This window comes from Sinohyriopsis cumingii, unplaced genomic scaffold, assembly GCF_028554795.1.
Source record: "Sinohyriopsis cumingii isolate HCF-2022 unplaced genomic scaffold, ASM2855479v2 utg001306l, whole genome shotgun sequence".
NCBI classification, from domain to species: domain Eukaryota; kingdom Metazoa; phylum Mollusca; class Bivalvia; order Unionida; family Unionidae; genus Sinohyriopsis; species Sinohyriopsis cumingii.
In genome coordinates, this window is record NW_028315980.1 from 541,348 (window position 1) to 682,568 (window position 141,221).

General features: G+C 35.4%; 5 long non-coding RNA genes and 1 other non-coding gene across 7 annotated transcripts; 5 read left to right on the plus strand and 1 right to left on the minus strand.

Annotated features, from left to right (window-relative positions):
* Positions 1-11,116: 11,116 nt before the first annotated feature.
* Positions 11,117-17,367, plus strand: LOC149772665 (uncharacterized). Of its 2 annotated transcripts, none has more exons than XR_016417629.1 (3): positions 11,117-11,429; positions 16,557-16,794; positions 17,205-17,367. It is a non-coding gene; the product is annotated as an uncharacterized LOC149772665 (long non-coding RNA). The 2 variants fall into 2 exon arrangements; XR_016417630.1 differs by lacking the exon at positions 11,117-11,429 and adding an exon at positions 13,271-13,357.
* A 21,021-nt stretch (positions 17,368-38,388) lies between these two features.
* LOC149772666 (uncharacterized) lies at positions 38,389-44,716 on the plus strand. The gene is made up of 3 exons (XR_016417622.1): positions 38,389-39,097; positions 43,886-44,134; positions 44,623-44,716. It is a non-coding gene; the product is annotated as an uncharacterized LOC149772666 (long non-coding RNA).
* Positions 44,717-59,095: 14,379 nt separating this feature from the next.
* On the plus strand, positions 59,096-63,356 carry LOC149772667 (uncharacterized). Its single transcript, XR_016417632.1, has 3 exons — positions 59,096-59,180; positions 61,458-61,754; positions 63,205-63,356. It is a non-coding gene; the product is annotated as an uncharacterized LOC149772667 (long non-coding RNA).
* A 35-nt stretch (positions 63,357-63,391) lies between these two features.
* On the plus strand, positions 63,392-63,464 carry Trnal-cag (transfer RNA leucine (anticodon CAG)). Its single transcript has one exon. It is a non-coding gene; the product is annotated as a tRNA-Leu (tRNA).
* Positions 63,465-67,960: 4,496 nt separating this feature from the next.
* LOC149772669 (uncharacterized) lies at positions 67,961-71,286 on the plus strand. Its single transcript, XR_016417623.1, has 3 exons — positions 67,961-68,050; positions 69,948-70,193; positions 71,153-71,286. It is a non-coding gene; the product is annotated as an uncharacterized LOC149772669 (long non-coding RNA).
* A 15,515-nt stretch (positions 71,287-86,801) lies between these two features.
* On the minus strand, positions 86,802-107,421 carry LOC149772670 (uncharacterized). Its single transcript, XR_016417631.1, has 3 exons — positions 106,850-107,421; positions 96,267-96,381; positions 86,802-86,905 (listed from the first exon to the last, which is right to left on the minus strand). It is a non-coding gene; the product is annotated as an uncharacterized LOC149772670 (long non-coding RNA).
* Between the last annotated feature and the right edge of the window lie 33,800 nt (positions 107,422-141,221).

Sequence of the window (141,221 nt, forward strand, 5' to 3'; positions counted from 1 at the left end):
CATACGAAGCAGGGAACCAGACTAGCATTAGGCTTGGTGCTGAAGCTGAAAAATAATATTAAATTAAATGTGAGACTCATACATGACATGTTTAAATAAAAGTAAACAATTCCTAACTGTTGGAAAATCCTGCGCCTCAATAATATTTTTAAGCTTTGCCTTTTCATACACTGGTATCACAGTGACATCAGAAGAGAGTATGTTCAATGAAAGCAAGCACAAAACGTTGATTAAATTAATTAGTCTTAAATTTAATGTGTAAATGAAGGGTACATTTGAATGACAAATAAAGTTTTAATTTAAATTTATGTTTCAATGTAAATATTTTGTGTATTTCAAAATCATATTCATCTTGTGTGAGTTAAATGTGACATTATACCACGCATTTTATTTTAAATCTGACTGTGCATGAAAGACGTATATTGTCATTGCACCATCAGTAAAAATAAAGGGAGAGTATACATTCAGAATCCAGTTTGAAACATACTTCCTGCCAAATATTGCACATGAATGACATCTTGACTCTTTTCTTTTGTTGACATTCTAATTTATATCTGTGCAGTTAGTACATCTAGGTGCTTTGTAGAATGTACAGAAAACATTTCAATTTCTTCAGTCACAAGGGGAATAATCATCTTAATAATATAGTCTTAAAAGTCAAGAGTTGTTTCCCTTATTTCAGATTGCCACTCGTTTGTTTTTCTATGTTTATATTTAGCATAACGAGCATCAATTAATGCAAATATTAAAAGTGTTACATTTTTGTGGGTATTTGTATTTGTATAAAATGTAGCTAGAAAATAAACAGTTTTATTTTATTTTAAAACAACATTTAGTTTTTTGTCTTTATTTATTAATATATGATATGCTAAACTATTACAGTTTAACTCCTACAGATTAGAAATTTTGGTAGATTGTTTTGTCTAATTAATGATCACTGATTAAGTAATTTTGTTTTGTAGATTATGGTCTTCTTGATGTTTTATTCTTCAGTACTTTATCATTTCTAGGTTTTATTATTCTATCACATTTATTGTTATTTATCTTTTCTTCACGTAAACTCTGGTGAAAATAATAAACGATTTCGAAAAATTATTGAGCAATAAGTGAAATTGAAATTAGGTTTAAAATCCTATTTAGATTTGTATTAGTATGAACATGGGAAATTGTTTATACTCCGTGATTAAAATTTATAGGCAATTGTTTGGTTAATTTCACACGGTCTGTATATACTGACATGGAACGACATCATGTATTTTGCAGAACTACTATATATAATTATTACGGGAAGGGGATCTCGTATCAAGGTTTGTGTTTAAGAAAACGATTGTTCGAATGGACTTTCTATAGATAGAAAAGGACAAAAATTAGATCAATACACAGATAGAAAAATACTTGAATATTATTGTTCGAAAGGTGGAATAATTAAAAAATACCATACAAACATGGTGACAGTCATATAAATTATCTTGACAGAAAAATATTGATCTACTCTATAACTGGCATTTTAAACCCCACCCCCATTTCTGTTAAATAATATATGTATGGAAGTCACTTATACATAAAATGTAACTGAAATACGGTTAGTCAAGTTTAAATTTATGAAAGGTCTGGATGTTTTTTTTTATTGGCACCTTGTAACTTTAACATTTCTATTAAGGATGAGTATATTTCTGTTGCAATCTGTTGTTGTGCAAATCAATGGACAGTTTGCATCATTGGTTGTATAGATACAGCTAGCTTTAGTTTTTGTTAAGGAATGTCATTATTTTCCTCTAGCTGCTCTAAACTTGTCTTTCCTTTCCTTTTGGCTTTCATTGTCACCAAAATTAATAAGATAATTTTGGGGAAATGGCAGATGTGAGTTTGATTTTCTTAGACTGGACGGGGTCACTGTATCTACGTTTCCGTGCGCTTTCAATGTGTTATATTCATCACAGGATTCCTCCAAAGACCAAGATAACGTCTTGAAAAATATATGCATTATTCCTTTTACGACCTGATATTTGAATGCTCTTGATAAACATAAAGTGATCGTCTACCAATACTGATGTGCGTAACGTTCTACCTTAGACATAGGTCTCACTGGATAGTTTCGTATTTTGACACCTCCCCCTTGTTTTTAAGATATAGAGGAGATAATCCTAATAAACATAATCATGGGCGTTGTGTTAATAAATAAACACAGAAAATGAATTACATATGCCTGTTATGGGCATCAAATGAATGGCTAATTACCATTTCGACGTAAAATGTATCAAGGAATCGTTTGAAGAATGAATTTTTGAGATGACACTGCGTGAAATGTGCAATATTAACAACGCATCGTTCTAGGTACTGTTTTCCTTTATCTTCGCCTACTAGTAAAAGTATTTGTAAAAATATTTATATGACCGAATTGGTGGCTAAGCTTGAACACAAGATAACGACTGCTATAGTTATTGAAGTTCACACTGTGTCACTAACAAACAGAATATTAAAGGAATAAATGTGTCGCCGATAGATTAACTAAATCTCTCCATATAAGGCCGTTTGTTTTGATCACGTGACAATAGAGCGTCGGCGTTCATCTGGACAAAGAACACAATTAATTTTACTATATGTTCTCTACATTTGTTTCTCAGTACTGACCTTTCCACTGTGTGACAATCAATACAAATCGTATGTTAATCTAAAATACCTTCAAAGATGACTTCACGGTGAAGTTCTCGTCAAAGGTTGACCTACTCTTTTTGAGATGCTGGACTGCCAACAGAGCAGCATGTAAACAGAACACAGATTTCACTTCCGGATCATTACCAAGGCCTTATTACTCACTGTGCACTGTCGCCGAAATACACACAGACAACAACACCCTGACCTCATATTCTCAAGAATAATCAATTACCTTTAAATCCCTACCAAAAAAAGCATAAATAAAACTCTTCTATCACCACCAAAATGAGAGAGGTAAAAATGTTCTAAAAATAGACTAGAACTGTATTAATTGTGATCCGATTCCATCTGACTTCGTATAGCGGAGTGCAAAGCAGAGAGCATAAGAAGCATGGAACCAGACTAGCCTAATTCGGACGTGGTGATTACACAAGCATTGTTTTATTAGTATACTAAACTCATGCGGAGTTACATAAAATAGGAGTGAATTATTCTGCACATATTTAATCATCAATTTTGATACTGAACTTGGTTTCCATCTTTGGATATCTGATGCAGAATTTATTTAAAATATACAATTTTAGAAACGAAAGTAAAGAATGGGCTAAAATAAAGCGTGTGAAGGGCACAGGGCTTCGAAACCAGAATTGGCGTTAATGCGTCCTAAATTAATAACTCAGAAAATGTTGCTATTAGTACGAACACTTGCGCACTAAAGGATGGACTATCGCCCTTCTCCCTGGGGCGAAAGTGGTGTAATCGCAGAATGGCCCGAACAGTTCCTCATCGGATAACGATAAAACCTTGTAGCCCCCATAAAATCACAGCCATTAATGTACAGTTTTGCTATTTTCTATGCCTGTTAGAGTGTTTGTGACATACACTGTTGTCTTTGTTCTGTCAAGTCTTTTCATATGAACGTTACTTGTCATTATTTTTTTGTCATCCTTACAAATATATACGTCATGTCCTTGTCATTCTTTAATGCGTTCACGTCTCTTGTCATTCTTTTCCTTAAACTGTGTCCCTGTCACTCTTATAGGAAGCTATATTTGCTATAGTATTAATCTCCTACGGGAGGAAACCAAAATGATGAATAAATATCATACGCTTAGACGTGAATCTCTGGTCATTGGCCGCTAGGATTTTAACAATAACCTTCAGGAAAATAAGGAAACTAGCATTTCTTTCTAAATTAATATATTTAATCACTGTCTGGATAGATCATACAAGCAGATTCAGAATGCGTCAGTGTCAGCTGTTTCAAAATCTGGTTTTATACCAGACTTGCTAAATATTGTAAGAAAATGTAAATTACCAGAATTTGCAACTCTATGTTTCAAGGGCGGAACTAATAGAAAAATTCGGCTTGATTAGGTGCATCCCTATCTCTCTGTCTCTCTGTCTGTCTGTCTATCTCTCTCTCTCTCTCTCTCTCTCTCTCTCTCTCTCACAGACACACACACACACACACACACACACACAAATGAGCACAAAACGATCGGAACGTTTCCGAGAGTAAGTTTCCTCGCCTCCATGGGCGCCTGCACATATGGGTGGGTGGTGGACACTTCACCTCTAAACAGGTTTTGACCTACATCGGTAAAACTTAAGAAAGGACCACTACATGTTTGCCCACACCCCTCCAGTTGAAAATAAATCTGCTGTCGCCCCTGTTCACCTCCCCCAACCAACCAGGAGTTACATTCCACAGAACCTTTGTTTACACATCTCCCTCCCAGTTTATTTTTTATGGTCCAAATAAGCTACGTTGGAGACAAATGGTAAAAGGCCAGGGATGTTTCTTGTAATCCTTATATATTCATAAATATGTCACGTCTTTGCTATTGTCATATCTGTGTACATTTACTATGTTAGTACTCTCGTAATGAAGGAAATAAAGAATGAATGATAGACACCATGGCGTTACAGCGTATAAAATATGATTAATCTGATTACATCCTTGTTAAATATATATATATATATATATATATATATATATATATATATATATATATATATATATATATATATATATATATATATATATATATATATATAATTTGTGTGTGTGTGCATCATGTTCTTGATATTCATATACGTGAATTGTTAAATCTTGCAATTTATAATAATAATAATAATAATAATAATAATAATAATAATAATAATGTTTTAACAGCATAACCTATTTGGCATGAAAACTAATCTTTAGTATGGTCTACATAAAAATGTAAACAAACTATACACATATATCAGTTAAAGATAGTAATCCTGCTTAAAACGATCACACAAATGACATATAACACAGTACAGGAAGCTATCATTAATTTAAACTAATTAAAGAAGAAGAAAATGTTTGTACATTTTAGGATTGGATTTGTAAGTCTGGATATTATGAGCGGGACGCTGAATTTTGTAATTTCAATATAAATCATATTTCATAATGTGTGGCCCCATATAGCAAGAGATTTACCGGAACAATAAATGAGAGATCGCTAAATAGAAAGATATTTGGATAAAAGAAAACAAATATCATAATCGTATAATATCGGATCGGTGATACAAGATATTACAGTGGAGTAATAGTTTTAGTAAACGACTCAAGCTGAGTATGATCTCGGTTAGATTAATAGATGCAGGAAGACTAGCCTTTTAAAAGAAACGCGCGCACACACACACACACACACACACACAAAATATGAACCATACACCCCGTCCCACTCTAAGCCCCTTGCAGTTTCCAAACCTGAATTAAAATAATATATGGCGTTGGGTTGCAAATTCATAAAATAAACACTAACGATAGCGCTAGAACTATTTTCTGTTTGCAACGATCGCATTATAAAAAATAAAAAAAAAAACAAACAAAAAAAAAAAAACAAACAAAAACATGGCATACTGAAAGCATACTCCAGTGTTCATGCGAGATGCTTTGGGAGGTTGGAGGAGGCATTCAAAATAAAGAGGTCAATAAAAGTTGGAATATCAACGTTGGTACTGTGTTTCTCATGGTAACATGTCGAAACCGGGTTGGAATTGGATCTAGCGAAAGTGTTTGAAAGCAGTTTCGTAAATGAGATGTTTAGTTATAATGTAATCGAGCGATGAATGAATGAAGTGCAACAATGGATTTAACAGATTGATATCAACAGAGTTCAACATCAGACACAAGCAAATGATATCGTTCCTAAATGGACCTAACCAGAACATGTAACTTAAATGAGTAATCCAACAAGAATTAACGTATATTACTTATAAACAAATATGATTGATATAAAAATATGACTGATGTATACAGCTATGATGGATATATTAATCTGTTACCATGGATGATCAATGTATAGAGTGTACACACAAATATGGACAATGTACATTGTGTAAAGGGCGATCACTGTATAGAATTTATACAAAAGTATGGACAATGCACATTGTATAATGGGCGATCACTGTATATAATTTATACACAAATATGGAAAATGTACATTGTATAAAGGGTGGTCAGTGTATATAATTTATACACAAATATGGACAATGTACATTGTATAGAGGGTGATCACTGTATAGAATTTATACACAAATATGGATAATGTACATTGTATAATGGGTGATCACTGTATATAATTTATACACAAATATGGACAAATGTACATTGTGTAAAGGGTGATCAGTGTATAGAATTTATACACAAATATGGACAAATGTACATTGTATAAAGGGTGATCAATGTATATAATTTATACACAAATATGGACAATGTACATTGTATAAAAGACGATCAGTGTATAGAATTTATACAGAAATATGGACAAGTTATGAGTGTATCACCAGGAGTGATCAATGGTTAACATGTAAACAAAAATATGAATAATTTATGCTTCATCGACAAGGAGTCTGAATGTATTATTAATATTGATATTGAATACGATTTTGTGTGTGTGTGTGTGTGATTTGGTGTGTTAAAGTAGCTTTAACAATATTGATCTTGAATAATGCTGATTTCAGGAATGGAACATATGAATCTCACAGCGTTTAGTCTATTTAGTCTATGATCACGGTGTATTTCTTGTCGAATGGTTGATTTAAACGTATTTTATTGTCGCAATATGTAACAATATCATCTGTTTTGAAGGTCAAGAAACATTATTGTTATTTTTGTTTAGAATAGTTATTTCGATATGTTTAATTATCCCCCAAGTCGCGAAACTAATTGTATTACATTACTAAAATACGTCTTTGGTATAATTTGAATAATTTCACCAAGAAAACAATTCTTAATGAAGCAAACGAGAACAGACCTGAATGAGACTTATACTAAATGAGATAATGTTCACCATATTGAAGAAACTATTAGAATAATTTAACTAATAGAAAATATATCAATTTATATATATCATTTGATTTTCTTTGATTTTTTGCTTATAATTAATTGATGTTTCTGTTGTATATGATGTAATCGTCATATTTGCTTTAAAAACGCTGTAAAGACTAATACCCATGTGGAAAATAAAACTGTTCTATGATGTACTCATATTGTTGAACCATTCAGAAAAAATATCCTTAATATCTGATATGGTACCGATCTGAGTCAAACCCTTTATCAAGTCCGGCAACCAAAAGAAAAATAAACACCTCCATGGTTGAAAGACAATCTTATCTTCAAATTATTCTTTGCATCTTTTATTACCTCAAAACACGACATACGATTCTGAAAAATAAAGACAATAAGCTTCGTTGTCTAAACAGAAAGATGTTTTGGAATAATTTGGAGACATCATTAATATCTATCTTCGACGTCGATACAGACGAAATGCCGATTGTAAACAAATTTATGGCAAGTAAACGAGTTAGCGATGAATACATATTTGAGTATGACGACGGTGAAACCTAAAGAGCGTATTATACATGTTTTTCATTTGGCAAATATTTCTGTCTTTTACTTTCTGGAGTAAATAATAATAATAATAATAATAATAATAATAATAATGAGGACTTTGTATAGCGCCTAATCTTTAGAAGCTCTAAGCGCTTTACAACATTAGACAATACCTATAAGATAAAAAACATAATAATATTATTACAAAAACAAACACCATGAAATTAGAAAAACGTTAAAAAATAAAAAAACATGCTGAGAATATTTCAGGTAGGAAACATTATTAGGTCTTTAAGTTTGTTCTTGCAGTCGAAATAAGTGAGTTTTGAGAGCACTCTTGAATGGGATCACTGTGTCTTTGTGTCTAAGTTCAGTGGGCAATTCATTCCACGTTGCTGGGCCCTGGTATGCAAAAGAACGCTGTCCATATGACTTTGTTTTCATAGTGGGAATAATGAGCATACGATTGTCAGAAGAGGAGCGTAAGTTTCTTGCTGGTGTGTACACATAGGTGAGATCGGATAGGTATGTTGGACTAGAGTCCGACAGTGAAACGTAGCACAGAGAACAAATTTTGTGTTTGATTCTGGATCGAATGGATAGCCAATGTAGGGTACAGAGCAGTGGGGAAGTGTGCTCTGATCGTGGTACTCTAAGTATGATCCGAGCAACTGTGTTTTGAAGTTTTTGAAGTTTTTGGAGTAGATATTGAGATGAACCAGACAGAATTGAGTTACAATAGTCCAGTCTTGAAAGTACTAATGAACACACAAATGTTTTAGTGGCATCAACTGAAAGATATTTGCAAATGGAGCTGATGCGTCTCAGCTCAAGATATGCAACCTTGCATATGTTCATGACATGTTGGTGCAATGTGAGAGTACTGTCCAGAGTAACACCTAGGTTTCGTACTGATTGTGTGAATTTAATGTTTGTGTTGCTGATATTTATTGTTTGAGGTAAAGGATGTGAATGAGAAAGTCTTTGTGTTGTGATCAGAATGGCCTCAGTTTTATCATCATTCATCTGCAGCTTGTTACATGTCATCCGTTATTTCACATCAGAAATGCACCTCTCTACATGTTGGATGGTAGCATCAACTTCAGTTGGGTGGCTAGATTTGTATATTTGGGTGTCATCAGCGTACAATTGGTGAGACACTGGATGATGATCTATGACATTTGAGAGCGACTGAGTGTACAGAATGAAGAGAACAGGTCCAAGAACAGACTCCATGTGTAACCCAACAACATTGATCAACTGGGCTGGAGTGTATTCGATTTGCAGATACATACAATTTGTGTCCTGTTGACCAAGTAGGACTTGAACCACAGTATCATGAATGCAAAATACATGCTGGAGACGGTGAAGTAATATATTATGGTCTATTGTGTCAAATGCTGCAGACAAATCAAGGAGGGTGAGGACTGTAATCTTTCCGCTATCCAACACAGAGAGAATGTCATTAACTACTTTTAGAAGAGTAGTTGCAGTACTGTGGCAAGGGCGATATTCAGATTGTACATTGCTTAAAAAGACTGTTTGAATTTAGATGAGATACAAGCTGGGATAGAACAACCTTTTCTAAGATTTTTTATATGAATGGGAGATTAGAAACTGGGCGGTAGTTCTTTAAATCGTTATGGTCTAGTGTTGGTTTCTTCAGCAGAGGCTTTACAATGGCAGTTTTGAAAAATGATGGGATTTCCCCGGATGAGAGAGAGAGAGAGATATTAATAACAACAGTTAGTGAAGGCAATACTGGATCTAAGCACTCAGGCAGCATTGATGTTGGAACTAGATCAAGTTCACATGACTTTGGTGCACTCTTCATCAGGATTGTACGTACGAAATCCATAGAGACAGGTTCAAATGCTGGTAATGGTTGCCGCTCAAATTCTGTATCCCAAATGTATGGTGACGACGAGTCAACTGAAATTGTGGTGTCAAGCTTATCTCTAATGGTTTGTACTTTGTCACGAAAGAAATTTGCAAACATGTCCGGAAGGTCGACTGGAGAGAAGGTAGTTGGAAGTGGTGTAGATTTGTTCCTTGACATTAGCTTGTTAGTAATCTCGAAGAGCTCTTTGCAGCTGGAACTTTCCATGATCTTAGTAGTGTAGTGGGCTGATTTCGCTGCATGGACTATATTTGTGACATTCTTCTTAGCGTCTTCATAGATTTGCTTATTATTCTGGTGGAAAGCCAAAGCCTCTCAGCTTTACAGCGGTTTCTTTTAGCAGTGCGAAGCTGGTCCCTAACACTGCTATACCATGGAGAACACTGGGGCATGTTTGTCAAGCAATGAACGCAGACAGTTATCGAGTTGTTCTGCGGTAGGAGGTAAGCAAGTTGTTAGGTTAGCTTGGATGTCGTGCATTAGTTTGGTTCTATTTATGATGCAGAGGTTTCTCTTAGTAGCAGATAAAGGTAGAGGGTTAGGGACTGATACGTCAAGATGGCATATAATGCAGAGGTGATCTGATGCAAGGTCATGAGATACCAGGGAGGACCGTAGAATGTTATCGCCAGGTCTATGAAGAATCCAGTCTAAAATGTGACCATCTTTATGGGTGGGTTGGTTAACTGAATGTTTGAGGTTGAAAACATTAATGGAATCTATGAGTTTTGATGTACAGTTTTTGAGTTTCCGGGACAGTCAAAGTGAAAGTTGAAATCTCCAAGAATAATCAGGTTGCCACCTATCGAATTTTCATAGTCCAGGAGATTCGGAAACTGCTCCAAAAAGAGAGAGTCAGCCAGCTTGTTTTTTCTACTAGGAGGAGGGCGGTATAGGCAGAAAAAATGGACTGACCTTTGCTCCAGTGTGAGTGTGGTTTGGACTAGTTCAAACGATGTGTGGTCGAAATTGAATGTCGTGGTGTAGTTGAGGTATTTCTTGGTTAGTTGACACAAAGGTTGACGAATTAATAGGGATTTGAATTAGGTTATCTAAATTAACGGTCGAATTGTTTTTAAATGAATGTGCCGAAATAAGGGAGATAACTGGGATTCTTCTTCCTGTTCTACGCCGGCCAGCTTTGAAACAACGTTTCTTTTTTCGCTTCTGTTTACATTTAGGTAATGATGAATGTAGTCCCAGTTCGTTTAGTCTAGAACACAATGTAGTGTGGAGAGCCAAGGAGTGATCATTTAAAGCAATTAATGAGGGTCCATCGTAGCATAAGCGGGTTGACTGGCGAGTATCACGTGATAGCGGTTTGTTCAAAAACAGTGGAGCAAGACAGCTGAGAAAAAGTCTAATTGTTCTCGTTTCCAAAACAAGGAGATGAAGAAACACATACGAATTTAACAGCCAATACATAATGAACACAATAACGAAGATGAAAACAGGCAACAAGCACAAATATCATGAAAACGGCACTAAAAAACGGAGTAGCTGCTTCAACCCGGTTAAGCGATAGCTGCCATCTTGTCTATCAAGTAAAGTATATCTTCTGAGAAAAAAATGCAGACAATGTGACAATTATTTATTCTTAGATAATTTCCCGGAATAAAACATCTTACAACTTTCTACGAAATTTATTAATACTTGATATGCATGATCCTCGTTAATTTGGAGCATCACTAGGTTAACCCATGACAGAGACTTGTTCACTTAAGTATCTGCATGCCAACACCTCTTTGCTGAGACATTCTTGGTATTCGTAATCTGAAGGTGTGTGTGTGTGTGTGTGATTTGGATTTTTAACGTAGCTTTAACAATTCTTCAGTCATCTGGCTACGAAGTCCGCAGTGTGGCAGTTTATACTGATGTCTAGCACTGGGGCATCATGCAACAGACATGTAGCACGATGTCCCACAGAGTCACCTTATCCTGACACCAGGCCGACCAGTCCTAACACTAACCTCTTAATGCTGAGAGTCTAGCGAGGCAGCTGTAAGTACCATTTTTATGTCTTTGGTAAGACTTGGCCGGGGTTCGAACCCACGACCTCCCGCATCCGAGGCGGCAGCTTCAACCACTAGCGGTCCGTAATATAAAGCAGCTCAATAGGTTATTTTTTATAAGGCCCTTTTTGATATGCAAAACTTGAAAGGACAATAAACCTGCTTATCAACTAAAAATATAGGATGAAATTGATAGATCTACCTTTTGATTGTCACTGTCATGATGGGAGAATTTATAGTGTAAAAGAGTTCACTTGAGGGTTAATGTGTGTCGTCACTAATTTGAGTAGCAGCGTAATTAACCTATTCATGATGTACAACATTAATAAACATAGGTGTGGAATAGTCTGAAACATTTGCGCATAATGTCAAACTAAGTTTCAACCAAACGTAACAAAAATTTTAATCTTCCCAGGACTCGCTACTTGTGCCATCCCCCTCGCTTACTTGTGAGCTGGTCTGAAAGTTCGTTCGACAAGTTCTGGATGCCACATCCTGTCGCAAGATAGCCCATGCATGTATTAACATAGTTCTGTCTGTGCCATAAATTGTTATTATTCTCTTTTTCTTTTGTTGTTGTTGTTGTTGTTGAAGTTTACATAAACTTTTTGTTATGTACATAAATGACATTTGTTCTATGTTGTTTGTGTAATAATGTTTTATAATAAAGCTATATCATAAACAAATACACAACTATTCTTGTCTAATCCCTTGCTTGTATTATTGTGCTCTTCTATTCAATTGGAAATTTTCTCCTAATGTTCTTTATATGTTTGTTTCATATGTTGCATCTTATGATTTTCAGTTACTTTGCGATGTTCTCTGACATCCTCTCACATCTTTGTAGTGTGCTTTTTCAAACGCTAATAAATTCTGTATTTTAATGCGTTCCCCATCTGCATTTAATGACATCGTTATCAATATGTGTGGCTGAGTGATACAGTGCCTATTACAACTCTTAGTTTGTATACGCAATCCTTACAGCGTCTAAATTATTGGCTTCTTCGGTTGTTTTTTTTTGCTTGGTCGTTTTCTCTTTGTTGTTACTAGCACACTCCTTAAATTAATTTTTAATAAGACTTTCAGCCATTTATAAGCTTTGTAATACTGCATTTGCCTTCCAGTAATTTACAAAGTAAGAATTTAATTTAATTTCCTATGTTTTATTGTGAATGAAACTTTTTGGCGCTCACTTGTTCTCCTTTTCATTGCCTAATTGTTATGTATTGATAATTATATATAAGTTTATATATATATAAGATGGCCAATACAGAAAGTATAGTGGTACACGTGTGTGTGTGTGTGTGTGTGTGTGTGTATGTGTGCGTGTGTGTGTGTGTGTGTGTGTGTGTATGGTCAAGTGACTTAGGAGTTACAAAAGCTGAAATTATAGACTAGGATTGTTGTCGGAGTTACATTCGCCAGTGGTTCCCAGACATGCGATAGTAAGCCAAGGAGGACATGTGCATGATATTGCACGTCAAGCATGACGCACTGGAAAACTTTTGGCTTCCATATGCAAAAGAGGAGACATTTGGATCTAGCTGGTTTCGAGATCAATTAATAACGTTCCTGAACACAATCTTTATCAGAGCAAATGGCCCCAGTGAACACGAAAATGGCGACATGAATGTAACGAATTAAGCTGTAAGTTCCTATGTATTAGTGCTTGTTTGATTATTGTGTATTTTATAAGCTCGTTACCGACATGACCTTGACATTTTTATATGTTAGTACGTTTATATGTATCATCTGTCTCTTACTGGAGATTTATGAATCACATTCAGTGCTGACGTACATCCGGTCATCTGTCTTACTATATATATTGTGTTGGACCAACTATCACAAGCAATTTCGTTTGTAAACGTCTAGAAGCTAATTTGAATACAGAGAACGTTTACGAAAATTACTTTGAAGGTGAGTGTTTTTCTATAGGACTGTAAATGCATCTTCAGTGATGTTTTCGCAAGCACACACACACACACACACACACACACACACACACACAGAGGACACGATTCTTCTAATTAAGTTTCAGCCCTACAACTTGATATATTACACTATGCCAACAATTACCAAATTTAAATGCAGAATTTGACTTTTTTGTTTACTGACTTATTTATTACACTTTTAAATGAAAATTAGGGACACATTCATTTGCATAATGTTTGAACCTTTACTTTTCCCAAGCATTTACTTTTAAATGGAGGGAGATTTTGTGATTTTATTCTGTCTGTCTATCTGTCCTTGGAAATTCACTTGTTCATTTCCATATGGAAATCACATGTAGGGGGATATTGCCTTAATTTTAAGTCACCATTAAAGGATAGCAAGCTCAAATGTAAAATAAATTCAGTTTCAGTGGCATGACTTCAGTTGTATGACAATACTTTATCTACGCGGTTCAAGCAGGAAGAAAGATATTTTAATTTACACAGACATTACGGGTTAATACCATATAATATGCAACCGCTCCGGTGGTTTAGTGGTTAGAGCGTCCGCCTCGTATGCGGGAGGTCACGGGATCGAACCCTGGCCGAGTCGTACCAAAGACTGGCACTAACAGCTGCCTCGCTAGGCGTTCAGCATTAAGAGATTAGTACTAGGACTGGTCGGCCTGGAGTCAGGATAATGTGACTGAGTGGGACATCATGCTACATCTACGGCATAATACCCCAGTGCTAGACATCACAATAAACTGCAACACTGCAGATATCGTAGCGATATGACTGCAAAATTGTTAAAGCTACGTTAAAAATCAAAATCACACTTACATACATACAACATATTGTGTACAGAGATTACGGGTTAAGAACATATTGTATGCAGAGATTTTCGGGTTAAGAACATACTGTATGCAGAGATTTCGGGTTAATACCATATTTTATGCAGAGATTACGGGTTAATACCATATGGTCAAGACGACTGGAAAGTAGAAGTAGTTATTAAATTGTCTAATCTGTATTTTGTTTTCCTTGACACTACATGCAGCCAGGGAATGATGAATACCCCTTAATCATCAGTGTTATTCAGATTTCTTGTTTGAAGCAGTTATCCGTACAGACGAATATTTCTTAATTATCTATAGCCCACTTCCATCCTTCCTTTATTTTACCTCCACATTTTAGACCATGGTATAATATATAAAATTTCCACTTAGTCGTATACATTGTGTAAGCTGTCATCATAGTCGTATACTTTTTATATTATAATAGTTACCCGTGTTCTATTTGTCAGTGGCGTAAGGATCTAACATGCCGTTCGTGGCAGAGGTCTGCCAGCTGCAGTTTATTTTAGGGCGGCATCACCAAATTTTCACAATCTTATCATCCTTTACCATCTCTCAATTTCTTTCCTTTTTATTCCTTTCTCTCTCTCTCTCTCTCTCTCTCTCTCTCTCGCCAGTGCTATTTGTTTTGACCCCTTTTGGGCCCTAATAAAATTATTGTACGAGATGTTATCTATTAGAAGGACAGTAAACTATGAAGAAACAAGAACTTTGCATTATAAATATAAAGTGATTGTACAGTAACATAGACACGTGTTCTTATTTATTGCATGCAATGATAGCAAACATATTTATAAATGTCATTCAAATCGAAGATAGATATTTACGCTCGATTTGAATGACTTTTGTAAATATGTTTTTGACAAATAGTGATCTCATGTGTAACTTGTTCATCCTATTGAGCTTGTTATCCTTTCTTATATGAAGCGTAAAAATAGTTTTCCCTCTAGTTTCTAACAAAAACATTTAAAATAATAATTGTTCATTAATATAGAATCTAGTTTCAGCAGTAGCTGGTTGCAAGTTATAATTTGCTTTGGGAGACATAGGTTTGTTCTTGTACTCATGAATTTAGCCCTTTGCTGTGGGACATATATTTGTTCTTACACACTTGAACTGAGTCCTTAACAAGCGATATACATTATAAATGTTTCTAAAGAGAATTGTTTAATTTCTAAAATGTTCTGTCTTTCTGTTATTAGAATGGAGAGGGATAGTTGAACTAGATACTGTTTTTTGTTACGTAAATTGGTTCTATATGGGCATCATTTACCATTATAAAAAGAGTTTCTGAAACAAACAAGAAGTCTAACCTTGCTTGCTTTGCCGTGCTTTCTCCGAATATACGAATATATCATTTTTAATCAATGTTCCCCTCTCGCCAGATATCAGTTAGATTATATTCAGCAAAATATCATTTGCTGCATTTCGTGCCTTAGAGTTATTTAGTGTTGTATGTACAGTGAGTTTGATTCGTAATTAGATCGAAGACTCCTTCAAAAATATGTGCTGATTTTTTATGTCTTCTCTATCCTGCCTTACTTCATTGTAGAAATCTGATGTGTCAACATTAGGACCATAAATCTAAAATTAGCTTGCTGCCATTTACATCTACTTTTACTCTATGTATGGCAAGCTGAAAGAAATTGAAGATACATTGAAAACCCCAAGATGATGAAATATATGTCTCCCATTGTTTGTTTTTTAAAACGTGTATTTTATGTAATTTGAAACATTACTTTTTTTGACTGGGTCTGCCAACCCTGGAAATTCATGGAGACAATTCTCAATGAGTCATCTGTGATTTCTATGTAAAATATTCTTCATCTTGTATTATTATTATTATTATTAATACTATTTCATTCTTTTAACTAGTTATTATATCTTTACTAAGGTAAAAGCAAATAAATGAAGAGGAGTAGGAAAACATTATAAATTTCATAGATACGATCTCAAATCTTTGTTTTTAAAATGTAAACGTAATTCTTGACCTAGAATAAGCCTCCAGCGACCAAACATGATATTACTAGTAATCAAGTTGCAAATAGATTGTATTAAAATTATCACCACATTAACTGAACCAATTAACTGTTGTTACTTCTTCTTGAAGTGGCTACGAAAATGCTTATTTCTCTTTATTACTGATTTTTCCCTTGAGATTCGCTAATAAGTGTGTAGTGTAACGTTTATACAACGATAGGCAAAATCATTAATAACCCTTCTCTCTCTCTCTCTCTCTCTCTCACGAGAAATAGTGATTTCCGGGCATATTATCTAAAGCGAAATGTTTTTATTCAGAACATTATATGTTGTTACATATTTCGGCAGAAATGAAGAATCCAGTCGGCATACTTTTCATCGCTCTCTTATTGACATCCGCCTTGACCGTATGTAATGGCCAGTTCGGGTTTGGTGGTCGGTTTGGAGGCAGAGGATATTATGGCGGGGGAGGCTTTGGATTTGGTGGTAGAGGTTTCTATGGAGGAAGAGGAGGACTCTTTGGAGGAGGAGGAGGATTTCTCCCTGGATTGTTGTTAGGAGGATTGTTGCTTGGATAAAAATAATGGTAAGATAATTTCATTATTTCATTTAAATTTTACATACCTTGAAATGTTCTGCACATTAAATTAGAAGGTTTCAGTATGTTAAATATATATTTGATATGTTTTGTTACATGTATTAAATAGTTTTTAAAGGAAAATTCAGCATCATCATATGTTTAAATGCGTGAGAATTACCTTAAAGTGAAAATGTTTTGAATCTTATGGTAAAAGTATTTATTTCATCATATCATTATCTCTTGATTCCTTAAAGAATAGAACAAGTTTTTTAACAAATATTTAATTTTGATGAAAGGAAGAATGCATGTAAGTAAAGGATTACCAGGCAGACCTTTAGTTCTTAAGCACTACATGTCGATTGAATATTTCATAGTTTTACATCATTTCTTAGAGTTATTTCTATGTCTTATTTCAGGATCAAAAAAGAACAAGAGGGACATTTTAATGTTACATACATCTTGTTTATTTCATCTCATGGATTATATGCTTAAATAGAGATCATAACATTTTCCGTGTTTTGTACTTTTAATGGAAAATGGCGTCAAAATGTTTGTAACAAAATAAATGATAAAATGACACATTTTTTAAGTGAGCTTCATGACTACAATTCATTCCTTGATAAACCTTTTCTTGTACACTTTTCCCATTTAAACAATTTATGACTACAATTCATTCCTTGATAAACCTTTTCTTGTACACTTTTCCCATTTAAACAATTCATGACTACAATTCATTCCTTGATAAACCTTTTCTTGTACACTTTTCCCATTAAAACAATTCATGACTACAATTCATTCCTTGATAAACCTTTTCTAGTACACTTTTCCCATTAAAACAATTCATGACTACAATTCATTCCTTGATAAACCTATTCTTGTACACTTTCCCATTAAAACAAGTCATGACTACAATTCATTCCTTGATAAACCTTTTCTTGTACACTTTTCCCATTAAAACAATTCATGACTACAATTTATTCCTTGATAAACCTTTTCTAGTACACTTTTCCCATTAAAACAATATGAAAAAAACAATTTAACTAGTGATAGATCGTGCAGAAATAATGTTCCTTGGGCACTTACTATGTCCAAAACCGGTTTTAAGCTGTTTTTATTAATCAATAGTCAACATCCCAGACCACTTATCCCATTATTGCTTTTTACTTTAGGGCTGATAATTGACAAGAACTCCACTTTTGCACTAAATTCATTATCTTCATAACCTAATTTCGAAGATTACTAACCTAGAAACTAGCAAATTTTACTAAAATCACATCACAAATAAATTTCGGAACATTTATAACTTACAGCACACGTGTATTTACTTTTTATACTAGCGTTTGATACGTAGTGACTGTAATTTTCTATTTGATTGCTTTCAATAAAATGTTGGTTAATACTGGTCTTTTAAAACAATTTGATCATTCCAATAATCATTAATTTTGAAAATCAAGCCATAGGCGCCATTAAAACTTATTATGAAGACCATTATTATTAATTGTCCATACAGACGCAAGCATCTTTTTAAAGATCCTATGTAATACTAAACAATTAAGATATCCAGGTCAAGTAGGCAACATTTAACTAAATACAGTCTGCACAATTTACTGGTATGAACTTTTTGCAAAATTATATAAAATCATGTATCAAGAATGACAAAAATATGGATATATAAAACATTGATATATTCCAGAATATTGTATTGACTTCACAATAATCACAAAAATAGTGTTTTAGTCCAAAATTCAGTAAGCACTTTGTAAATCTAATAACTAATTTAAATTAGAAATAAGCATCGCAAATTATAACTGAACGCAACTAAAACTGATTCCATAAAGGACTGATGTTAAGATAGGAATAAATAATTATGTTGATCACAGCCTTTATAAAAATAACCTAAGACAATAGGAGGACCAGAATGTGAGTCATTTTGAACCACTTGAACTGATTCTCTCCTTTTTGACATCCAACTGCACCATAATTTTTTTAAAAGTTGATTATCCAAGATTTGAAAGACAATGGTGAGCATAAAAATTTGAGTATTTGCACTACACATGAACAATATTGAAAACATTTTTAATACAACCCTATACTTTCAGTTACTTTATTTGTGGAGGACGATTAAACTGGACGTAAATTAATCAAGGGTAATGTCCGATCAAATAGTCTGAACTTAACGTTTTGTCTACAAAAATGTCTTCTTACACATAGTACGAAACATACTAATATGGATTCAGATATACTGTAACTGAAAACTGTTAAAAGATTCAACCATAAACACAAATATATTTTGACGGAAATATATGTCTTCTCAAAATACGAATTGCTTGAGAAAGTAAAAGCACAAACATGAGAGGATATAAACGCCGTTCTTACAGAAATGTTCAGAGACAGAAAGACCGAAAAAAACAAAGTTTGATTAAGAATTAAATTATGTAACCGAAACATTTGGGAGTTACTAGAGAAAGACAATACCGAATTCTTTTCGACATCCTCAGATAGAAACGCGTATGTAATGGATAGCTTCGATCGCACTCTTGCAACTAGAATGAGGAAATATTTTTCTTAAAATGAAATCAGAGACTGGACTAATATATTACCAAATCTTGTCAAAGAAAATATTTCTATATTTCACAGATCTATAGAGATGTCGCTAAACGAGCCTAGTAATCCTAACAAACAGGTAAAATCTACGGATTAATTTACTTGCTTATTATAGCTGATGGCCTACGGACCAATCAGACATAAAATAAATAAGAATGTTGGGAACATTGACTATAAGTCTATATTTGATACAAGCTGTATTTCTAGTTTCACTGAGTAGATTCTAAGAAGCATATAAGTACCTTTCCACCACCCTGCAGTGTACAAATTTAAAATACCAAACTGAAAGGTATAATGAGGGAATGCCTTCGAAGAGGAGTTATCTCTATAAGACAAAAAATGAAGTCCTCAAGGTTGAGACCATTTCAAAAATAAAGATGCCATATTACACACCATATCAAATTAAGTCTAATGATTAAATTTAAAGAAGAAATAGGCATGCACGCAATGTAGAGACTGCAAAAATGAAATCTCATTGGTATTGTAGCGGACAAGAGAAGAAAATCAGATAATACAAACAATACAAATTATCTCCGAATGTAAGAAAACCCTTTAAACATGCTCGACGTTTTAATATAAAAAGTAGAATATGCACGAATTTTAAAGATAGAAAACTGAAACTGTCTAAACTAAAGCTTTGCATTGCGAGAAAGTAGTACTATGTATATAGTGCTTTGTAAATGGAGCAAAAATTCGCTTGATATAATACGAAAATCTGAACAAGAAAATAGCATCCTCTTTTAGATCGTCTTCACACCAGAAGAAACATGGATATAACTTTGGATTGGAGCTGAAAAAGAGCTATTACTCGAAAGTTACAAGACTTGTTTAAAAAATAATTGAAGGACATATATTGTGTGACGTGTCCAATATTGAATTGTATTGAACCTTAAAGTTGAATGCACTGAGAATTAAAATGTTATCGCTTTTAAGCCAGAAAAGTCATTGTAGAGAGTCACTTCGACTCTTCTTCTGTTCTCCCTCGTGTCAGTGTTAAAACGTGAAAGGTTAGAATTTATGAATAAGTGAGATTTGACCAAGGGCATTGCTACGTTTTCCTGAGAATGTAAACATTTGAGCTACCAACCATAACCGCTTGATAGGAACCCATGCAAAATATTCATTTTCAAAGGGAAATTGACATACCTTGTAGTTCACAGATTCTATGCTGTCTAAATCTGACGGAAGAAATTATTATCTTGGGGAACATTTAGGAACCACTGCCTACGACTGAGCAGACTAAATTAAGGCGTACACTTTAAAACCGATGTTAAATGAAAATGACGACCTTAGTCGGAATTCTTAAGTCTTAATTTCCTGAGAGAGGAGTAGTTTTTGCTCCGAGGGAAGCCTAAAGAGAATAGTGCTTTCCTCGTTAAACAAGAAAGGGATACGATGGTGTCTTGTGAGAAAAGACAGGGTTTAGTGCTAGGACGCAAAAGAGAACAGCATTAAGGAACAGCTTTCTGGAGAAAAAAGAAGGACGAGGTCAGAATAAAGGACTAGGAAGTCCAGGAAGGGACAGGGAGAAGAAAATAGGAAGTCGAGGAAATAGGAAGACATTGATGCATGCACGGTCATGGGTCAAGAGAGGAATAGATGCAAATCAGCCATGGATATTGAACTCTTTTCACCACTCGTTAGTATGATGGAATAAATCCAAATTGGATACTGCTATTAAATTCTGTTGACATATTTTAGATTGAATTGGAATTGCCACATTTAATTTGTTTTGATTAAATTTGTTATTTTTCTTGTCTTAGGGGGCTCTTATTGCTTTATTTCTTCCCGGTATTCTTGCTCATTTCTCTGTTGAAATTCTATTTTTTTCTTCTTCTCATTCCCACCGGGCTATAACATCGAGGGCGGTCATCCTCTAGATAACGCCAGCCAAATCCAATTAACCACCCGTCTTACTAAGAGAGTGACGTTACATATTGTATAACTAGAAAATCAAAACATTAATGTGCTCATTTGATTGATTAGATTAATTTATTAGTTTCTTTAAATGAAAAGTAGTAGTAGTACAATTATGAGCGTTTGAGATTACGGTTACTGATACAGGTTAAAACCTTCTATAAGCCATGATTTACCCTTAACTTGTTCACGAGTGTAATTTACACTGGTGAACCGACGGTGTTCCCCGTCCCGTGGAGAGCCTACAGTGATATTATTATACGAAGTCACTGCAGAGTTGTTACAGCATACCACTGTTTATTGGGCCCGCCATACATAATAAACTATATTATACAGTTATCTTTGTGCGAGAATATATTTCACAAAGAATATTTCTTTTATGTGAGAATATTTTATATTGATGATGGCTATATTTCTATACACTATATTGTCTAAAAATATTGCAGCCACATATTTATGAGATTGTATGAGAATATATTACATTAAGCAATTATCGCGGCTTACATTATATAAATGGTGATAAACCAACACTGATTGATGCATACAGTGTTTTGAAAGAAGTTCTGAGTATAACAAATTCTGGGGTTATATTATCAGAACAATGTAATGTTACAGCATCAAAGAAAGATTAAATTGCTGTTTCGTTCAACACACCATTTAGGGTTGTTAAAGATTTTGTTGTTGTTGTTGTTGTAGGGTTTAACGCCATTTTTCAGCACACGATAGGCTATACATGGCGGCCAGTATTAATGGTGGAGGAAGAACCCGTGAAAATCCCGGAAAGAACCACCGACCCACGAGAGGGTTGTTAAAGAAGCCCAAAAGATGTATAATTTTCAAATAGTTGTCTGGAGCTTCTTGATTCATATATTGGCTTTGTAATTATGTTGGAACAGCAACGATGTAGACTCAGTCATACCAGAACAAAAGTGAAAAGTCGTTATATGATCCTGTGTAGGAAAAATAAGTCGCTGTCGAAAGACCGTTCAGCGTGGATGAAGTGAGCAGTGAATACTCTAGTATGACCGTGATGTAATTAGGGAATATATTGACGGTGTACATTGTTGTTGTTGCTTTAGGTTAAGAAACCATATATATATATATATATATATATATATATATATATATATATATATATATATATATATATATATATATATATATATATATATATTGCCATTGCGAATGTTATGAAAAATAGAAATCACATTTGACTGCGATACGTGTTGATCGAGGTGTTCCACGATCCCTTAAATGAAGAATCGGAGAATGGTCCGGTAAACAGCTTTTCCGTTGTTGTTTTATTTCGTGAGCATCATCATGCACGTCGTCAAATATTTACTGAATCTATGACTGTAAGAACATCCCACGATATTACTGTACAATCACCAGACGATATGACTGTCGAAACAACAAAAGACGCCGATCAAATAGAAACAGAATTCGGTAGAAGTATAGCCAGGATTGAAGCAATTGTAATATCTGATCCTGTTGAAAGAAAAATGCTCACAATTGTATTGACGGAAATTTTGACTAGACAACGAGTTTCGTAAGCCTACCGTTAATCAGCTGAAGCAAATCGCTCATCAGCACAGGATGCTAATAACATGCGAAAAGCTGACATATCTATTTTTATTAAGACGCTCAGATAGACCACAGCCACTTCCCCTGAATCAACCACAGTCGGTTGTAACGAAAGCATCAACAGTTAAACAGCTGAAATAATCCTTGCGTGAGCGTAATATACAAAAACAAAGAGGGACATGAATTGCTGACATTATTACGTTATTAGGTTTTATAGTTCCACCGCATCTAACTGTGAGACAACTTCGAGAAACTACAGCAAGATTAAATATCAAAATTCCTACACAGACCTAACCTGAGATAATCGTACATCTTGCTGGGGATAGACAAAACGGCCAAGGCATGAAACCTGAGGCGGCTGAGAGTATATATCAAAATAACATTGAACAATTCAAAGTGTATGCAGGCTTTGATGATCTTCCAAAACACCGGGTAATCATCTTTTCGTTCACATAAAGTCAGAAAAGGCAACATATGAATCAAAAATTAACACGTATTTATACTAAAGTAATACAAACCTGACCGCAAAAGATTTAGAAGTGAGTAGTTTTTCGAGATGTACGATTATACTGTAAATTACTTTCATGAATCAGCCCACAAATGTAGTCTCCCATCATGTTCCCGTTATACTGTCTTTGGTAGTGGCGTTCAAAGTTCAGCATATCCTGGTGGCAGCGCTCGCCTTGCTTCTTCGAGTACGCTCCCATGTTCCCCTATAATTTATCAAGATGAGCATCAAGGATATGGAATTTGAGGGACATCCTGCAGCACATTGTATCGTAGTTCTTGACCAGAGTCTCAACTATCTTCACATAGATTTCGGCCTTGTGATTGCCCAGGAAGCCCCGAACGACAAAGCTGTTCCAAGCTGCTCTCTCCTTATAAGTGAGCTTCTTGGGGAATTTATTGCATTCCAGGAACTTCTTTATCTGTGGTTCTACGAAGACACCGGCTTTGATCTTTGCCTCAGACAGCTTAGGGAAGAAGTCTTGACAGTACTTGAAGGCTGCCGACTCCTTATCTAGAGCTCTGACAAATTGTTTCACAAGGCCCAATTTTATGTGGCATCAACACCAACCCGGGGTCCACCAGTGCCTCTCACTTGACGTTGTTCCTCCCCAAAGAGAACTCGGTCCGTGTGGCCAGTCCCGCCTGTGGTAGTGCGCTTTGGTGTCCCTGTTGTCCCAAAGGCAAAGATAACAGGGAAACTTGGTAAAACCGCCTTGGAGACCCATCAGGGACGCCACGATTTTGTAGTCTCTGATGATCTCCCAGCCGTACTCATCATACATCAAGGCATTCCGCAGGGTTTTGATGATGTTGTAATCCTCTTTGAGGTGCACCGAGTGAGCTAGGGGAAGAGACGGGTACTTGTTCCCATTATGGATCAGCACTATTTTGAGGCTCCTGTATGAGCTGTCAATGAAGAGCCGCCACTCATTTTGGTTGCAGGCGATTCAAATTGCCTCGAACGTCTGTTCGAGACAATTTGAATTGTCACATTGTGGCAGAAACAGAGCCTATCTTGAAGGGTGAAGAAGCTGAAAACGCTTCCTCTGATCTGAGACATGCACACTTTCAACCAGCAAGTTCCACTCTTGAGCCTAGACGTTAAAAGCTCGGCATTGGACTTAGTGAGACCAAGATCTCTGATCGAATTGTTGAGGCCTTATTTGCTGGGGAAGTATGGGTTTCCCTCCTCAGCTTCACCTCTGAACATGTCATCTGGATCTACAACGTCTTCCTCGCTCTCGAACTTGCTTTTGTCTTATAAAGACGACTGCGCTCTCTCCGGAGGAGTGGGTACAGGGAGCTCAAGGCAGTGTGGCACCGGGGCCATTGATGAAGGAAGGTCCGGATACGTGATAGCAGGTGGATGCTTGCCAGTCCGACATTTGGAAAGGTCCACCATAAGGAAGTAGCAGTTGCTGAGTGGTCAGTGGGTTCCCGCCAAATTCTTGGGATAGTGAACTTCATGGCTTTTTTCCCTCTGTACCCTCTTACACAAATACATTTATTTTACCCATGAGTAATGTGTAAGAGATTCTCGCAACATTTGTCATACATGATACATATTTTCAATAACACTGAAAATTGTAAAGGATTAAAAAAGTTTTACAATTGTAAAATTGTTAAGAAATTTTAGAACAAAAAATTATGAGCAACAATTGTCCTTCTTACCGCCCAGAGTGCTTTTGCGGTGCTCGCATGTGAATTAGGTGCCCAGGGTTTGTCTTGATCCCCAACAGGCATTTAAAAATATGCCTTGTAGGCCTCACACATCTTAGCAGATGCTTCCATGTAGTAATTTTTTTGCTCTTGTCTTGATAAATTGGTCGCAGACATAGCAAAATGCGTCTACCGGATGCTTTCAGCCTCTTGATGCCATCTCAGAAAAAAGCAGAAATGTATCCACTTAGGCAGCCGGAACTAAACTGAACTGGTGGGCTTCAGGCCCTTGTATTTATACTACTATTTATATTACCCCAAGTTTACTCAGTCCTAAATCTATCTGGGATGTTCTGGAAAATAGGTAAATGTCAAAATATCAATGTCCTGGTTACAAAAGCAAAATTTGCATGGAATAATAACAATTTCCTATACTTTTTAGGCATAAGCAATTAGGAAAAAACACTTACTACCGAGGAACAAAACATTGTTACACGGTGTTATCACCGATCAGGGCATTCCATTCATCGTTGTATCACGAAGTAATTTTTGCCGCCGACTATGTATATGCAAGTAATATCTGGTCCACATTTGGTTGTCGGAAGCTTGTTGACAAACATACTCTGCATTTGCGTAATGTGCATGTTGCGGATGTGTTTCAGACGCTTCTTGATACTCTTATGGGTGTATACAATCTTGATCATTCGCACGACTTTTCGTCACCGGGATGCTGTCCAAAACTAAGGATGAGTTGCAAAAACCCACTGATATTGGGCACAGACAGCCTAAACACAGATGGATAGGAGTCTCCTGTCAAAAAAACAGTTACATCATGTATTTTTAACCCAAAAATATGTATCATGAATTAATAGTGCGGCCCATGCATGTTGGTGGGTTTGAATGGGTTGTTCTCGAGCACATAGACATTCACAAACGTGTACATGAGTACGACAGCAACAGCGACTACGAGTCTGGAGTATCCAGACGAGCTTCTCCACACTCAGAACCGTTGATAGTACATAACGGATACTTGTCCCTTTATCGTTCAATCGTGCACAAATTCAAACGCTGAATGAACCAAACATGTTCCGAATACTCAGACTAAAACCAACTATGTATTCCACATGAGTAAACAAGGGAAAATATGATGAATAGTCCAAAACGTGTTGATTTTGTCCTTACTAGTGAGCAAGACAATCGATTAATTGCGGACCCGGCATTTCACTCGTGCAAAATATTTATTGGCGGACTCGTTGCTGTTCATAGAAAAATTCTAAGCTGAAGCTGGCTAAGTCCATCTTTGATGATGTCTGTGTTGAACTTATCAAGACTGCTCATGCACGAAGTATACTACGACAAGATCAAACCGCGGTGTGGTAACACCATTAACACGTTGACACGGATAGTGACTCGTTGCTCATGCACATTATCACCGATGAGCTGTACGTGTACATAGCTGAAACATGTTTAGTAAACAGGTTTGACACGGGCGAGTGTCCTAGAGATCTGTCACTGCTTAGAAACACCAAACACGAATCCGCTGGCAAGTCAATAGAAGAATGTTTGAATGCGTCATAAAATATACTCGATTATGATTGGAGCTTCCAGTTCCAGAATAACACCAAGGCCTAACATATTCCCGGTTTGTTCTTGTGAAAGATCCCAAACACAATATGTATATGAAATATTTGCGTGATCGAAGCAAATTCGCACAAATAGAAGTCTGATCTAGTCAAATAAATATCGCATGTGTGTATCGTTGCACCAAGGTGAGTCTGTCACCAAACGATGCCTCTTTAACGACGGAATGACTGTTTGTGCCTATGGTTGCTATGATATTGTCAATCAGCTCATGATTGATAATCAATGATGCAGTAGTGCATCAAAACAGACCTTGCTTGTAATTATGTATCTGCTAAAATGATTCTCAATTTTTTTTTGCAAATTACTCGGTTTATGAAGTCTACCCTGTTTTGCTGCTTGTTTATCCACAGGCGCCAGATGATAATGGGCTTGCTGCCATGGAAGATCAACCTGGTCCAATGTTGTAATTTAATTATTTAGTGCTTGTATTACTGATATAAATCTGGTTACCCATTCGTTTGACGTCGCTTCTCGATTCGTTAATAACTCATCTATGTACTTATAACCTTTCTGTTATAGTGCGGTCAAATCCGTCCATAATAGTTTGTTCAGGACGTATGTTAATATGGCTAACACGAACGAACATCTTATGTTATGTGAGCAACTCAGCAACGGGTCTGATAAATTAACTGGGTTGACTTGCAATAACCGGGGCCATGTTAGTGGTGAATGGGTATAACATCCTGATCAGCCTGATGAAATTTGTTAAGTGCTTTCAGATTAAACCATTCAACCATCCACGTAAAATCATCGTTGCTGCAGTGTCTAAATAAGTCACAATGATTGTCCGGTCAGTCAGGCTCTAACAATCTAATAGGTATCTTTCCTGCGCTTGCTAAAATCTCAACGGTAACTCCACCTTTCCAATAACTGTGAGAACTGTAGTATATTTTTGATAACGTCCGCTCAGACGCGACGACCATTGTTTTCAAATTTCTTTATTATATCAGTATATTTTACCTCAAAATTTTCTAGCGATTACAATCTTGGCCGTCATACCTCTTTTCATGATCCATCTGTCGATTCTTTCTCAGAATGTAGTATTAATTGCATTGAAGTTATCGATGAAGATGATGCAAACATATCGTTTGATGACTTATAAATAAGGTCGTGTCTGTAACATGTAGCAACAAAACGAATTAAGGTAGTTATAACAAGTTGCTAAAATCGAGTTGTATATCTAGCTGTGTGCCAGGCCCACAGTAATTTTATACCGAATTTTTTTTTTTACCAGGGTATTTGCTTCATGATGTTTTTGGTAGCTTTGTTAATGTATCAGCGACATCACCACCAGCAACGTTTTTAGACATGGAGCTTATATGGTCGATGAATCTCGAATGCCCTACAAACGTGAACTTCTTTCTTTGCTACATATAAATTACAAGTTCTAGTGATGGAACCGCTCGACATTTACGTATTTGAACAAGCGCTGGATCTGCAGTACAAGGATGCATGCCTTCATCGAACAGAATATGAATGCATGATTGTGTTATATACAACAATTCTGCATTGTACCAAGTGATATTCAACAAGGCATTGGAAAAACGAGAAAGCTCTGACATGATAAAAATAACAGTTTTTTCTGTCATTGACATCTCTAAGCAAGCAAAGCCCATACTACCTAAACACGGCAACATATTTCCAAAAACTGAGTTGTCGCATTGATTATAGACACAGCGAGTTCAGGGAAAATCCAATTTCTATTGAATATGAATTTGAGCTGGTTTGACGCGCTGTCGGTTGTACATAATTGGCCATCATAGAACGATCAACCGTGTTGCGTTGTACTCGGGGAGTTGACGGTAGTGCTTGACTCATAACCAAGAAGTAAATCGTGCACCATTGATTTCCTTCCCAGATGAAGCCCTTAGCACTGATGACATTCGTTCAAAGGAGAATAATCTTGTCGCGTACGACGATATGCTATTTGAAAACCAAGATTTTGCCTAGGCCGAAACAAAAACAGAATTGTGGTATATGTAACACAACACTACGCACACGTATAAAAAAGTGATCCGGGACAAATGCAAACTTGAAGCGCATGGCCTTGCAAAAATTTATTGGACTTGGTGTGCGGTATAAATATTATTACTTGCCAGAAGAGAAATTTAATATAAGGATGCGTTGTCTTCCAAAAGAAGTACTTAACCGTTTTTGGCGTTTATTTTTAAAATGTAACATTACATACACGGAATGGATTTTTACCGCGGTGATAAGATTGTAGAATTTGTCGACTGGGTGCTACACCGGATGACAGCAGATGATATCATTAATGGTAATATTGTCCACTTGTTGACTGATATGTACGTCAAAGTGGTTTTTAACAAATCCTCGTAGTCGCTGAAGCATTATGTTGTTAAGGGTAAAACTTGAATTCGACAGTTGTCAACAGTTGCGATCTCCCTTCTGTATCAATACCTACTCGAGGCCACTTTTGTTTTAATGCATTAACACGTGAAAACGCTCAAACGTTGATTGCAAAACCAGGCAAGAAAAGACTCAGTAACGTTCCGACAAATTCATTCTGGTTGTATTTTGCGTTGATTATGTTAAACCAACATTGATCCAAACAAGAAAACAATCTATATTGTTATTCACCTGGGACACGCATGTCCGTGGGCAAAGACGAGAACAATGAAGTGCAAGAGCTTTCTTTTGTTGTTTTCACACAAGAATGAACGATCGCTTCACAACAAATGATTTTTGGGAAATATCTGCTTTCTCTAGACATATTATTTCTGCTAATATCTACGCTGATCTTCCCTCTATTGTTTAGATTATATCCGCATTGCAGCCGCTTTGTTAATAGTGTCAAAGCTATGAACGATGGGGCTTGTGTGAAGAGGTCGTGGCGGAATAAAATAATTAAGATTAGGTCTGCGTCCGCAGACCTAAACTAAGCTTTACAAGAGCTAAATTACAGAATTAGAATTGTTGGAAAGCTAAGGAAGAATGGTGTATGATATTAGATGTTAAGGATGATGAATTTTAAAACTTTAGTCCTCCGTATGCAAAGAAGACATTCGAATCGAGCTGCTTCCAAGTTCAAGTCATTACATTCCTGAATACATAGTGTTTCAATAATTATTTTTCATACTGTAGGAAATACATAATACGTTATGAATCACACACGACGATGACGTACACAAACGGTGCTTACGTACATCCCGTCATCGGCCTTATAATAATTATATACAGTGTTGAACCAACTGTTATATCCAATTCAGTTTGTTGATGTCTAGAAAATAATCTGATTACAGGTAATTCTTAAGTGACTTACTTTGAAGGTGAAATGTTTGCCATAGATCATGCGATACATACAAAACAGGGTACCATATTTTGGGTCAAGTATCAGCCCCGTAGCTCATTGTAGTAACTATGCCGACCAGGACTATAATTTAAATTTAGGATTTGATCGTTTTTATTTAGTTAGTTTATCTTTAAGTGAAAATTAAAGACACATTCATTTTCATCACGCTTGAACCTTTTACCAAGCATTTAAATTTCAAAGGAGTGAGATATGGCGATTTTATTCTGTCTATCTATATGTTCGTAGATTGCCTCCTCCTAAACCGCTCGTTACAAATTTACCTGTTCATGCACCATGTGAAAATATCATGTACGAGAGGTATTGCCCCCTCCATTTTAGTCACTAGGAAAGGACTGACAGCTCAAATGTAAAACAAATTCAATTTCAGTGACATGACTTCCATTTGCCTGATAATCCTTATCTCCGCGGTTCAATCCGGAAGAAACATAATATATTTTATGAAGAGGTTACGTGTCAAGACCACTGGAATGTAGAAGTAGAAAGTTTAAAATGATGTCGTTTTAAGAAAGTAAGTTGTGACAAATGATGTCATTGGAGTTACTAAATTTCCTAATCTGCATTTTTGTAATCAATTTTAAAGTAATGAATATATTTAACCCGGTAATGATTATAAACATTAAATTATCACTGAATGTTACTCAGATGTCTTTCTTTTATTATACAGACGTATACTTCAGAATTCTCCATGACCAACTTCCGTCACTTCATTCTTTCCCCCTACATTTTAGAAGATTATGTAATATATCAACTTTGAATATTATCATATGCATTGTGCAAACTTTCCAAATAGTCCAATACGTATAAATTTTCAACATAGTTGTATACTTTGTTCTGTATTATAATTAATACTAATGTCCTCTTTGTTCTCTCCCTGTCTCGGTTTTAATATAATTGTTGTACGAGATGTTATATAAAAAAAGAATGTAAACTGTAAAGAAATAAAGATAAATTATGACTTTTTGTGCAATAACATCGACACTTCATTAATCTTTTTCATCACATGAACGATTTGTTTTATTGCAAACAAATATATTTACAAATGTTATTCAAATCAAAGATTGATATCTACCTTCGATTTCAATGACATTTGATAAATTAGACATTTTCACAATGATTAAATGTTGAGTGTGACAGCACCGAAATCAACAGCAAGTAGTATATTTCACATATTTAAAACTCGGCACTTTCATGCTGTCAGAGTAATCATTTTCCCCTCGGTAAGCTGGCGAACACATCATACGCCAACTTATGTCTAGCACTTCCCCCCAATAGATGTTTGATTGTATTTACTGACGGATAGCTTCTAGAAAAAAGAAATATGTCCACGGTATTATAATGTATAACAGCTGTGTACAGACTTTGCTTTGTTGTTTCCAATACATTATCTAAATTTACGTTACTACTCCTTGAATTTGTTCGGTGGCACGAACATTTTCCTTTTGCACACAATCTTAAGCTCGCATACAATGAAAGATTCAGTTTGATAGAAATAAAAGAAGAAAGTGAATATAACTATTTTGCAACTAATTATCTTTTAGAAACAACTTTATATTATTATTATTATTATTTATTATTATTATTATATTTTCATCATCATTACAAAAACAGTTCATTTTTGGCAAATTTTGTTATGAATTAAGGGTAAGAGCAAAGTGATAAATAAGTGAAGAGGACCAGCAAAATGTTTAAATTTTTATAGATACCATCTAAACCCTTTCTTTCCAAAATGGAATGTGACCTCATGGCCTATAATAACTATTTCAGAGACCAAATATAGTAATAGCGATAGTAATCCAGCAACAAAATGATGGTATTAAAAATGATCACAACATTAGATAAACCAACAAAAAAACAACAAAAAAACAGTTATTGCATCATCGTTTAATCGGGACCCTGGGTAACCGAATGGTATCAATTGTTTTCCTTTGGTACGTGGAACACGTGCTAATAGATTCCCATGGGTTGATCGTTCTTGCCGAGGTTTTCCCGGGTCTTCTTCCACCAGATAATCTGACCACCATATAAGCCTTATCTTGTGCTGAGAAATGCGTGAAACCAAAAACAAACAAATACAACACCTTCGTGTAGTCCATGTTTTTTTCTTTTTCCCGACTTTCTCTTGAAATTTACCAAGGCCCTTTCCCTTCTCTCTCTCTCTCTCTCTCTCTCTCTCTCTCTCTCTCTCTCATATACAAACTGTATATATATATCGCTTTCCAACGGAAAAGAAAATAGTGAATTCCAGAAATATCATCTAAAGGGAAATGTATTATTCATAACATGTTGCAGGTTTGTTTCCAGATATGATGCATTCAGTCGGCATGCTTTTTATCACACTTCTATTGACATCCACCCTGGCTATATGCAATGCTCAATACGGTTTTAACGATCGGTTGTGAAGACAGTATATCATGGCGGTTGAGAAGGATAGTGATTTGGTAGCAGTGGTTTCCTTGGAAGAGGGGGAGGAGTATTTGTTGGAGGTGGAGGTGGAGGCTATTTCCATGGATAACTGTCGGAAGGATTTTTAGGATTACATCATGGTTAAAGAATTTCCATATTTCACTTAATAACTTGATAACTTAAGTATCTTCTGTTACGTGTTTAGGCTCTAATAAACAGTAACAAAGAAAACGCGAAGACAACAAGCTTTGTAAAAATTTAGCAAATAATTTATTTCCTTGGAAACACAATGAAAAAATGAGGAAAAGAACTTACGGTTTTAAGAATCAAATCCAAAATTAATCCAAGAATAATCCAAGAGTTATTAAATTAGAAGTCCTAATAATAAAAATGTTCAAAAGAAATTTAAGTTCGAGTCCCGACGAAAATCCAAAATGGAAGGCGATGACGTGTGTGTGTGTATGTGTGCGTGCGTGTGTGTGTGTGTGTGTGTGTGTGTGTGTGATTTGGATTTTTAACGTAGCTTTAACAATTTTTCAGTCGTATCGCTACGATGTCTGCAGTGTAGCAGTTTATAGTTATGTCTAGCACTGGGGCATCAATCCGCAGGCATGTAGCATGATGTCCCACCCAGTCATATTATCCTGACACCAGGCCGACCAGTCCTAACACTAACCTCTTAATGCTGAGCGCCATGCGAGGCAGCTGTTAGTACCATTTTTGTAAGTCTTTTGCATGGCTCGGCCGGGGATCGAACCCAATTATGCTATAGCTAGTATAATGCTGCTGTGTCTACAGTTCTTTAATGTTCCACAGACAATACTATTTAAGCATGAATTCTGAGTAAAATTTAAAGAAATGTCTTTGTCCAAGAATTCTGCATGATCACTAAAATATTTCCAGGAAAACGAATTATTCTTTCAGAATCCAAATAATCTGAATAAAATTTAAAATATAATTCAAAACTGGTCACAACAAAACCAACACCTTGAGATCGAGTGTTTTAAATCCCGACTGACTAAATTCTCTATGGACACCGTTATATAAAACCCGAATAATGCGTAAAACAGATGCCCCGATGAGGTTCAATCCTCCGGTAAAACCAGAATTTCTAGAACATATTTACGTCCAAAGTAACGTAGTCCCAGTCAGCCTCGATTTCACTATTATTAATCAAACATTTAGAATGAATTTTAAAAAAGAAGCTGTTTACCTGATTCTCAATCAAGGTCAGGAACGAGGTCAGCAAAAAGATACAAAGTTCTATTTTTAGGTGTTTTTGACTAAACAGTCAGATCAAACTAATTTTTGGAAAAAATCAAATTCCAGTAAATGAAATTACATTACTTTAACATGTAATAAAAAAGTAAAACTTACAGACAATTAAATTAAATCAAATATAAGTTAAATATAATGAACATAACATGTGATATGTTTAAATGCTCGAGTTAAAATCTTTTATTCTTTACGGTAGCTCTTTTTATTTATCTTTTCATTGACTCTTAATTACTTGAAGGAAACCAAACAACTTTGCATAAATGTTTCATTTTTACGAAAGGACGAACTAAAATAAAGAAAGTATTACATTGTCGTCTTTTATTTCTTGAGCACCATATTTCGACTGCTTATTTAATAAATTCTTACATCATTTCTTATAGTCATTTTATCTGTTATTTCAGGCAAAAAGATCAATATGAGGGACGTGTTCATTGAACATAGTTGTCTCGTGTATTGGTGTCATTGAATAAATGTTTGAATAACGGGCATAGCATTTTCTGTACGTTTTAATATACAAATAGTGTAAAATAAAAGGTCTATCCGAAATAATAGATATATTGGTCTCGAATTTCTTCCTTGATAAAAGTTTTCCTGAACACGATTCACATTAAAAAAATATAAAAGAAACTAGATTTTTAATCAATTAGCAACATATAAGTAGCGTAGACACCGAGGAGCCCGTGGAACTTAATGTTTAATAAACCGGTTCATAGCCATTCTATTTGTTTCAAATGTTTGCCTGATATGTAAAACTACTCTACTTTTGCCATAAAAGCCTTGTATTGTTACCCCATTTTCAAAATTATTAACCGATAAAATAAAACATTTCACTAAAATCACATTAAAGGCAATTTTCCCAAAACTTATACCTTTTAGTACATTTGTATTAACTTTTGTTGTACAGGCCTTTGACCGGTGTTTCATCATTAGATTTAAAATAGCAGTGATCCCGTTTTTTTCCTTCTCGTTCTATTGTTTTATATAAAAATAAAATTGGCTGCTAAAGGTCTATGTATTTAAATACAATTTTGATGAACCTTGGTCTAGCTCTTTAAATAATCCTTAATGTTGGAAGAAAGAGGTTAATTGTTTTACGACCATTCAGGCCTTTGACCGGTGTTTCATCATTAAATTTTAAATAGTATTGATCCAGTTTTTCTTTCGTTCTATTGTTTTATATAAAAAATAAAATTGGCTGCTAGAGGTCTAGGTATTTTAATAGAATTTTAATGATCCTTGGTCTAGCTCTTTCCATAATCCTTAATGTTGGAAGAAAGAGGCTAATTGTTTTCAAACCATTTCTACTCAAACCAAAAGCCATACAAGACAAACACTTATGACCATTCATAACATAACTTCTAATATTTTTTAAAGGAAATACATATAATAGAGGACACTCTCCCCAAAATAGAAGAGAGAACCAATATATAGATCATGAATTAATTTCATGTTTAAAAATGTTATATTATTCTGTCACAGAAAACGTAAAAACTGTTTATGTTAAAACATCGATAAAAGGAACTTAAAACCAAATAGTAATAATAATAATAATAATAATAATGAGGACTTTGTATAGCGCCTAATCTTTAGAAGCTCTACAACATTAGACAATACCTATAAGATAAAAAACATATAATAATATTATTACAAAAACAAACACCATGAAATTAGAAAAACATTAAAAAATAAAAAAAACATGCTGAGAATATTTCAGGTAGGAAACATTATTAGGTCTTTAAGTTTGTTCTTGCAGTCGAAATAAGTGAGTTTTGAGAGCACTCTTGAATGGGATCACTGTGTCTTTGTGTCTAAGTTCAGTGGGCAATTCATTCCACGTTGCTGGGCCCTGGTATGCAAAAGAACGCTGTCCATATGACTTTGTTTTCATAGTGGGAATAATGAGTATATGATTGTCAGAAGAGGAGCTTAAGTTTCTTGCTGGTGTATACACATGGGTGAGATTGGATAGGTATGTTGGACTAGAGTCCGACAGTGAAACGTAGCATAGAGAACAAATTTTGTGTTTGATCCTGGATCGAAAGGATAGCCAGTGTAGGGTACAGAGCAGTGGGGAAGTGTGTTCTGATCGTGGTACTCTAAGTATGATCCGAGCAGCTGTGTTTTGAACGTTTTGAAGTTTCTGGAGTAGATACTGAGATGAACCAGACAGAACTGAATTACAATAGTCCAGTCTTGAAAGTACTAATGAACACACAAGTGTTTTAGTGGCATCAACTGAAAGATATTTGCGAATTGAGCTGATGCGTCTCAGCTCAAGATATGCAGCCTTGCATATGTTCATGACATGCTGGTGCAATGTGAGAGTACTGTCCAGAGTAACACCTAGGTTTCGTACTGATTGTGTGAATTTAATGTTGGTGTTGCTGATATTTATTGTTTGAGGTAAAGGATATGAATGAGAAAGTCTTTGTGTTGTGATCAGAATGGCCTCAGTTTTATCATCATTCGTCTGCAGCTTGTTACATGTCATCTATGATTTCACATCAGAAATGCACCTCTCTACACGTTGGATGGTAGCATCAACTTCAGTTGGGTGGCTAGATTTGTATATTTGGGTGTTCATGAGCGTACAATTGGTGAGACGCTGGATGATGATATATGACACTTGAGAGCGATTGAGTGTACAGAATGAAGAGAACAGGCCCAAGACCCCCCCCCCCCCCGTGGAACACCACAACATAGATCAACTGGGCCGGAGTATATTCCAATGACTACATTAATAATTTTCACACATCGTTGTGTTATTATAGAGGCATTAGTACTTCTATGTTAGAGTCGTATTGGAAAAGCAGTAAAATTGAATATCTTATTCTTTCGACAAAACCAATTAATGCATACATGGATCAGCATTAGTTTGTAATAAATTCTTTGAAAGCACTTGTGGACATCGAATAGAACGGGAAACCTACATTCACTATGGCTCGATAAACTAGTCCAATGTCATTTATTAAAGATGTTAAGTATGATTAAAGGTCATGATTCTTAAGTTTGTTCTCCCTGAGTGCTAGCAGACGAAGGTTGGCAAGGAGACGTTTGCTAAATAAACACAAAAGAAAACATATAAATGAGCATTTTCATTACCAGAAATAGTATTTTAAACACGTATAATACAACCGTACAGTTCCTGTTGCTTTCACAAACAGTATTCTGTTATGAAGGCCAGTTAAACTAGATATAAAACAACATTAACGTTTTTCATATAAAACTGTCTTCATAAATATTCTAGAAACAGATTAAATAAATTCAAATGTTAGGGTCTTAATGTAGTCATCGATATGACCATCTTCAATTCGACTACATTTAAATAAGAACTGTTAAATAATTCAAGTGTAAACACAAATGTATTTTGAAAGCAATATATGTCTTCTCAAAATACTCATTGGCTATGACAGAAATACAAACGGTAGAGGAAATAGAGGTAGTTCTTATATAACTATATAACAAGAAGAAACAATTTGATTGATAAACAAATTCTATAATCTACAAATGAAGGAGTTACTGGAGAAAGACAACACCTAATTATATATATGTATAGTGCTATGTATATGGAGCAAACTTTGACAAACAAACTCTTAAGAAAATTAATAACACTTTTCTTTTCTTTAATTCGCATTTTTACCAAAAGAGAAGTAAAATAAATTTGCGCTGAAGCAGAAAATAGCTATTACTAGAAAGCTATGAGATCTTTTTAAAAGATAACTGAAGGAATGTTGACTTTATCTTACAAAATGAAAAATGAATTAAATAATTCGATTCATGTGATTAATTTTTTCAAAGGATTTCAAGCGTATTTATGGGAAATGATAGGAAGAAATATAAAAGTATCGTGAGCGTTTAGTATTTCCTCTATTGATATAGATATAGGCCTCTATACCTCGTATTTGATGTGGAATTTTTGTATGGTATTATGGTGGTGCCTGTGCAATCTTGAACCATAAAGACACGGAAACTATCAATGATGAAATCCACAAAAGTTATGCAACGAGGCTTGAGAAGGAGGTTTAGGCTTTCCAGATGCTTGGTAGTCCAGCATCATATTACCCCGTACAAACTTTGTCACTGATGGACATTCATACCACCACCAAGTTATGTTCCACCGCGCTCAGAGGTAAACGTACAAAAATCCCATGGGCGATAAAGCAGATAAGACTCGAAAATACAAACAATACCTTTGCAAATTTAATTTTAATGACATTACATTTTGGTATTGGTTACTGATATCATTAAGTTCAAAAGATTCACCCCTTACATCACCGTTAATCTCTTTGTTTTGTTATTTTAAGTGAGATGAATTTTTCAGAGGCGCGGCACTATTGTGTTTCGATAAGTGGGTTGTATTTACGAATCACTGACCAGCACAGTAAGAGCAATGGACGGAAGTTAACACGCATTACCTTTCTGTGACAGAATCAGCAAGAAGCCAACTATCCTTTTAAAATCACCGTATTACAACAGAAGATGAACGGTGCTTGTGTCGGGACATTGAATGTTTGAATATTCTCGTGAAGGTTCAAAGAATGTTCAGTCACATAGGACACCCTAGCTCAACAAGTGTCATATACATATCGGCCGATGCCTTATAAGCCACGTCATATCGGTAATATGTAGCAGCAAAACAATTAATATGTACTTCCCTAGCTTTTACAAGTTGTTAGAATCGAGTCGTATATAGAACTTTGTACCAAGCTCACATTAATTGTATCCAGTAGTGTCATTTTACCAGGGTAATTGCTCCATGATGTTCTGTGTAACTTTATTAATGTAGTACAGTAAAACCTGTCATGAGCGACCTCTGCTATGAGCGACCACCTGTCATTTCCGACCACAATCGTAATGCACGGATCGATTTTACTATATAAACGCTCTGTTATGGACGACCACCTGCTGAACGCGACCAGCGACCGCGATTTCTTGGCAAAATATGCATTTTGACACTGCTATGAACGACCGCATCGCCAAAAAATCAAAACAGATTGACACCACTGACCTTAACTTAATCCTTTGTAAACACTAGAGCTCGGGATAAATGTAGTATGCAAACAAAGTACACATTAAATAACACTATAGTTGAACAACCATATATCGGGATAAACACCTCTAACCATCATTTAATCCTTTGTAACAAAGACTGCATAAACAGCAAAGATTGCTCTAATAAAGTATTTAAAAATAATTTGTCTTGCTACAGTACCAGTTTTGTGAAATTTACAACTCCAGCGTACGGTGTCATTTGTAAACTGCAGTAAACCAGACTAAAGTACATGTCACTAACCGCCATTGTAGTGCCGAAGTCATGTGAATAGCCAGTAAGAGTAACATCAAAGGGAGTAATGATGGATATACGCAGTCAATTTAGAGGTTTGTATTTTTTCTTTATCTTTATGAAAACTCACAAAACGCCGGTAGTCCTTATGTCCAAGTGAGAAATCGTTTGAAAGGGCTTCAGTGTTGGTTTGAGTACGTCGTTTTCTTTCCAGTTAATCCATATTGCCTAGAGGGTGAATGAGCTCATTGTCTTTAATACTAGTAAGTGAGAATCATTTCCGGATTTTTTTAAAATTATTTTTTATTTCTTTTGTTAGTGTTTCACCAAGCCACAATCTGTTTACGTGGGTGCAGATGGTCGGAACATTTGTTTATCGAGCTATAACGCTGTTGATTTAAACTTCGTCTCAGAATAAATGTATTGTTTCTTGATGAGTTAATTATGTCTTTTGGTTTCATTCATTGGTACATAATATATATTTATTCCACAATTCCCCAAAACCTGATCAAAACCGATAGTCTTTATAACGTCAACACTAATAACAACGGCAGAATCTCCGCTGAAAAAAAGAAACATTTTAACACTGGAAGAAAGGATTAATGTCATTGAAAGAAATGATAAAGGCGAGACCACTCGCAAAATAGCAGTCAGCTTAAGCGTCGGTAAAACGCAAGTTCAAAATGTAATCAAAGACAACAAGTCCATTAGAAACGAATGGCAGAAAGGTGCACAAGCACAGAGGAAATATGCCATGGCACGACGGACAGTTTACGGAGATCTGAACGAGCGAGTATGGGAGTGGTTTTGTGTTGCAAGGAGGAAAAACATACCAGTAAGTGGAAAGTTGATTCCGGAAAAGGCAATAATTGAGATACATGTTCAGACCAAATAGCTGAGTAAAACATGTCAACAAAGAAGTATAATGGATTTCTTTTAAAAAAACAAGTGAATAAGTGTATAAAATAAGATATATACATCATATCTAACTGTTCATTTTTTGTACATATTAATGTGATGTTGAAATATAAATTTTATTCTCGTTGTTTGATAGATGTATATCTTTATTATATAAAGATATTTTGAGAGGAATGCATGCAATATTTAACAAGATTCATGAATAAAGGATATGATGCATGTACAGTGAGTATGGGTATTATTTATTTTTCAACAATGCTAACTATTGACCCTGAAAACCAGTCTATTTTCACACACCTCTTTTGAGAGACCACCTGTCTTGAGAGACCGCTTTTGGTTGGCAGAAGGGGCGGTGTCTCATAACAGGTTTTACTGTAGTGTCATCACTACCAGAAACATTGGTAGACTCTGCGCGTCTATGGCCGATGAACATGGAAGGCCCTGCAAACGTGAACTTCTTTCTTTGCCACATATAAATCACAAGTCTTGGTGATGGAATAACTAGACATTTTCGTATTTGCAGTACAAGGATTCATGCCCATCGCACATAATATGAATGCATTATTGCCTTATATACATCAATTTTGCATTGCAAGAAGTGATATTCAACAAGGAGACGGAAAAATGAAAATGCTCTGACATGAAAAGATCACAGTGTTTTCTGTCATTGACCTGTCTCAGGAAGCCAAGCCTGAACTACCTAAGTGAACGCATTGCTTATTGGCTTGGCAAGTTCAGGGAAAATCCAATTGTTACAGAATATAAATTTGAACTGGTTTGACGTGGTATTGTTGTATATAATTGTCCATCATGGGACGATCAACCGTGTTGAGATTTGCTCTGAAAGTTGACGGTAGTGCTTCGTTCATCTGCAAGAAGTAAATCGTGCACCAAAGATTTATTTCAAAGATGAAGCACCTTCCGTTGATGACTTTCGTTCAAGGGAGAACAATCTTGTCGCGTACGACTATATAATATTTCAACACGAAGATAACCCAATGAGGACATTTTGCCCAGACAGAAACGAAAATAGAGATGTGGTCTATGTAACACAACACTACGCACACGTATAAAAATGATTGGGACAACTGCAACATTGACGAACATGGCTTTGTAGTTATTCATTGAACTTGATGTGCAGCATAAATATTCTAAGTTGCCAGAGAAAAAATTCAAATAGAAGGATTTATCGTTGCATATACGGGATGGATTTTTACCGCGGTGATAAGACTGTGGAGTTTTCGACGTTGTGCTACGCCGGATGAGAGCATATACTAACAGTTATGGTAACACTGTTCCTCCTGTTGACTAATATCTGCGTCAGATTAAAGTGGTTTTCAACAAACCCTCATAGTCAATGAAGCATAATCTTGTTAAGAGTAAAATTTGAAATCGACCGTTGTCGACAGTTGGGATCTCCCTGAAGAACGCGAATACCCGGAGCTTTAAATAATTCTTAGACAAAGACTATTTTATAATTGTGTCACAGGTGTACCAGTAAAAAGGAAAAATTAGTTGGAAATGCTTGTTCAGTTTGCACTTTATCAACGCAAGAATCTCCAACAATAACACTACGCGATTCCATTATTAACAGAAATACTAAGATAGACCTTCATTGTTAATCGTATACTCATTATTCCCACTATGAAAACAAAGTCATATGGACAGCGTTCTTTTGCATACCAGGGCCCAGCAACGTGGAATGAATTGCCCACTGAAATTAGACACAAAGACACAGTGATCCCATTCAAGAGTGCTCTCAAAACTCACTTATTTCGACTGCAAGAACAAACTTAAAGACCTAATAATGTTTCCTACCTTAAGTATTCTCAGCATGTTTTTTTGTTTTCTAATTTCATGGTGTTTGTTTTTGTAATCATATCATTATATGTTTTTTTTCTTCTTCTTATAAGTGTTGTCTAATGTTGTAAAGCGCTTAGAGCTTCTAAAGATTAGGCGCTTTACAAAGTCCTCATTCTTCTTCTTCTTCTTCTTCTTCTTCTTCTTCTTCTTCTTCTTATTATTATTATTATTAATGACTTGAGAGTATAATAGAAGAGTAATAACAGCATCTCGGGGCCCCGGATATCTTGTCCATCTCATCGTAGTTGAATAAACAATATGCGCTGAAAGCAAATTGTACATTGCCTTTACCTATTTTAAAAAAAAACGCAAAACAATAATGAGTTAAAGGTTTACAACCACACCTCATCCCGCCAGAACAGATGAGGAAATAATTTTACGGAAACCACAAAACGTGACTGTGTAGCGGTTATAGGTTCTCCATATTAATATTTTTTATTCCCACACGATGACCATTAATAACGACTCGTGTTTCATTCCCGCTCAGTTCAGTCCAAATCATACTAAAATGAAATAGTACGTTTGGCAATGGTTTCTTAGGTTATTGAATTTCACGTCTGAAATGGTACTGCCGCTGCTACACTCGATCCAAAATGATAGTATTACAAGGTATATTTAGATAGTTACATAACGTTCGTGTTGCGCTATTCGATCACACCCACACGCACAAAAGAAGCTAAAACAGCTTGGCAATGTACATTTTTCAGTAGCAGGTGCTGGTCTCTAGTGACATCATAATGGATTTAAGGTAGGTCTTAATGTGTGATGTCTCTCTCAGTCAAAATCAGAATCTTTAGGGTGATCTTGATTTCAATGTTTGGTTTCAATATAGTTTGGTTAAGTACCTTAAAAACAGAGAAATTGTCAACTCTGTTCTACTGAACTGAGCGGGAATAAAACAAACTTCTCCAAAGAATTCAAAAAGTTAGCTTCAAAATTAAAGACCAAACGAATTCAAAATAGAAATGAACCATATCTTGCTAATTTAAAATGCTCAAATCCTTACTGGAATTAAAGTACTTTGATTTACATTGCGATCATACGCGGGTGAAGCAAATATTCAGTGGCACTAGGGAGAGTCTGTGCCCGAGTTTTCATTGTCTTTTTCAAGTGCTCAGACAAACGTTTGCACGCAAGAAACTGTGGGGAATCGTTCATTTTTTTACATCAGCCATTAGTAAATATACAAGTTATATATTAAACACTTATTTTAAAAATCACATAAACAAAACAGTACCTTTCCTCAAGCAGTTTGTTTCGGTACTTCAATTCATAGATTTTAGAAGCATTCCTGATGTCTCCAATGTAGAACGTTTCATCATTCTTTCTTTGTACAAACTTCAGAATCAAGGACAATTAATTTATGTAACGAAGCTATGGTCTTAACTTAAGTATAAAAAAGCAAAGCTTTACGAGCTATTTAATTTTCTTATTATTAAAATGAAACTAAAGAGGAACTTACAGTATTGTGAATTAAATCCCGAATAATCATCAACGTTTTATCACAATACCAAACGTATAGAATGTTTCGAATGAATCCGAAAAATCTTGAATGTTTTGATGTACCAATAACTTTGAATGTGCCGACGTACCAATGGCCTTGATGTATCACAATGATCTAACCCAAGATATATTTGAATAACTCAATTATAATTCCAAGATAGTACTTTAGTCCGAAATGTTAATGAGCATTTTATAATTCCATCGAAAAATTAAATTCATAATTCTTTTGAAATTATAACTGAACACAACTAGAAACGATTCCACAAAGACTTATGTCAAGAAAGGGTTGAATAATCATGTAGATCTCAGCCTTATATTTGACATTATGTCGCAATAGTTTTTTTCTTTCTGAAAACAAACTCAATCATTTTAAAGAAAAGTTACTCAGAACGGTACACAAATGCTTGCAGAAACTTCTAAGATTTAAAGGCCGTGTCAACATGTTTAAAAAAATATAAATGACATTTACCTTAAAATAAAATCAGTAATCATGGACCAAAGTTAGCTGTCTTAAAATAATGTTAAAGGTATTCCCGGTATATAATATAAAGGGAAATATTTTATTCGTGAAGAAGTCAAATGTTACACTTATTTTGCAGAAATGAAGAATCTAGTCGGCATACTTCTGATCGGCCTTCTGTTGACAACCACCATGAATATATGTAATGGCCAGTAAGGATTTGGTAATGGGTATGGAAGCCGCGGATATTACGGCGGATTCTTCAGTGGAGGGAGACGTTATGGGTTTGGTAGAAGTAGTATCTATGGAGGAAGAGGAGGAGGATTTGGAGGAAGAAGATTCGTTTATGGCTAACTGACAGGAGAATTTCTTTGATAAAATATATTAGGTAGCGACTTGCATTATTTCAGTTCAATTTCACTGACCATGAATTTACACGGCGGTCGTCTTAGGTACTTAAGTCTGTTTTAATATTATGATGTATATATATATGTACAATCGACTTCAGATTAGACTGTTCCCTTATAACTCTATTTTGTTTTGAATTTTAATCCCTGGCATATCTTTTTTATGTCATTTTATCAATAAATGTAACTCTCAATGCATCAGTTTTTTTGGTGAATGTTGGAATTTGTGCTACATTTATTGATTATAAAAACATTTTATTTATCATCATATGTTAAAATACTAAAGAATTGCTATAAAGTTTAAATCTTTCGATTGCAATCATTAATTCATCTTATCATTTACTTTTGATTTGTCTTTATTTAAGTAAGAACTAATATAAATAAAGGATTTCAAGGCCGCCTTTTCCTTACGATTGCACATTTAAATGATTCTTACACCACTTGTTTCACTTTTTCTGTCTTATTTCAGATTAACAGATCAACACGAAGCACGTTTTCATTTTTAATATATATCTAGTTCATTTGAGTGCATTTAAGATATATGCAAATAAAGAAGAAAAAACATTTTCCGTGATTTGTACTTTTTAATGGGCAATAGTGTCAGCAAGTTTTATACAAATAAATGAGCGTATTGGTTTTATTTCCTTTCTTGATAAACGTTTCCTTGTAAAACAACATGAAAAACTCGAATCCTGAAACTTCGGAAACAAGTCTCTCTCTCTCTCTCTCTCTCTCTACATATATACATATATATATATATATATATATATATATATATATATATATATATATATATATATATATATATATATATATGTTTGTTTTTTTGGGGGGTCCTTTTCTACATCAATGGAATAAAGTGGAAAATAAACTTTGGTGGTCTGACCGAACCTGTTATTGAAAAACTGCTGGAAGAATAGTCATGGAGTCAGAAAGCAGCTGCTCTGATGATTGAAATGAGACTACGCAGGTTATGGTGAATTGTCTGAGATAGTTTCATGATCTTCTCGCAAGATCGGCTCCTTTACCGGCTATTAATTCGTTTTTTGCTCATTCGTCCATTACAACAGAAATGTATCATTCCTGCGCCGAAACCAGCATTTAATTTTTCATGGTTGTGTATTTGTCAGCGTCGATTAAGATAGGTTCGAATTCTTCTTATTGGACAGCATTGTCGTGCAGCCCATTAGATACGTGGCCTGCAATTGTGTTGAACTTTGTTTATGCCAAGACGAGGATTGCATCATGTTAGCGTTGATGGATTGTCACCGGCTGATGAAATCTCTAGTGACAAACAGACACAAATCTGAAAGCTGTGATCTCAAGCGTAATCGCGGTGGTACTGATTCTTACTAACAATCCAATTCCGGCCTCACCTGTGACCAGAGACACAGCCGTTAGTATTTTGTCTGTACCATCCACCGCACAGGAAGGACTAAATGCATTGTGCTTTTTAGCCGAAACTTGCGAGACGATTATCTAGTGATGAAGATTACTGTGATGCGAAAGAGCGCCTTTAGTTGAAAAGAATCTGCTGCTTTGTCGTCTCTAACATGAGTGATTGCACAATTTGTGTACTAACAAGAACGTTACGGATGTGTGATATTGTCTGAAATCACAGAACAACTATTGTGGTAGCCTAAACGTTTCTTTGAGCTAGCACAGTATCTGTATCAGTAGGGTCATCTTGGTAGACAAAATAAAAAGCGTTGTCGCTTATGGGAAATACAAGCTGTAATGTAATGATACGCTCATCCTTTTTTTCTCATCGTCTGGCTGTTCTCGTACCAGGGTAATGACGATTTTTTGCAGTAGTATCCTGCTTGCCACTTGGGTAAAGTGCGTTTTATTCTTTTAATTTGTTGTCCATCGACAGATCGCCACTCAATGTATCGTCAGAGTTTAATACCTTTAAGGCGACACCAGTGTATTCGCTTATAATAGTCATATAAGCGCACTTCCTGCCCCGTGATTGAGAATTGTGTCTTGCAGTGTCATTTCTCATATGTTTGCTATTAGTTGATATTTCCAATATTTAATTTAATTATATGATTTTATAGCTTCTATCATTTCAATATAAACCAGTTTGACTAAAGGCTTTTAAAACATAATTTACTTATCCATGACATCTGTCAAAAGTTAGCATCCAGAATCTATGGATCAGAAAGCAATTGCATCACGTTTAAAGGATCCATGATCACTCAAACCAATATCGTTGGTGGCACTCGCAAGCACAAGCGCTTTCATTTAATATCAAAGGTGATATTTCACGCAAACATAATGACCGGTGATTGCTTTTCGTATGTATGTATGTATGTATGTATGTATGTATGGATGGATGGATGGATGGATGGATGGATGTCAATGGTGAAATGTATGTATGTCAATGGTGAAATCCTAGACTATCCAAATGCAAAACGGCACTGCCAGACGGCATTTTCTCCATTATGTCACAAACTGAACGAAGTGAGTCGAGCTGTTTTGAAAATTGTACTATTCCTGATTACGACTGGCTTATGTTGGAAATTAGCAGACGCAATTAGGATAAACTGGTTTCTTCCCGTGTGTTACCGGTCAGAACCCTTATCCCTTTAAATCTCAGGAATATATAATATAATTTTTCTTTCAAAGATTAAAGTTAATAAAAAATATTTTTTGGGGGTGGGGGATTGTTCATGGTTGTTTTTTTTCGAGAAGGGTTTTAGGACAAAACTCTTGCAGGTTATTACAAATGAAATGCTCTTTCTGAACTAAAAACATAACTTAAAATTAGCGATGATTGGAATAACACAGAAGCCAGTTCAAGAATCGGGACCAAGCTACGTTGGCCAGCCTCTGAATTCCTTCACGAAATCAATAATAACTGTGGTGTCAAGTTTTGGGAAAAGAAATCTGCTCAGCATGAAAGGAAATCTCTCATGATATAAGCAGTACAGTTTCAATGCCTTGTTATAAAATCAAGAGATAATGTTTTGTTAAATAATTTATAATCAAATACTGAAATATATCAGTGGGAGAAAATTATATCCTCACAGCGGCGATCTAACATTTTTTCAATTCAATTAAATTAAATCGTTTATTATCATAAGTATTTACATGCTTACACACTGCATATTACAAATACTGCATGGTTACCAATGATGTATGAGTAACTTTAAATAAAAACTCAAAACGGTAATTGACAACAGTTGAAAAGTAGAGGATGGACAAATATTATTGTGATTAATTGGAAGACTGTTAGCACATCATCACACTTCACACTTTAATTTGAACTTTATTGATTAGGACTAATTGAATTTTACAAAATGTGTTGTTTTTCTCTCTTTTCAGTTAGTTAATTTAATATATATATATATATATATATATATATTAAATTAACTAGTTGTAAAGAGAGAAAAACAACACATTTTGTAAAAACGTACACTGTTCTCAGATAGTTATATATATATATATATATATATATATATATATATATATATATATATATATATATATATATATATATATATTTACGAGTCTATCCTTTTAAAGTAAGTAACAGAAAAGAGTGAAAAGCAACATCCTTTGTAAAATTCAGCAAATAATTTATTTCTCTGGAATACAACGGCGAGAATGAAAATAAGAATTTACGTTATTGCGATTTAATCCTAAAATAATCTTATAATTACAGACACAAGTCCCAAACATAAATGTTCTGAATAAACTTTAGTGGAAATCCAAATTAAGCCCAACGCTGAAAGTGTTGACTTGCCTGTGATGGTTTGTAAAGTGTGGATGTGCAAACATTCTTTTGATGGATCACAATAAGACAATCCAATAAGAAATCTTTTTTTTTTTAAAATTCCAGTCTAATATCAAGTGTCCATTTCAGAGAACGTCATTGGAACACTTTTGTATTTCCAGTAAAGAAATAATTTGAATAATTCCAAATCAAATACTGTACACAACAATAACTTGATTCTGCTCTGATGATAAAGCACGAATTACTAATATTTCCAGTGACAAGATTATATAATCCTCAACTTTTCCACAGGTCTCAATTATCATTCTCTAAAATTTGCTATTTCCTAATCTAAAATAACCTTTTAGAAATTTCTTAATATTTACAAAATTATATATATATATATATATATATATATATATATATATATATATATATATATATATATATGTATCTATATATATATGTATCTATATATATATATATATATATATATATATATATATATATATATATATATATATATATATATATATATATATATATATATATTTATTTATTTATTTATTTTTTTTATTGAAGGCTATGATGTATAGCTAGCATTCGTTTGTAGAAACATTTTAAGTTCGTAATACATCAAACATGAAACTGTGAAAAGTAAATCCATATCAGATAAATGATAAATGTTCATAAATAGATAATTTTGCTGAAATTAGTTACCGATCTTTAATATCATAATAATTAAGTTTTCCTTTTCTAACGATTAACTTCATAGGTGTTGTTCAAGGGTTTAACGCCATTTTTCAGCACACGATAGGCTATACATGGCGGCCAGTATTATTGGTGGGGAAAGAACCCGGGAAAACCCCCAGAAAGAACCACCGACCCACGAGAAGCTACTGGCAAGCTTTCTCACATACCCATATTAGCCGAATCCGAGACTCGAACTCACGCAGACAGAGGTGAGATGGCAGTGATCCGTAACGGAAAGGGCTTTAGACCACTCGGCCACTCTGGGCCCCACTTCACAGGTGTAATTGCTTAGCTATATGCTGCTTTTATGTTGCTAGTCTTAAAGTCATTGGTTTAGGTACATGTACATATTCCTTTTGTGACATCCTCTACTTTTGTGATTACTGAATCCATTATATCCATGATCATATTACCTTTCTCTTCACCGTTCCGGTGGCCTAGTGGCTAGAGCGTCCGCCTCGGATGCGGGACATCGTGGGTTCGATCCCCGGCCGAGTCATACCAAAGACTTACAAAAATGGTACTAACAGCTGCCTCGCTTGGCGCTCAGCATCAAGAGGTTAGTATTAGGACTGGTCGACCTGGTGTCAGGATAATGTGACTGGGTGGGACATCATGCTACATGTCTGCGGCATGATGCCCCAGTGCTAGACATCTCTATAAATTGTGATTTGGATTTTTATTGCAGACATCGTAGCGATATGACTGAAAAATTGTTAACGCTACGTGAAAAATCCAAATCACATCACATCACATCATTTATCTCTTTTTTTTCCCTTTTTAAATTTATTTCAATAGAAATTGAAGGGCCATGTAGATCTTCAAACAGTTATTTATCGAGATCAGATTAATCATATTCAACAAGTCAATTCGATCTTGATTGTCATTTAACTCATTTTCATTGACAACCAAATTAATATATCATGTCAGCTAAATTTAATTTTAAAAGCATCGTCCTAAGAAACATAATGCGAGGAGGCTATATTCCTAACAAAGACAACTGAATCATCAGTAGGAATTTGATAGAAGAATACAGTCTGAATGAAGTAGCTACCTATCACTACTAGCACAATCCCCATGCACTGAACATTATATATTTAAAGAACTCTTTTTTTTCTAAGAGGTAAATGTTTGAGAAATAAGACAATAATAATTCTCTTTAAAAAAAAATGACTACACTTTTTCACGCAAGCGCAGTCAAATTATTCTTTTCGATCCATCTCATTCATTAACACATACAAAACGATGACAGGCAAAACCGCCGTTGAAGAAAAAATTAAAATCAATCATTTATCCAATAAGAAAGGAGTTTTATTCACCGGATGTTTTTCTGCAATCGTGAAAAATCTGTTTCCGTCTGTTGATCGATATATATTACTTGAAATAGAGTTCTTTACCCCAAGCACTACACTGTATCAACGAACAAATTTATTTTTGTTACACGAATGCCTTAATGAAAGCTTAATAACTTTAGCCACCGATTCATATTTTTTGATACAATTATTTATTTTCAATTTTCTAAATCCCAGTATGAAGCAGAAGTAATTTACTTGTCACTGTTTTGATAACGTCATTATCACGTTTCCCACGTTTCTCTTCAAAATGAATTGCAATAGGAATGGCTATTCTAAAATGAAAATGCAATCCTTGTAGATTGTGCGGTTAAACTGAATAAGTGGTTAGCGTTACTTATTGATGTCAGTCAATGGACCAATTCTTTGTTTTTAATTGGTGCTGTGGCAATATTGGCCAGGTAGACAAGAAAACAACTAACGTAATCAAAAAAAAAGCTTTTAGTGGTGGACATGCTGCAATCGCTCATAATCAGAACTCGGTAATCAAAGATTTTAGAGAGAATATATTTTTGTATGTTTTGGTTGTCTCAAGCAGAAGGCAAAATATTTTTTTGTGAAAACCATGTAGCGAACTAAAAGGATGCGTTGTTGAAATGCTTACCATAGCAAAATAAAATACAAAGTTTAAATGAGACCAGAATATTCGTTAGGCTCTGCAATGTCTGCACCTAACGTGTTGAACTAAAACGTACTTCAAAAGGTAACGTATTTACGTTGTCAATTGACATTCGCTTCTCGTTGAAATAAAAAGTACTTCAAAAGGTAATGTATTAACGTTGTCAATTGACATTCGCTTCTCGTTGAAATAAAACGTACTTCAAAAGGTAATGTATTTACGTTGTCAATTAGCATTCACTTCTCGTTTAACTAAAAAGTACTCAAAAGACAATGTATTTACGTTGTCAATTGGCATTCACTTCTAAGCTTACAAAGACAACGCTGCTTTATTTCAGTTTGATTTATGTTCTCAACTAGCACATGCCTTTCATCCTATACAAACAACGTTACTTTCTTGATGGTGATGCTATTCATCTGATGGTGTTTGATCAGATTAATTTCTTTTCCTTTTAATTCTCGTTTTCAATAATAAAAAAATGTGTGCAGTTGAAATTTTAAATTTTCTTTGATTAGATGTATTTGATTTTTTTACAAACGATATTTCGTCTTGTCTGTTGTTAATACGTAAATCGATTGACCTTAAGCAAAAACAAACTCTTTAATGGACACGCCATTAGCGTCATCACTGAAATCTCTAACAACGTTTTTATTGATTTATAGGATACCCAATAAATTGTCATTTCTTATAGTCACAAGTGTAATAATGATGTCATCCTTTATGTATTTTTAAACGTGTTTTGTCTCAACATGGATATACAAAATGTGCCATTAGTCACGAGTAGTCTCATTCCAGCACATTAGAAAGCGTGACAGTAGGTTCGCCTGGGTCGGTGGTTCTTCCCGGGATTTTCCAGGGTTTTTCCTCTACCAGTTCTAATGGCCGCCATGTATAACCTATCTTGTGATAAAAATGGCGGTTAACCCTACAACAACAACAATAACATTCCAACATCCTATATGTTTTCAGCTTGTAATACAATTCATGCATGAATAAGTTGCTTAGCTCTAACACAGTAACCCTACTGTATATTGGCTTTGTTAAATTCCATTTTATCTTCTTTCTCGTGTAATAAAAAGCCTCATTTGTTTATAAACGACTTGCTGCAGTTGCCAGCAGGAAAACAAAAATTTTGAATGCCTAAGAAGCACATATCTTTGGAGGGACATAATATGTGAATTATTTCTTCTCTGGTCTGTAGAGTGTCTTTACGTTTATTTTTCAGTTTGCAGAAATTGTTCTCATCAAACATGTCTGGTCAAAATGAAAGATTATAATAACGACATGTTGATGAATAGTGGGATTGTTTGCTGCCAAAAAGTCATCATTAGGAGAGTAACGTAAAATTTACTTTTACAAACAGATAAAGTGGGTGCGATTTGCCTACAGTATGGCGTTTTGTTTCGAAAGATACTCAGTCCGAAGCCAGGCTTTGCCGTTAGTGTGATCGTGTGCAGCACACGATAACATTTATACGAATATATGGTCTTAAACTAAGTAACAGAAAGAAGCAAAACGAACAAGTTTTGTAAAACGTAACAAATAATTTAATTATCTAAGTTATAAAAATAACATTTAAGAGGAACATGCGTTTTTTTAATAATTAAATCCTAAAAAAATACTAAAACGTTCAAAAGAATAGAGTGTTCTGAATGAATTCAAGGTTTAAATTATGCCTGTGTAGCAATATGCTTGGATGTATTGAACTACCAAAGTTCTTGATGTATCACAATGGCATTGTCCAGAATGTATTTGAATGAGTTCATAGTAACCCAAACATTTTGATTTATTCCAGACGATCAAATGGGCACTCTGTAATTCAATAAATATTTAAAATAAATTATTCCTATCAAATCAGATCTAACTAAAGAAACAGGTAAAAGTACTAGGCGTATATCTAGGGCAAAATAGTAAAATGTTGAGCTATAAGCAAATAGAGAAAAAAATTTAAAACATGTACAAATATGGAACGAGAGAGACCAAAATCTAATATACAAAGCTCAGATTGCCAAAGCTTATTTGTTCAATTCAATTTGGCATGAATATGACATAATCGATTTTGAATTGTACTACATTAAAAAAATAGAATCATTTATATTTAAAAACTTCACATGGAATCAAAGGATAAGCAAACTTACTTAGTAAACAAAGAACAAACCATATAGAAGGAATAAATAGTCTAACTCCAAAACCTGGAATTTACTGGCAAGGATTATATATTTATTGGTTTGGTTTTCTAATTAAACAAAAAAAATCTATAACAACAACAAATTAATCAAAACAATCAAACCACCAAAATCCGCATACAGAATAACAGAAACAATAAAAACATACAAAGATAAAACAAATGCACTATGGAATCCTATAAATAAAAACAAAATCTATGAAATAATACGAGACCTAAGACTACACAAAAACAAAATTGAAATACAACAACCCTTGCTAAATTGGGATGAAATCTGGAAAAAATGGACAAAACTTAAGGAACCCAAGAAAAAAGCCAATATATACACATACTTACATGATGCTTGGTGGACAGGTGAAAAAGTCTTCCCGAAAAAAATAATAAGGGTAAACCCAAAATGCCCCTTATGTAAAGAGAGAGTTTCGATGATAAAAAACATATAATTATATCATGTGAAAAATTAAAAGATAAAAGAAAAGAAATAATTAATGGAATAATTCAGAGTTTAGGAAATTTTGAAGAAGAAAACTTATTATACACTGATATGATTATATATAAAAACCTCTACAATAAAACAATAAACTACATATTATATGCAATTGAATTAAGAAGAAAACACGTATGGATACAAAATACATAACTTCATGTTAAGGCATAAGAAAAAAAATAAGCAACACACTCGCTCGAATCAGATTCACTGATTGTACAAGAAAGACGTATAACCCAAAAGAGAAAATATGCCAAGGCATAAGAAAAGAACAAGCAAAACACTCACTCTAGCAACTCAACTAATAATAGATAAAATGCTACAAGTTTTCAATCACGTCCGCGTGATTAAAAATTTCAATCCCTTTCACATGTAAAAAGCGTCAAGATGCTTTCAGAAAGACAAACTATACCCAAAAGGATGTTTTCCATCACGTCAGTGTGATGGAAGATTTCAATCCGTTTTTGTACATGAGGTGCCAAGGTACCGAATGATATAACCATATATGAAAAACATAATAAATAAAATGACGTTTAATTCAAATTGACTAAAAGCTCTCACCAGGATGTTTCCAGTACAAATATGTAACGGAAGATTTAAATCCTATCAATTAAATAAAGTGCCAAGGCACAAAATACTATGAACTTATAAGACACATAAACAACAAAATAATTTCATGCCACGGCATAAGTACAAACAAACAAACACGCACTCAGAAGAAAACCCCCAAAAAACAATGCATACTAGACTCATTATTTATTTTATATTTTTGGAAGTAAAGGCAAAGCTTTTCAAAAACGATAAGACTTAGATAAGAAACAAAACTGTAAATAATTTGATCTAGATAATGCCGATTATGATTATACCAACTTCGATGTTAATTCGATAAGGATGCCGCTGATAATTGTAACAGTACCAGCACATCGACAAGCGTACAACTTCAGCTTTGATCAGCTTGAGCATGATGTATCAAAGAACAAACCAGCACCTAGTAAAAACTGCAGGTCTCAAATGAAGCGGAAGACGACGATACCGACAAAACATCACTAGGCGTTAGTAGTTTTGTAGTGAATCTGGCGGCTATCTGGTTTGTTTGCTATTGAGCAACGGGTACACTGTATAACGCTGTTCCAGAGTACGTTCCGATGTTTGATGGTGCTAAAGTGAGAGCTGAGAACGGCGATGCATGAGACTGCTATCCTAATGACAATAATACCGGGCCGCGGTGCCAAAGATTTCTCTGATAGTGTTTACAGTATCCCTGCCACCTCGAGCAGTAGTTTTATACTGTACTATCACTAATGTCCTTCATAGTAATTGCACGGTTGAGAATTGTTTCCTCATCGGCCACGTCGTTGATGGTTGCACCTGTCTCGTGGACTATTTTAGGTGGATGATCCCTATAAGACCTTGGCCAATAAAACTTTTTTAAAAGTATTGTCCCAATGCACGATGCGGAACGCACTTCAAGTCGCCTATCCGGGTATTGATGTTCGTAGTAAAACATGTCCGTACCTGTAAGAAGTCCAGGGTATGTACCATGCAAATTTTCAACTAAATTTTTCGCCATTGCTGATTTCTATCTTCAACTGGTCATAATTGTTTACAACAGACCACTCATCCTCATCAATTCGGATGCGAATGAAAATCTATTCGGCGTAGTAGGGTTGCAGGGTCACGTGAATGGTGGCTGCACATGTTTAGTTGATTTTACCATTCAAATCTGGCATAATTCATAGTCACCTAATATTAACCGGCGGTTCAATTCCATGCGGTACGTACCAAAGACATGAGCGGCGCCAACGACTTCAAACTACTCCATGACGTCACTAGAACGATAATTTCAATCAAGTTAAAGGCTTTGGAAACAGGCTCTGCCTTGCCAAGTTTTAAAAGGGTTTCAGGACATTCCATCTCAACAAAATTGTTTAATACATGTGCTTGTTGTGGTTGTGCAATGGATAGTATTATGCACCTTACTAATCGGATCTCGGATCTCTAAAAGTATACTCTAGACCAGGGGTGGGCAAACTACGGCATGCGGGCCGCATGAGGCCCGTCAAGGGTTTTCATGCGGCCTAGGAACAAGTCATCATTCGCACTGACTCTTTTTATGTTACTCTGTTTATCAAATGTGCTTCTTTTGAAGTTTAAGTTTAAGTTTTCAAATATTAACAACATATTAACAACTGAAAATTAATTATAATGTTATTTATTAAAATCTTTTGTTTTTGCTATTTCAAATATTAATTATTTTACTTAATGAACTATGCGGCCCGCGACAAGGTGTAAATTTGTGTATGCGGCACTTGCACTGGACAGTTTGCCCACCTCTGCTCTAGACTAATAACTATTTATTTCAAAAGTCTTACTTTCAAACGAATAATCATTCTGCCATCAGTTGTTGTGATGCAAGCACAATTTACACTGTGGCACATTTTCTGTATACGCTGTTCTTTATATCCTATTGAGTACTTGACATTTGGTCCATGACTGTAAATTCTATTTGCAGCTTGAACTATAAATAGGTATTTACTAGTGTTAGAATTAGCCTTAATAATGAACCTATTTTAAAGTTGAGGGTAATTCTCTGATTGGATGGTTGAGTATTGCAACATGGGTCAGGTGGGTTGCATTTTGACATAGATCAGGTATTGTGAAATAAGCTACATGATGTATATAAAGAGATAATTGAACTGGTATCCTAATTCTTTTTCTAGTATAGTTATTGTTTTAATATCAGTCTACAGGTGTAATTAGTGTAGTGTTTAGATTTGATTTCGGTGTTGACACCTCTTAGCCCCATCCCAACATATATAGTTGGTTAGGACTTAGAAGTGGCACCCTGTTGTTTTCCAAATAGTGTTGTATGCTATGGGTTTCCCTGTCCACCCACCACTGAGTTATAAATAATTGTGTTTTCAAAAATAATAAAAATAATAAATTGAATTTAGCAGGGTTACTCTTTGTTTTGTTCGTCAAATATTTTAAGTTTGTTTATCCCATTAGAGTTTGGAAAAATGTACTTTCTTCCCTTTGCCTGGGCTGGCAGTGGGCCTGATTTCCATATTCCGCACTTGAACTTTAGGAGAGTACTAGTCCCCTCTAGGGTTATAATAGCCCTGAGGTTGCTTTCTTCCCCATTTGATAATCATACAGTTACTTGATAGTGACTCTGCCAGAGTCAGATTGTCCAGTGTGTGTTGTTGGTGCTGTATATGTTGTAAAATGATCCCGTTTGTTTGTATGGACGGCATTATCTAGATCAAATTATTTACAGTTTTGTTTCTTATCTAAGTCTTATCGTTTTTGAAAAGCTTTGCCTTTACTTCCAAAAATATAAAATAAATAATGAGTCTAGTATGCATTGTTTTTTGGGGGTTTTCTTCTGAGTGCGTGTTTGTTTGTTTGTACTTATGCCATGGCATGAAATTATTTTGTTGTTTATGTGTCTTATAAGTTCATAATATTTTGTGCCTTGGCACTTTATTTAATTGATAGGATTTAAATCTTCCGTTACATATTTGTACTGGAAACATCCTGGTGAGAGCTTTTAGTCAATTTGAATTAAATGTCTTTTTATTTATTATGTTTTTCATATATGGTTATATCATTCGGTACCTTGGCACCTCATGTACAAAAACGGATTGAAATCTTCCATCACACTGACGTGATGGAAAACATCCTTTTGGGTATAGTTTATCTTTCTGAAAGCATCTTGACGCTTTTTACATGTGAAAGGGATTGAAATTTTTAATCACGCGGACGTGATTGAAAACTTGTAGCATTTTATCTATTATTAGTTGAGTTGCTAGAGCGAGTGTTTTGCTTGTTCTTTTCTTATGCCTTGGCATATTTTCTCTTTTGGGTTATATGTGTTTCTTGTACAATCAGTGAATCTGATTCGAGCGAGTGTGTTGCTTATTTTTTTTCTTAAGCCTTAGCATGAAGTTATGTATCTTGTATCCATACGTGTTTTCTTCTTAATTCAATTGCATATAATATGTAGTTTATTGTTTTATTGTAGAGGTTTTTATATATAATCATATCAGTGTATAATAAGTTTTCTTCTTCAAAATTTCCTAAACTCTGAATTATTCCATTAATTATTTCTTTTCTTTTATCTTTTAATTTTCCAAGCTACACAAAGGTTTCGACTGAAAACGTATGTGACATACCTACGTTACCTTCTGAACATACTACTATATCTTATTTCATATATTTGAATCGTGTAATCTGGAATCAAGCTTTTATGATATTGATATAGCTGCTATTTCATTCGTTCATAGCTACTCATGTATTCTTTTTCTTTTGGATAATTGTTTTGTTGTAACTAAATTATTGTGCAACCCATCAAAGATGGGCAATTAAAGTGCATATATGTTGTGAAAGGCTAAGTACACATTTTAAAATTGATGCGTAATTATTAATTATGCCCATAAATCTACAATGTATGTACACGTTTGTGTATGATTCCCAAACCACCACTTCATTTAAATTCCAACCTCCTTTATGATGTTTCCCTCTGTAACCACCGCCCCCTCTTTTACTCCAAAAAAGCCCCATAAAAATACAAATATGTTTTAAAAGTATCTCATCCCCACTGACCATCGTATGCTATTTAAAACTTGACTTACTGTATTTAAGTAGTACTTTACTCCTATATTAACTTGCGTTGTAGACAGTAATATAAACGGTAATTAATTTTCTGAATACTGGAATATAAATCTGTCGAATCTATTTACATCAGCAGAAGGAATTTCGTCAATCTCTTACAAATTGGATAAATTCAATGGATCTGTCGAGCTTATTCGTGTTTGATTAAAATTTATTAACATGGACTGAATCTCATAGTGCGCAGAATCAAAAATATGCTATTAAATGATATGGAATGGGATAGTTCGTAGAGATGCATCATGATGACTTAGCTAATTGTAGTTAGAGTCACAAGGCGGTAGCAAATAATGTTAGCTTCACAATGACCTAGCACTTTCATTTGGAATGAATTTGAATTAATATAACAATTAACATTAATCAGTGGATTTATTTACTAAGAGATAAACATTACAATTATAGTTTACAGTGTGAATAATGCATACCTATATACGTTCATTCATATATTTATATTTACCAAATGAATGGTTTTGTGATCTATTTGATTACATGTCACCTATATCAAGACCATTCATCTGCCAAGTCTTTTAATTATCTGAATTCTATATGGTTTATTAAAATGAAACATTCAAAGGAGCTTAAGGTCTTTTTAGCTTTCCACTGGTAAATATATATTTTTACCGTTTCTTATTTAATATGTTACCAGCTGTATTTGTATCCTTCTGGAAGATAATCGGAGGGTTCTTTTGTACTTTGATAAACTGGTAGGATAATCTTCATTACCTTTCTTATGTCATTAAAAAATAGCAGTCAAGTGCAACTTTTGTTGAAAGGCAAACAAACATGAATTTTTTTTATCGGGAAGGGGGTTTATTTTTATTCAAACATATGATAAGAAATAGTTTCGATTTCGTCAAATCATTTTGTTTTCTAATTCATCTGTACTGAAACGATAATCCACACAGACACTCACACACGTACGCAACAACATACTAGCATTAATACTATTTATGTTTATGTTATCACCAGCTGTGTTATTGCTTCTTCCAAAATTTGCGGTGAGGTGACATAGTCAATTAACAGAGTAGTTTTGATACGAATCAATTTCCCTTTTACTAGAAAAAGGCAGTCCTAAAAAATCAGGACTGAATCTATCTATCAATCATTTGTTGTTAAACAGTATATAAATTGTCACATAAAAAGACAATTCTAACCCACAGAGAGCAAGGTGCAGCGACTTTAGGTGGTCGTTTGTTGATAATATTTTCCTTTGGGCCAGACTGGGTACAAATTCAGGTATGTAACCTGTAACCGTCCAACTCAGTTTGGAGTATTGTTTCTAATTTGTACTAAATGGCAATTAAATCGGACCACAAGTAATCAAAACATTTTCATCGGCGTTTCATCAGCTGGATTGTTTTAGTCCGGTAAAGTTCTGGTATAGCTTATCCATAGACCTTCTGTCGATTTAAGAAAATAATGTAGGGATTCCTGCAAATGTTTCGTATGATCCGATAATTTATTGAAAGCTTTTACATCATTATGAAATAGAAGCATCTGCCATCATTAGTTTGGTTTATATCGATGACATGTCAAGCAGATCGACCAGTAATAATGAAGCAAAAATGAGGAGTTTATTTCATTAGCAACTAATACAATAGATAAAGAGAATTCAAAAAGGTTATATGAAAAACATAAGGCGGAAACAAAGAAAAAATGTATGGAACAAACTTTATATTGCATTTGTTTGCAATGTACCCAGGGTTTGCCAAATTTGTAATTTTGGTTCCGTTACCATAACGAAGTACATTATTGTATTCAGTACAATCTTTATGAATTATCAATTCTACATTATGGCATAGATCGTAAATGTGGTTTACATACAGATACATGTGTAGACAGATAAATAAATAAATATATTCTTTGGCACAGTTAGAATGTTTGAACCAGTTCTTTCAAAATAGATAAAAGGCAATTTGCACCGACTATAACGATTTATGCGCTCTTTTCTTCGTTTGACATTCAGTTATAAGAATTGTCCTTTTGTGTCTTTGCCTATTTATTTGACATTCATGATTTCAATATTTTCGAAAGACTCGAACATACACAAAGTAGTGGGCGCGTTTGGGGTTGACACGGAGGTTGTTTATCCATGTCTGATTATAATACTTCAAGCTTTGTAAGTATTCAGTCTGTTCATTTTTTGTTGACCATCAAATATAGAGAATGAGATATTTTCAAGCATTTTCAAGACACGCAACTGATGTCACTTTTACCCATCAGAGTAATGGCTGTTCAATACATAAAATTTTAAAGATTATTTTTAATCAGGTCTCGGAATTATTCCAGCCAATATCAAAATTTATCTTTCTTTATAGGGCATCGAAGCTAATCATATTGTCTGCAAGTTTAATTCCAATTCCATATCTACGTCGTTTGAAAGGGATAACAATAAATTTCATGTTGAAACATGAAGGACTCTCCTAATTCTAGTTTTCTTTCTAGCCGCATAGCAACATCTATGCAGTTCCTCATTTACCACATGTTGCTCTCTTCATTAAAAATCTTATTTTACCTGGAACAGTTTTTATATCATTGAATAATTTTATTTCCAACTTTTATTTTCAAAACTATGTTCCTTATGTTCTTCTACATAACTTAACTCGTATAATAAGTAATAATGATATGTTCTTATTGTATTAGTATTTAAGAGATGTGAAAGTTCAGTAACAACTGACGTTGTGCGTACTGCACATAGGAAAATTTATAAGAAAACTAATTCAAACCACTTCTTATTTAATATGACAGCATGTGTATCACGAAGAGAGTTGGTGTGCATGTATGTATTTCAGTTTTATAATGAAAATACAACAATCATTTGCTTTAAACAAAGTAAAATTTATAGAAGATTTAGGGTTTATACGCCGCGTTTCTTTTATTCACAACCTCCTATCAATGTCATTGTTGTTGTCGTACTTAATGTTCTTTTGTTGGTTCGGAACGTTTAACCGCCTTTCAGTGGAACCGGTGCGTGTGTGTGTGTGTGTGTGTGTGTGTGTGTGTCTAAATTATTCAGTCAGTTTGCCTGTCACTCTCTCTGTTTTCCGAAAGCGATCCAATTCCCGAAACCTATTGTTTTATCCCCGTGCTTCTCGAGAAAACATATGTCTGGACGAAATCGTAATATCGTGAAATTCATCATACACCATTTACTTTAGATACTTCAAAATTTAGGATACTTTTGGAGTGATCTGTTGATGTGCACGTCGGGGGAAAAACTTAGATTTATCTCCTAGGGTGATGTATGATGGGATGAGAACAGTTTTACACAGATGTATCAATTGAGGAAGGTTAGGTATAACCGAGTCAAACGTTGGGTCATTCTAGTTAACATTTGCTGAGTCCTAACCGTATCTTAGTTCGATCAAGTTGTTCTTCTTGTTGTCTACAATAATGACTCTTTAAATCAGCATCGTTATCATCATCATGAACTTCGTCGTTATTACTATTATTGTTATCGTTATTATTATTATTGTTATTACTGTTATTACTATTATTATTATTATTATTTAGCACATTCTCAACAAGAATGAAGAGGTCAGTCATAGTTGCGCTTCTGCTGGCGATGATGCTGATGTCGTCTATTCACCAGAATGAGGCTCAGAGAGGATTTAGACGCTTCGGTCGTTTCGGTCGCTTTGGTGGCTTCGGTGGTGGCTTTGGCCTTGGTCTAGGCTTGGGTTTGATTGGAGGCGGCCTCTTTCCAGGTTATGGATATGGTTTTAGCGGGTTCGGTTTCGGGTATCCAAGATTCTTTGGATATCCATTTTTGGGAGGATATCCATATGGAGGATTTTACTTCTAGATAAGGTACGAAATTAATTCGGTCATACTAAATCAAGACTTTTTTTTTTAAGAAAAGGAATACTGAACATTCCCTCAGAAAAGCCATTAAAATTTGTACAAACGCAGGTGGTTCTTATGCAGAGAACATTTTAACAGCACAAATAAAGAAATTAAAATTGACACAGAGTTTAAAATAAGCAAACAATTAGGATATCTTCGACTGTCCAAGTTCCAATCGTAATATAAATTACTTTGCTGCGTCAAAAACCGAAGAGTTTATTTACATATGCGAATCACTATTTTGATAATAAAATAATGATTTGCATTTGAATACTTGCGACACAATTCTGTGTTTTTATAAAACACAAATAATTGTCTGGGACTATATTTAATTTTTGTGTGAACTCTTTTTTAGCATGTTTTGCATATCGACATTCAAAATGATTTATGTCCATGTATGCAGACACTTAATACATGCTAGTCTCCGAATTCTACTTTGTTAAGTCGTGGTTTCTAATCTTTGCTTTTCCATAATCAGTGTATATTGACAGAGAGACAGGTTAAAGCGACCAGTATCTTTTTTATTATGCATAACGGATTCCATTGCAAAGATTGTAACTCACGCGTAGGATAGATATATTGTCCATAGATGTTATGAGATGGTTGGACTTTGTTCAATTTTTTAGAGCTTAATAAGAAGAGTGTGACAAGAAAAATCAGTTGTTTTTTTATCTCCAAAGTAATACATGCAAGCTATGTCAGTCATTTCGAAGTATTACATATAATCTATGTCAGTTACTACAAAAGATGAAGGCACACACTAGACATCTAGGCACCGCTCAAGTTTACCAGATAATAGCGATCTGATGGAAAATATATTGAAATAAAACTGCTGGTAAAATCTAAAATTGTGGCACAAAGGTCCCAGGGAGTAACTCCAATCCACAACGAATCTAGAATCTTTATTTTTCACTATTTTTTGTCTGCGGATAATCATTTCATATTTAAAAATTAGTGATAATAACAGAATGTGTTTATCCAGCTAGAGGACACGTAAAACCCTTTCCCATGGTCAAATTTGCATCGTGCACAGGAACATTTTTCAATGCAATGTTGTTCTTTTTGTGCAACACCCAAAAATTAAAATTCTGGTCACATACTGGTATATTGAATAATTAGATATATCCATCAATTCAAAGAAGTCGGTTCATGATTCCAGTTTTCTATCTGTTCTCACTCTTTTCGTTCTTAGGGATTTATATTTATCCCTATTTCTCTTTGTTATTTTACAAAGCTCTGTTAATATATGTAGTATTCCAAACAATTGAAATAACACCCATTCTTCAGACCATGCATGTTAAAACAGAATCTAACTTTTAGTTAATTGTTTAGCCAGATAACTTCTATCAATGTTTTATCAATTATATATGCTGGAATTATTTTTCATTCCTAAGTCATTTTGTTCTAATTTTAGGTTCAAATTAAACCTTTGCTAGTGAGGATTACAGGATATCCAAAGGTCGCCTGAAGAAAACTCGCATCGTAACAAAAATGAAGACATTTCTTCGCACGATTTCAATACATTATTAACTATGTTTGAAATAAAACTCACCATAGGTATGTTTATATATGATTTTGTGTTGTTTCTTTTTAAAGCAACTGCTCCGGTGGCCTAGTGGTTAGAGCGTCCGCCTCAGAAGCGGGAGGTCCTGGGTTCGATCCCCGGCCGAGTCATAACAAAGACTTACAAAAATGGTACTTAAGCTGCCTCGCTAGGCGTTCAGCATTAAGAGGTTAGCGTTAGGACTGGTCGGCCTGGTGTCAGGATAATGTGACTGGGTGGGACATCATGTTACATGTCTGCGGCATGATGCCCCAGTGCTAGACATCACTATAAACTGCCACACTGCAGACATCGTAGCGATATGACTGAAAAACTGTTAAAGCTACTGTTAAAGCTACGTTAAAAATCCTAATCACACACACTCCCTCTTTTTAAAAGCCGTATTGCTGTGAATACCACCAAATGGTCTAAGTGCTCGCCTTCACGGATCACGCCATCTCATCCCTGTCCGCGTGAAATCGAGTCTCGGGCTCAGCCAATGTGGGTGTATTAGAAATCTTGCCAATAGCTTCCTGTGGTTCGGTGGTTCGTACCAGGATTTCCCGGGTTCTTCCTCCCGTTACGACTCTATAGTCTTAAATTAATTACAAAAATCCAAAACAAAAATAAGTCTGTTAAAATACAGCAAATAATTATTTCCACAGAATACAAAGTGAAAATTTTAAAGGAACTTACAGTATTGTGAATTAAATCAGAGATACTCCTAAAACTTTCATCACAATTCCAAAAGTATGGAGTGTTTAGATTGTACTCCAGTATTGAATGTGTTGATGTGTCAGTATCCTTGAAACTAGTGAGCTGATGTTCTAACAATCGTTTCATATCACAGTGATTTAATCCAAACTGTCCTGAATGAATTTACAATAGTCCAAAAATAGGAGTTAGTTCAAAATGTCACTGAGCACTTTGTAATTACAATGAATAAATTTTAATTTATTGCTTTCAAATTATAACTGAACACAATCAACAATGATTTTAGAGCTGAACTTAAAATTAATCGTGTTGACTTCAAACTTATAAACAGAGTGTCACCTGACTTATGACAAAACAAAATGTCCTGAACCTAGGTCATTTACGATGGAAATTTTCTATCAAATTCATAAACATAGTCAGGCCTGTTTACTTACACTTTAGCAAACAATCTGACAAAGATGAGGTTGAGCATGACGTTTTCCAACTGAACTCAGATCCAAGTAAACGTGCTGTTTAAATGATCGTTATCATAATCTACAATGAAAAACAAACATTAGCTATGTAATATTGTTTACAAATGACTCTTACAAGCTACAATCATGGACAAAAGTTAAATACATAATATTGATATACATAACATTCCACCAGTTATACTGGTTGCATGTATAACCTATCAAACACTGAGAAATTGCATTAATTCCCAAAACAACATCACCATTATGTACATCATATCCAAACTGGAACCAAAATTCTAATAGACAATTGCAAGTAGGAGAACAAATCGAAAGAAGTACGTACCAAAATGTACATCAAAATGGTTTTAATGTAGTGTTTTAAGTCGATAGAGAGCAAAGTGGTTTCAGTGAATTTTTCTACATCGTTTTTTTGTAGAAGTCACATTGTTGAATGTCCTGTAAAAGTCTATAATGCACTGCAACTCGTATTGTATTTTACAAATGAAAGAATTAAGTTCTTGTACGATTTTGATTGTGCGGCATGTGACAATGATAGATGCTGAAACAAATGAAATTTTAGCTACATTAGCCTGCATTAACAATAAATTATTGTGCGACCCATCAGCACGGTAATTTAGAGTACCTGTAAATTTCGATGTTGAGTGTACCTCGATACAATCTGCAGATATTAAAACTGATGCACGAATATTTTTATCATGCACACAAATCTAAAATATACGTACGTACTTGCGAATTATTAGCAGGCCACCAATTACTTTCACTTCCATCCTCTTTATGAGGTATCTGTGTGTTTCCTTGCTGAAGCATTAGCCACTTGAAGTATTTAACCAGCGATATACAATGCAATAATATATTACTGAAACAAGTGTGTGTGTGTGTATATATATATATATATATATATATATATATATATATATATATATATATGTGTGTGTGTGTGTGTGTGTGTGTGTGTGTGTGTGTGTGTGTGTGTGTGTGTGTGATATTTGGAACTGACAAGTAGCAGTCCAAAAACATGTTTTTGCAGAAATATAAAATGGTGAGAGGTCATAAGTTGATCTCCTTTTCAATAACTTAAAAGTAGAAATTTTACGATGAAAAAATCCAACTTTTCAAAACAATTAAATTATCGTTTGCGAAGTGACCTAGCTTTTCTTAATAATAATAATAATAATAATAATAATAATAATCATAAAGCCACTAATAACAGTACTTGTTATAAATATACCAATAATCATAATATATATACGAAATGCGTGAAAGAGAAGAGATTTTGTATTTGATTCTGGAGCCAACTGGTAGCTGTTTGAGGGTACAGAGCAGGGACGATGAACGCTTGGTTCTTGGTACTTGAAGAACGATCTGAGCAGCAGTGTTTTGAACTTTGAAATTTCTGTAGTAGGTACTGTGACAAAGAACCAGATAGAAGAGAATTACAATAGGTTTGTCTAGAATGTACTGAGGAACATATAAGTGTTTTAGTGCCTTCAATAGAAGGAATATTGTAATCGCTGTACAGTTTTACTTGAAACACACACACACACACACACACACACATATATATATATATATATATATATATATATATATATATATATATATATATATATATATATATGACGTATTTTATTAATTCAGTAAGATTTTATACAGTAGGATAGAATGTCAAGTTTCTTTATCAATTTGCCAAAATCGTATTGCGAATGTAAATATCAAATTAGTATTTGATATACTCGTACGTTGGTGTATTTGCACCAGAAGGCTAGAGTACTAGAAAACGTGATAATGCAAAAATGGGAATTTTCGAAATTCCTCTTTGTATTTATTTATATGCGAAAAAAAGATTGTGCAACCCGAATTTGCCGACTTCTTTAATCATTATTTTTGCCTATCCATTCAACGTATCTGCAGAAAAGAATGTAGTATTTTCAAATTATTTGACTTATTAAAAATTCTTATTATCAATTATTAATACTTAAAATACCATTCTATACCACAACAACAACTACCGCATGTGATCAATTTCAAAACCCTTGGTTTTATTACTAATTTTTCGTTTCTCAACAAATTGTGAGGGTTTTGTATTTTACCGATAAATGAGACTTTCCGTGACACAGCGTATATTCTGAGTATAGAAACTTAATAAAAGACGCGAATGGGCGTGTTATCAAAACATTTTGAATATATCATTTTGATTGACTATCACGTCTACTTAATGACTAATGTTTTAGTGCTTTCCTTGTCACTATTACAACATAGTAGAGATCTCATTTGTCGCTCCAGTATGCAAGTGATAAAAAGCCATAGGCCACCGTTAATAATACCATTTGTTTGCCAAGTCTTGTCGCTGTTATTACATGCATTCTGTATTGTTTATTAAATTTATTTAGGCCTTCTGTAACATTCCACAGGCTACATGGTGTTACAAGCTTTCTCGTAAAATCCTTCTCGGAGATAATCGGAGTGTTTATTTTATCTTGATAAACCGGTAGTAGTAACGTCAAGACCTTTAATATACCGTTACGTGCATGTAGTCAAAGGCGCCTTTTGTTGAAAGGCAAACAACCATGATATTTGTCACCCGTGAAGGTTTTCCGATAAATAATTATGTTCTTACCAAAATATGATGAGAAATAGTGCTTTTTTATGATTTTGTTTTCTGATTCATCTGTACTGAAATTGTGTTCAAACGTGCTTTTTTTTAATTTGACACGTCTTGCACATATTGTCATAGGAACAAGATGTGTGTGTGGGGATTTAACACTTTTCAGTCATATCGCTACGATGTCTGCAGTATGACAATTTATAGTAATGTCTGGCACTGGGGCATCATGCCGCAGACATCTACTATTATGTCCCACCCAGTCACATTATCCTGACACCAGGCTGACCAGTCATAACACTGGCCTCTTAATGCTGGGCGCCAAACAAGGTAGCTGTTAGTGCCATTTTTTTATAAGCCTTTAATATGACTCGGCCAGGGTTCGAGCCCGCGACCTCCCGCATCCGACGCGGACGCTCTAACCACTAGGTCATCGGAGCGGTCTATTGGAACAATCAATCCATGCTATGAGATTAAGCTACCTTGTTGCTTTCTAAATAGTAAACATTTTGCTTTCAGGAAATGATTAATAACACATGATTCATGACTATATCTCACAATTTATAAGAAAAGACAAAGATAAACTTGTCAATCATGTTCAAGTTCACCTACTTTGTTAAATTTGAAAAAAGAATATTAAATTCGATGTTTTGTTCTTTCTTACAATATTAGTACTAATTTTGCGCTTGAGAAGTACCGTAGTCAGTAAACCGATCAGTTATGCTACCATTAAATTTCCCTTTTTCTAGAACAATGAGTCATAAAAAACATCATGATTGAATACAGCTATCAATCATTTGTTGATAAACAGTATATAAATTGTCCGCATCAAAAACAATTCTAACCCACAGAAAGCAAGGCGCACAACTTTTGGTGACTTTCTCTGTATATTATTCTACTTTCGGCCAGTTTGGGACCAGTCCAGGTATGTAACCATTCAACTCAGTTTGGAAAATTTTATCGATCTTTTACTAAATGGCAATGGTTCGGACTACAACTTATCAGGGCATTTTCATCAGCTGGATTGTTGTAAACAGGAATAAGTCTGGTGTAGTTGATAGACTGACCGCCACAGGATTTAGGAAATAGTGCAGGAATTATTGCTAATGCTTTGTGTGATAGGATAATTCATTAAAAGGTTTTTACTAGTCTCTACTAGCTTTGTCATCGACATAAAATCAACTTGATGCATTTTGCTTTCATCACGTTGATTTACAATGAAATGAACACAAATAAGAATAGTTTATATCATCAAAGAGTACAATAAATATTACGTGGAAAACATTGTAGATTGAAATAAAGATAAAAGATGTTGAACAAACCTTATTGTGCAATTGTTAGTCTTTTTTTTGGGGTGGGTGGGGGGACAGGCATACGGTCAGATAGATAGATTGCGCACTTGTTGGGGTCCACCCACACCACCCACACACGTTCCCAATCCACACCCCAACAGTGGGATTGACACAGAGAATGTTTATCTACATTAGACTGTAACAGCTCAAGCTCTAAAAGATATCCGTATGTTCGATATTTGCTTGCAATGGAATATAGAGAATGATATATTTTCAAGTATTTTCAAGGCAAACACTTGTAGTAATTTTTTCCATGTCTGGAATTTTTCCAAACCAATATGAAAACTTCTCTTTTTCTACAGGTCATCAAGGCTAATAATATTACCTCCAGATTTAAGTTTAAAAAATCCCATATCTTCATTGTCTGAAAGAGGATTAAAATAAATATCCCTTACCAATTTCTTGTTGAAACAAGATAGTCATAACTCTGGTTTTCTTTATAGCCAGATATCAATAGCTCTGGTTTTCTTTATAGCCAGATATCAATAGCTCTGGTTTTCTTTATAGCCAAATATCAATAACTCTGGTTTTCTTTATCGCCAGATATGAATAACTCTGATTTTCTTTATAGCCAGATATCAATAACTGTGTAATTTGTCATCATCCCCATCTTGATCTTTTCATGAAATTCTTATGTTACTTGTAATTATTTATATCACCGATAAGTTTTATTTTCAAATTTTAATTTCAAAACTTTTGATATTTTTGTTTTCCATCATAACTGCGCTTCTCCTTAGCTCGCCATATTACCTAATTATAGTCTTTTTGTATTCCTGCATTTTCGAAACGTATTTAAGAGGTGTAAATGTTTTATAACAACTGACGTGCGTATTGCATATAGGGATATTGTTAAGAAAGCTGCTTCTAACATCTCTTTAATTTAATATGATTGTAAATGCGTCACAAGGAGAGATGATGTGCATGTAAGTATTCCAGTTTTGGATGTACAAGTATCGTTTGTTTTAAACAAAGTAAAATTTAAACAAAATTTAAAGATGAGACAAAATGTGTCTTATACACAAACCCCTAAATTATTTCCTCGTATTTTGATTTAGGTTTTTGTTATAGTTGCTGTTGTTTGGTTACTTTTGCAACATTTAACCGCCTCCCAATGTGAAACAGGCGGGACTATGTGTGTGTGTGTGTGTGTGTGTGTGTCATTAAGTTGTATTTTTATTTTCCAACGCTATTCGATAAAAAGGCAGAGAGTATGTCTAGACGTGCGTGAATAATGATGTAAAATTCCTCCAACATCGTGTAGGCCAAGTCTTGAAACGTTGGGTTATTCTGGTTATCATCTGTAGAATAACAACAGTATCTTAATTACACGAGAATGTTCTGGTTCTTCTTGCTGTCCATGAGAATGACACTTTAATCAGCATTATTATCATCGTCATTATCTTCATCATCATCATTATTATTATTTATTATTATTATAAGATTATTATTATTAATCATATTCTCTACCAGAATGAAGAAGTCAACCATAGCTGTTCTTCTGTTGGCGATGATACTGATGTCGTCAGTTCACAAGAATGAGGCTCAGGGACTTCGTGGCCTAGGTGGCTTGCTTGGCCTTGGACTCGGCTTGGGTTTGGTTGGCGCCCTATTTCAACCTTATGGCGGGTTCGGTTACGGTTACGGTTATCCAGGATTCTATGGTGGATTCCCATATGGATATGGATATCCGTATAGAAGATTTTTCTGGTAGATAAGGTAAGTATTTATAAAAGTGATCGATATGAATTCAGTCGTACTAAATCTTAATGCAAGATAATGGCGGTATGATGAAAAATAATGCAATGTTTTGTTACCAAATATAAAGTTAACTAATCTTATAAAGAAAGAAAAGGACAAACACTGTGCAAGGTGTTAGCTGAGTTCGCGCAACATACAATTACTGAAACAAAACTGTTGATAAAATCTAAACATGTAATGACAAACTCTGAGTGAGTCACTCTAATCCACAACGACTATGGAATCCTTATTTCGCCAACTACTTGTCAGCCAGTCGATAATCATTTCATATTTTAAATCAATACTATGATAATAACTAGTTATATTTATCCAGTTTAAGGGCACATAAATTATTTCTTCATGATTTTGGGCTCCGTGCACGTAAATTTGCTTATTGAAGTATTCATAATGATCAGGAGGTTTTTTTTCAAAGCAGTAGTCTTCATTTTATGATTCTCAAAACGTTTAAATACTGGTTGCATGTTGTTTTATTTTCTTAAATCTCTTAATATATTCAAATAAGTAGGATAAAGATTCCTGATTCTATTTGTCCTCACTCTTTTCGTTCATTGGGCTTTACATTCATCCCTACTTTTGTTGTTATTTTACAAAGCACTGTTAAGATAGGTATTATTTCAAATAACACCGTTTCTTCACATCATGCTTGAAAACAAAATCTAACATTGTAATTGATCATGCAAATAGTACCTAAATAACAGCCATCAATGTTATATAGATGTGATATACCAATACACGACTCCAGATATAAAGTGTGACCTCATCAATATACTATCTGACAATGCTTTCACAAAGAAATTCTCTTTTTCGGAGTATGTTATATTGTCTTTACCTTTCTGAAATGCAAAACACAGCTGGAATGCGTTTTCGTTCCTAGACTATTTTAATTTTATTTTAGATTCAAATGAATCTCTTTCCAGTGAGGATTACAAGACATCCAAGGGTCGACTGATGAAAAACACTCATAGAAACTATATGAAGACAACTTTTCTTCGCACCATTTCAATACATTATTAACTATATTTCTAAATAAACCTGACTTATCTTTTCCAAACATGTTTTCGTGTCGTTATTACAAACTTTCTTGATATCTTTAAAGGGGCCCCAGATGGCCGAGAGGCCTAAAACTATCGCATTTACCTATTAATGCCATCTCACCTCTGTTCGCGTGGGTTCGAATCTCTTCTTCAACCAGATTAGTTATGTGACAAAGCTTGCCAAAATCTTGCCGTGGATCGTTGGTTATTGCCGGGTTTATACTCCATTAGTTATCCTGGATCCATGTATGGTCTGAAAATGGTGTTCAACCCGAAACAACAACAACAAGAACTATCTTTAGAAATAGCGTCCCTTTGCGAATATGTAAAGAGGACTACGCTTGTGATATTGAAATATTGTTATCCCTGCAAGTCAAGTCAAAACTTGCAAAACGATTGATATACGAGAACGTTTCATAGTCTGGATAACTAATGTTTATGGTGTAAATGAATAAACCAGAGACGTGTGTTTCAAATTTTTTAAGGTGACATTCCTCATATATACAAGTTGAGCGCAACACTTCTAATCCAAACAATATAAAAAAAGAGGAGGTGATATTGCCGCCCAGTTAGCCAAACTACCAGGAACTCCGTGGGCTAAGTACCCAGGAGAAAAACACCTCCCCGGATATAATTAATGTGGCCCTAGAACCCGACTTGATATCAGACTTGATAACCAAGATCAACCAAAACCAGGTGAATATCCAATAAATGCTATTGATAAAGCGTGTCATGCTCATGATGTAGCTAATAAAAGTAAAGATCTGCAGCATAGGAACATATCAGATGTGAAATTAAATCACGCGCTAAATTCCATAAAAAATAAATCTTTCAAGAATCATTAGCTAGCTGGTTGGTGAGATCTGCAATGAAGGGTAAGCTTGTATTGGGAAACGGAGTTTAATAAGCTGGAAATTAATCATCCGATTATTGAAATAATGGAGTAGATTTATTATTCCCCAAGAGGATATTGGAAAGGTGTCGAACGTTCAGCCGCAGCAATTTGGTTAGCCCGACAAGCAATATGGCAAATTTAACTACTACCACCTAACTACGCACATTTTGATGTTAGCGTTCCTAATGAAGTTCATCAAGCTGATATTTTATTTTTACCACATGATGCTATCAAAACTGGAACACGTCGAGTAACATACAAATACACGCTAACTGTCGTTGATGTTGCAAAAGAAGCAGAGCCGTTATCAACAAAGACAGCAACTGAAGTAGCTTCTGCGTTTAAGCGAATTAATCAACGAGGTGGCCTACGATGGCCACAGCTGTTAGAGGTTGATCCTGGCAAAGAATTTCAGGGCGCAGTGTCATCGCTGATGAAGCAACATACTGTCAAAATACGACAAGGACATACTGCAATTCACCGCGATCAGGCAATTGTTGAGCTATTTAATTGAACACTTGCTGAGCGGTTATTTGGATATCAATTATCGAAGGAAGTCATTCAAGATACAAGAGATCGCGAGTGGGTTGCAAGATAACCAAATGTGATAGCTGCATTAAATAATGAAACAACCAACATGAAAACTATTAACGCGATCACAAAAAAACATATACCAGTACAACGACGTGATTTGTCAGCGCAGCCAGTGCTGAGTACTGTCACTGTAAGATATTTATATGAACCCGGTGAACTTGAAGGTGGTAAAAAAAGAGCAACTGATCCTGTCTGGAGTATTACAACACACAAAATTGGTAAGATCCACGGGTAGACCTGCAATCTACAGATTAGATTCAACTGCTCCTCAAAGTGGATTTACACGTGAACAATTACAAGTAATTCCCGAAGACCGGCAATTTCCAACGCGATCACTTAACTATCGCTGTTACGTCGATTACACTCGAGACAGGTCAGCATCACATTTTCTCGTGTATGACCGCTACTACTATCTTTTCTATCTAAGGTAAATTGTCTTGGATTATTACTCGAGTACTGCCACAACATTACACAATTACAGCTCACACAGTGATTATTCTGCTGCTGCTTCAGCGCTATGACAAATTCAACATCTAGATCAAAGTCGCGTTTTTTTGTCACTTTGTTTATAACCGGCTAATTTTTTTCTTACTATATCACCATGACATTTGTCAAGGCCCTACATTTATCGAGGACATCATCAATAAGTTATGTAGCGTCTATGACAATTCTCCGCAGCTGAGATATTCTTCTGACTCGAGACACTGCGAGATAAACTAAGTTTGACCACTCGACACGATCGTCGACAATCCAGACTCGAGTATCAGAGATGGTTAACCCCTGAGATGAGTGAATTGTCATTGCGTATCCTAACGTCCACGGGGATGGATTTATCAGCGTGTAGCGCATCCTCAACAACACTGACATCAACCAAAACAACATCATGTCGTTTGTGATCATATGCCCCCCCCCCTTGAGTAAATTTACTGATTATTCTTCTACCGAGATCCTTTGCGGTTTTATCATCATCAAGTGTTGGCAACCAAACTTCGGTTTGCTTCCGATATGATATAATTGCATCACTTATCAACGATATTAATATTTTACAATCAATCATATATCGTAAAAAAAACTATTGGTACCCAACGTTTTTCTGAAAAGTGTCTACCAAACCAAACATAACAGATCGGATGAAGACCCTTAGCAAACTCGAATGAGACAATACGAGCGAATCCGGTTAGATCAAAATCGGGTAGTGGTCCATTATCGATACTCTTGTCATCTCGATTGTGGGGTGTCCAAATCTTTTAATATACCCAGAACACTCCCCCAATCCAAGAAAACTTCCCGGATAACACGCGACCATATCAACCGAGATGACGTCGTTGTGGTCATCCTTAGTATTCCACAATCCACCGTGTCCGTGTTCACAGCAACTAAGCTGCATTTATTCGAGAAATTCAAATCGTGTTGGCTTCCACGAATTTTTCTCTCTTGCAAAGTGATCTGCAACAGATGGAAAACAATTATTTAGTAATTGCTTAGTATTCTCTGTTGAAAAGTTCTGCCCCAGATTTTTCATTTCTTCTTCAAGAGATTCTTTACGATATATTTCGCCGTTTGGTCTTACAAATTGATCATATTTTTCATCATCGGAACTCTTAAATAGCCATATTGAAACAGGATCGTTTTTACTTATTTCGTGAATAAAATCAAACATGTCTCCGCAGTAAAATCTTACGGTTCGATCTCGTGGAAATACTGTGACTGCGGTGGTCTACGCATGCGTATTATGATCAATAATTTCAATTGGAGCTCCCCCTTTTTATAATGTTTCGAATCATGTAAAATCTCTCATGTTATCGCTGCTACGATTATTGGGAATTTTTGTGGATTTTTTTTTCTAACAGAGCGACATCATTTATTGTAGCTCCGGTATCCTTAACCGATTCAGCCCATTTGTTTATTTTTTTAAGTCGTAGATTCGTTAACCCATTCCCACGTATCGCGTTTGTTAAATGTTTGATTACTCGTTCGGCTACACAATTCATCCTTGACTCTGTCAAGGATGTAATTCTCATTGGAGCAAGATCATTAATGTTGGGTTTATCATTCAGCTGATAAATTCCATAAACAACCGCGGTCATAGGATCCGCTCGGACGTAATATGTTCAGTCAATACCTGTCAGCATTCCTGGCTTGGAATTTTTACTTAATACAGCGGTTTTTCCATTAACAAGGACAGGGTCACGTTTGTCACGGATAATCCAGCCATCATAATCTGTTTCTGATAATACAATAAACTTTATTCTGAAAAAATATTTCTGATCGTTGATATAATCGATAATCGTTCTCGCCCGCGTATCGTTCATTGTAGCATCAATGCCCCATCATCACGAAATTCTTTTAGCATCCCTGATAATATTAATCAGATTAATCGTCGGATCAGTCAGAGTTCGCCTCCGCAGTCAGGGGTTCTTCTGTCAAGATCGAATCTGGAAGTTTCCCAAAGCTGGATTGTAGATAATCTCTCAAACTCTTCCATATTATATTTTAGGCAAATATTTAAATAAAACATATTATATGTATGATGACTCAAATAAGAAATCAGTTTAATATTGATGCTAGTAAAATCAAGTAAAAAAATAGATTGGATTACTGAGTTCGTAAACCCGCAATCTACAGAATGCTCCTAAACAGCTCGCACTGCTAAATCTTATATAAAAAAATTCGTTATCATTTAGCCGATAAATTCCATAAATAATCGTGTATCTTTCACCCAATTGAGCGCTATATTCTCTGTCAATTCTAGCCAGCATTCCCCACCCGAAATTTTCACTTAACAAAAGGATTTTATCATCAACACGGACAGGACCACGTTCGTCACGAATAATCCACTCTGAGTAGTACTCTGGATGATCTGATTCAATAAACGTTACACTGATAAAATATCTTTTATCGTCGAGTAACCAAGAATCTTTATCTCTCGCCCATAGTAAATTTTAGAAACGGCATCTATACACAATTTGCCATCATTTTTTCTACCCCAATACAGAATGTCGACCAGGTGTGTGATGCCCCATCATTAGGAAAAAGATGTATAGCAATTTTGATATAAAAACTCAGATTAATATCCCAATTATCCAAATTTCGCCTACCCGGTTCAGGGGTTAGTCTGTCAAGATTAAATCTTGAACTTTTCCAAGGCTGGATTGTAGAAAAGTATTTAAATAAAAAATATTATATATATTATGAGTCAAATAAGAAATTAGTGCAAGTGGTTGATGGTAGCATCTTCGACTCCTTGTAACAACTCTTGCGTAAATGAATTCTGCGGTCAACATTTGCAAAGTGTAAGGAGAGGGAGTCTTGGTCCACAACCGTGTTTAAGATGGTGTTGGAGTTAGAGGAAAAACGCAGTTGTGTGGGCGTTGTGGTGGTAAAATATATAGAGAGTTAAAACGATATTATGATTAAAAAAAATAACAACCCTGTCATTGATAAGGTTATAAGAGCTCCTGAAGACTATATAGCCAGATTTGAAGATAAATTATAATTTAGACAAATAATATTATGTATAAATGGAGCAAACAGAATTTGTCCGACATCCCACCATTAAAAATTATGAAGCATCTCGTGATGGTTTAGTCAGATCTGTCGACTGAAAAAACCAGTTGGTGTTGTTGATAATACTGGTTATCTTAGATTCAACGCTGGGAAAAAAGGTATTACTGTCAGGTTTGTGTACGAGGTTTTTCACGGGGAGGTCAAAGATGGTCTTGTGATCGATCATATTGACGGAGAACAGAAAAATAACTCTTTACAGAATCTTCAAGCTGTCACATAGAGTGAGAATTGGAAGTATGAAAGAATTTTTAGGAGAAGAACCATCAAATAAAAAAATATAGAGACCTGCAAAGAAATAATATTTCAGTCGATATATGCAGCTGCAAAGTATTTCGGTATCTGCCAGCCTTCAGTACAAAAAGTCGCAAATAAAATATACAAATCAACGTTTTCTCAGAAGTATAAACAACGGATTTTATTTTGGCATGTTTAGATACAGGCAATGAAGAGAGATGACTCTACCGCGGATATGTAACGCGGTTGATAGAGTTATTGTTGTTTCCTGTACTGATTCACCGCTTCCTAGTTTCATTATCGTATAGTTGTATACATATTGCACCAAATCAATAAGCCGCTTATCTGGGCTATTACAGTTTCTCAATGTATCATAAATGTACATGATAGCTGAAATAGACTCAAAGGTAAATTATCATTCTTTCCTCGTTTAGTCAGTATCTTTATTTGTTCTCTGTCCTTGATTTCAGAATACCTCTGCAAGAAATATTTTTTTGTGGTAACGGTTCGACAAAGACGGAAGTAAAATAACTACGGTCTATCTCAACAATCAGTCTGGCATCAGATTTCAGGGAAGTTCTATTTCAAGCCCTAACAGATATCTCCGATTACTTCCTCTTTATTTTATCAAGGATTTTATCAACGACTGCCAGTACGGGCATTTGTAATTGATTATTAAAGATAAGTAACATTTTTTCACAGACAATATATTTGATTTACTGAATCAGTCCGGTTTTCTGGTTCATCTACATGTTTTCTGCGATTATAATTAAGAAAAATTAAGAATATAAACAACAAATATGTCACACCACTCGCGTGAGCTATCTTTGAATTTCCATGTATCAGTCAGCTTATATACTATAGGACCTGTTTTATTATTGGGTTCTCCCTGAAACTCAACAGATAAGCACATCTTCCCGCCATGTCAACACGTGGCGGCTGCCTTTTGCACTCTCCAGAGGTTGATTTTGGGGGAGGGAGAGCGTAGAAAATGACCCCGTGTCTATCTGTACCGTCCTATAGACCATTCTCAGAATGTATTCATGTATTCATGTGACCCAGAGTCAACGAATCCAAAACGAGGCTAAGATAGGCACCAGCTTCATTTTACCTCGCAACCATGGCTGCTACAGTTGATACCGGCAAGGGAAAAAATCGAGACAATTATTGTTGTGTTCCGTCGTGCAATGGGAATGCTAGAATTCACATAGATTTAAACTTCCACCATATCCCATCAGTGAAGAAGATGGAGCTTCGTAGACAATGGATTATTGCAATACGTCGTGATGAGGGGCCGAATTTTAAGGTAAGAAACTGGATGATTGTTGGTGTGTTTATATTTTCTTGCAACTGAATAATGTAAGAAAGAGAAATCCAAACGCAAAATAGATTCTGTCGATGAAGCAAATGATTGTATATATGTGTGTTTTATAATGACAGGTTTCTAAAAATGTTACTCCTAGTCCCATTCCACATAACGGGGTCATCGAAAACTGGGCGTACCTCCACGCAGCGCATTTATATAAAAAATTATGAATTTACGTAGGAGTAGTAAGTACAGAAAAAGTGAACTTTATTGCCTCGATAAAAAATAGAAAGTAGAATGTAAATGACCACGATAAAGAAGAGAGATAGCACCAGTACAATGAAAATGTTGAGAGGACAAGTTGAATGAAATTACGAGAGAGAGAGAGAGAGAGAGAGAGAGAGGATACGAATTAATGAAACTGTTGATAAAACATACTGATGTGTGTAAACGTAAGGGAAAACGCACACTTAAATCACAGGCCATTGAAATTCTATCATTGTAGTAAGTTAATAGCAGAGAATCCCTCGCCAAAGGGGGGAAGCATATATATATATATATATATATATATATATATATATATATATATATATATATATATATACACGTTTTAGGTGCGTTGTGGGCAGTCATCCCGAAAGTGGGTTTACGGGAAGGACATGATATAGTTTACATTTCAAATCAAAATACATATACATAGGTTGTATTTCTTACATAGTAATTATGTATATGTTGAAAATAAGTATATACACTTATGTTATAGTCCTATTCATGTTTTCGGTTCGTGGGCAGATATATATATTTCATGGGCAGTTTTGACCTTTAGGTTGAAGATGACAAAGTAACTGCCCAAAAATACGTTCACGAAGAACAAACATATAGCATTCTGCCCGTGAATACAGCTACGGGAACAATATATAGCGTACTGCCCACGAATACGTTCACAAGTAACAAATATATAGCATGACTTTCCGGTGTGCGCGCGCAAAATGGTTGTCAAGACACGACGATAAACATTAATCTATTAAAGCATCCTTTGCAATGGCCAGCGTACATATAGCGGACGTGAGGTTCGTTTTTCACAGCTTGCTTGAAATAAATGGATGATTATATATCCAGTGTAACAACTTGTCTTGACAGCTTATGGATGCTAATGTTTGACATTTATTGTAAAGATGAGTGTTCACTGCTTGTTGATGAATTCGTAGCTTCTGTTAATCGATGCTATAGCTCAATTTAACTGTCATACACTGATATGTTTAAGTCTGCTTGCACAGTTAACTATGCAGAGTTATGGAAATATAACAAATTGGTTTTAATAACTTTCAGAGTTTGTTTTACTATTACTCAATATTTGTTTCAAGTACTATAAAGGCTGTGATAGGTTGGGTGGCTTAGATTACAAATCAGGCCCTTCTCACTTGGGGGGGTGGGGGGTGGGTACTGCCCATTATGAATATTACTGGTCCTAGATGTCCAACCTGATATTTATGACATATAGGTTCAACATCTTACTGCCAGCAGAAATGGTGTTCTGTAGTATTTTTCCCAGTCAATAGTTTATGGATATATTATGTCATGTACTATGCTTGTTTAATTCTCTCATCTCAGTTCTGACGTTACCATTGAATGCTATAATGTTCCCAGACATCCGGTATTCTTGGTTATTAAAATTATATATATACACAGATAACTGAAGGTGAGTTCTCATTATTCCCTAACAATTGTAATTAGTGGGGCTGTAGCAATTGATGGTCTGAGAATTCAAGTTAACTGGTTCAAAACTTGGGTAAACAACAAACTGTTTTCTTCCTTTGACAGGCATCATAAAGTTTTGCATCTTTGTCTCTCTGATGACTGTGGTACACAAGTTACAGACTTTGCCTTAGAATGAGCCTGATTTTTGATACTTGTTACTGAATGGGGTGGGGTAGGGAAGTAACAAAATTATTAAAGGTGGAATGTATGCAAACCATGCTGGAAATAGATATGTGCCAGCAACTGCAACATGTAAGCTTCAATCAATTTGGAAACTGTAAGCTTTATCCTGTAAATATTAACAGTTCACACCCTGTATAAAAGGTGATTTTGTGTTTGATTAACTGGAACTGTTAATTTATTATGTTAAGGAATTTATTGTTTTAACCCTAGTAAATGTAATATAATTAGGTCAAAAGTTCCAGTTTGTTTATTGTTTCCAGAGTTGATTATTGTAACTGGAAGAACCTGTTTCTAAGTGTTAAATGAAACGAAAGAGATATTGTTTACTCAAGTGATATAAAATAAAAGTTTAAAATGAACTGAAAGAAATATTGTTTATTCAAGTGATACAAAATAAATGCAAAAGTGTATATTCATTAAGAAGTGTATTGTCAATTGCAAATAAATGAAGATTTATCTTATTTTGTTCTTTACTTGTGTACAAAATTATACCTGGATTGGGCAATAATTACTTGGACTCCATTTGGAAAAGAAAAATCTATATGTCCTAAATACCTAATGTTCATATCATAATGCTCTTTTAATGGATGATTATGCTTTTCAGCTGACGTTACCATATTGCCAAGTGAACTAATAGTATGGCCTTCGGTGTGGCCCACTAATCACATTTGTAAATGAATTATGCATACAATAGAGAAATAGCTCTTAAAATATCTTATGAGTTGAACAATCTGTGTACACAAATAAACATGAAGCAAATCTTTGAACTTGTATGCCACACATGCAAGTGAATTGGTGGTTTTCATATGTAACTTGTGTACTCTTATGGCTTTTGTCTATATTACTTTTAGCCATTTCTATTCACACACCAGAACACAACCTTTTTTGTCTGATTCAGGTACTAATGCAAAACTTATTTCAGCTGTAACTGAAGTATACAGAATTTTTCCTGACGTTGAGGCCTACTGTGTAGACAGTATAGCTGTAAGTCATCAAATCAAATGGAAGACAACAGTGTGCAGTTGAAGAAAATGATATATACCCAGTACCATTTAGAGTTATCTTAAAGAAAAGTCACAATGCACACTGATACAAGTAGTTTTAGAAAATGCATTTGTTCCACATACATTTTAACTTAACCCAAAAGTTCAGTCTCTTGCCTAAAATTCAATCAGATGTATGCATTTATTCCATAAAACACAAAGATATAATGAACCAAATCATTTTCATTATTGAGTTAGGTAGTAGGCTATGTTAAAGAGTGCAATCACTTTATCGATTTTTTTTTCCATTACATTTTTATTTATTATAAAATGACATTTCTTAGTGGAGTGCTAGCAACTGTAACTTGAGGAATATTTTGTACATGCTGGCCTAAGTGTCATGAATATACTGTGCTACATTTTGCTTTATTAGGTATAATACTATCATGAGACTTGCTTGATTAAATCCTGAATTTGTCAGTTACACTTACAAGTCCACTGGTAGAATTTAAAATCTGTGACACTTTGGGAACTTTTTTTGCAGTAACTGCAAATCACTTTGCCTTCACAGTCAATGAATTCAAGCCATTGATAATTGTCAAACCATTGTGACTGAAAATGTGATTGTCTCTTAGTTGTGTCCTATTTGATAATTTTGCTGCCACAGAGTCTGGATTGTGTCTCTGAAGAAATAGTTCATCTAGACTCTGTTGCAGTATTACATTTTATATGTTCAATTTAATGAATTTTCTTTCTTTGAATCATTCTTATGTCATAACTTGCGAAAATAGTTTAGTTAACAATATTTATTCAAACAGAAAAGATAACCTCACTTGACAAATCATCCTACTAAAGTGATCATGGCATACACTTTTATCTTTGAAATTCAAATATTGCCCACTCGTTAATTAACATAACTAATATTGCACATTGAAGGTGATCATATGTATCATCAGTTTTAAAAAAATAAAGACATAATACTATCATTTAATCACTGCATACAGGAAACAGACACTTGTGTCTGTAAAATGCCTTTCATTGGATTACTTTGGTTTATTAAAACCAAACAGCAATCCACTCAGGATTTTCTAGGATAGATACAGAGAATATATTATGGTCATTCAGAACGCTATCAATACATCAGACCAGATTGTTTTTATTATTATTTAGGCAAAATAACTTAGTAAGTCAGATGGCAAACATGAGGATGGTGATAGGTTATGTGGAATTTGCATTGAATCATCTGATCCCAGAAGATTTGATACAATGTCACTGGCTGTGGTAATCATCAAGTGCAGTTGCACGGCACCATAAGACTTATCAAGATACCATAAGCTAGAAAGATGAAGAAAAAGAAAAACGATGACCCAAAGACAAATCCTGCAAACTGTGTGCAAAAATGATTCCACAGATTATAGATGAAAACTTTACTATATTTAGCTTCAAGATATTAATAAATTCGGATTACTTCCTCCAGTCTGCTACAGTAATTCATGCCCATTGCACTCATAAATTGATTATAGTCCTTGCAGTATTTTGTGTGGGCCACAATATTTTAATTGATGCAGCTGATGCTCCATTCTTCAGTTCAGTGTTGATTCAAACATAGCAATGTCCCTTTGGGATGTGTGCATAAATAAAGAATGCCTGTCCCTTCATTACCACACTTGTTGAATTTATCGTGTCTCTCTGAAAACTGTACCATGTGAGAAAGAATTTTATAAACAAACTGGACATAAGTATTGCTAGACATATACTCAGACCTGAGACTTCATAAAAGACTGCTTACTTGTGAGGCATTATTAGTGCTAGGGCTTGAGGTAATAACTTGCTTATGTTTGGTAAGGCAAAATAAGGGGCCTTATGACTTAAATTGAAACTGTGAAAAAACAAAAGGTTCAAATGCAATAAACTTTTGTTTTTCCTCATTTGTTATATTACAGTGCCATGAAAGGTCATTTCTTTTATCTTTTTAATCCCTTGCCAATTTTAAGTCATCATCACTAACCAAGTCTCTAAATCAATTCTTGGCATATTTAGCTAAAATGGTGTCTACTGTTCCATTATATCATTGATTGTTTAGCTTGCTTGTATGGAGCTTAACACCATTTTTCAGGACATCATAGACTTTACATGGCAGCCAACATATTTATTGGAAGAAATCAACACACATAACGCTACTGGCAAGCTTTCTCATATACACACATTGGTTGGACTAGAGAGAGTTGATTAGTGATGTGTATGCCTAGACCATTCTATAATCCAGGGCCCCATGATTGAATACAGCTTAAAGAAATTAACCCTAATTCAATTTCCTTGTTGCATTTAAATCATAACACCCACCATGCAAAGTGACACATGTCTCAAGATTTTCAAATTTGTATATGTTTTGCAACTTTTAATTCTGAGTTGATGCATGTGGATGTGGAAATTCAGTTACTGAATACTTAGCTACTTATATAAGGAGCTCTCACACTGGTAAAAGCATGCAATTGGGATTGTATTTGCAAGAGGGCAATTAATTGTTCAAAATACTGTTTTAGCTAACTACATATGCGAAGGGTTGATGTATAAAAAAGAGGATCAAGAAATCCTAGCTGGTAAAGATAATTGTATCCAACTTGACAGAAAGTGAGAAGGCCTTTTAATTTTGTACAGCAGTTTCATTAAGGAACCAACTATAATACCATTAGAAGTTTATGAGCAGTAAAAACCACATTTAGGACCAACTAGACATCAAAACCATATGCATAGTTCCATTTACGGCCAACCAGACATCAAATAGGTCATCTAGTGAAAGCACAATGTCAAAATGACCAGCCATCTAGGAGAAGTAGCAAGGAAGGGGTTTTCCAGATGCCCATTAAAACAGCCATATTGGAGGTTAGATTGGCACTATTTTCATTTACGTCCAACTAGACATAAGAAGTCTTTCACTGATATGACGATTCATTCAGGAGAAGTAGTTATACCAAGATTTTCAGGATGGCCACATTGGTGGCCTTATAGGATGTCTGTACAGCACCATAATTCTCATTCAGGACCTGCTAGACATCAACATAAGTATTTTGTACACATGTTGACACGCTGACACAATTATCCATTCAGAAGTAGCGATAAAAAGTTTCTTAATATGGCTACTGTGGCAACCACATTGTATGTGTGAGTGGCACCATCTTGTTTTTTCTTCCAGATATTTTCACACAAATATCATATTTAAAGATAACATGAATTCATACAAGATCTTGTCAGTTTATTTCATAACAGATTTTTCCCTCATATTAATATAATCTTTTGAAAACATTTATACATTATAGTTCTAGAAATTTTTCATGCTCTCAGAAACTATTAAAATCACAGCAGAAAGTGTTATGTTATATCTTTATTCAGCACTGAAAAATATTTATGAACTCTTAAAGTTTTTTCCCCTATATTAACTTAATTTAATGAAGATTTTCAGACTATAACCTTTCCATTGGATTTATTTTTTCAAACATGGCGTAAAAAGTATGTTATAGTAACCAATTTTTACATTGCCTTCACCATTGCAGAAATCTCTATAATCAATTTCCTAGTAAAGAAAAGCCACGAAAATAAATGGACAGTTAATATTCACTTCAGGATCACAGACCTGAGGCAAATATGTCATTGTTAAATCAAACATTTTTATTGTGTTTCCTTAGACCTAAATATATATATATACTTGCTGTTACTCTAAACGAAGGCTGGTGATCCAGTTGATAACCTTTTGGGGGTTTTAAGGATGTCTTTAAAATTAAGGCCTTAAAAATGTTGAGATCTTATATTAAAAATGACAATTTGAGTCTTGCAGATTCATGTCCACAGTTGCCCAAATAAAATAAAAAGGGGGGGGGTGCAAGGGGCAAGCTTGTTGGTGTGTTATAAAATAACTGACTTATCATCGGTGTGCTGACAGGTGATGTGTAATTAAATCACTGTTGTAATATTAATAATGAGTGAGTCTGCACAAAGAAATTTCATACAGCTAAACTAGCTCAACAACTAGAGGCAATTAAGAAATATATCCACATTCGTGATTCTGTCAAATGGCAGATACAACAGCATCAGGAAGCTCAAGTGGCATTTACAGAAGGTAAAGAGCCGCTATACTTGTTATCTTTTTAGGGATGTGCTTGGATTTTGCCCTCAAGCTGGAGCAGTCATAGGATATATAATAAATCGCCACGGTCGGAATTTATCCCCAAGCTGGGGTAATCGATGGGTAAAGTCTTATCCACAGTCGGGGTTTTATTCAAGCTTCAGGTGCAAGTTTTTGTGCATCTCCATGCCCTTGCATAAAACACAGTTACACGTTTTTTTATATAGATATTTTTCAGTTGTAGACAGGAATAATAAGTATTTGCGAGTGTTTGAAATGAATGGGTTCATTATGAATTGAGTGGCACTACATTTCAAAAGCAAAATTGGATTGAAATGCAAGAACTGTAGTACGGAATTAGTGTTGGTTCTGGATCGTAGAATGGAATTGTGTGTGTGTGATTGGATTTTTAACGTAGCTTGAATAATTTTTCAGTCATATTGCTACGATGTCTGCAGTGTGGCAGTTTATAGTGATGTATAGCACTGGGGCATCATGCTGCAAACATGTAGTATGATGTTGCACCCAGTCACATTATCCTGACACCAGGCCGATCAGTCCTAACACTAACCTCTTAATGCTGAGCGTCTAGCGAGGTAGCTGTTAATACCATTTTTGTAAGTCTTTGGTATGACTTGGCTGGGGTTTGAACCCATGACCTCCCGCTTCTGAGGCGGACGCTCTAACCACTAGGACACCGGAGTGGTCAGAATGGAATTGTAACAATTACAATGGAAGCAATTTGTATTATGCTTGTTGGGGCATTCCTCACTGATGGCTGTCAGTGACATCATCATGGGAATGTGTAACAGCCACATTTTGTAAGAACAAGGTGTAGTTGGTGAACAATACAGACACTTTTCTGCCATTTCCACTGGCATCATCTCATATGATGTTATTTAAAAAAACTTCCTACAACATACTCACAACATATAAAACCTATATGCAAATCTGATGAAAGCTGCTTGTGTTTCTGAAACACATATTCCATACTGGTGGCAAGAATGTCCAAATCTACATTACAAAAATGAAAACATTACCATCCATCTAGGAGTTGCAAATGTATGAAATCCTCTTGTTGGGTAGTTTTACTAACAGGCTTTACAGCAGGGCCTTCCATTAGATTTAAATGTGGCAGGTAAGTTGACAAAGTAGGGTGGGGGGTTGGGGGGACCTACCCCAATGGGGATAATTCATTTTTTTTTTAAAGTAGCATGGTGTAAAGTAAAAGTAGATGGGCTGATAAGGAATCCACTGAATTTACAGACTAAAGGTTCAGACATTTGTTTTTAAGAGAAAAATGAAAGAAGGAAACAATACAACAGATATTTTAATATGACTTTAATGTTTATTTTCTAGATTTAATTAAGATTATGAATCAGAATCAGTCTCCAACTCCACTGTAAAGTTTATCTATTACTTCTTCTGCTCAGGCACCTGCAAATTAAAACAAAATTGTAATGCTTAAATAAAGTCATATCATCTCAGCACTAGTTACATATGCAGAAGTCATGTTAATCAGCATTATAAAAATGTATGAAATTTTCTTCACTGCACTTGTGCTTCCCTTACTATCGTTAAGCCATGATACAAGATAACTTTGCACTTACTTGTCATTTCTGGCAAGTGGATGGTGCAATCAATTTGCACAAAGATGAATTTATTTCATCCAAATATTTCATGTGAATAAAAATTCCAAATGGAGGCACTTGTCCGATCAGACAAGATATATGCATATTGTAGTTAGCTGGACTCTAGCTCTGATAGTCCTGGGCAATAGGATAAGCTGATTTTGTTATCAGTTTAGAAATGCATCCGCTTTGCAAATACTATGCTTTAAAAGACGAAACTGAATCCAATATTGATGAAATAAGAGTCATTTGGATTACCTTGTTTTTTATCATTCTGCGTTGGTTGGGTGCATATTTGAGGGTCTCTGATATGGTCTCTTCCATTCCATTTGCCTTTGCTTTGCCATTAGTTTTCAAGCAGGCTTCTGCATGAGTAATACAATGTTTTAAAATAAGTTTCACAACAAAGGATGCATTGCATTTTTCTAAATGCCAGCAATAATCAATGGAATATTTTTAAAACATGTACTTTGAAATGTGTCTCAAGTTACTTTATCAATTCATTTAAAAATCTCTGGCAAGTCACATGAAAAACACAATTTAAATCAAGCCATACTTACTTATCAAAGACTTTCTCATTCACATCCTTTACCTCACACAATAAATATCAGCAACACCAACATTAAATTCACACAATCAGTACAAAACCTAGGTGTTACTCTGGACAGTACTCTCACATTGCACCAACATGTCATGAACATATGCAAGGCTGCGTATCTTGAGCTGAGACGCATCAGCTCCATTCTCAGATATCTTTTAGTTGATGCCACTAAAACACTTGTGTGTTCATTACTGCTTTCAAGACTGGACTATGGTAACTCAATTCTGTCTGGTTCATCTTAATATCTACTGCAGAGACTTCAAAAAGTTCAAAACATAGCTGCTTGGATCATACTTAGAGTACCACAATCAGAGCACACCTCCCCGCTGCTCTGTACCCAACACTGGCTATCCATTCGATCCAGAATCAAACACAACATTAGTTCTCTGTGCTACGTTTCACTGACAGACTCTAGTCCAACATACCTATCCGACCTCACCTATGTGTACACACAAGCAAGATACTTACACTCCTCTTCCGACAATCATATACTCATTATTCTCACTATGAAAACAAAGTCACATGGACAGCATTCTTTTGCATACCAGGGCCCAGCAACATGGAATGAATTGCCCACTGAACTTAGACACAAAGACGCAGTGATCCCATTCAAGAGTGCTCTCAAAACTACTTATTCTGACTACAAAAACAAACTTAATGACTTAATAATGTTAACTACCTTAAATATTCTCAGCATGTTTTTTATGTTTTCTAATTTCACGGTGTTTGTTTTTGTAATCATATCATTGTGTATGTTTTTATGTTGTCTAATGTTGCAAAGCGCTTAGAGCTTCTAAAGATTAGGCGCTATACAAAGTCCTCATTATTATTATTATTATATTTAGCTTGGATGAATATTTTTTAAATCAGTGGCCATAACTAAAAAATAGGATTTTGTTTTATGATCATAAAAGTATGTTGGACACCATCCATGATGTACAATGCTGTCTGACATTTCTATGCACCTAAGGTTTCCATCTCAAATATTAAAGCAAAATGCATACCGAATTTGACAGATTGATGAAAATAAAAAAAAGCAATGCTTACCATTTGAAAAGAGGCAATTGTCACTAGAATATTCTATTCAAAATGATATTAATTTTGGACACAGGGGATACCACCCCCATGTTTTCCTGACTCGTGATATGTCGGCCTATTCTGTGCACAGCTTTAAAAGATGTAATGTTTATCCATCGAGCTATAGAAATGAAATACATTTACTGTAGACTGTTTCTGTCAGCAGTTAAGTTGAGTAATTAGGTCAGGTTTATAGCTAGTTTACAAAATTCAATGTAGAATGCCAATAAATGACAAGATATATTTTTGCAAACTAAAGTGATCTTGAAAAAAGATTAGTAAAGTTTAACATTTTATAAAAAATAAGCTATTATGTGGAAAAGAAACAACAATGAAATAGGATGCAATGTGTTTACGTCTAGTTTTGGAAGGTACCGTCTCTAAGGTACCGTCATAATTGTACCGTAGTTTAATGGGTGGAAAGGCCATTGAAAGGTAAGGGCAGCGCGGAGACCATCGAGTATGTTCCAGAATAGCTGAATCTTTGTAGATACATAGATCCATTCGTAACTTCAGTCCGCAAGCGAAACACTGTACTTCGTATCCCAATCCTGACTCAGGTCCGAAGTAGACAAATCCTGTTCTAGCTAAAACATACGAAGAAGGTAATCCTTCCCTATCCGTAGGCCATTTTTGAAACGTGTCCAATCGACGGGCACAATCACAATAGTCAGGTAAGAAGACTGGAAAATGGTAGGGTTTGAACTTGGAGTTCTCACTGGATTTCTCACTCGATTCTTGCTGCGGCGAAGTCATCCTTCTGGTGGGTGGCTATCCTCTTACAACCAATGTTTTATACCGACATGTCCATACGGCAAAGTAAAGTGGGTGGGAAGCCGCACTCGCTTCTGCTACACGATTTGATAGACTTTTTCCAAGGGTCGACTGACGATGTGGTGTGTGGGTAAACGTACAATCTTGTTGGGTTGATAGGTGGTCACTTTCTCTAGACTGCAAGGCTTCTTTCAATATGCCAAAGTTGACCACTCGACTGGTACGATAATTAAGAGTAAGTCCTTTCACTTTACACTTCGTGTGCACTTCTTGTTTGTCCCAGTATTCGTAGCCGTAATTTTTGGGACCACCACTAACGAAACTTAGAATCTTGTCATCGGGGTGCTTGTCTGTCCAGGCTCCTAAACGGTCTCCTTCGATGTCAGGGTGCTGTTGACTCGGGTGATCGATATAAATGCAACTGTCCATGTCAAAGTACAAGACACGTTCCCCTAACAGTTCTAAAGCTTCGTACAATTTTAAGCGAGCATGAGCTGTCATGTAAGCTGCAATGATGACATTTCCAAAGGGGTCATCTTCTACAAAGTTCAGATCTTCTTCGTAATTCACCAAGATCAAATCCTCACGAACGACGTCCACGTGTTTCATGAATTTGGCTTTGTCGTGAATCATCTGAAAGTAGCGGGAAGGTTCGGTCAAATACTCCGTCTTGGGTAAACACGGTCATTGTGCCATTTTACCCCACAAGCAATTTAACATCACTTTGGCAAACGATCGCCTGCCTTCGTTTTTCTCAATGTGATCTAAAGTAATGCCTTCTTGTGCCCAGAATTTCTCTCTGAATGTCTTTTGGTCTTCGGGAGTGTGACACCAGGACAGATAGCCACTGGCTTCTTGCTCAGTTTCAAAAAGGCATCCACGTAGTCTGCGAAAATGCCTTTCTGCGTGGGGTCACCCTTGTGGAATTATTGTGTCTTGGGAAAGTGGCAAATTTCGTACACTTCTAACAGTTGGTATCCCATGTTAAGAGCTTTGAACAATTCTACGCTGACCCATGTCCCCGTCAAGGCCCGTTCTTCCTGGGTGTGATGACAAGGTTGATCTTGGTTGCACGTTTCAGCACAAGTACGGCACAAAGGAAACATAAGTTTGCCTTGGCAATGGCGAGGTAAGACGGGATGGTATAGGTTCGTGGGAGGCAAAACTTTGCACTTGATCAAGCCTTCGTATTGTCGAATGTTTTTTAGGTCGATGTGTTCGGTGAACAATTGTGGGTGCCCTGCAGGAAAGCAACAACATTTGCACACGTAGGGATACAGTGAACACACGTCCAAGTATTTGATTTCTTCTCCTTTCTCTTCGTCAGCTTGGTACAGCAAACAGGTGGCATTGGTCCTTCCTCCGTACAAACTATTACTTGGGTTCAGGGGGTCCATGAACTGGTAACTTTCCATGAGGCGTTTAAACTCGGGATCGGTGTTCAAATGGTGATTGTATTTGTGTTCCCACATTTCCACCACTTGGTATCCTTCCTGTTCTAACTTTAGGCGTGGCTGACAAATGGCCTGGTACAAGTCTTCCATGGTTCGTTGTAAGAACTGATTTTTAGTGCCGCGGTCAGGGTAACAGACGGGACATCCGTGAAATAAGCAACCGTTAAACTCGTACATGATCTTGGGGTTTTCTAAGTCCCAGCCATTGACCGAATGCATTCCGATGATCTTTCGCCCTGTCCGTTGCGGGCATGCTGAATCTATTTGTCTTCCTTGTCGCACAAGTAATGCAACCAGCATGGGGCTTTGACCGAGTATTGATGTTTGACATAGTTGGTCGTTTGAGGACTGATGACAGCCACAGTGTTTTCAAGCATGAATCGTTGTCGGTAGACTAAGGAACACGCTTTGGCAATGGTGCAAGCCTCTTTTAAATGATCAATCCCTCCGTGTTCCATGAACAGTTCTCAAAATTTTCCACAGCATCGCCGTAAAATGTCCATGTCGGAACGACGATACTTTAGCATTTCTTCCTGAAAGTCGAAAGGGTCGGAGGCGTGAGCCTGGTACCAAGCGTAGAAAGTTTCTCGTTCGGTACGCATGTTGTCAGGGTCGTAATAGTGAGCCTGAGGCAAATGGGGTAGAACGGCATGTTGATTGGCTTGTATTGAAAAAGTGTGGAAAGTACCCTTTAGCCATTTCTGTCATTCCAAACATTTTAGGCATTCGACTCAAAGGCATGGCTAAGTAGCTCATCGAATCTTTAAACTGCACTTGTCCCACTTGCATGAAAATGATTTTGGCTCCGTTCAAAGTGATTTTAGGACGCTCGATGCCACGTTCCGTATAACATCTCAAAAGAAACTGTCCATCGTATCCGGAGAAATTGTGAGCCATCACCGTGGCATGGTGATGACAATCTCCATAATAATGTTCGATGTCCTCTTGGCTCCACGTCTTGTCGATGGGGTCTAAGACCCATTGTGTGAAATCGGCTAGTGTGTTCGGTCCTTGAAAGATTTTTTCACGCCCTCCAGGAATCTTACTGCAGTGAGGGCAATAACTCAAGATAGGTTCTTGAATCACTTCTCGCACGCTCGATGAGCCACGCAGAAATTAGGAATGTGAATACTGGTCTCTTGCATGCATTCAAAATCGAAAAAGATGAAATTGCCTTTCTTCTTCTTGTGACCATCCTCTTTCTCTGGTTGGGATTGGTATTTTTGTATGTAGCATTGGTGTTCCAAGTCCACAATGCAGTGACAAATGTGACATTTTTTCTTTCCTGAACATACGTGTGCCTTGGTACTGTTGATACATAGACCTTGTCCACACATTGGGCACAATCTCAGGAGTTGACAAGCACATTTCTTCTGTGAACCTTGCATCTTCAGATGTTGTTGGTAACAGGCAGGGCTGACAAATGTGCGCAGACAAGCAGGACAATGCACTGGTTCTTGCCCTTCGCTCAGACAGGGTTGAGAGGCCAAACATCCTGAGCATTTCGATCCACAATGTTTGTGTTGCTCTCGATTATTATAACCATCATAAGTCACATTTCTCACAGTAATATTTGTATCCCAGGAATCCAGTGATAGTGGTAATGGTATCGAAATGGTCATCGTGATGATAGAGGTGAATGTATTTTCCATCCTTAAAGTCTTTCCCTCGAAACAACAGAGACCCGCGCACTTCTTGAGGGTACACTTTCAAGGTGTATCGTGGAGGTAGGGCATCTTGCAATTTTTGCATCTCAGGAATGCCACAGGATGTGTCTTTGGACAGGCATGCTTGTTGTAACAGAAGTTCTGCTTCATTTCGTTGTTTGGCTCGGTTCGATTTTCGAATGTTCTCCCAGGCTCTTTTCCATTCTACCGTGTCGTTCTTGTCGGCATAGGTTCATCCCACCACGATGGCTCGGGCTAAACACATGTGGTCTTGAAAATTGTTAATTTGGACAAGACTTGTTTTGGTAATGCGAAGGTTGTTGACCAATAAGGTCTTTCTGCATTGTCCGGTCCCTTGAGGAGGAGAGACGTGGGTCATGTCCAGTGTGGCTTTTCCATCGGTGATGTCAAACTGGTCATTAGATTGTTGCACGTGTTGAATCTTGTCCATGACTTTGGAAGTGGTCAATTCTGCAGGGCTGCTAAACTCGATCCAAACAGGGGATTTCAAGCCGTCATGTTGTATGGAAAGTCTCAAGCGATCATCTTCTTTGGGTTGACATTGTCGCTTGAGTGTGGTGAGCAAAGAATCCCACATGTCGGTGATGAACCCTTTTGCTTTCTCTAACAGTACTTCAGACTTGAAATCTTTAAACTTCACTGTGTATTTGTAAGCCGTAGTTCTAAATTTTCTAGAGGGACGCTTTTCCGTCTCTCGAATGTCATAGTACTTTTCAGGGTTGACTAAGGGTGGTAAACTTTGTTTAGAGGGTTTGGATTCTGGTTCACTCATGTCCTCTTCAAAATCACTGGCATGAATTTGTGCCAAGACTTCAGCCCTAGTACGAGGCGATAGATCACGTTTCTGCCTCTTACTTTCTTCTTCTTTCTTCTCAAATGAATTGGATCATTTCATCTCGATAGCAAAAAGTCAAATGACTAAAGTTTAAACACCATGGATTAATTTATAGTCATAGCAGACCAGTGTATATAAAGGGTATGTGTCTTGTCCTTTCACTATTCATTTCACTCTCAAACTGAGCACAACAATGGAAGAGACTACCAAGATCGAACGTTTCATCAGAGCTTTGCGAGGGGTCATTAGAAAATTCTCTTCAAACCAGCCGAGGGACTACTCTCCTTCCTTTCAAGATAAAAGTCAAGATACTTGCTATATCTGTCAGAAGAAAGGGCATTGGTCTTCAGAGTGTCCAGACCGTCAAAAAAGAAAAAAAAGGGGTGAGAAGAGACAAAAGTCAAGATACCTGTTATTATTGTCAAGAAAAAGGACATTGGTGCCCAAAAAAGAAACAAGAGGAGTCAGAAGAAGAGAGGGATTCTTCAGAGGAAGAGGAAGAAGAAGAGGAAGAAAACAGACAGGTGAAGAAAAAGAAACAGGAGAAGAAAAGAAGGGAAGAAAGTGAGGAGGAAGAGGAGGAAAAGACTATGACGGTGAAGAAATTAAAAAAACAGAGAGTGAACAATGAGACAGAATAAGTCTATGAACTTTTTAAAGTGCTCTGTTGTGAATTGTGAATTGTAAATATTTATAAAAGAATAAATTAATTATAAAAGGTAAGTGTCTTTGGGTTTTGATTGTAAAATAAGAACCTACACTCACACACACTCATACACAGACAGGTACTATTGGGTAAAATGGTTTTTATTAGTTATTGGCAATTGAAAGCCTATCTCTTTTCGAGAGACGTGGATGGCCCTGAAAAGGGCCTTTTTTGGTGTAAGGGGTGAGTTTAAACAATCAACTTTAACTGTCTTAAGCCTTTGCCATGGCCAAGGCCTACTTCTGGACTGCGTACTGTTGATGATGATTTCGTTGAAATCACTAAGGATGGTGCAGTAGGCGTAGTCACAGGGTTGGAGTGTTTAGCTTGGGAAGGTCGTATTCTCTTCGGCTGTAATAAAGAAGTCTGATACATCTGTTTCAGACTTCTTAACTAAAATGTCTAACAGTACCGTGACCGTTTGATTTTGACACCCTTGTTTCTTTGCTGCTGCGTCTTCTTCTTCTTGTTTTTTTCTTACCTCTTCTTCTTGCTGCTGTTGCTGTAGGAGAAAAGCTTGTTCCGCTTCCTTTTGCTGTTGTATAAATTTCTCCAATTCTTCTTTCTGTCTCTGTCTAAAATTTTCCATGTGCGGTAATGAAGGAGAAGGTGACGAAGGTTCAGGAACAAATTCTTGCAAGGTAAAAAAATCCACAAAATCCCAATTCACCTCTTCTGAAAGTAAGTCTGGGTTCCCTTGGGTAGTCTCCACCATCAGTGCACCCAAACTGATCGTTTTCTGAGTTTCCGTCATGTTGAAAAACTGTCGCTTAGATTGACTACGCACAGGCGCTAGCGAATCTATATAGACAATGTGACGTCACAGACTGCTCTCTTCGGATTGGACGTGGGCTGACTGAATTTTGTAACGCGTGTTTGGATTGGTCAACAAACTCAATCCGTTTCAATCCTTCCTCCCCCTATAAATAAGTACAGTTCACTGCATTCCTTCACCTGTTACTCAGCACCCCAACATGTGGACCGATGTACAATCTTCAACGCTTGTGTCTTCGATGATGTTCCGGACGGACATATCAATGTATGTCCGATCCAACTGGACAGTTATCCACAGGACAGACACCAGCCTGTGGATGCGAAGAATCTTATGTGGAGCATCAAGGATGCCTCAAAAGAGTCTTAATCTATGGTCCTGCAGTCAGGCACAGCCTAAGGTCAAGAAGAAGATGTCACAGATGCCCTTTATGTTAAGGGTATATTAACATAAAACCAAAGGCCCTTTTCAGGGCCATTCCTATCTCTCGAAAAGATCTTGACTTTCAATTGCCTACCCCTTTTTTTATTTTTTTGTTTAAAAAAATAATAAAAAAATAGAGACCCCTCCCTGTTTCAATTTTCGCCTGTTCCATTTTCATAGACCCATCAGGTCGGGACCTTATTAAAATAGGGTCCCGACCCTGTTCCATTTCCCCTAGTCCCAAGACAGTCCCACGATTTATTCCCCATGTTCAATTTCCCTTGTCCCTAGAGTGAATAGTTTTTTTTCTTTCTCCCATGTTAAATTCCCCTTGTCCCTAGAATGGATATTTTTTTTTTCCTCCCATGTTAAATTACATAGTCCCCAGAGTGGATATACCCTTTTTAACATGGAAGTTCCCTAGTCCCTAGACCGTCCCTATTCACTACTACCATTGTCATTACCAGCCTGAAACCCAATTTAATGCCATTTGTATAAATTCATTTCAAATAAATATTATGATATAGCTGAAGTGTAAAGTCAAGCAAGTATTCTGTTTGCAGATTTTACATTTTAGATATTATAATAAAGTCATATTTTCTCTTGTTTAGTAAACTTTATTGCAACTGGTTCCAAAATAGTAAATCTTATTTAATGTTCATTCACCAGAATAGGTATTAATACAATCCCGAATTAACTGTATGGTACTAAAATATACCCTGATCTTGTGTGAGATTGTAATATACAGAACTATACCTCAAGACAACAATAATATATTGAATTTATATTGTATCAAGACTGTCATGGTTATGAACTCCAACTTTATTCAGGTTTTTTCATAATAAATGATCATCTTGTGCTATGGTTGAAAAGAAATCAAAGTTCAGTTTAACTCCATTCTCTCCACATTTGTAAGTTGTTAAGAGGCATACTCATCCTCAGTGTTATAGTAAAATGTAATCTTATTTGGATCAATCTTGGTGGTGTAATATATGAATGGAGAAAGAATATTATCATCCAGATTAAAATATGTTTTATTCAGACTCTACTAAAATTTTTAGTTGGATATGGGTTACGGAGCCTGATGTGTACGAACAAAGCAATGTGTACCATGACCTTTTTAATTTAACATTTTAAACTCCTGCAGAAGAAAGAGATTTTTTAGATCCATTAATCTGTATTAACAAAATCATTTCTTCAGTATGATTTTCAATTACGTAGTATTGACAAAACTCATGTTTTAAAGTTGTTGTTTTTTTGTGTTTGGTTTGGCCTTTTATGGTAAACCAACACAAGTAAGTTATTTAGTGCCAAGGCACTTTAAGTATAGTGCCTTGCCCAAGGACACACCATGGTAGCTAACCCAGGTTGGTCTGATGGTAGAATTTGAACCTACCTTATTTCACAGGTCCAGAAAGCTAACCACTGAGCCACTACAGCTCCCCATCTTATAGTGGAATGCTGGTATACTTTATGATCAAGAAGGATGGGTTGGGGTATGCATGTTGCATCTGAAAAAAGTGATGGAATTTTTGTTTACATAATATTTTAGTCATACAATATGAATCATTTTCTATAGATTTAAGATGTATCAGATCAAGTTAAGAAAAATCATATATTCTGTTTCCTGGGAATGTACTAAAATTCACTGTTATTGTTTGATTTTTTGGTAGTAAGCTTACTTGGTATTTTTTTCTTTTTAACTTGAATACCTAATTTGTTAACATCCTATTCTAAATCTTCAGAGTTCTGTCTATTAAGTGACAACTGTTGATACATGTAGGGAAGTTTTTGTTTATATCTTTTGATTTTTGTGATTCTGGAAGTTGCAGTATTTGTTGTTGTATTATAACCATTTCAGTAATTTAATGAATGCAGAGTATACTGCTCTATAAATGAAATTTAAGTGAAAATAATGTAAAAGTATGTTTCACTGCAAATATAAATTGTTTAAAATAATATATCATTTATCATATGACTATTCAATTGTGGTAACTAGTATTCCATCCAATATCTATATATTAAAATATGTCTTTTCATACAGCTGGTGATCATTTAGATACAAGTCCAATTGAACATAATCAAATTATCAATGCAGGTGTTTTTATTAGTAGTAGTATTGCAAGTATAAGTGTTAGTATTAAGATTTCATATACAGGTATGATAAGTGTATCATAATGTTTAAATGATGCTCCTTGTTACAACATAAAATATGTTCATTGAAACAAATGGTTCACTGGTAAATTGGCAGCAAAGGTCTTCACTGAATTATGTTGCATAAACTATTTTACAATAAAACATATATGATGCATCTCAATTATGATGAATGTGAGGAGGAGGATTAATAATAATGCAATTTAAGTTATCTTCATAACATAAGTTCTAGCAGATGTGTAATTTTTATGTGGTTCATCATCAGTTTGAAACTGGTCTGTGATTTCTGGATCTGGACATACCTGGTCCCCTGCTGTTGTGCTGCTATGGTCTTTACAGTTCATTAGGATATCAGTTACACTTGGTTTACATTTAGAACCCCATGGGATGGAATGCCCAGTTTGAAACTGAGAGAATGGTTAATTATCCATAATATAACTCCTGCAGTTATTATTAGGTTTGATATCAAGGTCTTTCTTTAAAAGCTTTTCAACTCAGGTTCTGTTCTACCATACAGATAAATAAAGTCAAATTCAAGGCTTTCAGATTTGTCCAGTTTGTTTCATGTGTTGCGGCAGACAGACTGTATATTGCCACTGTACCATATAAATATCAGTGCTTAGTCTGCTCTCAGTTGCTGTGGTTTGATTAGTTACAAGTGTCATCACATGTGACTAATTATTGACCAATGTAATGAAACTTGTATAATTAGAAGGCTGTATTTAAAAACTCTAAAGATCTTAAAAAGAAAATTGGATCGGGGTAAGTAAAACCTTTTACTTTGACCATTTGGCTAGAAAATAATTTTCAATAAGTTTAAATTGGATAATAGTAATATAATAATTAATTACACAAATCAGAATAAAAGCTATTTGCATATCCCCTTACAGCTGTTGCTTTTTCATAGTACTAAGTAGAATAAAGTATAGTTAAGACAGATAGCTTTAAGCTAGAATTAAACTCAAATAAATTGCAAGAAATCAAAACAAACCCAGGATTAAAACTAAAGAAATATCCCGTCATATATACCTTACATCAAATAAAGAAACTCAAGATGGATAACAACAAAATTAATGTCACATCATCAAATAGTTATCTCAGCTGCCTGGTCAACCTAAAGGCAGATAAACTAAGGCAAACTTACTCCGAAGCAGTCTCATCCCCACTAAGAGAAAAACGACAGATACAGTTCTTAACGCCAATTTTCAACTCGACCCCAACTGACTCGATGAGTAGACTCTACCTGTCACCAAGCATAAACGAGAATGTGGACAATCTACCGAGTAACCGCAAAACTACATCCGACATGAGTACCCAAACTGAGGAACAATACTCAACAAGCACAAAAACAACCCAGACCACGCTGGTTAAAAACACTAGCAGCCAGGGGACTCAAACTGAGAACCTACTAGATGAAACAGAACGCCCTCACCCTACCACAAATAAAGCAGTCACACACGACTCAACAAAAGGTAAGAATAATAGGAAAACCAAATCCCAAATACCAGTTAGAAAGAATAAGGAACACACTAACTGTCAGAATACAAGACCCAGCAAGCCGGTTATGGACAACGAAACAAAGTCAGCTAAAGAGACAAACACCAGGGGAAAAAAGACCAGTCTGCAAAATATCCAAAACAAGAAACACCCCGCTGAACTGACTCTCTTCGTCAAGGGAGTAAATTCCAAAATAACGAAGTTAGCCTTTAAAACCATAGCATGGCAATTGAACAAACATCACCAAGGAGAATTCACGCTTAAAAGCACTAGAGACGACTTGCTGATAATCAAATGCACCACTGAACAACAGATTGCCAAATATATGGAAATTGAAAGAATAGGCCAAATAAATGTTCAGGTCACTAGACACAACAGAACAAAACAACACATAGACCCAAACCCCCCAAAAACACACAACAAAGGAGTCATATACGTATCAACTCAAAATAAAACCAATGAAATAGTAGACTACATAAGGAGTAAAGGACAGGAAGTAGAGAAAGCAATCCGCCTAAAAACAAGAAGGGGAAAGGATAGCACTGCAGTGGTACTCTTTTTTAAGGGCGCCACCCCAGAAACTATCAAAATAGCCGAAAAACTCGAGGCTAAAAAAATTTTTGCTTTCAAAAACAAACCACGGTTCTGTGGCAACTGCAAAAATTGGGGGCATTACTCTAAGAGTTGCGGAAACCTATTCCGGTGCAATCAATGTGGTCTTCACCACCCAGACCGGAAAACATGTAGCGCCACCAATCAGCACTGCGCTAACTGTAGTGGTAACCACAAACCAAACCATGCAGAATGCCCCAGGGCTCTTAGAGAAGCCCTAATAGTCGAATATATGATCTCCCATGGGGTAAACTATAAGCAGGCCAAAACAAAAATCAGGATACCAAAAACAAAATAAATAGGTAGCACCCTCACTGGTAGGAAACACGCATAAAACGAAAACAACAGTAAATTAAACAAACTATTAAGACTTTTTGCACTAGAGATGGATTCCAGAGCAGAAATCAAAATATGGCAATGGAATGCACGCGGCCTTAGGGCCCACGCTGACCAACTAAATAACAAAATACTTGAACAGGAAAGAAAACCAGATGTTATATGCATACAGGACACCCATCTAAATGATACCTCACGTATCCCAAACATCATAGGCTACAACACCAAATACCTAAAGCATCGATCCCCCACAGCAAGAGGAGGGGGGTTAGCAACCTTTGTTAGAGATGGAATTACATCAGAAATGCATAAATTAACAGATAGTAGACCGCCCAATGACTTCGAAATACAGATAGTCAAAATAACCGCTCAAACTAAGCAGGTACTAATCGTTAACCTCTATGAAACAAATGAGCAGCGCAATTTAAGTGCAGACGAAACAATCAAAATGATTAAAGACTGTGGAGAATGGGTGGTAATATGCGGGGACTTCAATGCGCACAATGAACTATGGGGGAGTCAAAAGACGGACATTAAAGGAAAAATTGTAGAAAAATGGGCACAAAAATGCAACTTAGTTTTTCTAAACAACGGAATGCACACCCGGATAGATGACAGAACAGGCCACACATCAGCAATAGACCTATCTCTATGCACACCAAGATTAGCAGGCATTTCTGATTGGCAAGTTGATGAAAGCGACCCTATGGGAAGTGACCATTACCTTATAAATATAGAAATACAAATTAGAATACCTCAAAATAAAGCGTCCTTCACACCAAGATGGAAATACGAACAGGCCAACTGGATTAGGTTCAAACAGATAGGTGACTCAATCGACCCAGAAACCATATATCACCGGGACATTGACACCTTTAATGACAAATTAATAGAAACCATTAACACAATGGCCCAAGAAACAATTCCTAAAACTAAAGGAGTAGCACCCAAACCCACGGTGCCCTGGTGGAATAATGAATGTAAAATAGCAATTAAAGAGAAAAAAAGAGCTCTAAACAAATTCAAAAGAACTAAAAATAATAGGGACTTTAACTACTACAAGGAAAAGGAAAAAACTGCCAAACAAACTATTATGATAGCTAAACAAAACTCATGGAGAGAATTCTGCTCAAAACTAGATATTAACACAAAATCGAAGGAGGTGTGGCAAAGAATTAAAAAAATGAGAGGCAAAACTAAATCAATAACCCCCAACATACCTGGACAAAACAACAAACATAAGGCAGAATTATTCGCAAACTATTTCGCCAACATGTGTAGCAATACCAACTTAGAGGATAAGTTTAAAAATCATAAAAGGCAATTTGAGGAAAGCAACTCTGACAACATAAAGGAAGCAGGAAATAATGACGGCCCACTAAACCTTCCGTTTACAGAAGCCGAATGGAGAAAGGCCCTCGCCGGCAAAAAGACCACATCCCCCGGGGAGGATACTTTGGGGTATGAAATGTACAAGAACCTACCCAAAAAACTTGTCACAATTGCACTTAACCTCATTAATAAAATATGGGAAACCGGTACCATACCTATAAGATGGAAAAAGGCAGTAGTGGTCCCGATTCTTAAGCCTGGAAAACCCTCAAGCGATATAAAATCATACAGGCCCATATCACTAACAGACAATATATGTAAAATAATGGAAACTATGGTAAACAACAGGCTGAAATACCATTTAGAAAGCAAAGGACTACTAGCTAATACACAGAGCGGGTTTCGCAACTACCGAAGCACAATAGACCAACTCATGAGACTAGAAACCGCTGTCAAATTAGCATCTAGAGAAAAATTTTAAAAATCCAGATATGTTACAGCCATCTTCTTAGACATGGAAAAAGCATATGATCTAATGTGGACTAAGGGACTGATAAGTAAACTTAAACCATACGGAATAACTGGCAATATGTACAAATTTATTGCTAACTTCCTAACCGATAGAAAGATACAAGTCAGACTAGGACAAGACTACTCCGAACGATACAAACTGGAAAATGGCATGCCACAATGAAGCGTAATCAGCCCAACTTTATTTAATATAATGATAAACGACCTGGAAACAGCGGTAAAACCCAACCACCTTGACTTATCCCAATTCGCCGATGACAGCGCCGTATGGAAAACTGGCAACCCGGCCAGCAGAGAAACGACCAAGCACTTACAAAAAGGACTAAACGATATAGGAAATTGGACAGATAAATGGGGATTTAAATTGTCACCTCTAAAAACAGTAGGCATAGTTTTCAATCCGGGAGGTGGCCACCCCCCACCCACTCCAAACTTAACCCTAAAGGGGGTACCCATCAAATTCGAAAAACAAGCGACACTCCTAGGTATGGTATTCGACCACGAACTCACGTGGGCAGCTCATATCCAAGAACTCGTAACGAAGTGCAAACGAGACATCAACCTCCACAGAAACCTCAGAGGGGTGAATTGGGGGGTTGATCAAAAAACACTCGTTACCCTATATAGAGCACTTATAAGAGCAAAATTGGACTACGGTTGCCAGGTATATGGAGCGGCGAACGCCACGTTACTAAAGAAACTAGACACAGTCCAATCAAAAGCGCTAAGGGTATGCACCGGCGTCCTAAATGGTACCCCCACACAAGATATCTTAATAATAGTAGGAGAACCCCCGCTAGACCTAAGGCGGAAGGAATTGATGCTGCGATACTCGACTCGAATATCAATACACCAACCCAACCACCTCACGCTACAAGCCCTCTTAGCATGCGACAAACCATTCAATACAAAAGGAAAAAATAAAAAAATACCTAGTGGGAAAATAATTATAGAATTAAAAAGGAAATTTCAAATCGCAAATATCAACCCAGAAAAAATAAGGTACTACCCAGACCCCCCGTGGACCTGTCCCACACCACAAATAGATCTTAGCTTACGTAAACTAGGACAAAAACAAAATGACCCGATAGGACTAAGAGCATCAATACTAACGTACACTGACAACAAATACGAGACATACACGCAAATCTTCGCAGATGGATCAAAAACCAAAAATCCAAATAAAACTGCAGCAGGGATAGTGATCCCAAAATTAGATGTCGCCGTTGGAAAAAGACTCCCAGACCAATGCGCTATATACACGGTAGAATTCATGGCAATACTAATGGCATTAACATACGTCAAAACATACCCCACAACTAAGGCAGTCATTCTAAGCGACTCTTACAGTGTACTACAATCGTTAGCAACGGACCAATCCAAGAGCAGACCTAATATGATTAATCATGCAAGATCGCTACTTAAAGAGATTGAAAAAAACAACAAACACGTTGAATTCGTATGGATACCCTCTCACATCCATAATCCCAGGCAATGACAAAGCAGATGCAGAAGCAAAAAACGCCACAAACGAACCAAAAGCCCAAAATATAGCATACAGCGTCACTGAAATCAATAACATGGGACAAGATCAATGACATGTGGCAAGAGCTATGGGAAAAATCGGATGCAAACAGTCTAATACACACGATGATGAAAAAAGTAAGTAGAAAAGTCGAAAGTCCGACCTTCAAAAATCCATACGATATAACAATAATAAATAGAATAAGAACAGGTAAAACACTATTGGCAGGATGCGCAGGGAAACACATAAAAAGGGGACCAACCGAAAACTGCCCCTACTGCCCAACTCCAGAAACAATTGCACACTTAATAAATATATGCCCCAAATACAACCAGGAAAGGGCCGAACTAAAATCTCAACAGGAACAAATAGGAGAACGGTGGACATACCCGGAGTTACTTGTGGCAAAAAACAATAACATAGGAATGACCTATAATAACATCATGACATTCATTAACAAAATAGGCAAAAGGGGACAAATCTAAACCGAATGAAGGGTTGGGTATAAAGAGAGACCATGTAAAGAAATTAAAACCAATAAACCTAAAAGGTCGAACCAAAAAAGAAAAAAAACAATCAAAATATTACAAATCTCTGTTTGGGAATTGTGACGGCCGGCTCGGGCTAGTGGGTTCACAGACTGACACCGCCGCTCATAACCCGAACAATAAAAACCAGATAAGGACGAATATTACAAAATCACTGTTTTGGAATTATAATGGCATGCTAGGCCCCGTAGGTTCAAAAAAAAAAAAAAAAAATATAAAAAAATAAAAATAAAAAAAATATACATTAAAATAAATCACAAATAGCTAAGCTAAACAAAAATAACAGGTAAATAGCCAAGTGGTCAAAGCGAAGGGAAACAATGGCAATCAAACCACCTCCCTCGAAGAAAACATCTCACGGCGAACATGGCAGTATCAAAAGGACTAGAAGACCAAAACAGAAACGGACACGGGATAAGGCAGAAAGAGCTGAAATAAAGAAGAGCAGGAAAAGGCACAGAATGAAGTTAAACGTCCTAAGGCAGTAAAAGAAGAAAGAACAGGACACTTGCAGACCTTGGGGAATGAAGGCAGAAACAATGAAAAGAGTATGCCTCAAATAATCAAACCACCCCCACCCCCCAGTATGAAAAGAATTGCCTTCCCGAAATCAAACAAAAGAAAAAAGACCACCCCCCCCCCACATCTACTTATAAGTGTGAATGAGAAAGTGAGCGTGAATGTCTGTTGTCGGGATATGTGGGAAAAGCAGAAAAACGAACAAAAATGTCTATAGCCATCACACAAATATAGCATACACACTCCCTACCCACCTTTTTTTTCTTTTCTTTTCTTTTTTTTTTTCTTTTTTACAAACAAATTTTACTACATAGGGCTTTCATTCTGACCCACGAAAGCCCTCTTTTGACCAACAACTTACTGGCCCTGAAACACACTGATTGGTTTAAAGCCACACGTACGAAATACTTAACCAAATTGAGATCTCCAAAACAAAATAAAGGGCTACTAAAAGCCTACTAGATGTGAAAAAATTTTCGGAAAATTCAAGTACGCAAAGTACACAAAATTTAATAGACCTTACAAAAGATAGGAAAATTCACAACTCAGGAATATCTGAAGCGTATGTGACAATCACATGTTTGGCAAGATAGTACAGGAATAGCCCAATAAATATAGGGAACTGGGCATTGATTGCAACGAAAATTTAATAATACTGCTGCTGGTGTGCTTCGGTTACTGCCTGAAATGAGAGAGGAAGGAGATGCAGGATGCAGAAACAGACCACCAACGGAGTACAACGATGGAGAAGGTTGCAGCGACGAGAGCCTGGGCGGGACCTTTTGGGGCACCTGGGCTTCGGCTTGCTTGCTTGGGGGCATTGTATAAGTTAATCGCTAAATTCAAAAAGTACACAAACGTGTACAAACTAAACAGTCGCACATACCGAAAGGTGCACGTGACTTTAATCCAATGAATGAATGAAATGTGTGCTAGAGGGTAGGGTTAGCAGTTATACTCCCAATTATGTTTGTGATGAGCAAAAGCAGCTGCACAAATTTGAGCTTTTAGTTTGGTTCTGGTAGGGTCAAAGAATGCAGGTACATTTTACATTCATTTTTTACTAGAAATAGCTATTTTCAATATTTTTCTGTGACAAGGCAACTAAAAGAATCAGTATGTGCCTTATGCATGAATAAAGTTCACTAGTACTATAACAAATTAGCATACTTTTCATCACCCCTCTACCATCAAGATTTTTTTATATTTACCTCTGTAGCAGACACAAATAAAAGTCGGCAGCTCATTTGCAGACTAAGTTACGCATATGATCTCCAATGCTCATCTAACTGTGACAGGCAGTCACCAACAAGCCAACCTATTTCCATGCCTAACTCAAAGTAAATCTGAACCACATTATAAATTTAGCTTATGTGTAAATTTATAAATGCTAGGCTTGTGATAATTAGGTTCATGCCTTCTACCTTAAAAATTAGAGGGATGTCAAAATACGAAACTATCCAGTGAGACCTATGATGTTAATTTTAATCCCTATGGGATTTGTGACATAAAAAACCCAAATGCTTTATGTATTAAAAGGTAACTAATGGGGGCAGGATCTGCAGTGAATCAATGGTTAGTATGCTAGACTCCTGATAAAAATGTTTGTGTTAAAATCCTGTTATCAAGTCAACCAGGTTACCTACTGCAATGTACCCTTGCCTTACTCCAATTCCCTCAGTACTCAGTAAACAACTAGTGTTGCTGTACATAACAAAACCAGTCCATATTGATTTTACATATTTTACTAAATCCTGACAAAAATAATTCTCTAAATAAAGAATGATTAATATGTGATGGTCTCGCATGTAATCAAACTCTTCCAAGCTTTTAATGATATGAACCGATTTATCAATGTTTATCAAATTTGCATGAAAAACTATTTCTTATTTGTCATCAAATATGTTCAATGTTTTGATCATATAAGCATTTCTGCTACATTAGATCAAAATAATCTTTTTGTCAGAAATAGAGCCCTTATAGTATTTGCAAGGTCAACCAATCAGATGCAGAATTTGAGTTTAATATGAATGAATATTTTTTTTACAAAATTGCTCTTTTGCTATATCTTGATGAGATAAATCTATTCACCAAGTCTGATGAAATTAATGAGAAATAGTTTTAAGAGCAGTAGCAAGAATGGCTAGTGAGATGTAGAACCACCACATTATATGCATAGATTTTGCTTATAGCCTCAGACATACAAGCAAATAATTAAACAAGTCAGATCTAAATTGGATCATAAACACTGTTGTGCAAATCATAAGAAACTCTGCCAATCAGATGCAAGGTCACTTCACTACCATACCTTTATCACACTCATAATAAGCATCATTGTGAAACTTGACTCTATAAGCCCAATGGCCAAGCATGATCAAACTTGAATCAGCAGTAGTGGTTATAACCTCATGTATTTGTATGCATCTTCACTTCTTCAATCTAGATCTCATTTATATAAGCATGTATTCTACGTTTAGTAAAAACTGCACTACATGTATAAATATTGCATGCGGTGGTAACATACTCAGATGAAAGATCACCTTATTATTATTAATGGTTAACACTCATCAAACTTCAAGGACAACTTAATGATTTTAGCCTATATTGTGGAAGTATGGCTTTTAGGCTGGTTAAAAAACTCAACTAATCTTATACATGATCACATGTATATACTTGGATTTTGCTCATTATTAGATTTATCCAAGATGTTGATTTAAGCCCAAAACCAAGTTTTATATAAACAAATTGATCAGAACTATGGACTCCAAAGTAGCTAATTTCTTACTGTTGAAAGACAGAAGGGGATGTGAAATAAATAACACACTCTGGACCATTACATAAACCCACTTAGCCTTTTGACCAGTTGAAATAAAATATCAACAATAATGTTAAATAAGATTGATAAATTATGTTTTCTCACATTACCTCTAGCCCTTTTCAACATGGATGGTATTTTTCTTCCACATATGTCAGCTCTTAATTAGTGGCCCTTTCCCATCATGAATGTTGTAGGTGAAACTCTCAGAATTAGGCTTTTTAATTTATATCTGTAGAAGAAAAAAACTATTGGTCTGCATATATCAATGTCACCATTTCTGTATTAGATTAAAATACCATATGTGTGTGTGTGTGTGTGTGTGTGTGTGTGTGTGTTAATTTTAGAATTTAAGCAAACTTGTCTCCATGTGTTTATTTTAAAACTGATGATGATAACACATAACAGGTTCAATGGATAAAATGTTATTTCTTACTTCTTACAACTGCTCATTATATCTGAATTTACATTCAATGTTTGTTTTAATTAACATATTTGGGATATTGGGCAAATTATTTATTTTGTAGTTTATCATTATATCATTTACCAGTCTTTTATCATTCAAATATGTAATATAGTACCATTATACTGACTTCATATTCTATATGATATCCCAGCAATACATATTAAGCAGATAAGTGCAAATAAAAATGTTCAGAATGTAAAATTTACTCCAAGCTCAAAGAAGATCAGCAAAAGATAATATCCAACAAATTACCAAACAAAAAGCGAAGTTAACGCAGTTACCTTTATTATGATGTCTCCAACACCAACGGTACTGTACAGCTACGTCTTCTGAGTTTTACCGTCATCTTGTCTTTCAAACCAGAATTAATTTCTTGAGCTCTTACAAAATGAAGAAACTTTTAAATACTATAATTTAAGCAGCTTCTTTACATGCCATCAGATAAATTATGGCACAGTGTTATGTCTGTCAGCAAAACGCAACTTCACATTTGGACGACGCGCTGTGTGGGCATCGCCGACACAGCAACTGACATGAATTCTCTATTAGCAGACAATGATTCGGAATAAATCCATCGCAAATCTAACATTCTCGATTTTTCATAGTTCCACTTTTCATTGTTGCATCTGTTTGATTGTACAATTGCTAATGATGTTCAATGAATCAACTTCAATTCATCTGCTGTCTGAAATCCCGGTTCAGTTGGTATTTTCTTCCGCGCATGATGCCGTGTAAATAAAAGATACGGTCGACATTCAAAGTGGTTTAGGTTAATTTATTATTTTTCTTTATTAAGGTCATTTGCAGAAAGTGTTTCGCTAGGGTGAGAAAAAAAAATATAACAAAAAGAAAACTTTCTTTTCCAACGCTAATACTGTATATATTTCAATTTGTGATTGATGCTATAAATAAAAAAAAATGATAATAAAGCATTTTAGCCCGTGGCTTCGGCACGGCACTCGTTTTTGTGGGTTTTTTAAAATGTTGTTAGTGTTGTTTTGGGGTTGTTTTTTGTGTGTGTACCACACTAAAAAACATACCAGGTATTAGGCCTAACGTAGGAAAAGAAATTATCCTCTATTTATTACTATTCTTACTGTCAAATGACGCAAAAGTGATCAAATTGCTATTAAGATTTTGTTTTGTATAACACTTACCGCTCGTTTTCCTCGAGATAAAGCAGCCACTTCAAAATGATTATAAAACCTGTGACAGATGAAAAACGTGGTTTAAATAATTCGTAATCGCCTGCCTTAAAATACTGTAGGAATTTGCTAATGTATTTCATGGCCCTCGTTTGAATAGATACCAACGATCATGTATATCGACCAAATTTTGTATATTCCTGCCCACAATCATGTATTTTGTATTAAACCGTATATTACACGAGCGCTCTGTGGCAAACTCGGGGGGGGGGGGGGGTCTCTATTATACCCAGAGGCGTAGCTATGATATTTTGCGCCCGGGGACGAACTATAAAATTGGCGCCCCAGCCCCCTCCCCGTTTAATCATATTTTTGAATATTACCCTTGTTTACTTATTATAATGTAACGTTGTAAGCCTCATTTTGGCGCCCCTGTACCTTGGCGCCCGGGGACATATGTACTCCCCTTCCCACCCCCCACCCCCCCAGCTACGCCTCTGATTATACCTGCTGTATCAGTTGAGAAATATATTGAACAGATCAGGCCCCAATACTCTCGCTCTGAAAAACATTAAAATAATTATATGCAGAATATCGGTAGGTCTCCCTCTTGCCGAAAATGTCAGCACCATATATATTTTGCAAGTAATGTAATGGGTATAATAACACACACACACACACACACACACACACACTTTTTTGGGAGTGGGGGGGGGCAACGGACAGATGCCCCCATTTCCCAAAAAAAATAAAAAGTATTTTATATTTGTGTATTTCCCCCTCAGATGTGTTCTACGTTTTATTAAAACAAAATTTTATATAAAAAATTTAGTTTTTAGAATTTTTGATGGGGTATTTATGTTTCCATAGTGTTATCTAAAGGGTTGTTCGTCCGAGTCTGGTTTCCCTCACCTTGCTCGAAGTTCATTCCCTTGAAATGTTTTGTAACCTTTGCTATATGTCGCCTAGGTCTCAGTGTTTGCTATATGTAATGGTGTTATATTGTGTGTATGCTATATTTTCTTTATGTTTGAGACAGCAAGTATAGATCAAATATCTTTCCCAGTTGTATTTCTTCCTTTATGATGTTATATTGTATCTTTTAATTTGTTTTATGGTTTTCTAATTTTGACGATGGAATGGTGTACTATTTAGATTTTGTTTAAAAAAAATAATTTCCTATTTTATTATTCGAGTGATAATATGTGTCGTTCCTCATAATAGTCTTTAAAGATGTTGATAGGTAGGTTACGCTCGATCCAAGGTTCACGCTTCTTTATTCTCTATGTGTTTTTCCTGGGTCGCGTTAGGCCTCCTTTATTTAGTTTATCTGATTATGCTTTATTGAAAGATCCAAACGTATTTATGAGACCACATTATTCTATAGTGGTCAACCATGCAGTGCGGGAGAAGTTAGTAGGGTTTTAAACTAAGTGTTATACAGTATGTATTTGTGTCTTTATTTTGTCTGTTTATGTTCTACATTGGGTGTTTTCAAAGACTCATGATGGGCCTATGCACTTCACTGAGCCCTGTGACTTAGCCCCATGATGTCATCGCCATTTACTTCCCCCTTATATTTTCCCTGTATCCCTTCCTATATATGTCTTTAGAATTTTCTTTCAGAGAAAGAAGAAAAAAAATTAAATTACAAAATTCTTTTATTTTTTTCTTTCTTCCTTTCTTCCCTTTTCTCTTTTAAAAAAAAAACGTTATATGGGTTTCTTTGAAATATTTCAAATAGAATTTGAAATTTTCTTTGAAATATGGCTGTTGTGGGGTGCGAGGAGGGGGTATGGGTATGGCATCAGCTCGCAATTGCGCTACGCGACCCTTCGGTCTGTAATACCTATTCCTCCCTCCCCCTCTCTCCCCCAATTCCAACATCAATTGCGTTATATCAACCTGACGGTAAGTATCTATTCGTCGTAAGACGTACTGAGTTCTTGTTGTGGTTAATATTCTTATTTTTACCACGTATCTTATTTAAAAATCTTTATCACCTGTCCACAGGATATCATCGTAGTTACTATATAGTCTATACATTTTAGAACGATTTTGTTTTCGTAGTCTAAATTCTATGAATAAAATGTTATTTTTGTTATACTTATATTTTTTGCAAATTTTCATTATTAACTTTATCCTATTATGTTTAGTTTTATCACATTGGACAATCGTATGTAGTTTGGTGAAGTTCGCTGTTTTACATAAAGGGCATTTCGGCATTATCCTCAGCATACGATGTTTGATTGTTTCTTCGCCTGTTAGCCAGGTGTTGTGCAGGTATTTAAAAATTATACTTTGTGTTTTGACAGATCTTATTTTCCCCAATTTTTCCAATTTTTTGTCCAATTTACCCCCTCAGTTGTCCTGCTCTACTCTACATTTTATATTTTTGGTTACCTCCTCCCTAATCCAAGCGTGACTTTTACTTATTAAATTTTGCATAAATCTGTTTTGTCTCTATATTTTAAAATTAGTTCTCATATGTTTGCGTGGCACTTCGATTTTTTTATATTAATTTGTTATTTTTGTATATCTCTGGTCGGTTTCTCAAGGTGAAGCCGAACCAGTAGATGTACGGTGCTTCTCACGCTGTAGCCTGGTCTGAGTGCATTTTTTTTTTTAATCTATTGATTATGTTAGTTAATTATAGTAGTAGAGGGCTCGGCAACCCCAAGCCCCCTCTACTTTTGGCCCTATATAATGTCTCTTTTTTTACATGATGCATTGTATGATTCCATATATAATCTATTATTTCGTTGTCTGTTTTGTTTAAAATTGTATTATCCATATCTATGGATTTAATTATGTAGTTAATATTTGAGTATAAATAAGTCTTGGCCACTTGGGCCCGCTCCATGATAGGTAATGGCGCCATGGCCAGATTTTCACATTTTCTCTTATTTTATTGATAATATGTTCATAATTTTCTACAGCTTCTTTTTTTTATTACCAAAGTAAACCCCTAGAGCCTTTACAGTGTCTCTCAGTAAGTGTGTGTGTGTGTGGGGGGGGGGGGCGATAATCCAGGGTGGTTGCCCCTCCAGTTAACTATTTTTAAGATTTCGTGCTTGTTGTGGTTTATTTTGGAACCCGACGCTTATAGCATTTCCCCTCTCTTATAAAGATGTTGCAATCATATGCATGTTAGAGCATTTTTTAATTCTTTTTTAGGTTTGGTATTTGTATGCCTTGTATAATCAGGGGCGGATTAAGGCTCACTGGTGCCCTAAGCACTGACAAATCTTGGCGCGCCCCTCTTTTCCACGTACACCTGAGAAGATAACCCTAGGGTGTACCATGATCAAGAAACAGAACATCATGATCAATTTGCACTAGTTGTATCAGTTTTTTTTACAAATCTTCATTCTTTTTTCTTTCTTTCTTTTCACCCTTTTCTCAACTTTGTGGTGCCCCCTTTGGCCCTGGTGTCCTATGCACGTGCTTAGTCTGCTTAATGGTTAATACGCCCCTGCTTGCACATCTGGGTTGTTTCTTATCGTGTGACGTAGGATTTATATTGCCATTACGTATTCTAGCATTGATAGTGGACATCCTTGTATCACTGATCGTTGTATTTCAAATTCTTTCGTGCATTTCCCGTTTAATTATCCCAGTGTGTAGGATTTTGGTCCATTTTGGAAATTGGGTCCGAAACCAAATTTTTTAAAAACATTCTTTATACAGTTTTGTTCAAATCAGTCGAAAGCTTTCTCCTGGTCGAAGAGTACCATAGCACTCATCATACCAGTTTCATTTATGTAGTTAATTATAGTTTTAATGTTTAAAATATTGTTTTGTATATCCCTCCCCCACAAGTTTGATTTACATTAATTATCTTGTTTATCCTACCCTTTACTGTATTTGTTAAAATCCTACTTAAAATCTTATAGTCCGTGTTTAAAAGTGATATAGGCCTCCAGTTTTTAATCTCGTCTCTATTCCCTTTCCCTTTGTATATAATTGTGATAACTCCCTCCCTCATAGATTTAGTCATTTTATTTTTACTTAAAACTATATTATTATACAAAGCGTTTAAGATCGGCGTCAGTTCACCGTGGAACTTTTGGTAGAATTCCACGATGAGTCCATCTTTCCCTGGTGACTTTTGTGAGTGTTGATATACTTTTTGTGATTTCTTCATCTGAGATGACATCATCACATTGGTCTCTATGTACTGCTGATGTCATCTCACAGTCGACATTTTTTAAGTAGCTGTCGATTGTGCTGAAGTATATGTTCTGTGTGGTGTGTGGTGTATAGTTCTTTATAATATTTGGAAATATTATTTAGGATATCTTCTTTTACAGTATGGGTTACATTGTTTATTTTGATATTGTTTAAAATTGTATCACCCCCTTTTCTAAATTCTTCTCGCTTATATACGTTTTTTGCCTCGTTGTAGATCTTTGTAAATTTTCCCGCCCTTATTATTCTCCCCTGATTTTCGTCTTCTTCAACGATTTTAATTTTGTCTGTCAATCGTTTTTTTTTTTCTTTCTCCATCGTCGTTTGTTGTTTTGCTTAGTTCTAATTTGAGTTCGTGTTTGTCTTTTTTTTCTGGGGTTTTTCCGCCCTCTATTTGAGTACTGAATATTTATTCCTTTTATTTTGTTTTTTAAAACATCCCAATCAATTATTATATTAATATTTTCTTCATTTTTGACGGTTTCAATTTCTTTTTTTAATTATTATTTCGACATATTCTTTGTCATTTAAAATCTTATTATTTAGTTTCAATAGTCCTGACCCACATTTTTCTATTTTTTTCATTTTTAGGTCAATAGTGAGCATGAAATGGTCTGATAGCTTTTGGTTGGTTATTGCAGTATTAATATATATTAATGGATCATAAAAATTTCCGTAAAATTTATCAATCCTGCTAGACTGGTTTAATTTATAGTTACCCAGTTGAAATCTCCCCCTATGATTAGATTTTCCATCGAATATTGTTGTAGGTAGGTGTATAAGTTTTCTTTAAAATTAGTTTCTTATTTCTATTAGCTGGCATGTACACATTTATAATATGCCAATGAAACATTTTAACACGTAGCAACCGTCCCTTAAAAAATTCCCCCCTCCTCAAACCTTTCCCAGCTTTTTAAAAATATTATTGTTGCAACCAACTCTAATATCATTATTTGCAAAATTGTTGCATATCTTTATTGCGTTAAGTTTGTCTTCTACTAAAATTTCGAACTCTGGCTTAATTCTATAGTGTGTTTCTTGTATCATTATTACACCAAAGTTTGTTTCTTTGGCTACTTTGTCTGCTTTCGCTTTGTCTATCCCATTGCTGTTGATAGTAGCGATCCGGAAATTTGTTTCTTCCATTTTTGCTTTACTCCCAGGTGCCGCATCACTTTTATATAGAATTTAATTGTATATATTTCAGTTAAAGTTATTATATTCCATTTGTTTTTGTACACACACACCAGCACGCTCGACAAAGAGCGCTTGAGTAATATACAGTTTGATACATCCTACATGGTAGTGGGCAGGAATACATATATAGGTCGTTATCCTTCTCGACCGAAGTAGTAACATTGTTCCAATGCTAACACTCGACGTCCTCGAGTTGTGCTTCATCGTATTTGCAGTCTATACACTTAAAGTTACAATGGAAAAGTGTACATGAACATATTTATACCATAGACAGAGCCTTGAAGTACTACTTTTTTCGGTCTAAAACTGTCCCAAAAAGAAAAGAAAAAAAACCCAGCATGTAATAGTTCATTTCGATACAGTTGCACAGAGCATTTGACGTTCATTTTGATGTCAATATATATTGATATCGATTAAGTGCGATTTGTTTTCAAAGCTGCTTTATTGCTGGTAGTGCTTCTGTTTTCAAGTTCGATATATACCCATGGAGCAGTAGTAATACAGAAATCAGAACAACAACCATCATCATCATCATCGGGAGTATTATTATCGTATATGTTGGTCACATCGATGATCATTAATAAAAAGCGGTTGAAATATGAACAATATTCCATCTCTTCAAATAGCAAATAACCAAGCAAAGTGTGTGTGTGTGTGTGTGTGTGTGTGTAATTTTTAACGTAGCTTTAAAAAAAAATGCAATCATATCGCTACCATGTCTGCATTGTGACAGTTTATAATGATGTCTAGCAATGTGGCATCATGCCACAAACATACAGCATTTTGTCCCACCCAATCACATTATCCTCACACCAATATCTTAATGATGGGCGCCAAAAGAGGCAGCTGCTAGTACCATTTTTATGTCTTTAGTGTGATTAGCCAGGGGTTTGAATCCGCGACCTCTCACATCCAAGGCGGACGCTCTGTACAGACACTGCACCACCTGAGCGATCGCTTAGCAAAGAATGTACGATACTGTTTCCTGTTGTTCATAACAACTCGACCTGGAGACCCACCTGACGGAAAATGAAAGCGCATTATAACGTTATAATATACGAATCCGGAATTTTTTTTGATTATTATAATTTTCAAGAAAGTTAGTGCCTTTTAGCATTTGACAAAGTGTGCTTGCAGTTGCATACTAAGGGGAGGGGGAGTTTACTACTGATTTGAAGCATAAAATTAAAACTAAACAACAGCATAACATGTTTATATATCTTATTAAATACGTCTTCATTTGTCTTTCCGTGCGCCAAAATGCCTTCCTACACGAACATGTTCCATATAGGTAAATAAGTTGTACCAATCGTAAACAACCACCGATTTCGACATATATGATATCAATTTATAGGTTTCTCATCAGTTTAAATCGATCTGTGCAAAAAAAAAAAAAAAAAAAAAAAAAAAAAAATAATTAAAAAAAATGTGTGAAAATGAATAATAAAAAAGTTGCTATTTGCGACTCATTGTCGCTTGCGATTTTACCGATCTTCGTATCCTTGATGCTTCCATCCTTCCCGTTTAGGGATGGTAGCACCTACTTGGATGCTAATACTATAGATTTGAAGCATATAATTAAAGCTGTACAACAGTAAATAATATGTTTATGTATCTTCTTATTAAGTACGTCTTCATAATGTATGTTCGTGCGCCCAATGCCTTCCTCTACGAACGGTTTCGATATACACGAATAAGTCATACCAATAGTAAATAAACACCGATTTTGACAAATTTCATATTAATATATAGGTTTCTCATCTGTCTAACTCGATCTGTGCCAACAGACTTGTGTGAACATGCAGAATACAAAAAAGTGTACTTTTTACTGAATATTGGGTTCGACTTTACTGATCTTCATATCCTTGCTACGTTCATATACCGTTCCCGTTCTGCGATGGTAGCACATACGTCCATGCTAATACTATAGATCTGAAGCATAGAATTAAAGCTGTACATAACTATAAAATATGTGTATGTATCTTATTAAGCACGTCTTTATCTGTCTTTCCGTGTGCCTACATCTGACCTATACGAAAGTTTTCCATATGGGCGAATAAGTCATACCAATCGCAAAGAACGATTTTGACACGTTTGATATCAGTTGATAAATTTTTATCAGTCTAAATAGATCTGTGCCAATATAAATGGGTGAAAATGCAAAATAGAAAAGTTGGTATTTTTCACTCAGTATCGCTTGCAACGTTACCGGTCATCGTATCCTTGCTACGTCCATCTGCCATTCCCGTTTTGCGATCGTATCACATTTTTTCGATGCTAATTCTATAAACCTGATACATATAATAAAAGCTGTTCAACGGTAAATAATGTGTATGCGTCTTATGAAGTACGTCTTCATTTGTACGTCCTTGCGTTTAGTGCCTTCCTAACCGAATATTTTCCATATAGGCGAATAAGTCATACCAATCGCAAACAACCAACGATGTTGACAAGTTTGATATCAATTGATACGTTTCTCATGATTCTAAGTCGATCTCTGCCAATAGACATGTGTGAAAATGCAAAATAAAAAAGATTGTTCTTTTTACTGAATATCGGGTGCGACATTACCGATCTTCATATCCTTGGTACGTGAAACTACCATTGCCGTTTTGCGATTGTACCACATATTTCGATGCTAATACTATAAATTTGAAGAATATAATTAAAGCTGTACAACAGTAAATAATATGTGTGTGTATCTTATTAAGTACGTCTTCATTTGTCTGTCTTTTCTCCTAATGTCTTCTATACGATCGTTTAACAAACAGGTGAATAAGTCATTACAATAGTAATAAACACCGATTTAGCAAAATTTGATATCAATTGTTAGGTTTCTCGTCAGTCTAAATCGATATGTGCCAACAGAAATGTGTGAAAATGAAAATAAAATAGTTTGTATTTTTGACTCGATATCGGTTGCGACTTATACGTGCCTCTACCATTGCAGTTTGCCACGGTACCACATATTTCAATTTTAATATTATAGATCTGAAACATATAAGGAAAGCTATACAACAATATATAATATGTGTATGCATCTTATAAAGTACATCTTTGTGTGTCTGTATGTCCGCTCAATGTCTTCCTCAATGAGCGTTTTCCATATAGGCAAATAAGTTATAACATTAGTAATTTTTTAAAAACGCGATTTAGACGAATTTGATATCAATTGATAGGTTTCTCATCAGTCTAAATTGATCTGTGAAATATATAAATGTGTGAAAATGCAAGTAAAAAAAGTTGATATTTTTTACTTGGTGTCGCTTGCGATATTACGGATCATCAACGGATCATCATATTCTATATTCTACCTACGTGCCTCTACCCTTGCCGCTTTGAGATGGTACCATATAATTCGATGATAATCATTTGAATGTTAGTGCTCCTAGATCTTTACAACACGAACGTTTATCTTAGAGTCGAATAAGTCATACCAATCGTAAGCACACACAGATTTTGACAAATCTGGTATTATTTGGTAGGTTTCTCATCAGTCTAAATTGATCTATGCCTACAGAAATGTGTGAAAATGCAACCTAGAAAAGTTTATATATTTTACCCAGTATCCTTTGCGACTTTACCATTACCAATCTTCATATCCTTGTTACGTGCCTCTAGTATTGCTGTTTTGCGATGGTATCACATACCTCGATGCTGATACTAGTGATATGAAGCATATACTTAAGCAATAAAACAGTAAAAATTATGTGTATGTATCTTATTAAGTACATCTTCATTTCTCTGTCCGTGCGCCTATATCCGTGCAACATGATCGTTTTCTATAAGGCTAAATATGTCATGTTAATCGTAAAAAAAGCTACAAAGATTTGGACCTATTTGATATCCAGTCATTGGTTTCTCATTAGTCTAAAACGACCCGTGTCAATATAAATGTGTGAAAATGCTACCTTGAAAGTTGCCTTTTTTGTCTCGGTATTGCTTGCGACTTACCGATCTTCATATCTTTGCTACCCGCTTCTACCCTTGCCGTTTTTTGATGGTTTGTATATAACCAAATAAGTCATGCCAATTGTAAAGAACCACCGATGTTAACACATTTGATATTAGTTTATAGGTTTCTCATCCTCCAAATCTTTCTGTTTTTAAGAAACGTTTTTCTAATTCAACTAACGGGTCATCACGCTAAAATTACGCTACTGACAAATGTCACCTTAATATCCTACATACTAAACTTAGACAAGCAGGTAGTCTCCTGAAATCCGACCTTTACATGGTGAATTTAGTTAACTCTTTCACGTGTGCATGTGCTTATGATAATGAAGAAGTTGAACACTTTGTCTATTGCCCCTTACCTAATGCCAAAGATCCCAGCTCTTTCGCTCTACCTTTCAATACACTTCTTGGTTAAGTCTAGATTTATCATTGAAAAGTGACGTGACTACTCACCTACAATAAGATGTCTTTCTGCTTGTGTGATGACCCGTTAGTTAAATTAGAGAAACGTTTCTTAAAAATAGAAAGATTTGGAGGATTTCGGATATCATCAGGCAGAGAGTTCTAAAGACGAATCGTATATGGTAAAAGGTCGTGTGAAAATATAAAGTTTGGTTGAGATTGGTGTGATACTTTGAGAGTAACGTAGACGATAATTAGATGCCTCATATCTCCTTTGTGGAAGAAGTTCGTTTAAATAGTTAGGTACTTGAGTATTTATAATCGAATACATAATGCATAATCTCTTCCTTTTCCTTCGTTGTGCAAACCAAGCAGTTTCCGCATAAAGAGACTATCTAGAAGAATTAATGGGTATAGATCTGGAACGATCCGTGCATCTTCCATCTGATTTTCCCCCCTTTATTCTGATCTTTCCGAATCTTCAATAGAACAATTATCCCAGACTCCAGAAGTATATTCTAAGGTTGGACTTATGAATAGTGTATATAATTTAGCTGAAGTCAACAATTAGTCTGCATTTAGACGGTAGTGTTTTATCTCCTTTCTTATACATCGGTATGTCATACGCTAGCTTGCACTGTGTTAGGAACACGCTGGCTGGGAGTGATTTATTTAAATGTATTTGCAATGGAACATACATTTCTTCAACTATACTTGTACAAGTTTATTACTTATTGGATTGGTTCCAGCGGTTTTGTTTAGGTCAAGACTAGTTACTACATCTATAATTTCTTGTTTATATATAATGATGGCAGAAATAAAAGTTTCATTTCTAACTTCAAAATGCGGTAACTGTTTATCATAATTTTTTAAACGTGTAACATATCAAACTTCCGAGTTCAACAGGTCGCACTTCTCCTGATCACTTGTTGCAAATTTAGATGATCATTTCGTACGTTTCAGTGGAGGTAATAGGTTCCATGTCTTTGTAGAATGTACTTGTTATCTCATTATTTTCCAATAAGGTCGAGGATTTGATCCGATGGCAGGGGTTGAACCTGCATCCTTTCGGTCACAGGTCTGAGACGCTAACCACTGAGCCAATGTTGCTCCTCTTAAGATTAATATACCCATATGATATTTTCCAGTATCATACGTAACTATATGATACGTTTAATAACACCCAGTAACTCAGCAAATGCCGGCATGACGACATATGAATTGAAGGTGTAATGACGAATGTAATTTAAAGTCAATTATGTAACCTATTTTTATGCTTTTTATTGAATATCATTTCTGTCATGTGATACACATAACATAATCTTACATTTAAGTTTATTTAAAATGAAATTTATGAAATTCGTTAAATAGTTTCAATCTTTTGCGACTCTCGTGAAAAGATCCTTCATTGCTGTTCATATAATTTTACATGTCATTATATTTCTTTATTGATTTGCACTTTGGTTACAAAAGAGACAACTTTTGCAATTTAAAACTTATTTCATCTATACTACACTAGTATAGCTCATGAAATGAAGGCAGTTTACTTGGCCTCTAATTCATCTATAGGGAATGATACCTGCGGGAGACTGCTCTATCTGACCAGTGTGTAACTATGGAAACGGTAATTTAGTGACCTCTTCTCCAGCCTCGAGCTTTAGGTTAAGACTGAAATTCGCTGTCTTATGTAATGTTCTGTATCTGTAGTTTAAAGCTGGGAGAATTATACAAAGAGAATAGCAAGTAAACCCTTCTGTAAATGGAGCAAACTCGCACTTTTACACTGTAAAACTAATTTATCTTACAATCATTTATGAATAATTAAAAATTACTGAGTAGTAACTAAGAATATATAAATTCTTTAGATGGAGACCCAAATTTCATTTTTTAAATTATCGTATTTTTTATGTTTACTTTCCAGATACATTTTTAAAAAAATTCTCAAGAAAATATGAAATCTGACAAAAGATAACGAAAGTCTTATTATTTTGATTTTTTGTAAAGAGCAAAGAAAGAAAACTATTAATGACATAAGCTTTCATCATGACATATACACACTAGCCTCCACAGAAGTACCTTTATGACAGTACGGTTAAAATAGAAATAAATATGCATATACAGTTGTAAACTTTCCCGATTTATGACTAAACATTTATACTGTGATAGGGTATTCTTAGTAAGTAAAATGTGTATTATACAATGAATGAATAGGAGGTATTCGATGAATGGACTGCACGCATTTCAGGTGCAGTGGCTACTCAAGATTATTTACTGATGCACAAACTAGTTATAGTTGTCATACTGGTTGTCATTCCAGGGATACTGACAGTCAGTGATTTCCACCTTGTAAAATCTTTCCTCTAGGGCGGACAATAATAATAGTTTCTGAAGCTGATTTTATTAGCAATGGTTTGCAAAATAACAACAAATATCCTTGTGTTTTATCAACTCATTATGGTTCCGCTGCTTTGGTAGAACAAAAAGGAATGTTCTTTATTGTTTTATGAATTTTATGCCCTGTGACAATGGCCAACATTTTGTAGGTCACGATCACTTTGGCATAAACTTATTTTATGCATGGCAGTTGGAAACTACGAAAATCTTCTTAGAGGCGAGCTGTATAATCGGCAGTTACATTGTTATTCTGAAAGAGTTCTGATAACTAAATAAATAAGTAAATAAATAAAAACACCATCTTTTATCATTAAAAGTTGCCAAGTGTTGTTTATACATTGTTCGTAAGTTTACTCGGCATATTTTCAACTCGGTAACGCCTGGTAACGGTCATACTTTTACCTAAATATGTGGGTCCTTTGAGAGCATCGTAAATGTATGGAGGAAAAGAAATAATTGTATTTTATGCTCATCTCAAAAGATTTGTTTGTATTTCTGCGAAATAGTCATGCCTAACCAGATAATAGCACAGACCCCCCCCCCCCCCATTGTAACTACAAAGCCTTGAGCAAGTGCGAAGTTACCAGTTAATTTTATTGTTTGTTTCTATTTTACAAGTTGTCTTCGTGTGTGCGCGCGTAAATTGAAAGCTTGTTATTACCAGTCAATATCGTCAATCATATTTGCTCCATTATTCCATGCAGATAAGAAAGGAACTAATTTTGTGTTGAATTTGTGGCCCCCCCCCCCCCCATCCCACCCCGCCCCGGCACGGTACAATAAACAAACACTTGATTGAAAATAAAATAAAAGAAACTAACCTTGCATTGTTATAATGTATTCCTTCTTTTTTCATCATGCGAAATTTACAGAACAAAATATATCAACGAACTCCGTAAATGTAGCGGATGCCGGCATGCGTATGCATCCTTACTGTGTGTGTATCGCTAATGTCAGATAAAAAAAATATCGCAAAAGAGACGAAAATATCACCAGATTGCTTGAAGGCGCCTGCCATTCACGCATGATAAGTTTCAAGGTGCAAACGGACCAAGATTATATTGTATCCAGGTTAACTATACGACGATATCTCGCAAATAAAAAAAAAAATCATTATTTTAAAGAACATACAATGTGAGTGCAAATGATAATCTTTCGCAGGTATGAGTTACGAAAGTATCATGGGGGGGGGGGGGCACCAGACAGATGACCCCCACCACACAAAAAATAAAGTGTTTTCATGTACTCTTGTATACCCCAAGATGTGTGTGCTTGTTTAAAGTTTAAAAAAGGAATTTTGATCAAACTTTTAGTTTATAATTAGTCCTAGTGTTTTCTAAAGGGTAGTAGTCTGAAACATGGGTCTTATTCCCATTTTCAGATTTCATATCCTTGATTGTTAGTGATCTTTGTCAAGAATTTTCTATGTTCCGTGTATGCTATGTGTATCAATGCTATGGTGTGTGTATGCTATATAGTCTGTGTGTAGGGACAGCAATACTATGTCAAATTTGTCTCTGTTGTCTTAATATATATTTTTCTATGGACTTTTCAAATTTATTTGTTTGTCCTGGTATAAATTTAGTTGCTTTTGAATTAATTTGCAATTTAGAATTCCGGCGAGATGAACGGTATACTACCATTTGAAATTAAAATAAAACCTTTTGTTTTATGTGATTGACTATGGTGTGGTGTTTCTCACATTAAAGTCTATTTTCAAAATGAGGTAGGCTGTATTCGAGTCAGGGTCCGCACTTTCTTTCTTTATTTATTTGTGTTTCTCCCGATTCGAGTTAGGCCTCCTCTCTAGTATTTAATTTATAATGTAAAAGAAGTAAATATCCAACCCAAAACCCCTTAGGAAGCTTTATACATTTACTGGTTTGGTTTTAGCATGAAAAACATAAGTGACATCTACAAAAATAATAAACTGGTAAAAAGACTAGAAACAACAAGGACCTTTAGAAGTATAAAGGAACTTTTATGTAAATATAGGGAAAATGAGGAACTTTGGGGAATTGAAACTAAGGAAACATATAATTGGATAAGGGAAAATTTAACCTCTAAAATTAAAAATAAAGTAGAGGAGGAAATATCTCGGTTAATTGGGACAGACCTTAGAGGTACTGGACCAACATCGGCTCTCCAAAAATACAAAGCTTGATATTCAAATATCTACACGACATATGCATACATGTAAATTATCTCATGTGCAAATGTGCGATCTTCACAAAATATCATGCGATGGCACAGTGCGAGTTTAGGAAACAAGACAGGATACAATTAATTATGGAGATATCCAAGAAATAAAAATACAGAAGAAACCAAGTTTTATATCAAGACGGCAACTTTAACAAAACTTTAATAGGAAAAATAACAGATAACATAACTAAAACCATGATGGCGTGTGACCAAGTCATAAACATAAAAAAAATGAATAGGCAAATTTTTTTGTAATCCTTTCAAATTAATTAGAAAAAAGAACTTCTAGGAAGATTTGTGAATGGGAGGGACGGGGCTGCAAAGGGTGAAAAGAAGGGGAGGGAGATGGGGCAATGGATAATCTCCCCTTAAAGGGGACCATCACAAAGTGAACCCTTGCCCTCATACCCCCACCCCGGATTGGAATCTGCTGTAGCCGCCACCCTTTTAGATTCTTATAAATTTTCCTAAACAGCTTCAGTTTCTTTTTATTATCCATTACAATTAAAATTAAATAATTAAATAGACTTTAATTATATTACGTAAACTATCACAAATCCTAATTATCGGGACAGAGAAACTATATGGGAAAAGAACGAGATAATGACGTCATGGGGCTATGAAAGAGTCGGGAAAAACACCTCATATAGGAAACTTTACATACATACACGAAAACAAAGGATCTAATAAGTCTCTCTTCTAATTCTATTTGCTCAAAATGTGCAGCTCTCGCACTGCACGGTAAATCCCCACTGTGTGTGTGTATGTGTGTGTGTGTGTGTGTGTGTGTGTGGGAAGAACAACCATTTTTAGAGATTTTGGCAGAAATCCAATAAATAATTTGAGACGGCCTAACTCTAGGTGGGAGAAATACAAGCAAATAAAAAAGTGTATGGACTCCAACTCGAGTACAGCGGATTTCAATTTACAAATCCAATATGTGAATAATGACACAATATATTTGCACACAGAACACATTAAGTTTTTTTTTTCTTAATTAAATTATAATACACCGTTACTTAGCCAAAATTCAAAAATATATTAAATAAATAAAAATAAACCTTTTCTTGATCCGATTATAAGGTCCTAAGATTACTGGGGAGATTTGGGAAAAAATAAAGGCTATCCCAACATGGAAGCAAAATATAGCATACACAAACTATAGCATATATATATATAGCACACACGGGATATAGGCGACCTCTAGCCAAGGTCAACCAAGAGTATAGGGAAGGGATTTCAAGTCAGGTGATGGAAAGATGGAAACCTATTCGGAAAAACAACCCTATAGATAAAACTAGGTTTTAAAAGAAATACCCCGTTAAAAAGAAGAATTAAATTTTTTTGACCTAAATTCTTTTGCATAATATAAAACATACAACACATGGGGGGGGATAAATACACATAAAACACTATAATTTTTTGGAAAAGTGGGGTGGGGGGTCTGTCTGGTGCCGGCCCCCCCCCCAGTACTTCGTCTTGTGGGGATAAATGTACGTCATTTCCTGCTGGCGTCCTCTATAGGTGGAAAATCGTATCTAAGTAACAGTGATGTATACTTTTATTTCGAGAAATTAAATTATTTTTTCTGTACACTTTATAGGTTTTTTTTGGTTCTTTTTGTTCAAGTATAACTACTTTTAATCATGTTATGCAAATCTGATGTATAAAGAAAAATGTTGGTGCATGGCCGGTAACTTTTATACGTCATAGCAACGGAAAATAAATTCCGCGCATGCGCATTTTGTGTGGGAGCACCAAAAAAAACCCCACACAAAAACAAGCAATCTACTAAAACAAGCCATTACGTGAGAACTTGGCCTGAAAAGAGCAAATATAGGTACTATAAAATATTGCTAGTCTCGGATTTGACAAGCCTTAGTTTTTTATGCTGATGAAACATTTTTCAGTAGAATTTTTTTTCCTACAGTTTAAATGCCTAATTTTACTGTTTATAATCATACATGTTCAAATGTACTGGTCACATATAACAATATCGTCGAAATATTAACTGATACCATGCTGGATTTATATAGAATGTCTAAATAATCATAAAACTAAAGGTGTAATTGATTATAACCAATATATATTTTTTGCAATAACAAGATAATGAGATCCGAACATTGACCAAACAGTACTTAGAGAAATTCAGTATCGATTAGTTCATCCTCAACCTCCAACTGATATACTTTATTGCAAGGGGTAAATGGTACCGTATTGAAAGACGTGTTAGGATAAAAGATACCGTTGTTAAAGAATATCCTGACCGACTGAGATCTTAACATCGTACATCATAGCTGCAAACAGTGCAAGCCAATATACACATTTGCATTATGCTCACGCAAGAAATATTGTATCAACCAAATGGGTTTCTTGACCGAGCGATGTCAAGCCCTTGCGCGAATCCCGCTACGAGTCATAGGTTTCCCCGATTCAAAGGAATCCTGTACAACTACTTCTGCAAACTGGAAAGTCCAACGCGTCCAATCTATCAGTAATGTTACTCTAATTAATACATGACCACAAATCCCAACTTCCCAATTGTATGTCAATGTCACAACTGCAAAGCTTCTCTTCGTTAACTTTCCGTAACTTACCGCCAGTATTTCACGCCGTGAAACTATACAACTCAACAACCTAATACAGGGAACCGTTTTTACTACGCCACCTTAGGCCTTTTAAATCATGATTTTTAGCTTCATTTCGCCTGTAACTTTGTAACATATTTACCACCACAGCAACAATAAATGGCGCCCGCCGACGGCGGAACAGTCCTTTTCTGTTGATTCCATTGTATAATTTACCAATCTCCAGTCATAAATACTGCACCTGGAGTCACACGATCAATTCACGCAATTAGATTTGAATAGGGACTACTGAGTGACAGGGATACTCATGCGGCTCTTACCTGAATTCACCAAAAGTAAACCATGTCATCTTGAAACTCACTTACACTTCACTCCGTAACGTTTGCCCCTAGTAATTGGCTAATTATTTTGGTCTAAAGACTATAATCCCAGCACCGACTTCCCATATTCAAGCAAGTATATAAGGAATCCTTAAAATGGAGAGCGGTAAACAAATGCGCATACTCCAAAATATATTACAATATTATACATACCTTGGAATTTTATTAACTATTTTTGTTTACATATTTTCATTGTACTCGTGGATGGGTAATGTGATTTTGCGTTCTGCCTTGCTTATAAAATGTATTGTCTTTGGTCAACAAAAGTTGATTTAGAGAGGATAAGAAAAGAAGTTTTGTTAAACGATGATGGAATTAAATAAACACTGGGGACAATATCGTACGTTGCACATAAATCGCAGAGATTAATTGAGATTTTGCTTAACGGTCAATCAGTCCGCACTCGAAGTAGGGAAATAAGCGAATAGTGCAAAAGCCGACCATTGTCTGATAATCGACGTACATCTGCCACAGCCATATATTGTAAAAATCCCATTACTACAGGTAAAAAAGAATTAACTACAACTGCTTCTTTGGGGCGTCATGTGTGACCAGTGTATATTAGTACTGTGTTAGAAAAATATTGCGACAAACCAAAGTAAAGAAAACAGTCACTTTTATCAATCAGTCCATATCGTTTTACAAATTATACTGAATAACTGACTTCAGTAGAACTCAGAAGAATGTATTCCTGTAAGCACATCACGATTGCGGTGTTTGTACATTTATATAAAGTGGGATCATTTTACAAGCAAAGTATACATTTAAAAATTAACACTACAAAAGAGACAACGCTTAAGTACATACGGATTATAATCGTGAGATGGCAAAGAATGGTTCATATGTTGAGAGGTAACCAATACACCAACAAAATAAGAGTTTGTAAGAACATCTTATTTCCTTCTTAGATATACTTAGCCATAATGCAAATTGTTTCCTAATATGAAACATGTAAACATATTCCGACCATGCTGGAAACAAAAATAGTAAATTTAATTTAGTTCAGCGTAAACTGTAAGTTAGTTCTTTCCTTTTGGCATGGTGTCTGAATAAAAAAGTATATTTCTCAAATTTGCTAACCACTACACTGTCATTATGTAATTAGATACCTAATTGATGTACCATGGTTGTATACATATATCTATAAATATATATAGTTTTGTGGACATGTACGGTTGAATAATACCATCCCGTGTTTGTGTAGGGAAATGCGTACATGACAATCGCACTCGTAAATTTGAATCAATACCATCTCATGAATGGTTAGGGGCCGTCCATTTAGTATGTACGCATGGGGGGGGGTTAACCCAAATGCATAGGCTTGAGCATGGAGGTATACTGATAATATATGTACGCATTTAAGGGGGGGGGGGGGCGCTGAAACCTCGAAAATAAGTTGTATAATACGTAACCTGTTCGACTTGGTTCAGTAGGCTTTTGCATTTTAGCGGACATAAGACAAACTTGTCCCACCCAGTCACACTATCCTGACACCAGGCCGACTAATCCGAACACTAACCTCTTAATGATCGGCACCAAAAGAGGCAGCTGCTAGTACCATTTTTATGTCTTTAGTATGATTCGGCCGGGGTTTGAATACGCGACCCCTCGCATCCGAGGCGGACGCTCTATAGACACATTACACCATCGGAGAAGTCGCTTAGTAAAGAATGTACGATACTGGTTCCTGTTTTTCATGACAACTCGACCTGGAGACCTACCTGATGGAAAATGAAGGCACATTATAAGGTTATAATATACGAGTCCATAAATACATAAATATTTTTTAAATTATAATTTTCGAGCAATTAGTGTCTCTTAGCATTTAACAAAGTCTGCTTGCAGTAGCGTACTAAGGGGAGGGGGGTTACAACATACTTCGATGCTAATACTACTGATTTCAAGCATAAAATTAAAGCTAAACAACAGCATATAACATGTTTACATATATTATTAAGCACGTCTTCATTTGTCTTTCTGTGCGCCAAATACCTTCGAACACAAAGATTTTCCATATAGGTAAATTAGTTGTACCAATCTTAAACAACCATATATTTCGACATATATAATATCAATGTATAGGTTTCTCATCAGTTTAAATCGATCTGTGCCAAAAAAAGTCGAGAAAATTAATAATAAAAAAGTTGGTATTTATGACTCATTATTGCTTGCGACTTTACCGATCTTCATATCCTTGATATGTGCAGCTACCCTTCCCGTTTTGCGATAGTAGCACATATTTGGATGCTAATACTATAGATTTGAAGCATATAATTTAAGATGTACAACATTAAATAATATGTGTATGTATCTTATTAAGTACGGTTTCATATGTCTGTTTGTGCACCCGATGCCTTCCTATCCGAACGGTTTCCATATAGGTGAATAATTTATACCAATAGTAAACAAACACAGCTTTTGACAAATTTCATATTAATATATAGGTTCTCATCTGCCTAAATCGATTTGTGCCAATAGACGTGTGTGAAAATACAAAATAAAAAAGTTCCACTTTTTACGGAATATCGGGTGCGACTTTACCGATCTTCATATGCTTGCTACTTTAATACACCCTTCCCGTTTTGTGATTGTAGCACATACTTCGATGCTAATATTAGAGATCTGAAGTATAGAATTAAAACTATACAATATTATAAAATGTGTGTATATATCTTAATAAGCACGTCTTTATTTGTCTGTCCGTGCGCCTAGATCCGACCTATACGAAAGTTTTTCATATGGGCGAATAAGTCATAACAATCGCAAAAACAACGGTTTTGACACATTTGATATCAGATGACAAATTTGATTTTAATTGATATGTTTCTAATCATACTAAATCGATCTGTGCCAATAGACATGTGTGAAAATGCAAAATAGAAGGTTTTGTTCTTTTTACTGAATATCGGGTGCGACTTTACCGATCTGCATATCCTTGCTACGTGAATCTACCATTGCCGTTTTGCGATCGTACTACATATTTCGATGTTATTGCTATATATCTAAAGCATATAATTGAAGCCGTACAACTGTAAATAGTATGTGTATGTATCTTATTAAGTATATCTTCCTTTTTCTGTCATTTCGCCTAATGTCTTCCTATACGATCGTTTTCCATACAGGTGAATAACTCATAACAATAGTAAATAAAGCCCGATTTTGACAAATTTGATATAAATTGATAGGTTTCGCATCAGTCTAAATCGATCTGTGATAGTAGAAATGTAAGAAAATGCAATATGAAAGTTTTGGTATATTTGACTCTGTATCGCTTGTGAATTTAACAATCTTCATAACCTTGATACGTGCATCTTCCATTGCCGTTTGTCTCGGTATCACAAACTTCAATGTTTATAGTATAAATCTGAAGCATACAAGGAGAGCTATACAACAGTATATAATATGTGTATGAATCTTATTAAATACATCTTGATGTGTCTGTATGTCCGCCCAATGTCTTCCACAGCGAGCGTTTTCCATATTGTGTATTGTTCCACTTCCTATTTTTACACTACCTAATTTTGACCTAGTTTAATAAACACCCATTTCTACAGAGGACACATCTGTCGCAGCCTCGACATTTTTTTACACTTATCAGCATTGAGTCACTCGGACAAAAAGATTTGTCAAAAGTCATATCATTATTATTAATGAAGTGAAACAAGGACACATACGATGAAAAAAATAATACATTTCTCCAATTCACTTTTTTCCAACCAGGAAGTCCTCTTAAAATCTTTACCAACTATTCTGACAAGGCAAATACAATTCGTTCCATACCAATCATCCAGTCTGCTACTCAACATGTGTTAGCTATGTGACTCACAGCTGATAACTGCATCTCCATCACTTTTTTAGAATTGTGTTTTGTGTTTTACGTGAATATGTCATTACTGATTTTCTGAGGTGGTTCTTGGGTATTTTACTTTGGAGTAATGAACATGAAACACACGTTTATAGTATATTTCATAAATAAATCAGCATCCTCTACATTACTGCTAATTTAAATAAAATTACGTGTATTACTATTAGGATTTTTCTCTCAAAAATAGGCAATTTTACTTTAATAGTAAATTTTCAAACGTCCATTAAACTAATCTTGATATTTAACTTATTTTGACAAATTAATTCTTTCTAAATGTCTTCTGTCTCCTATTATTTGCACTATTAGAGAAATAAGTTATGAAGTATGCAAAACAGTTTTGTACCTTAAACAGTACATGTACATTAAAGAAATGGGGTTCTGCATATTCACAATGCCATTTAATTATTGCAAGGATGTTGTACACTAAATCCAGTATTCTTTTATTATAAGTAAACAATTGTATTATTATACCATCATGATTTTCCCCCAATTTTATTCTTTCAGCTTTTTCAACAAAATATCTGTTCCAAAACAAATTTTTTGATAAATATAGGAACAAATTCTGAGTAAACACCATTTTTCTTTTGTTGTCGTTGTTAATGGTAGACTGAGAGAAGAAAATGCAGCAGCATATAATATGAACTTAAGTGAAGTTATGAACTTACTAAGCCTGGATTTAAATAAATGGTATCACTTGTATTTCTAATGACAGCCACAATCCTCTTAGTTTGGGCTCAAGACCAGCAATAGTGAATAGAGGTATTTCGAAAGACATATAACAGCTCACTCATTATAATGTTACTAATTAGCATTATTGAAAACTTCTTAGATATCAAAATAAATAGTATATATGTATGGTGCTTGTTGGCGACATTGGCAGATTATTCACTCCACATCCTGGTTCCCGGGCAGTTTTGATCTCTCACAATAATAATCACGGGCATAGTGGCTCGTTACAAAGAAAATCAACAGATTTGGGTTCTAACCTGTAACACTATTAACATATTATATTGTTACAGGTTAGAACCCCATCCCTTGATTTTCTTTGTAACGACCCCCTGTCATCATGGGCAGTAAATTTGAAACATACTACTTCCGGGTCAATCTATTTTTAAGGTGCAATATATACTAGTACATAATGGGAGGTAACTCAAGTTGTGCTATTCAATTCAATTCATTAATGAAAAAATGGAAATAAATAGGTAAAAAGGCAATTATTTATTTTGCAGATGAATATTTATCGAATATTTAACATTCAGCAGCGTAAATATGCATTTATTTTATTGATATTTGTGGCAAGAGTGCAGAAAAGGACGACGTGCTTCGTGGGCAGATGGAAATCTGCCCACGAACTTTTATCTGCCCACGAAACCGTCTGAGGACGACAAAACTGCCCACGACCCACCTTAAATAATAGTATATATATATATATATATATATATATATATATATATATATATATATACTATTATTTAAGGTGGGTCGTGGGCAGTTTTGTCGTCCTCGGACTGGTATCGTGGGCAGATGAAAGCTTCGTGGGCAGATGGAAATCTGCCCATGAAGCACGTCGTCCTTTTCTGCACTCTTGCCACAAATATAAATAAAATAAATGCATATTTACGCTGCTGAATGTTAAATATTAGATAAATATTCATCTGCAAAATAAATAATTGCCTTTTTACCTATTTATTTCCATTTTTTCATTAATGAATTGAATTGAATAGCACAACTTGAGTTACCTCCCATTATGTACAAGCATTTCTTACATGGTAAAAATAGATTGACCTGGAAGTAGTATGTTTCAAATTTACTGCCCATGATGACAGGGGTCGTTACAAAGAAAATCAAGGGATGGGGTTCTAACCTGTAACAATATAATATGTTAATATTGTTACAGGTTAGAACCCACATCTGTTGATTTTCTTTGTAACGAGCCGCTGTGCCCGTGATTATTATTGTGAGAGATCACAACTGCCCGGGAACCAGGATGTGGAGTGAATAATCTGCCAATGTCGCCAAAAAGCACCATACATAATTACATATATACTATTTATTATGATATCTAAGAAGTTTTCAATAATGCTAATTAGTAATGTACATGTACTGTTTAAGGTACAAAACTGTTTTGCATACTTCATAACTTATTTATCTAATAGTGCAAATAATAGGAGACAGAAGACAGTTAGAAAGAATTAATTTGTCAAAATAAGTTAAATATCAAGATTAGTTTAATGGACGTTTGAAAATTTAGTATTAAAGTAAAATTGCCTATTTTTGAGAGAAAAATCCTAATAGTAATACATGTACTTTATTTAAATTAACAGTAATGTAGAGGATGCTGATTTATTTATGAAATATACCATAAACGTGTGTTTCATGTTCATTACTCCAAAGTAAAATATCCAAGAACCACCTCAGAAAATCAGTAATGACATATTCATGTAAAACACAAAACACAATTCTAAAAAAGTGTTGGAGATGCAGTTATCAGCTGTGAGTCACATAGCTAACACATGTTGAGTAGCAGACTGGATGCTTGGTATGGTAGGAATTGTATTTGCCTTGTCAGAATAGTTGGTAAAGATTGTAAGAGGACTTCCTGGTTGGAAAAAAGTGAATTTGAGAAATGTATTATTTTTTTCATCGTATGTGTCCTTGTTTCACTTCATTAATAATAATGATATGACTTTTGACAAATCTTTTAGTCTGCGTGACTCAATGCTGATATGTGTAAAACAAATGTCGAGGCTGCGACAGATGTGTCCTCTGTAGAAATGGGTGTTTATTAAACTAGGTCAAAATTAGGTAGTGTAAAAATAGGAAGTGGAACAATACACAATATGGAAAACGCTCGCTTTGGAAGACATTGGGCGGACATACAGACACATCAAGATGTACTTAATAAGATTCATACACATATTATATACTGTTGTATAGCTGTCCTTGTATGCTTCAGATTTATACTATTAACATTGAAGTTTGTGGTACCGAGGCAAACGGCAATGGTAGATGCACGTATCAAGGATATAAAGATCGTTAAATTCACAACCGATACAGAGTCAAAAATACCAAAAATTTCATATTGCATTTTCTTACATTTCTACTATCACAGATCGATTTAGACTGATGCGAAACCTATCAATTTATATCAAATTTGTCAAAATCGGGCTTTATTTACTATTGTTATGAGTTATTCACCTGTATGGAAAACGATCGTATAGGAAGACATTAGGCGAAATGACAGACAAAGGAAGACATACTTAATAAGATACATACACATACTATTTACAGTTGTACGGCTTTAATTATATGCTTTAGCTATATAGCAGTAGCATCGAAATATGTAGTACGATCGCAAAACGGCAATGGTAGATTCACGTAGCAAGGATATGAAGATCGGTAAAGTCGCACCCGATATTCAGTAAAAAGAGCAAAACCTTCTATTTTGCATTTTCACACATGTCTATTGGCACCGATCGATTTAGTATGATTAGAAACATATCAATTAAAATCAAATTTTTTATCTGATATCAAATGTGTCAAAACCTTGTTTTTGCGATTGTTATGACTTATTCGCCCATATGAAAAACTTTCGTATAGATCGGATCTAGGCGCACGGACAGACAAATAAAGACGTGCTTATTAAAATATATACACACATTTTATAATATTGTATAGTTTTAATTCTATACTTCAGATCTCTAATATTAGCATCGAAGTATGTGCTACAATCACAAAACGGGAAGGGTGTATTAAAGTAGCAAGGATATGAAGACCGGTAAAGTCGCACCCGATATTCCGTAAAAAGTGGAACTTTTTTATTTTGTATTTTCACACACGTCTATTGGCACAAATCGATGTAGGTAGATGAGAACCTATATATTAATATGAAATTTGTCAAAAGCTGTGTTTGTTTACTATTGGTATAAATTATTCACCTATATGGAAACCGTTCGGATAGGAAGGCATCGGGTGCACAAACAGACATATGAAACCGTACTTAATAATATACATACACATATTATTTAATGTTGTACATCTTTAGTTATATCATTCAAATCTATAGTATTAGTATCCAAGTATGTGATACTATGGCTAAACGGGAAGGGTAGATGCACATATCAAGGATATGAAGATCGGTAAAGTCGCAAGCCATAATGAGTCATAAATACCAACTTTTTTATTATTAATTTTCTCGACTTTTTTGGGGGACAGATCGATTTAAACTGATGAGAAACCTATACATTGATATTATATATGTCGAAATATATGGTTGTTTAAGATTGGTACAACTAATTTACCTATATGGAAAATGTTTGTGTTGGAAGGCATTTGGCGCACGGAAAGCCAAATGAAGACGTACTTAATAATATATGCAAACATGTTATATACTGTTGTTTAGCTTAAATTTTATGCTTCATCATCATCATCATCATCATCATCTTTATTTCCTTCCATGGAAGATTACATGATATAAGAATAAATCATCTGAATACAATCAATAAATATAAAAAAAAAAAAAAAAAAAATATTCTATATTGGAATACAAATTCTTACACAATATCAATCAACAAAGTGTTCGTCAACTCATAAGTTGCAAGTTTCAGTACCTTATTTACAGAAGATAGCTGCACACTGCATGACAAAGTATGCTGCATACAGGACGAATAGCTTGGAGTTTTCTTTGTCGATTACTCCTGATGGTAACCTTTTACCTAAAAGATATTGTAGTTGCAGCTCATCTTCTGCATTAAATAACGTAATGTGCAGGCTCAGGGGAAATTTATCAGTAAGGAAATCCCAGAAAGAATTTCGAAAGTTCGACATATAAGGACAACTAACACAACAATGAAGTATCAAGTCTGTATAAACATTCCCACATCTAATACACATATCAAGCTGTGTTTGTGGAACAGCAGCCCATAGTTTAGCTACATATGTAAATACCTTAGTGTGTTGTCTAGTTTTAGCCGACTGCCACACTGAGGCAGGTCGTAAGTATTCGTGTATCGAAGAGAATCTATCAAAATCTGCTTGATTAGACATACGAACTCTCCAGAGGCTATTTTCAAGACCAACAATTTTTGACCTTACAATTTCTTTCCAATTATGTTTATCTGGAATTTCAGAATAATGTAAATAATCAGTTAGATACCCGAGCAAGTCAAACTTCTTTGAGGTATAATATAAATTTGAAATTAACCCGCAGCTTGACATGCATCCGCTCAGAATGAAGTGAAATAACGCAACGTTAAACACACGTTTAGTATGTACATTGTTAGGCATCAAACACAATCTGTGTAAAAACATCAATTTTCTTCTATCAATTTCGGACTGCGCTGATGTCCATCCTAGCATTCCCAGGGCAATGTCTGATCTTGTATGTATTGGAAAACCTTGTAAATGTTTGGCAAAATACCTCAGAGTTTTATCCAATAAAGCGAGGTCACTTTTTGAAATGTTACACCATAATTCACTTCCATAAAACATTGAAGGGAAAATTACCTTTTTAATTACATTTGCAGCAACCAAAGGATTTAAACCATTCGGTTTAATGCCAATACCAAACAGACCGTGAAAAGATTTTTTCCCTTTCTTGCATGCATCGAGTATTGCGTCATGCGACGTCAGCTTTGAGTTAATCCGGTGACCCAGGTGTGTTGCCGAATCGGTGACCGGCAAACATGACGGGCCAAGATACCATTTCATATTGATAAAATTCTTGTATTGGGGTCCGAAAATGATAATGTATGACTTTGTAACACTAAGCTCGAATCGCCACTTATTACTGTAGTCGTATGCTATATCTAACAGCTTTTGTAGATTGCTAGGATATATAGCCAAAAGTGAAATATCATCAGCTAGGGTTGGATTTCCCACAGCTAAGGATCCAATCTTTGCTCCAAATCCACTATTTTCTAACTGTAGCAGCAAGTCATTTATAAATATTGTGTACATCAAGGTTGACAAAACACCCCCTTGTCTCACTCCTTGGCCAATTGAGAACCAATCTGAAAATTGCCCATTTACAAGAACTTTACTCTGTAAATTTGTATACATGTTAAAAAATATCAAAAGGGATTTACCCGTAATTCCCAACGTGAATAATTTAAAAAGCAGTCCTTCGTGCCACACGGCATCAAATGCCTTTTTTGTATCAAGAAAAGCAGCAAAAACCCGTGAACCCATGTTTACATTATATTGTACTGATTGCAACAGCACAAAACTCGCTGTTGTGCAGCCTAAACCTTTTTGGTAACCATGTTGTTGTGAACTGGGTATACTAGAATTAGTATCTTTGAGCCAAGTTACCAAACGTTCATGAATAATTTTCTCAAAGGTTTTGTAGATAACAGGCAGTAAAGTAACAGGCCTGTAACTTTCGAGGGAGTTCTTTGATTTTCTGTTACCTTTGTACAGTGGTATTACTAACCCTTTTTTGCAATCTACAGGTATGTAAGATTGATCAATCATCCGAGTAAATAAAATTGTCATACACTCGATGAGGTAGTCGCTGCCATAGATCAAATGTTCATTGCAAATTTGATCATGGCCCGATGCTTTTGATTTCTTTAGACCTTTAATGATTTCTCTTACTTCATTTAAACTGATACTGGTCTGTAAGGCCTCGATATGGCTTACTTCGTCCTGTAGACCCCGATTTAATTCTCTCTCTATAAATTCATAAAAGTTTCCGTCAAAACTATGGTTTAAATTCGGCGTGTGAATGTCCTCATAGTATCTAGCAAAGCCATTTGCGATGGAATCATCATCACGGACACAAACTCCATCAGTTGATAGTTCCTGACAAAAATTTGTATTGTTCCCTCTCTTAATGTTGATCATTTTCCAAAAGTGTCTTACATCGCATTCATGTGCTTTTTCAATTTCTTCATACACCTCCCCCATATATTTTTCCACAGCCAGTTTTTGAACGTTTCTAAAGTCTCTCTTCTTATCTTTATATTCTCTGTAAGAATTAAATTGACTACCCCTCGGTCTTCCCTCATTTATCCAAGTATACCTAGCTTGTCTTTGAAGTTTATGTGCTTCTTTGAGTTCATTTGACCAATATGGTTTGGCATGATAATTGAATTTAGACTTTGGAAGCGCGATGTCGCTTGACTGCTGTATTGCATTAACAATGTGCTGGTAAAAGCTATCAACATTGTCCGAAATAGTATCTATATCTAAAGTTTTCAGGCGAAGGTCCAGCTCAGATTGATAGTTTTTCAAGATATCAGCGTTTAATTTATTCCAGGCTATGTTGTTTCTCTTCATAGACTGTCTGAAGTCTCTCCCACAGGTCACTGTACGAAGGGAAGTAAGGATAGGGAGGTGGTCAGATATCGCGTGCTCTTCGTGATCTGAAACAATGTGCACACTTCGTAATCTACCTATGCATTGATCCGACAGTACAAAATGATCAATCATCGTTCTTGCTGGGGTGAACGTATAGCGGGAACCAGTGCATATTATTAAATGTCCAGCACTCACTAGATTATTATATCGCAAGAACTCATGAAATACTCTATCTTTGTAATCTCTGAAAGTGGCTGGTTCAGCTACTGCATTGAAATCACCAGTAAAATACACGTCCCCCAGCTGTGAGTACTGATCATAGAGATTTTGAATCAACTCAATTTGCGCTTTGTAACAATCTATGCCATATAATAGGGTCGGCATATATACACAAAAAATATATACATTTTGCATATCAGGAAATTTGAATTCTATGCCAACAACTCTGTCACTATTAACTTCATCTATAAAGTTAGCATATCTCATGAGAGAAGTTTTGCAGAAGATTGCAACTCCTCCTTTACCACATTTTATTAACATACAATTAGAGGAAATATCCTCTGCCTTAGCAGTGCATTTATAATCAGAACGAATAGTATCGCAAAATGGAAGTATGTGCTGTAATAGTTTATGTTCAGTTACGCAAGCTACGTCAACATTATATTTATCCAGCATTGCACTAAAGCTAAGAGCAGAGGACATAATTCCTCTAACATTCCAGGTCAGTATATTAAGATTCATATTAACTTGCAATATAGGCATATTAATACTTATGCATCGTGAAAGCAGGACTAAAATGACAAAGATGACAAAACACATTAACTTACGACAGAACATAATGGCAAATTTATGAACAATTAACTGTCACCCTAGTCACAGAATATCGCATCCTGCACCTTCATTTGCCTCCTGATCGCGATTGCTAAACCTGTCTCGCCAAGATTGATTCCCATACCACCTTCTTACATAAACACCTTTTGGCCATGTTACATCATTTTCAACAGTGTCGCAGTCTGAATTATATACAGTCAGCTTGGCCGATAGACAATTACGTCTACTGTGGATAAACTTTATGGATAACGGATCTATATCGTATTCTTTCAAGAATTTACCGAGGCCTTCAGCAGTAGATTTGACGCCAATGCCACCCACATAAAAGCGCCTTGTTCTACGTCTAACTACACCTTCAAATACAACATTCTCATTTTTGTCATCAACATCCTCATGTCCAAATTTTATGCTTGAAATCAGTAGTATTAGCATCGAAGTATGTTGTAACCCCCCTCCCCTTAGTACGCTACTGCAAGCAGACTTTGTCAAATGCTAAGAGACACTAACTTGCTGGAAAATTATAATTTTAATAATTTTGTGGACTCGTATATTATAACCTTATAATGCGCCTTCATTTTCCATCAGGTAGGTCTCCAGGTCGAGTTGTCATGAAAAACAGGAACCAGTATCGTACATTCTTTTCTAAGCGACTTCTCCGATGGTGCAATGTGTCTATAGAGCGTCCGCCTCGGATGCGAGTGGTCGCGTATTCAAACCCCGGCCGAATCATACTAAAGACATAAAAAATGGTACTAGCAGCTGCCACTTTTGGTGCCGATCATTAAGAGGTTAGTGTTCGGATTAGCCGGCCTGTTGTCAGGATAGTGTGACTGGGTGGGACAAGTTTGTCTTGTGTCCGCTAAAATGCAAAAGCCTACTGAACCAAGTCGAACAGGATACGTATTATACAACTTATTTTCGACGTTTCAGCGCCCCCCCCCCCTTAAATGCGTACATTTATTATCAGCATACCTCCATACGCAAGCCTATGCATTTGGGTTACCCCCCTCCCCCCTCTATGCGTACATACTAAATGGACGGCCCCTAACCATTCATGAGATGGTATTGATTCAAATTTATGAGTGCGATTGTGATGTACGCATTGTCCTACACAAACACGGGATGGTATTATTCAACCGTACATGTCCACAAAACTATATATATTTATAGATATATGTATACAACCATGGTACAACAATTAGGTATCTAATTACATAATGACAGTGTAGTGGTTAGCAAATTTGAGAAATATACTTTTTTATTCAGACACCATGCCAAAAGGAAAGAACTAACTTACAGTTTACTCTAAACTAAATTAAATTTACTATTTTTGTTTCCAGCATGGTCGGAATATGTTTAAATGTTTCATATTATGAAACAATTTGCATTATGGCTAAGTATATCTTAGAAGGAAATAAGATGTTCTTACGAACTCTTATTTTGTTGGTGTATTGGTTACCTCTCAATATATGAACCATTCTTTGCCATCTCACGATTATAATCCGTATGTACTTATGTGTTGTCTCATTTGTAGTATTAATTTTTAAATGTATACTTTGCTTGTAAAATGATCCCACTTTATATAAATGTACAAACACCGCAATCGTGATGTGCTTACAGGAATACATTCTTCTGAGTTCTACTGAAGTCAATTATTCAGTATAATTTGTAAAACGATATGGACTGATTGATAAAAGTGACTGTTTTCTTTACTTTGGTTTGTCGCAATATTTTTCTAACACAATACTAATATACACTGGTCACACATGACGCCCCAAAGAAGCAGTTGTAGTTAATTCTTTTTTCCCTGTAGTAATGGGATTTTTACAATATATGGCAGTGGCAGATGTACGTCGATTATCAGACAATGGTCGGCTTTTGCATTATTCACTTATTTCCCTACTGCGAGTGCGGACTGATTGACCGTTAAGCAAAATCTCAGTTAATCTCTGCGATTTATGTGTTATCATTTTGATGCAACGTACGATATTGTCCCCAGTGTTTATTTAATTCCATCATCGTTTAACAAGACTTCTTTTCTTATCCACTCTAAATCAACTTTTGTTGACCAAAGACAATACATTTTATAAGCAAGGCAGAACGCAAAATCACATTGCCCATTCACGAGTACAATGAAAATATATAAACAAAAATAGTTAATAAAATTCCAAAGTATGTATAATATTGTAATATATTTTGGAGTATGCGCATTTGTTTACAGCTCTCCATTTTAAGGATTCATTATATACTTGCTTAAATATGGGAAGTCGGTGCTGGGATTATAGTCTTTAGACCGAAATAATTAGCCAGTTACTAGGGGCAAACGTTACGGAGTGAAGTGTAAGTGAGTTTCAAGATGACATGGTTTACTTTTGGTGAATTCAGGTCAGAGCCGCATGAGTGTCCCTGTCACTCAGTAGTCCCTATTCAAATCTAGTTGCGTGAATTGATCGTGTGACTCCAGGTGCAGTATTTATGACTGGAGATTGGTAAATTATACAATGGAATCAACAGGAAAGGACTGTTCCGCCGTCGGCTGGCGCCATTTATTGTTGCTATGGTGGTAAATATATTACAAAGTTACAGGCGTAATTAAGCAAAAAAATCATGATTTAAATGGCCTAAGGTGGCGTAGTAAAAACGGTTCCCTGTATTAGGTTGTTGAGTTGTATAGTTTCACGGCGTGAAATACTGGTGGTAAGTTACGGAAAGTTAACGAAGAGAAGCTTTGCAGTTGTGACCTTGACATTCAATTGGGAAATTGGGATTTGTGGTCATGTATTAATTAGAGTAACATTATTGATAGAATGGACGCGTTGGACTTTCCAGTTTGCAGAAGTAGTTGTACAGGATTCCTTTGAATCAGGGGAAACTTATGACTCGTAGCGGGATTCGCGCAAGGGCTTGACATCGCTCGGTCAAGAAACCCCTTTGGTTGATACAATATTTCTTGCGTGAGCATAATGCAAATATGTATACTGGCTTGCACTGTTTTCAGCTATGATGTACGATGTTGAGATCTCAGTCGGTCAGAATATTCTTTAACAATGGTATCTTTTATCCTAACACGTCTTTCAATACGGTTCCATTTCAATAGGGTACCATTTACCCCTTGCAATAAAGTATATCAGTTGGAGGTTGAGGATGAACTAATCGATATTGAATTTCTCTAAGTACTGTTTGGTCAATGTTCGGATCTCATTATCTTGTTATTGCAAAAAATATATATTGGTTATAATCAATTACACCTTTAGTTTTATGATCATTTAGACATTCTATTTAAATCCAGCATGGTATTAGTTAATATTTCGACGATATTATTATATGTGACCAGTACATTTGAACAGGTATGATTATAAACAGTAAATATAGGCATTTAAACTGTAGGATAAAAAATTCTACTGAAAAATGTTTCATCAGCATAAAAAAATAAGGATTGTCAAATCCGAGACTAGACAACATTTTATAGTACCTATATTTGCTCTTTTCAGGCCAAGTTCTCACATAATGGCTTGTTTTAGTAGATGTTTGCATTCACTTGCTTGTTTTTGTGTGGGGTTTT